Source organism: Ricinus communis, chromosome 10 (genome assembly GCF_019578655.1).
Source record: "Ricinus communis isolate WT05 ecotype wild-type chromosome 10, ASM1957865v1, whole genome shotgun sequence".
Lineage (NCBI taxonomy): Eukaryota > Viridiplantae > Streptophyta > Magnoliopsida > Malpighiales > Euphorbiaceae > Ricinus > Ricinus communis.
Window position 1 is genome coordinate 1,362,595 of NC_063265.1, and position 104,165 is coordinate 1,466,759.

Below are 104,165 nucleotides of genomic sequence, written 5' to 3' on the forward strand. Positions count from 1 at the left end.
AAAGAAATCTTAAAATAACTAAATATAAATCCTAGAATAAATCTTAAAACAAAGTTCTAAATCAATAACATGCTTATGCATAAGGAGGGGATGTATGTTCTTGCAAGGCAAAGAGGAAAAGAGATATTGTATTTAGTTATTTAGAGTTTAAGAATAGTGTTTTAAATTAAAAAGGACTTCATTTTCGCATATGTGTCAATTATCTTTTATTTTTCTACTTAAAATATTTAATTTAAAGTCAAAATTAGCTAAGAAAGTGTTGGAGTCGCATCTTCTGCGACCTAGCGGCACATTTACGACCTGGCAGTTCGTGCGTGGGTGCAAAGGCTGGTCTCCTCAAGTAGTTTGCCACTAGATGGCAGGAGGGTCGTGACCTGGTAGGAGGCGTGCAGGTGTTCATCCCTTGCTTGGCGTCTGCTTCGTTCGTGGATGGTTCCGCGAACGCATTGGTTGCATCGAGTGGTCTGCGATCTATCAGCTTCTCCGTAACCTTAAGGCTCATATGAATTCTTTTTTAAAAAAATAAATGTAATTAAATTTTATATACTCTAAAGGTATATAACCAATGAAAAGCATAAATTTGAAAGGGGGAAATAAATAAAAATTAACAAATAAAATCACTAAGACTAAGAATAACTAATATCAACTAAATAAGATTTAATTAAATCCTAACTAATGACAAGCATATTAAGAACTAAATCTTAATCCTACAAGAAAATGAGATATGCCTAGAGTTAAATAATTTCCAATTACTATTTTTTTAATAATCAAAGAATATTCAACACATTAAGCACACTATATCCATATAATAACATAAGATCAATTAAACATGAAAGCCTAATAAATGAAAAAACAAATTAACATGTTACCACATGGAGAAATATTGTCTTTTGAGAATCAAAGAAGACATGAATGCTCCATTTTCCTTCATAGACCCACAAAGTAAACATAGAATACTAAAAAATAAAAGAAAATAGAAAAACTTAAATGTACAGAAATAAAATACAATTATTAAGTTTATTATATATAGATAGATATTACTGATTATGCTCATGGTGGATGTTCATCCATGCACTCCACCTCTTAGTCATAAGCTACTCCTTTCAAGTATGACTTCACACTTCTAATACGAACATCTAAAGTGTCATGAAAGCTCTTATCAATTAAGAATGAAATATCATTGTATAATTGTTAATAAATAAAAGAATGTAAATAATCGACATATAAATACTCATCAATAGTGGATTTAAAAGATAAAATTAGTGATTCAAATACTTTAAATTCCACAGTTTCTCTTAAAGCTATCATGGTAAGTTTTCCATTATGCACATCAATCACAGTTCCAATAGTTACCATGAAAGGTCTACTAAGGAATATAGTTTACTCATTATCGCTTATTGGTTTGTTTTCCATATCAAGTACTACAAAATCAACATAAATTATTAACTTATCTACTTGAACTAGCAAGTCTTCCATTATACCTGTAAGATATTTTATTGATCTATCTGCAAGTTGCAGAGACATGATGGTGGCTTCAATTCTCCCAAGCCAAGTTGTTTATACATCGAATAAGGCATCAAGTTGATGCTTGCTCCCAAATTTAACATGGATTTTGTAACATGCTTGTCACCCATTGTAATGTCAATGATGAAACTACCATGATCTTTCATCTTAAAGGACAATTGATGTTGAAGCATTGCACTTGTTTTTTCTAATACTTTTACTTTTTCATTGTTTGAATATCATCTTTTGTTGATGTTCAACTCTTTAAAGAACTTTGCATAAGCTGGCTTATTCCTGATAACACCCAATAAAGATAAATTAGTGTTAACTTCAAAAAGCATCTTAATATTTTCATAAAATTGTTTGCTCTCTTTGAGTCGCTTGGAAAAAGGAATAGGTGGCTTATAAGGTTAAGCTACCTTATGGAATTTAGGTCTAGAAAATGCTTCCTTTTCTTTCTTCTTAAGCCTAAGATTAGGCTCTACTTTTTCTCCCTTTTGCATGCTCTGTTTATTATTTTTACTTCTACTAATCCATCATCTTTAAACGTACCTGCATAAGAAAAACAGTTCCTTTTAGTTTTCATATCAATTTTATTATCAACAATCTTAGCTTTTTTTATTAATGGTAATAGAATTGGCTTGTTCAGGTTGACTTGATAGTTTTTCTTTCTTAAGCTCTTGAATAACTTCAATAATTTGTCCAATTTGAACTTCTAAATGTTTCATTGAAACTGCAATGGAATTTATCTTTTTCTCATTCATCTCCATCATATCATCAGAAGTCATCATAAATAATTGAAGTGTTTATTCCAAGCTTTGCTTTATTTGCTGATTAGATTGAAAAGTTTATTCTTGATCTTGAAAGAAATGATTAAAGTTTCTTTAGAATTGAGAATATTGGACTTGGTAATGAGATTGCTTTGGGTTTCTCAATAATGTGGTGGTTTTGGTTATTGTATCTCCAAGAAAGATTTGGATGGTTTCTCCAACTCGGATTATTTGTGTTGGAATAAGGATTATTTATAGGTTGCTTGGATTGGTAAGAATCCATCAAATTCACTTGGTCATACATATTTCCTCTATAATTATCAAAATATGAATAAATATTAGTCCCACGACCATAAAAACTACGAATACCACATAAATCATTGCTTGGTGTATTTTTTCATTCAAGCAAGCATCTTAACTTGATTAGTCAATTCAACAAATTGCATAGTCATCTCACTACTAGCTACTACTTCACTCTCGCTCTTTTTGTCCTCACAACTTTTTGTTGAGAATTGGCTCATAACATCTCAAAGAAAAATTGGGATAGGATCCTATACTCTTATACTATAGGTCTCCCCTCTTCAAAATCGGACGTGAAAATCTCATCAATTGTCATTTCTAACATAACACCACCAGCTGCGTTATTAACCATACATTGATATTGTTATGTCAACCCATCATAAAATGATTAGTTAGAACTGGAAATTGGTACCTATGGTGTGGGCATTGTAATAAAAGTAATTTGAAGCGATCACATGCTTCATAAAAAAAAAATCAGTATCTTTTTTATAAAAATTAAAAAATTTAGCTATTAATTCTTTAGTTTTTTCATGTGAGTAAAATTTGCTCATAAACTTTTGATAAGCTTCATCCTAAGTTCTCAAAGAATTAGGAGGTAAGGTCATTAATCAAGCCTTTGCTCTTTTTTTTTTTAATGAATAAGGGAAACACCTCATTCTTAGTTTATCTTTATTAAGTCCAAATAATGAGAAAGTTTGAACTATAGTGTAAAATTCTCTAATGAATGTTAATGCATCTTCACTAGGCAAACTATAAAATGAAGGAAGCATATTAAAATGAATGTTCTTTAGTTTATAATTCCGAGATGCATCACCTAGAACTATACATGAAGTAGTGTTATCAATTATAGGTCATGCATAATCCTTTATAGTTTTTCGCCTTTCAGCTACTATTTCTCTTTGTTGGTTTGCATGATCTCAACTTCTTCTTTTAATTCTTCTAATTTTTTCCTACTAGGCATACAAAACAAAAGAAAATTTCAAAGCTAAAAACTTAAAAATAAAATTTAAAAATAAAAAAATACATAAACAAAATACAAAACATAAAATAAAGAAACACGCACCAAACAATTTTGACAATTAATCAATATAATAAATTTTGGACACAATTTTCCCATAATGGTGCCAAAAACTTGATGTGTCTAAGTTAATACTCGCAAGTGTATGAGTCGTTCTTATAGTAAAGTGGTAAATTCATCTTTTGGTCGATATCTCAAGAAATTATGATGCCACTTATGATATAGACTAATTATTAACACAAAATAATAAAAGTAAATTTAAACACTCTAAACTAGTATTTTGAGAAATAGAATATTCGTAAAATAACGTAACCAAACAATAAATAAATATGCAATGCAAATGCTTATGCATATGATTTAAAATTATATAGAAAAGAAAGTATTTAGCTTAGCCAATTATTTAGTAATTTTCTTATTTTACTTTAAGCCTAGATCTAATGAATGAGATGGTGATGTGTCTTTTTCTTTAATTACTCAAAATAATGACGCAACTAAAGTTTCTTCTACCAATATAGAGTGAAGCAAAAATAGTGTCTCTAATACATTCAATATATATATTGTCATAACAATTACTATTGTAAGTTAATATGATGGTTAATTAATAATAATAATTGAAACAAATAAATATATGAAGCTAAAGAAATCACTCATTAAATAAATAAATAACAAGGTTCATACAAAAATAAAAAGACTAAACTAAACACTTGTGAAAACTAGTGTAACATATTTAACATAATGATCATGGTATTAAATAGAAAAATAAAAAAATAAGACTGAAAAGAGAAGCTCCCTATAGATCCATAATTTCTTCAAGGTAGGAAGATGATTAGTCCTCACTCTTCACTTTTTAAAAACCTCCTTAGATCTTGAAAAAATAATGAAAACTAAGACTAAATGTTTATGGAAGAACTATAGAGAATTGCAGATACAAGAATGGCGGACAGGTGCAGATGGGAGATGTAGTAGAGAACAGATAGGAGAGACTTCTCCTCCTCCTCTAAAACTGGGTTTGTAGAGATATATATCGAGTAGAGTCATTTTTCTAAATAAGTCTCCATAAAGATAAATATATCCAAGATAAATTTATCTAATAGATAAGACTATAGGTATCATTATCTCGATCGAGATATTATCCCGTAAATAACTTTTAATATAAATCCTTAATAATAATGTAAAATGATTAAAATGCTCCTTAGAGAAATACTAGAATTGGGCTAGCATAGTAAATAGCAGGTCCATATGTCTCTATCTTAGGTCGGGACACAAACATGTCCAATTAAAACTCTTTTTGAGTATTTTTTTTCCATATTCTCTCCTCTTGGCTAATATTAAATAAAAATAAACAAGTAAACTTATGTGAGGTACAAATATTTATTTTTACCATATTATATATAAAAAAATATATCATTAAAGTTCTATAATGCCCTAAATAGCTATATATAGTCTGGACCTATCAATTAAATTTTCTAATAGTAATTTCTTTTAACATTAATTAAGTGAATATATCATTTATAAAGCATTATATTTCCTTAACTCAATTTGTGTTTTTATGTTTTTAATCTCAATAGATAATATTCATATTATGTTGCTAAATTGTTCTTTAGTTTCTCGATTTCAATATTTCTATCTTAAACTCACTTTTTGCCTCATTTGTATTTTTTTCTATTTCAATGTCTATTCTTAAATTCTTCTTTTAGAGAGAAGCTTTCAAAATTAACAATAATTTATGTAATGACTTAAAAAATAAAAGAAATAGAAGTTCTAGGATATTTTAAAATAAAATGAATTTTAGAGACATAATGGACTAAAATTAAATATTTTACTAGCATGTTTAATAATATTTGTCCGTACGTCTAAAGATGACAAACATAAATTGCAAGAATTCACTAAAATACAATCGATCATCAGAAACTAGTAAAATAAAGTAAAAAATATAAGGATTCAAAGATGTATTTTGCATTAATTAGTTTTGCTATATTAGAGAACTACATATTATTTATTTTTTTGTTTAATTACAAACACATTTCCAAAAATATATGTCCAGATAAATATTTTTTGAAAAATTAAAAAGGTCAAAAAGATATTTTATAAAAATATATAATGTTTAGAAAATATGCATAGGGGTTAGAAGTATAATTTACATAAATCATAAATTAACAAAATAAATTTAAAGGGACTAACTATCATTTTATAAAAATTACGAGGACTAAATTAAATATATAATATGATAATGTTGGCTTGTGTCCATTTTTTTCTGACTGTCTGAGTGTGTTTATATACATGCTAGGTCAGTACCTAATTATCAATCAATTCGACAAATGGAGATGTCTAATAAATAAATTATAAAAATATGATGTATTATTTTTTAAAAAATGTATAAGTTACTAGTTGACTACTTCACATAAATCCAGATATTTAGTGATATATTGTGCCTACTTTATATTGTCATAAAAGTAGTTCAGCTTGGTCAATGACTAGTCAAAATTTATGTTACAGATTTCATAAAAAAAAAAAATTACATTATATATTGAGTGCTATCTAATTAATAGTAAAAGCTCACAGCTAAAAATTAATAGTCATTTAATAGATTAAATTATTATTTTTTGCCAATGGTTAGAAAAACATTCAAAATTATGTTTGAGATCTTCTATTCGATTACATCATAAGGTCAAAAGTCAAAAACCAAAGCAATTTGAACCATATTTTAATAAATTTATACTAGATTTTATACATAATATAAAATTTTAATGAATCTATACAATCAACTAAAATAATTTTATAAGATTTTGGTCATTATGTTATTTATATTCCCCTTTCAAACAAAATATATATGTTATATTCCATTTACTATAGAAATGGCAGGAGTAATGGTTCATATGTAAGGATTATAGGTGTAATTTAAGTTGTTAAGTTTGTTGGATAATAACAATAAAGTAAGAAAATAATAATTAAAATATTAGTGGTTCAATATAATTAATTAATATGTATATATATATATATATATATATATTATTAAAAATTTTAAATAAAAACTATTTATTAGTAAGTTAAATGCTTTAAATAATTGGGAATAAGACAAAATTACCGTTCAAATTTCTAACTTTAACTTGAGAGAATAGATTAATAAAAATGCACTATAGCGTGATTAACTATTAAGTCCTTTGAATAGTTAACCTTTGTATAAAAATGCAAATGAAACAATGGTAAAAGAAATTAATATTGGTCAATTCAATAAATGTAATAAATTCTATCGTAAAACAAAACAACAAAGTTCAAACATACGAATTAAATTCAAAAATAAATTTGAAAAGGTTATAACAAATCAAGTTCGAAATAAATTCGAGGTGTTGAACTCGAATTTGGTGAAAATTCATACAAAATAATAGAAAATTAAATTCAAATTTATCAAAGTTCAACTCCACTCGATTTGTTTATAGCTCTAATGTTCTTTCTATGTATTCATCCCTCGTTAATTCTTATGTCTCATGACTCAATCTCAATAATTTTCATAAATTATTTTAAGCTAAGAAAATAAGTTTGGTTTTCCATATTCATTAATTTAAGGTCATAAAGGTAAAGAAAAAATAATAATTTTTTTTAGTGGGACTCACATTAAGTTCATCAATTAGAATCTTTCTAAAGATTCGTTTAATTTAAAGTCAGAAAGAGAAATAAAAGAATAAGAATATTTTATATTGTTTGATTAAGCACAAAATGGTAATCAGATTCCTTTTGTTGACTTATTTATGGTGTTATATTTAAGCTTCATGTGGTTGTACTTAGTTAGTTACAGCTATAGTAGTTGTACTTAGCTCATTTCATCTTGTATATATATACTCCTATAATAGTTTTTTGTTATACAACAAAAAAATTTCCCTAAATTAGTCTCTATCTGTCGACAGTTAACACATTTTATATGGTATCAAAGCATTGAAGCTCTTGATCCTAAGATTTTTGCAACAACAAATTCATTCTTGATTTCTACTTCTAGAAAGTTTGAGTTACATTCTTGAATTCAAATCTTCAATAATGGATTATGAAATTGGAATAGAAAGCACTACTATTGCAAAGCGCAGAATAGAGTTTCAAACAATCTCTACACTGGAGATCCTTTGATTCTTCAATCTTCAGATAATCAAAACTTAATTCTTGTAAGTAATCTTCTTACGACTTCCAATTATTTTGCATGGCGTCGAGCAACGAGAATAGCTCTAGGCGCTAAAATAAAGTTAGGTTTTGTTATTGGAAAGTGTCAAATGCCGGAAGAGGATTCTGATTCTTATGAACAATGGTTGAAATGTGATTTCATGGTGATTTCTTGGATTTTGAATTTGATTCCACCAGATCTGGTAGGGGCGTTCTTGTATGCTGATAGCGCTAAATGGCTTTGGGATGATTTGAAGCAAAGATTCGATCAAAGTAATGGACCTTCTCTATATCAAATACAATGCGAAATAGCTTTTATTTGTTAAGGAGATACACAGTTTTAGCTTAATTTACAAGATTAAAGCAGCAGCTTTGGGATGAACTTGCTCATATGAATCACACCTACGTGTTCTTGTAGTGCAATTAAAACTTATATTTGTAATATGGCAAAGGCAATTGAGGACAGTAATTCAAGAAATCGGTTAATTAAATTTTTGATGGGGTTGAATGAACAATATAGGCCTATAAAGAATTAAATCTTGCGTATGAAAAACAACAACAAGTGAGTAGTTTCTTATGTAGTGATGATAGTACATCGTTTTTAGCTAGACAATCTGGTTATGGAAGAAGAAAACTTATTTTTAGTCTTGGTAATTTAGGAAACATAATTAATTGGTCTAATACTGGCAACTCATAAGGAAATAAAAGAAACTTTGTTGAAAATAGAAAAGGGAAAGAAAATAGAAGCTATTGTGACTACTGTTATAGAGAAGAACATACAAAGGAGGGGTATTTTAAGTTGATTGGCTACCCTGACTAGTTTAATCAAAATAAATCTAGTGGACAATCAATGACAATGGCAGCTAATGTGATAGACCAAACTCAATAGAATGATTATGAATATATCGTAAGAGACAATCCTTTAGAAGTTACAGAAAGTGATTCTGAGTATCAGCAAATTGAGCATGCATTGACATGAATTTTAAAGCTTATTAAAGGAAAGAACACTTAAGAAGGATCTTCTGGTTCAAACATCAATAAGTTTGCAGTAACTGTCCAGAGAGTAACTACTGTACCATTTGTTTTTGCAGATATGCAATCTAACATTAATCGATTTGCTCTTAATGATGTGACAAATAGTTTCTGGGTCATAGATACTGGGGTTTTAGACCATATGGCATTTGACTCTTCACCTTTTACATATATTTACCACTAAACTCACACATCAAATTCATGTTTCTTTACCTAATGGAACTATTTATTGCATTGCATAATGTGGGATTAGTTACTTTAAGTACCAAAATTCATTTACATAATTTCTTTCTTGTTCCAAGTTTTAAACACAACTTGTTATCTGTTAGCAAGTTAGTATCTCATAATCATCTTTTAGTAATAGTTTCTCCAAAATATTGCTTCTTTCAGGACCTGAAGACTAAGGACTTCTTAGCAGTTGGCAAACACGTTATTGGTCTCTATATTCTAGATAATAACAACTTTGTTGTTTCTAATGTTATCAAATACTCTTTACTTTCTAATTTCTATGATCAAATTGCATCTGTTATACCTTCTATTACAATGAATAAAGAAAATATTTTGGCTACACATTCTTGTGTTGTGAATGCTAATGATGTTACATCCATGACTTTTCTATGGCATGCTAGGCTAGTTCACCCTAGTCTTCATGCTCTTATACATATACCCTCTTTGCATCTTACAAATACGTCTTATGTACCATGTCAAATTTGTGTTCAAGCTAAACAGCATAGGCTTCCTTTTCCTATATCTACCATTAAAACAAATTTACCTTTTGAGTTGTTACACATTGACTTGTAGGGACCCTATCATACACCTTCTTTACAAAATCACCATTTTTGCCTAACTATTGTTGATGATGCTACTAAAGTGACAGGGGCAGTCTTGTTATAATAGGAAGCACAGGCAACTTCTAACTTACTTCATTTTTTATAAAGAATTTCCAATCAATACACTTATCCTATCAAGATTATTCGAACTGATAATGGTATAAAATTTTTCAATTCTAAGATCTCGAATTACTTTCTTTCTAAAGGAATTACACATCGACATTCATGTCCCTATACACCACAGCAAAATGGTATTATGAAAAGAAAACACAAACACCTTCTAGCTGTGGAAAGAACATTATGAATACAAGCTTTATTACCTAAAATTTTATAGTCAGAATCTATTCTACATGCTACCTATCTTATTAATTGAATTCCTATAAAGCTTTTGAATTGGAAAACTCCATATGAACTCTTTCATTCGATACCTCCTGATTATAGAAAGTTAAAATTATTTGCTTGCCTATGTTTTGCTGTGAATTTATCACCATACAGAATAAGTTAAATTCTCAGAGTATTAAGTCTATATTCTTAGACTTTTTTTTTAAATCAAAAGGGTTATAAACTCTATGATATAACTACACATAAGATTTTTATAAGAAAAGGTGTTGCCTTCTTTAAGACAGTGATTCCTTATCAAACACAACCTGATTCACTAGATTCTAATCATGTTCTTCCCACTCCTTTCTTTGATTTTATACCTTTCACCATAAATAATCTTATACTATTAATCCTATAATCCTCACCCTCTTTTTCCCAACCTAATCTTGACAATATTTCTCCTATTCCATACTCTTCAGACAGTACAATAAACCCCTCCATGTCTCTTTCATCTTCTAAACCACATTCACATCTAGCTACCAAACACTCTTTTAGAATCAGATAGCAGCCTATTTGGATGAAAGATTATTGTACATACATATGCACTACTGATGATACTGCTTCCCATTCATTCAAACCTAAATCTAGTCATCCATACCCTATTATTAAATATTCTTTATACATTCATCACCCATCTTCATCATTTTCACATGCATCTGAAGCTTCTTTATCTAATGTGTCTAAGCCTCTATCTTATTATCAAGCTTAGAAAGATAACAGATGGGTTGCTGCTATACAGCAGGAGTTAGATGCTTTGAAGAAAAATAAAAACCGGAATTTTTTAACTTCTTTACCCCTAAGGAAGATAGCCATAGGTTCCAAATGGGTTTATAAAGTGAAACATGGCCCTGATAACTCAGTAGAAAGGTTGAAGGCAAGATTAGTAGCTAAAGGCTCCAATCAAGTGGCAGGACTTGACTACACAAATAGCTTATCACCAGTTGCCAAATTGACAACTGTAAGACTTCTAATTGCCCTTGCTACTGCTAATAATTAGAGATTTGAAAACTTGATGTTAATAATACGTTTCTCTATGGGGATTTAGATGAAGATGTTTACATGATACCACTCCAAGGCTATACCACAATTTCTTCACAAGTTTGCAAACTTGTGAAATCTCTATGGGCTTAAACAAGCCTCTAGACAATGAAATCTAAAAGTTCACTGCCTCTTTGCTCAAACTTAGATTTCATCAATCTGCACATGATCATTGCCTTTTCACAAGGAGTTTTGGTTATCATTTTACTGTCCTTCTTATCTATGTTGATGATGTTCTTCTTGTAGGTACTCATGAGGTTGATATTCCATCTGTTAAGTCCTTTCTTGATCATGAATTTACTATCAAAGATTTAGGACCCCTCAAATATTTTTTAGGTCTAGAAGTGACTCGAACTCCTACTGGTATTTCATTGAATCAAGACAAGTACATCTTGGTAATTTTGTTTGATGTAGGACTCACAGGTTCCAAGCTTTACTCTTTTCCTTTTTACCAACTGAATTAAAATTGTTATCAACATCTAAAAACCCTCTTCCTGATCCAGATAGATACACGAGACTTTGTAGGCATAATGTTATATGCTAATATCACTAGGCCTGATATTAGTCATTATGTTCTTGTGTTAAGCCAATTAATGCATCAACCTTGTCAATCCCATTGGAAAGCAGCCTTACATCTTCTGAGATATTTGAAGAGTTTTCCCAATCTCGGATTGTTCTATCCAGCTCAGAATTTGTTCCAAGTTTCAGCTTACTATGACTCTGACTGGGGAGCTTGCATTGATACAAGAAGATCAGTGACTAGTTTTTGCATTTATCTAGACAATTCTTTGGTTTCATGGAAGAGTAAAAAGCAACCAACTGTGTAATGCCCACCTAATGCATTTGTATTTATTTTTATAATATACATATCATATAGATATGAGAAATTCATGAGATATGTATGGTATTAGTGCTAACGTTAAATAGAAGAATATTATAAATGTTACAATTAAGTCCATAATAAGAATTAGAAAGTTAAGGGATTGAGTTGATTAATGGCAAAAAAATTAAGGGGTTAATTGAACTTTAAAAAAATATTATTAATATGATAGAAAAGGGGAAGAAGAAAGAAAAGGCGGTAGTTCTTCTTCCATCTTCTTCCTTCTTCTTTCTTTCTTCTTCTTCTTAAAAAAAAAAACAAAAGAGAAAACTGAATTTTCAAGTGGAATTTGGAGGTTTAGAATCTATTTTTGATCTTAATCTTCATCTACAAAGGTTCTAGAGGTTTATTTGGTAAGTAATTTTAATATTTTGTTGAATTGAGTTAGGGTTTAGAAGACATAGAATTCGAGTTCTAAAGACCTAGTTTCTCAGTCTTATTGTTTTGATCATATCTTGAGCTAGGAAGCTTTAAATTCAGTGTTCTTTAATGATATAGAAACTTTAAAGAGTCATCTAAAACTTTTATTTCTTTAGCTCGATCTGAATCAGGCTCTATGTTAGTATAATAAGAGAATACATTTTATTGTTCAGTTTCCATCTTTGGTCTGAGTAAGGTGGATTATATTGTACGGATATTTCTCTATACACCTCCAATTGAAACAAAATCAATTTTAAATTATATTAGACACATAAGGTTAGTGATCTGGAAAGTTTCATTATGAAATTTATTGTATAGAAGTTTTGGTGGATTTTTAAATTCACCCTATTAATTCTGTCATAGTTGGCAGCCACACATATGTAGAGAGTTTAGTGATGTTATCATGCTATATGAAGTTCTATTAACTTTGGGTGTTTAAAAATAAGTGAATTATGATCTATTTTAGCTAAACCAATTTGGAATGAGGGTGACACCCAAGTAAGCTCAAGCAAAGGGAAGGGAGCAACAAAGGTAAGTGAATAACTTAATGTTCTATATGAATGTTGAATGGTGAATTCGGATGTCCTGTTATAACGTGAACAGTATATTTGATTTAACCATATCTAGAGTTTTATAACTCCAAATGGAGTGCTACTTATTGCTATAGAAAATTTATAATGTAATTTACAAATGTTATAGAAATAGAGGAAGCTTGATTTTGCTGTTTTGATGGCCAATCTGGATCATACTTTCTGTTGCTTAATTTTATTGACAGCTTGACTATGGTAGAATGTTTTTGATGTTTCTCTTTCTATACACATCCATTTGATGTAAAATCAGTTTCAAATTAATCTAGACTTATAATATTACTGATTTGGAGAATATGGTTTTGGAATTCCTAATGTGAAATTTTTGGTGTATTTGTGAATGCACACTATTAAATCTGCCATGTTGGAATATGGTATGTTTTTGGTATATCATAGGTATTATTATAGTTTCTTATATATTATGGAGATGTTAGTTATTTAAATGGTATATATAAATATATATATATATATATATATATAAGAATTATGGTTGGATGATTGTAAGGACGCAATACTACTTGTGAATCAGGCAAGGCTGTGTGCGATATGGAATTTCCCATAAGATTATGGTTAGCTGTGTGCGTATGGGGATCCATGAAAATAAAAATATATATATTATTATGGAATTAAATGTAATTCACAAGTTCATTGTTGTCCTAAAGAAAATACTATGACAAGGTTTATGTAAATACTATAAAGTCATAATTAAATATCGAATGGTTTGATGTTTAATAGTACTACACATTTGATTGTTTTATTTTTCATAGGAAATTATGTTATTCTTTTGCTGAGTTGCAGGCTCACTCCTCTGCATTATTTCTTTTTCAGGATTAGAAGAATTATAATTGGTTTTGACGAAACATTTACATCTGTCGCACCAGCATTGTGTCAGGTAGGTCAGCAGGAGGTCGCCCTCAGTTTTTCTTTCGTGGACGTGACATGTCAAGTGGATTTCATTATTATGTATAAATCTGAAGCATTTTATGTGTATATAAAAAAAAGTGTACTATTTAATGTTGTGAGCTTTTTGGTGTGTGATATGTATAACTCATATAAATAGTTTTTGTTATACATATTAATTTATGAGTTAAAAGTTAGTAGTTAAGAAATATGTTATGTATCAATCTTTGCATACAATGTATGTCTGACATCCTTTATAGGTGTCACAAACTGTCTCTAAAAGTCCTGCTGAAGTAGAGTATCGTTCCATGGTTGTAATAACTTGTGAATTGCTCTGGGTTTCCTCTCAAAGATCTTCAAGTACCTTTTTCTCTTCCTATTCCTCTCTATTGTGATAATAAGTATGCATTCCACATTACAGAAAATCTTAGTTTTCATGAACGAACCAAACATCTCGATATTAATTGTGCTTTGTGACTAATACAAACTTGATTTTTTGATTCTCAAGTTTCTTGCTTCTAAATCCCAGTTGGCAGACATCTTTACCGAATCTCTTGGAGCAGGTGCTTATCATCATATTCTTTCCAAGCTTGGTCTTTCTCATGCTCATCATTTAAACCCACCTTAAAGGGGGATGTTGACTTATATATGGTGTTATATTTAAGCTTAGTGTGGTTGCACTTAGTTAGTTACAGTTGTAGCAGTTGTACTTAGCTCATTTCATCTTGTATGTATACTCCTGTAATAGTTTTATTATACAACAAAGTTTTTCCCAAATTATTCTCTCTCTTGACAGTTAACACATTTTACACCTTTTATTATTGACACCAATAACAATTTTTAACTTTTATTAAAAGATACAAATGTATAATTTATAAATATATGAAAATAATATATATGTAAATCCTTAGCTACGGGAGAAAAGAAAACAACCATTAGCTTATCAGAAATTTCTAAAGGATATTTAATGAGGATATGATGAAGAAGTAACAGGGAATAATAATATAAATAGTCATTGAGCTTTGCATTTAGTTGCATTTTATTCATAAAATTTTAATTTATTTCATTTCAGTCATTCAACTTTTATTTTATTTTAATTTAGTCATTTTGCAAATAAAAAATTGACACGTGGTGAGAACAACCAATAAGAAAAGTATAATTAAATAATAAAAATTTAACATGTCAATTCTTTATTGGCAATGTGACTAAATTACAACCAAGATTAAAGTTGAATGATTAAAATGAAATAAATTAAAATATTATGACCAAAATAAAACTAAATATAAAATATAGTGACTATTTATATTATTATCTCAAGTAAAGATGAAGTATTATAAATCCAGGTTTTAATATGCTACAAAATTGTTGGTTGTGTAAAGAAATATTAAATATAGAAATTGGAAAAGAAATTCTAAAAGAAAAAAACTTGTGTGTCAATTTTTATTGATCAAGTCAGATTTTGATTAAGAATTGGATTTAATTGTTTCTTAGTTAAATTATTGACCTTTTTCTCCCATTTCTTTTGAATTTGAATTTTATCCAAGTGGCTCTATTCCAATCGAAGCACTATAACCGGTAAAGTCCTCCTAATAGATCCACACTGCATTAGTCAATTTATCCTATCTGTCAGTGTTTGTTTCTATAAGCTTATGGTAGCTGTGAGTCAGACCATTGGGATGGTTTACTTGTTTGGTCCCATGCCCATAATATGGCTATATGGGTCCTAATCTTATATCATCTGCTACTCTCTTCCCAAGGCAATTTAATTTCTTTTACGTCATATTAAGGAGCAAGTAATAGGCTAAAGATCAAGATCAATTTTGCAAATAAAAACAAGAAACAAAGATATTGAAACCCCAACAAATGCTAATTGCTTATTTACTCGTAGATTTTTTTTTTCTTTTTTTAGATTTTAGAAAAATATTTTTTTTTTATATTTATATAAAATTCATAAAATATGTTTATTTTATAATTCTTTTTATATTTTTTTAGATAATATTTTCTAGTTTTCAAAAAATGAAAAAATTTCATTTTCATAAAAAATTTATAAAATATGTTTATTTTATAAAATATTTTTTTTAATTCTATTTTTGATAATATTTTAAATATAAAGAGTAGATTTAGAATAAATGAAGTGAAAACTTCTTATTTTTATTTAAAATAAGTCATTTTTTATATAAAAATATATAAAAAGATATGTTATGCTTGTTTTCAAAAGTTTATTTTAGAAAAATAATACAAATAAATATAAAATTAAATTCTTTTGCTTTCATTTAGTAACTTCTCTAAAAAGTTGACATAATTTTCTACAAGCAAACAAATATTAAAATATTGAGAGAGATCAAGACCAGTTTTGCAATAAAAGAAAGGTAATCAAAATCCCACATATTTCAGTTTGATTCTTCTTTTTCTTTTTCTTTTTTTCAAATTTCATTCAAATTTTCAAGAGAAAGAAAGAGGATTGTATAATTTATTTTAGATATATGTTTGTTATTGAGTTAAACTCCTAACTAGGTTTACAGTGATGGTGCCCTTAAAAGAAAGATAAAATTGCTCTAGACGAGCGAGGAAAAATACCCGATAGCCTATGTAGAAACCAATTATTTCCGGATAAAAGAAACTGTTAATATCTATTTATTTGCTTAATTTAATTATTAGGGTTAGAATTTGTCGGTTTAAAAACCCTAATTGCCAAATAAATGATGTTCAGATTTATAAGGATTTTTGTGTTAGGCTTCTTTCATATGAAGAAATATTTTATGCAATACCTTATTGAGTTATATGAACACTGAAAAGGACTTAATGATGTTGTGTTTGGATAGCGAACGTGAGTTGGATCTATAACCAAATACAGTCATATGAAATATATTAATGAGAATTTAAAATATAACTATCAGAGATTTGAAGAACCCATTAATAAAAAACTTATAAATAGCACTAACAACAAACTATTTTACTTGAAATTTCGAATCCAAATAGATACATACATAAATATAGATAACAATGGTTCAGTTTTATCAAATTAAAAAAGACAAACAAACAAAAAAATCCCAACTAAACAGGTATACCATCTGATGGATGTAAAATGATAATTTTGTTCGCATGACTAATATTCTACCATTTTGTTGACGACGAATCAATGAACATAGACTATTGTTAGAACCTTTTTTGTCTGTTAGTCTGTTATTCCCACCCAACAGGACAACCATTAGCCAGAAACAAAAGAAAAATTGAACTTTTCCCTGTGGCTGGCACGTTTCCAGCCAGCAAAGCCCTGATGTAACAATTAATTATTTTATTTTTTTCCCGCTTCCCCTTCCCCGTGGCTTACCACACATGCACTCACGCTACTTATTAGCATCATCTTACCCTAAACCTCTGTCACCTTTTGTTCCCAAAACTTAATCGATCAATGAAGAAACCAGAGCTTGTGTTTGTGCCCATACCGGGTGCCGGTCATCTTACATCAGCGGTAGAAGCTGCAAAGCTTCTCCTCGACCGGGACGCCCGTCTTTCCATTTCTATCCTTATTTTGAGACGATCCTCCGACAGTAAGGTGGTCTCTGATCTCATTGATTCTCTCACTGCTACCATCACCTCACATCGTATCCAGTTCATCAACTTACCCAATGAAGAATCTGAATCTATGGGCCTCGACTTTATCGAGAAATATAAACCTCATATTAGAGAAGCTGTTTCCAAACTTGCTACTCGCTCCGATTTCACGCTTGCTGGATTTGTTCTTGATATGTTCTGTATGCCTGTTATAGATGTGGCCAATGAATTTGGTGTACCTTCTTATGTTTTCTTTACTTCTGGTGCTGCTTTCTTTGGTTTTATGCTTCACCTCCGGGCTCTTCACGATGAACAAGAGGTGGATCCCACTCAGTTTAAGAATTCCGATGACGAACTAGCATTGCCGTGTTTTGTTAACCCGCTTCCGGCTAGGGTTTTGCCCAGTGTGCTGCTTGAGAAAGAGTCGATGCCTGCCTTTCTTGAGATGTCAAGAAGGTTTAGGGAAGCTAAGGGTATTATTGTTAACACGTTCATGGAGCTAGAATCCAGTGCGATTAACTCTCTTTCTGATGGTACAATTGAATCTCCTCCTGTTTATCCTGTGGGACCCATTTTGAATCTAAAAGGTGGTGATAGTGTGGGGTCAGCCGAAAGCAAAGAAATCATGGAGTGGCTTGATGATCAACCTCCGTCATCGGTAGTGTTTCTGTGCTTCGGGAGCATGGGAGGTTTCCGTGAAGATCAGGCGAAAGAGATCGCATTTGCACTAGAGAGATGTGGGCAGAGATTCTTGTGGTCTCTATGTCAGCCTTTACCAATGGGTAAGATGACAGGCTATACTGATTGTCAGAATCTAGAAGGATTCTTACCAGAAGAATTCTTAGATCGAACGGCTGGAATTGGAAAAGTAATCGGGTGGGCTCCGCAAGTGGCTGTTTTGGCCCAGCCAGCCATAGGAGGCTTTGTTTCGCACTGTGGCTGGAATTCTACACTGGAGAGCATATGGTACGGTGTACCAATTGCCACGTGGCCGATGTACGCAGAGCAACAGTTTAATGCCTTTCAATTGGTGACAGAGTTGGGATTAGCTGTAGAAATTACCGTGGATTATAGGAAGGATAGCGACGTAATCGTGAAAGCTGCGGATATAGAGAGAGGAGTAAGGTGTGTGATGGAGCAGGATAGTGAGATAAGGATGAAGGTCAAAGAGATGAGTGAAAAGAGTAGGAAAGTCTTGATGGACGGTGGATCTGCATTCTCTTCGTTAAACCGTTTGATTGAAGATGCTATAGACAATATGCCATGAACAAGTTGTGTCCGTTGAATGTCATTTTTATACTAGCCACCAGGATACCAATTATAAATATCAAAACACTAACACAAAGAAAATCCTACAGCACTGAAGAAAAGTCATAAACACTAAAAATACTATTAATAATAAAATATTTATACTAATAAGCAAAATGGGTTCTATGACTAGTAACTTTCCAATATATTTTATATATTTTTTATTAATAACACGAACACACACTAGTTAGGGATAGGAATTTTATTTATTATTTTACATGTCTTTTATTTGTATTTTATACCAAATATCAAAGTTTATTTTAATAAAAATTAGGTCTTAATGATTTTTCTTTATGAGTTATTTATAGTAAAATTAAATATAATTACATTTATTGTAGTACAAAATTTAAGAGAAAAATTAAAATATTAAACACAAACTATATAATTATTTTCAAAAAGAATATAAACTGTATAATTACTTTGAGCATAGAAATTGATCTTGACATATTCTAAAAAGAGTATAAATTTCCTTTTCTATTATAAGAATATATAAAAAAAAATCAAATAAACATCTAACTAATATTATATGTCGAATTGTATTTTCGTAATAAAATATGGTTTTTAGAAAAATAATAATAAATAGTATAATGGTTTAAATAAAAAATAAAATGATTGTATTTATCCTGTATTTGCTAATTGCAAAAGAAATATACGGTTGTGATAATATAGATGTTAAAATTTAAGGTATGTGTAAAGACTAAAAGAAATTGAAATTATCTTTTTTTTTTTATTATCAGTGTCTTGACTTCACTTTAGCAGTGTCAGATTTCTTCTATCTCAGTGTTCTAAATATTTTAAAATAGTGCCATGTTTACTACTATAGTTTTAAATGATTTTGGTATCTTAAGTTATATTATTACAACAATGAAAATAAATATGTCAGTTTTTCATCCATGATTCAACATTTTCTTTTGCTTATTATAGTGTCCTTTCTATTTCCTCTCATTTACTTTCTTTCCTTCCATCCATCTTTTCCTTTTACTTTCCTTCCCCTTTTCTCCACCTTCCACATATTTTTTCTTTAAACAAAAAAGCTATCATAAAATCTCAAAAACATTTCTTCTATATCAGACAAAATACACATAAATTAAATTATAAAATAAGAGAAAAAGAATTTACCTATTGGTGACCGATTTACTTACAAATGTCAAAAATAGAAGATAAAAAAATTTTAAGAACATTCTTATAGATATAGAGTAGTGCAGGATATTAGATAAATACATTTCATAACCTGTCCCGATACTATGCGGGAGGCATCAAATTTGCAACTTGTTAATTGCATCTCTTTTAGTATCTTCTGAATTAATCTATTTCACATTTGTTATGTGATCAACTTTCCTTCTAACACTAAATATGATCTGATAGGTTCTAATTCCTTCAAAAATCTTCTATCACAATATCAAAGTGAACAAAATATTTATTTTTGACATTCTGAAAGACGAATAAATTGCTCCGTTGGTATTGAAATTTTACTATTTATATTGAAATGGTAATAAATTTTTAATTTATTTTTGTTTAGTACCACATCCATTATTTTTGCCTCAATCGATGGTACTTTATAAAGACTCGTCTAAAGACGAATTTTCATTCGAGTCAAGGACTTGTCAATACTCGACAATCCATCTAGACTACTACTATATTCAATAGGCGAACTACCATTTCACACAGCCACAAAGTACTACTCTTGAAAAACTGAAACTCGCATTCCTCTTGAACTTTAGGTCCATGCCAGATATGAAAATAACTTGCAATTTTTCTATAAATACCTACCTAAAACACTAATAAAAGACTAATACTAATACAACCCTCAAAGATTATTCCTTAAAATAAATCACTTTATTTTTACCTTATACCCTTGGTGTCATCAGTACCAATTGGGATCTACATGACAGCCAGAAATTCATTTAAGCATGACACTAATTAACACATCAACAAAAAATTACTAGAAATCCCAATATATACCATCAATTGATTTAAAAATAATAAGTTTGATATTTAAAAAAAATTAAAAAATTAGTACAATTTAAATATAAGTGGTAAAGTTTTGCTACCAACCGGCAATTTATCCAACTATGGAGAGTCCTTTATCCAGCCTTTCCTATATCCATGGTATTGTAATTTGTGGTGACCGTTCACCACCAGGTTTACATATTTTCTTCCAACGCTTCAATGGTTTCCTGACATCTACTCAAATTCGTATTCTCATATAACTACGCCAAACACTAGTATTGTTGTTCACGACATAATCCAAAAATTCTTCCACAAATTTATTAAGCTGTTTACTAACCATAACTGACATAAAACCCACTGGTAATTCATATACATGCACCCACATGTCAAGAAAGTTAAGTTTCATCTGTGCAAGTATTTCTCCAAGTAATAGCTGATCATAAACCAAAAGATGATTGTCAAAGGACCAAGGGCCACCATCAATCACCCTTTTCGAATCGAGAATATAGAAGAATTGGAATAAGTAGAGATTCACAGCTATTTCTTTAATACATATGCCTCGACCAGGACTCCACAGACTAGAAAGATGATTTCTCATAGTATTAAAGTTGATAGACTGATCAGTTACAGAGCACAGTATGAATCTACTCTCACGGACTTCATTCTGATCTATTTCCAAGACCAAATCCTCGTCCTCTTCCTCTTCTGTTGATAGAGCTAAACTCGCTAATTGATCCTCCATTACTAAAGCCAGAACTCACAATGAAACAACTTTTAATAACAAATATCATAGACAAAATCTCACCAATAATAATGAGACAAACAACTCTCAACAAACAGAAAAAAGTAGATTTTTTCTTTTTTCAGAAGAAATTTCACGTGACACGTTTATTTTAATTGTGACTTTTCTTTTTTAAAATATTCTTATGATTTCTTTTTTCAAAAATCTTTATTTATGTCTATTTAGTTTTTTAAAATTTAGTCGAAAAATACTAAATTATATGTAAAAGATATTGAAAAAATATTATTTAACTTACATCATTATCAAACCAAATATAAAGTAAATTTATCATTTTTATTTTATATTTTTATATTTAATATTCATAAATTAATTACATTATATTTTTTTATAGCAGCTAATAGTTTTAGATGATATGGAGATACATGTTTCAAAAAATATATTGTCAAACCGACCATAAAGAAAATTTATCATTTTTATTTTATATTTTTATATTTAATATCCATAAATTAATGATATTGCATATTTTTTTATAGCAGCTAATAGTTTTTGATGGTATAAAGATACATGTTCCAAAAAATATATTATAATAAATAAAAAATATGTGAAAGTATAATTAAAAAGTAAAACCAAAAAAGTCATCTAAAGATGTCAAAGAGGATAGTAATTTTGTGCTTATAACAATTATTTGAATTTTTATGACAATAAAAATATGAATATGGACAAATGACGAAAATAATATCGTCATACTTTCATTAGAAAAATGATACTAAAAAAATATAAAAAATATTATAATACAATTTAAAAAAATATATAAACAAAAAAAATTAGTTGGGTCGTAAAACGAGAAAATTTCATAACGTAAAGCAATACTCTTTTTTTTTTTTTACCTAACCTAAAAATTGTGTAATGTATTCCTTGTTATATATAAAACTTTAGTTTTTTTTTTTCTAAATAATTAATTACAAGAAAAAAAAAAGAGTTTGGAGCCAAATTGCATGAAATGGGAGGAAGTAAAAAACTAAACTAAAATTTATTATACCAAAGTTGTAACTAACATCTAAGCGCAATTAAATTAAATTAAATAGAACGATTGATAAAAAAATTAAACAAAAATGAATTTTATTAAATTATAATTTAAGATAATAAAAATTAGTTTAAATGATTAACAAAATTCACTTTTAGATAAACACACATGTAAAAAGTAAACTTTAATTATTTGGTTTCTTTTGTTAGTTTTGGTTATGGTAGGAGGGGTTGTAATAATAGGTTTGCCTTAAGGATCAAATCTATGTATCGAACTAGTAATTTATATTTAAATATAGATCTACAAGTTAACAAAAATATAGAGGTCTTTTAAATATTTGAAGCAATTTAAGTATTAATTTACTTAATAAATTAACATGCTAAGTTTTTATTTTTAATTATTCTATTTTTATTAAATAAATAATAACAAATTAAATTATTAAATACAAGGCATGTAAATATAAAAATAGAAAATAAATGTTCAAATAACATTTAACATTTTAAATTTAAAAATTTAGATTTTTATTATTTTTGAATTTAGTTGTTGATTTACCTTATTCTATTTAATATTGCATTAAAATTTAAATTCTTTATTTGTGCTAAAAATAAATTAAAGTTATCTTTTTATTATTATTAAAGATAAATATACTTTTATGTCGATATAAGGCCAATTATTCAAGAAAAAAGAAAGACCAAGAACACTTATGTATAAAAATGACATTCAACTGACGCGACTTGTTCATGGCATATTGTCTACAATATCTTCAATCCAACGGTTTAACGAAGAGAATGAAGACCCACCGTCCATCAAGACTTTCCTACTCTTTTCACTCATGTCTTTGACCTTCATCCTTATTTCACTATCATGTTCCATCACACACCTTATTCCTCTCTCTATATCCGCAGCTTTCACAATTACGTCGCTGTCCTTCCTATAATCCACGGTAATTTCCACAGCTAATCCCAACTCTTTCACCAATTGAAAGGCATTAAACTGTTGCTCTGCGTACATCGGCCACGTCGCAATCGGTACACCGTACCATATGCTCTCAAGTGTAGAATTCCAGCCACAATGCGAAACAAAGCCTCCTATTGCTGGGTGGGCCAAGACAGCCACTTGCGGAGCCCACCCGATTACCATTCCAATTCCAGCCGTTCGATCTAAGAATCCTTCCGGTAAGGATCTCTCTAGATTTTGATAATCAGTTGAGCCTGTCATCTTACCCGTTGGTGAAGGCTGGCGTAGAGACCACAAGAATCTCTGCCCGCTTCCTTCTAGTGCAAATGCAATCTCCTTCGCCTGATCCTCACGGAAACCTCCCATGCTCCCAAAGCACAGGAACACCACAGATGACGGAGGCTGATTATCAAGCCACTCCATGATTATTTTGCTTCCATCTGACTTTACACTATCACCACCCTTTACATTCAAAATGGGTCCCACAGGGTACACAGGTGGAGATCTAATTGTACCATCAGAAAGAGAGTTCAACGCACTGGATTCTAACTCCATGAACGTGTTAACAACAATACCCTTAGCTTCCTTAAACCTTCTTGCCATGCCAAGAAAAGGAGATATCCATTCTTTCTCAAGCACCACACTGGGCAAAATCCTAGCAGGAAGCGGGTTAATGAAACAGGGCAACGCTAATTCGTCGTCGGAGTTCTTGAACTGAGTCGGATCCATGTCTTGTTCATCATGAAGAGCCTGAATGTGAAGCATAAAACTGAGAAAAGCAGCACCAGAAGTAAAGAAAACATAAGAAGGTACACCAAATTCATTGGCCACATCCATAACAGGCATACAGAACATATCAAGAACAAATCCAGCAAGCGTGAAATCGGAGCGAGAAGCAAGTTTGGAGACAGCTTCTCTGATGTGGGGCTTATATTTCTCGATAAAGTTGAGGCCCATAGATTCAGTGTCTTCAACGGGTAAGTTGATGAACTGGATACGGCGTGTGGTGGTAGTAGCAGTGAGAGAATCAATAAGATCGGAAACCACCTTACCGTCGGAGGATCGTCTCAAAATAAGAATCGAGATGGAAAGACGCGCGTCTCGGTCGAGGAGAAGCTTTGCAGCTTCTACCGCTGATGTAAGATGACCGGCACCCGGTATGGGCACAAACACAAGCTCTGGTTTCTTCATTAATTAATTAAGTTTCGGGTACAAATGGTGAGGGAGGTTTAGAGTAAGGTGATGCCAATAAGTAGTGGGAGTGCATGTGGGGTTAGCCTTGGGGAAGGGGAGACGGGAAAAACAAAACAATTAATTGTTACGTCATGGCTTTGCTGGGTGGAAACTTGCCAGCCACGGGCAAAAGATTAATTGTTCTTTTGTTTCTGGCTAATGGTTGCTCTGTTGAGTGGGGTAACAGACAAAAAAGGTTCTATCAATCGTGTAGCCTCGTTGATTTGTCGTTCAACAAAAATGGAAAAATATTAGTTACGTGAACAAATTATCATTTTACATCCTGTTTAGTTGGATTTTCTTGTTTGTTTATCTTATTTATTAAAATTGGGCCATCATTGTTATCGATATTTATGCATGTACATGTAGATTCGAAATTTTAAAATAAAAACTTTAAATAATTTATTATCAGCGATGTTTCAAATCTTCGATTAATGGACTCTTCAACTTTATTATGGATGCATTTTAATTTCTCATTAATATATTTTTTATGACTCCTATATTAAGTATTTGTTATAGATCCAACTTTAATTTGAGTGTTCAAATACAACATAATTAATTCGCTATTAGTATTCATATAATCTAATAAGATTACATAAAATGTTTCTTCAAATTTAACAAAAATATTCTTATAAGTCTGAACATTCTTGATTTGGCAATTAGGGTTTTAAAACCAACAACTGCTAATAATTTAATCAAGCAAACAAGTTATAGCTTTTTTTTTATCCCAAAATAAGTAATTTTTTCTTTCCTTTTACTTTGTCTTTGGAGTTTGAATGAAACTTTTTCTTTAAAAAGCATCAAACTGAAATATGCGAGATTCTGATAACTTTTTCTTTTTTATTGCAGAACTGATGTCGCGATATTTTAGCATTTGAAGGGGTTTCAATTGTTTTTATTTGCAAAATTGATCTTGATCTTTAGCGTATTCCTTGCTCCTCAGTCTGACGTAAAAGAAGAAAATTGCCTTGGGAAGAGACTAGTGGATGATATAAGATTAGGACCCATATAGCATATTGTGGGCGTAGGACAAAACAAGTAAAGGATAGCAATGGTCTGACTACCATAAGCCTATAGAAAGAAACACTGTCTAACCTCTACACGCTACAGCATACAGTAACAAATAGGACAAAACGATGAATACAGTGTAGGTCTAGTGCCATGCTGTTCTAAAATGTTCTTTGATCAAAAGTGAGAAACATAGTGTTGTTGGTCTAGTGCTATGGTGGTTAATTTAAATTCTAAATTCTAAAAATTACATCTATTTGAAAGATTTTACTCATTATAGTGCTTCAGCCGGAAGAGAGACAGACACCTGAATAAATTTAAAAGAAAAAGGAAAGGACAAGGAGTTAATTTGCCCTTTAAACTTGTGTGGCATGAATTTAATTAGGGACCAATTAAATCCAAGTCTTAATCAAGTCTGACTTGAGCTACTATCAATAAAAACTGATACATAACAAATTATTTTAATTTTCTCTCGGTTTTTCTTTTTATATTTAAAATTTGTTATATTACATATAGTTTTTTTTTATATGTTAAAATTTAAATTTATAATTTATAAATTTATAAATAAATAGTAATGGGTTTCAATTTAAATGTGTTAAAATTTTTAAAATAATATTTTATTATTTATAAAATTTCTATTTATATTATGTGTAAGATTTTTAAAATATTTTGAATTATTTAAATTTATAGTACTTCACCTCTACTTCTTCATCACGTCATCCTCATTGAATATTCCTTAGATATCTCCTATAAAGTTTTGCAGCCTTTTGACCGACGCTCATGGGTGTTTTCTTTTAATATGTTCATAACTTTTGGTTCGTTAAGAACTATCTAATTTCTTGGAAAAGCAATAAGAACTATCTATTTGTCTCTTCAGCAAAGAATTATCTATTTGTCTATATTAATGAACATATATTAATTTTTTCCTAAAAAAATAAACATATTAAATTATAAGATATTTTTAATAGGTGATTATATTTGACAATAATTTTTTTATTTTTATAAATATATGTACTTTCAATACATAAAAATTAAATTTATATATGATTTTATGATTTTTTATTAATTTATTAATTAATACATTATATAATTAATTGAATAACAATTTTAATTCTAAAATGAGTATTTTAATTATATTATTCAATACTATATATTAACAAATAAATTTATAATTTTAATTCGAAAATATTTTAATTTTTTGAAAATGATATTTAAATAATATTTTAAATATTTTATTAACTAATAAATTTTTTGTAGTTGTATACAAATTTTTAATCCTAAATAACAATATTATTAGTTATATCAATAGTATTAATTTATATAATACTAAAAATTAATTAAAAAATATTCTTAGAATAATTCTTATACTATTACACTAATAAAGAAAGTTCTGGAATCGATAGAATCTTTAAAAATAATTAAGAAAGAGAATTGAAAATATTTAGTTTATTATTTTTTAAAAATTATTATAAATTTTTTTTAAAAGTTTTATTAAATTTTTTCCACAAACGCAATTTACAATATTATTTGTAATTGAAATATTTAAAAAGGTTGTACAATACATAAATAAATATTAAATTCTATAACATAAAAATATTTTTAACATATATATCATCGTTTGGAAATCTTTGTCCCGATATATGTTATTATTTTAAGAAATTTTATTTTGACATGCGTCATTATTTTAAGAAATTTTGTTGACATGTATATTTATTATTTATATAAAATTTAAATTTATGTGTAATTTTAATTTTTCTGTTAATTTATTAATTAATAAATTACATTTCTATTTAAACAATAATTCTAATAATAAAAGATAATATATTTTTAAATGTTACATTATTTAATAAATTAATTTTCTAATAGACAATAATTTAAATTCTAAAAAAATAACATCTTAGATTATATTTTTAATACAATATGATCTAATAAGTTAATTTCCGAATTATATAAGTAATGTCAATTATATATATATAATTAATTAATAAATATTTTTAAAATAGTTTTATATTATTATATTAATAAAATCTAAAATACTAAAATTTCTTTATGAAAAACACTTAAAAGTATTTAATTTATTAAAGTATTATATATTGAACATTCTATTAGATTTTTTTTTTATAAATTTAATTTATATTATTATCTATAATTCAAATAATAATATCAATAATCGTACAATACGCATATAAACGACTAGTATATAAATATAATTTAGATAAATTAAATTATTTTAAATATAAATATAATTTATATATTAAAAGTAAGAGTTTTTGGAATGAAATTTTTATTTTGTCATTGACAGTGACAGAGATTGGTGTTTACTTTTATTCAGTTTAGAACTCTAATATGCTATAAGTTAGATTTATTTAACATAAAGAACCGGCAAGTTATAAAAAAAAAAAACACGAATAGTTATGATCAAAATATTCTTTCAATTCACATTAAAAAGAATTTTTTTAAGAATTTAAAATTTGTATGTTTTGTTTGACTAATAAGACTATAAATATAAAAAAAATTATGTAAAGCTAATGTAATATCCAGAATTTTCTTTTTAATAATAATAATAATAATAATAATATTATTATTATTATTATTATTAATATTAATAACTAATAACGAATTTTTATTTTATTTTATTTTATTTTAATTAATTCAATTGAAATGATTTAAAATAGAATTTTAATCCTAGATTAAAATAAAGGGATTTATTTGATTAGATCTAAATAGTTTGATTTCCAAAGAAATTAATTAAGTAGATTCCTTAAGGATACATTACACACACACATATGTATAATTTTCTCTCAATATGAATATATAAGATATTATATTTGAAAGTTATGAAAGAAATAGTAAATATTATTTTTATAAAAGAATTTATTAGGGAATGACAAATTTTAATTAGCAAATGGTATTGGTTTAAATTGAGAAATAGTTAACAAATTGAATATTTAAGTTAATTAAGTGTTAGCATTAATTTAAAAATTAATTATGAAATAAGGGCTAAAAATATAATTGCTTTAATATGGAGTTTAAATCAGAATTTTCATGGTTAGTATTTTTATAATTAAATATGTCGGCAAGGGCATTTTAGTAATTTCACCTTTAAAAGTAATTCTCTACTTTTTAAAAATAATTGTAATTTGGCCCAGATTAAATAGTTATGGGCTTAATTGTAATACTACAGAAAAATTGGAGGGTTAAACATACATTTTATAGGGAGAGATTGTTAGTAATTAAAAAGAATGAGGGACTAAATGGTGAAGAAGAAAAGCTGGAAGACCAACTTGCGATAAAGAAAAAGAAAGAAAAGGGGAGATCGGGGAAGAAGGAGAAGAAGGGAGAGAGGAAGGGGTTGCGTCCATGGCAGAAGATGCAAAAGGCCCGCCCGAGCGTGGTGGTAACGGTTGGAGGTAGAGGAGGCGCCAAGGAGGAGCGTCGAAAAATGGCGAAGAAGGCAACTGCTCTCCGATGCTGTTCCAAGCATTTCTGGAGTCCAATGGCAGCGATTTTGGCCTTAAGATGACCAGTGAGTTGAGGGCTTTCTTTTGGGAGTAGCGGCGTCGCCAATGGTGGCTGGAGAAAGGAGTTCCAATGAAGTGATGGCATTCGAAATTTTAGGCTTTTCCGGCCATCTTCGGCAAGCTTTAGCCAATCAGAAGGCATATCCGGACTCCCTATCAGCTCAAGCTTTCCAATGGCACTAGTTTTGCAGCGATTGGACTCTGTTTGAAAATCGACGGTCCAGATCGTCCGTATAATTTTCTAGATGATAGGGGATCAGATCGGAGGATCGGGTACTGGAATCATCATTAGCGTGTTGTCTCGAATTTGTAGGCATGCTCGGATCTTTGATCGGACTTCGGCGGCTGGAGGCGAGTCGACCGAATGATCAAGCATCTCGGTAATTCTCTAACCCATTGATTTTAGAGTTTTTTGTGAAAAATTATGTGTTTAATTATTGTATTGAGCATTGGAAAAATTATGTAAGGATTATTGTCGAAATAAATAGTATGTCGGACTGTCTGCCAATTTATGAATTGTGATGTGTGGCAGAGTCGGAAAAAATAATGTAGTTTTGGTGGCCCTACTCCCGTTAAATAAATTGTTGAAATATTTGAAGTGTTTTCTGGCAGATCCTGGACCCGTTATACGGGGGATAGATGTTCATGTTTAGGGGAGGTTCTGTCGAATTTTCGATAGAATTTATCCGAGTCGAAATTCTTAGACAATCAGTTCTAGGAGTCTAGGCCTAGGAATATTTGTTAACTGTTTTATTTTCTTTATTGATTCAATTGTTCCCGTGATTAGATAATCCGTCAGTTCAACTCGCTCTACTTGAGACATTAGAGTAGAGCTAGGAAGTCGTCAGAATTGTGAGTTAAGATCATATATCTGCTTACATGTGTCATGTTAAAATTTTACGTAATAGTTTTGATTAAATGATTTACTATTTTAATTATTTATTTAATTACTATTCATTTATGTATCGTTTTTTGCATCAATACTATTTTAAATGCATGTTGACTAGGGATGAGACAACAGTAGAACATGCCACCTGATGGGTTGCATCAGCACCGCGTGCGCACCGGTATGAATTTGAGTCAGGTAGTGGAAGAATGATTTAAGACTTGCCCTAGTTGAGTTTAACTCTCTAGGCTGAGTAGAATGTGTTTGCTGGAGTAAAGGTCCATGATCAAGCGTTGCTCTCTAGGCGCCGGCTTTATTGGAAATTTAAGTGACCAGACTGGATTTAAGGATCTTAGTCGAGCTTCGCTCTCTGGGTGCTAGTTCTGTTGGAATGAGAGAGCCGAGAATGTTAGTGTTAGGAGTTAGGATTATATTGAGGTACTCGTCCCGTAGTATGAAAAAATTATTTCATAGAAGCATAACCCGACATATATTTTTGCATGACTTAGTTTTTTATTTTAGTTAAATAAATATTTTATGAAAATATTGTATTCGTTTTAAATATATGATTTTAATTCACTCTGGAGACTGACAGTCTCAATTTAACTATTTTTCAGGTGTTGTTAGTTTCCTGCAGTTCTTTTCCTCTAGCAGCCCGACTTCCTTCATCTTCGGGTTAAATGTAACTGATTTTATTGGTATGTTTGACTTTTAAATTCTAGAATCTCTGCAGTAAAAATTTCAGACTTATTATTTTATAATTTTATGTAAATTTAGGATTTGTCTATTTATGCTGGTAGACCAAATTTAAAATGTAGTATCTAATGGCTAAAAGTTAATTGTGGAATAGTGGTAATGGTTTGAATCTGGATTACAATTTGATTGAGTTAATGAATGGCCTTAAGTCTACGCATTTCCTAGTGCCGATAACGGGCCCACAGATCGGATCATGACAACTAAAATAACTAAAATAATGAAAGACCTAAATGAAATAAAATTAGATAAACATTCATTTATTATCCAACCCTTTATATACAATTGATATGCAGCCTAATTAATCAACGGGTTAGTATTTGCAAGTTCTTCCTTGTGATTTAAATAGCAAATAACTTTATTAGTAGCATTTAGCCATATATGACTTTATTAACGCTTAACATACTTTATAAATCAATTTAGAACACATGGTATTAAAATTCAAAATATAACCCCGAGAAATGTGAATATCAGAACTAATTTTGGAATAAATAAGAGATGTCCTCATCAATAATTATCCTCTTTTTTATAAACAAATTTATGAGAATTAAATTAAACCAATAATAAATAAATCAATAAGTAAAATAATAATTTATTATTGTATATATGTATTATTTTATGTTTTTATTGCATTTAATAATAGTAAATTTAATATTTTTGTTTTTTAATAAAAGTTAACATTATTATTGGTGTAAACATTAAAAGGATTTTGATTCACATTTTACACTTTTTTTTTTGAAACAAATGATCAATTCATTAAACTGAAGAAGAGGCATCCTGTAGAAGGATAGACTCAATACAAAGAAGACATGACGCCCTGGCTAAGAGATGAGCAGCCATGTTAGCTTGTCTTTTGATAAATTGGACTTTTAAATCATGTCCAAAAGAAATTAAATCAAGACAATCAGATATAATGACACCAAACTCAGACCAATCATTTTTGGAACGATTAACCCTCAAAAATCACTGATGAGAACTGTTGATTAAGTACCAAACGGATAGACTCCTTGAGTGCAACTGCTTCAGCGACCCTAACTTCCAAAAATCCCAGGAACTGCATGGGCCATGCACGTTAACCGCTGTCCATCCGGGCCCCGGATAACAGCAGCCATGCCCACTTTTGCACAATTCATAAACAAGGCAGCATCAACATTGCAGTTGAGATAAGGATAAGACGGTTTAACTCATTTTGGTTCAGGCTGAGCCTGAGAATTAGGAATAACAGCACAAATCAATCTTGCTTGATGCCATTCCTGAAGAAAAGCAAGGCCACTACTCAAACTATGCTCATCTGGAATATGATTATTAGTCCATAACATGTTGTTAAGTTGCTTCCAGAGACCCCAAAGCAACATTCTAATATTACACATAACAAGCCTAGAAAGATGTTGGACTAGAGCGAAAAAGAAATCAACAAAACTCTGATCATGACTTGGACTAGGAGAAAGCTGCAGAGATTGCCAACCTGTCTGTCCATAAGGTCAAGAAACAAATAAGTGCATATAATCCTCATAACCTCCATTGCACATAAAACAAGTAGTATCTACGCACATCTCACGACACACCAAGGAGACTTTAAGGGGTAAACAATGATTGCATAATCTCCATAAAAACACCTTGACTCGCGGCGGTATTTCTAAAGCCCAAAGCTTTGACCAATCATGTATGTTGTTTACCCATATGTGCCCATTCTCACTGTCAAAAGCAACCCTACATCCAGACTTCATAGTGTACCAACCATCCATACTAAAATGCCAAATCATCTTATCCTCCCTAGGAATAGAGCGCAAAGCTAAATTAGTGATAGCTGTGACATCTCTTTCATTAAAAATTTCTTGTAGTAACTCAACATCCCAATCCCGTTAGTTTGGAATCAAAAGATCATCAATCCTGAGCAGCTCAAAACCTGACATAATGGGAGTATTAACTTTGAACCATCATCACACTTCAACCAAGGATCAAACCAAAACTTGATACGCATACCATCTCCAACACGCCAACAACATCCTTTGGATAGAATTTTCATTAGCCGACCAAATACCTCTCCAAGTAAAACTTAGATTATGCCCTAATTGGGCAATTAAAAAGTCCTCATGAGGATAATATTTAGCTTTGGTAATCTCACTAACAAGGGTATTTAGATTAGAGACCAGGTTCCATGCTTGCTTCCCTAGCATTGCAAGATCAAAGCAACGAAGATCAAGGAAGCCTAACCCACCATTAGCTTTATTTAGACACAAAAGCTTCCATTGAAACCAATTTATTCTCCTACCATCCCCATTTTTCATCACCTATCAAAATGAATTCATCATCCTTTCTGACTCCTCACATAAAGACACGGGAATTAAAAAACAACTCATACAGAAAGACGAAATTGCTTGTGATTTGATAAGAACCTCTCTTTCTGGTTGAGACAGAGTTTTGGCCTGCCAACTACTCATCTTCTTCCATAGTCTATCTTTGAGAAAGCCAAAGATAGCTCTCTTATTCATACTAATTAAAGAGTGAAAACCAAAATATATGCCTTTATTAAGAGGGGTAGCAACCCCTAATACTGCAGAAATATTATCTTTAATAGCCAAATCAACATTATTGCTAAAGAAAATTCCTGATTTTTTGCAAATTAATAGCCTGACCAGTGTAGAAGAGAATAATAAGATTGAATTTATATTTTAAATTGTATTTTATAATGAGAGTGCTAGTGTCTATTCATATACACATCTTTAGCTAAAATAGGAAAACTAAATTAGTGCCTAATTAGGCAATAGGAGAATATACTAAAATATATGAGAATATACTAGAATATACATATCATCATCCCTCCTCAAACTCAAGATGGATGAGAATCAAAAAGCTTGAGTTTGGAAATAAGATCGCGAAACCGAGGAGCAGAATGCGCCTTAGTGAATATATCAGCAGCCTGATTTTGAGAGGACATGGAACAAGCTCAATTGTGTGATTTTGAACATGATGACGTACAAAGTGGCAATCAATCTCGATGTGCTTTGTCCGTTCGTGAAATATATTATTATGCGCAATCTGCATAGCATTTCGATTATCACAGTGCAAAAGAGTAGCAGATGGAGAAGAAATTCCCATACTTTGAAGTAACCAACGGAGCCATAGAAGCTCGGAAGTCGTATTTGCAAAGGCTCGATACTTTGCTTCGGTACTGGAGCGAGAGACAACAGTTTGCTTTTTACAACGCCAAGAAATTATTGAATCGCCAAGGAAGAAACAATAACCAGTAGTAGATCGTCGATCAGTGGGATCACCTGCCCAATCAGCATATGAATACCCTTGCAATTGAAGAGAGGATAAACTGGAATAATGAAGTCCATGAAATAGAGTCCCTTTAATGTAGCAGAGAATACAAAGAACTACTGCATAATGTGTGGTATGAGGAGCTGCTATGAACTGATTAACAATATGGACAGCATAAGAAATATCAGGCCGAGTGACAGTAAGATAAATAAGACTGGCAACAAGTTGGCGGTACAAAGTACAATCGAGAAGAGTAGATCCATCTGAAGCAGAGAAATGAGCATTAGTCTCAATAGGAGTGTTGGCAATCTTATCATCAGTAAGTTCAGCAAGGGATATAAGATCTGTAGCATACTTAGCTTGAGAGAGATAATAACCAGTAGAATCAAAAGTAACCTCAAGACCTAAAAAATAGCTCAAGCAACCAAGATCTTTCATTTCAAATTGACGACTGAGAAAGTTCTTGAGATCTTGAATACCCTGTGTCTCATCACTAGTAACAATCATGTCATCAACATATAGGAGCAACAATATAGTACCATTCTTAGTTGTGCGAAGAAATAAGGCATGATCATGAGGACTGGATTGAAAACCATGCCGACAAATGGTGGAACTAAATTTCACAAACCAAGCACGAGGAGACTGTTTCAGCCCATACAAGGCCTTGCGAAGAATACATACTTTGTTTGGTGGATGATCATAGCCGGGAGGAGGTTGCATGGATACTTCCTTAGTAAGATCTCCATTCAAGAAGGCAATTTTGACATCCATTTGAAATAAAGTCTGACGCTTCACAGTGGCAATGGCTACAAGAGTATGAACAGAAGTAATATGAGCTACAAGACAAACATTTCTTCATAATCTATCCCATATTCCTGAGTAAAACCTTTTGCCATAAGCCGAGCTTTTTATCGTTCTACTGACCCATCAGCCTTGGTCTTTATTTTGTAGACCCATTTATAACCAACCATAGACTTGTTTGAGGGTAAATCAACCATATCCCACATATAAGAGGAAGTAAGTGCCTTGAGTTCTTCTGCCATTGCTTGTTGTCATAAAGGGTTAGAATTAGCCTCCTTATAAGTGCGAGGCTCATATAGAGAAACAAGAGCAGAATAACAATGATAATCACAAAGAGTGACATTTGGTTGACTTATACGGTTAGAAGAACGAAGTGTGGACTCATTGGAAGGTTGAATAGTAGAAGAAGTCTGAGGATCCATATAAGGAAGGTCATCAGGCGCAGGCGGAGGTGCCGTAGAATTGTTGGAGCTAATTGAACCTGTAGAAAAATCATCATGAAATAAAAAAATAGTGGGGTTAGATAAAAATGAAGGAGACAATGGGACTTTGAAGGCGGATAATCAAGAGAACGGTTTATGTTCCCAAAAAGTCACATGACGAGATATGCGAAGACGTTGAGAAATGGGATCCCAACATCGATAACCTTTATGTTCAATACTATACCCTAAAAAATAACACAACCTAGCTCGAGACTCCAATTTGGTGTATTCATGAGATTGGAGATGGACAAAACAAGCATAGCCAAAAATACAAAGACTGTGATAATCAGGACAATGGCCATGAAGACGTTCATAAGGAGAAATATTATTGATAACAAGAGAAGGAATCTGATTAATAGTGTAAATTGCAGTAAGAGATGCTTCTCCCCAAAAGGATTCAGGACAAGAAGATGACAACAAAAGAGATCGAATAATATTTAAAATATGTCGATGTTTTCTTTCTACATGACCATTCTGTTGAGAGGTACCAGGACAAGAACGTTGTACAACTGTGCCATAACTGGCAAAAAATTGATAAAGGGTAGTGTCTTTGTATTCCATAACATTATTTGTACGAAAAACTTTGATATTGCAAGAAAACTGAGTTTTAATCATATTAGCAAACTTGATATAAATTTAAGGCAATTCAGAATGATTTTTCATAAGATAAATCCATGTATAACGAGAGTAATCATCAACAAATATAACAAAATATTTAGAACCACCCATAATAGCAGTAGGAGCAGGTCCCCAAATATCATAATGAATAAGATCAAATGGTGCAAAAGAAACATAATTACTAAGATTAAACGGCAAGGCATGATGTTTAGAAAGTTGACATGGGACACAATTAAAATGATCATTTTTAATAGATCCTAAACATCCATTGGAAATTAAAGATCCTAATCTAGAGGAGGAAACATGACCAAGATGTGAATGCCAAATGGAAGAGGTAACAACAGCAATAATGTTAGATGGCAGTTAAAGCGAAACAAGCTCAAACAGTCGTCCAATTTTCCGCCCTGTCCCAAGAACCTTCCCCGTCTATGTATCCTGTACAATACAACCACGACTCAAAAAAGTTACATCAGTACCAAGTTCACATAGTTGACCAACGTAAATAAGGTTAAGTGATAATTTAGGAACATGAAAGGCATCGACCAAAGATAAAGAAGAATTGGGAATATTTTCGACATTCTTAATTTGTAAAATAGAATTATCAGCCGTGTGAACAACTGGTGTATGTGAGAGAGTAGAAATAGTATGAAATAATGTAGACTCAGAGGTCATATGATTACAACAGGCATAATAAAAAAACCAAGAAGATGATTTACCTGGAGTAATAAACAAGACAGGAGAAGTTGAAATACCAGAGTTAGGCTGAAGTTGTTGAAGCAGACCTTGTATCTCCTTTAAAGAGTAACGAGGAGCAATATCCTCAAAAGAAGAACCCTCGGTTGCAGCAGCAGTGATAGAAGTATGAAATGACCTGGAGGTGTGAGATTTAACTGAAGTCCCTTGACCAGAATTCTTACTTTTGGCATCAAGTTTTAGACAAGTAGAAATATGATGCCCTGATAATTTGCAGTATTTGCAAGATCCATTTTAGATGATGAGACAGCAAGAACAGTATATGTGGAAAGGATAGATTATTCATCACATTTGGTATTAATTCAAGTTTCTTCATAAAGTACCTCTCGAATGACTGTATCAATTTTTGGTAGTGGACTCCGATTTAGAAGAGAGGCAGAAACAGACTCAAACTCAATACGAAGAGTCATAAGAAAATGCCATACACATTGACGATTACGAAGAGCATCATAAATCACTGCAGAAGCTATATCGGGCCAAATAGGATCACAAGCTGCCAATTGATCCCATACAATCTGTAACTCAGAAATGTAACTGTGAATAGTCTGACCAGGTTGTTGGTGCATCCGATGAAGATGACGATAAAGCTGGAATTGATGAACATCATCAGAAATCGCATAGCGATTTCTTAAAAAATCCCAAACAAATTTAGCACTATCAAAAAGACGAAATTCCAATTTAATACCAGGCTGACAAGTATTACGAAACCAAGTGAGAATCTGATGGTTTTTGCTTTCCCATTGGTCTAACCTCTCAATAAATTTGGTGTCAGTCTCATCAACTTGTTTAGTAGGTTTGAGACTATCACCAGTGATGATATGCCAAAGAAGGCGTCCCTTTAAAAAGCTACACATTTCTTAAGCCCATAAATCATAATTAGAACTATCAAAAATCACAGTAATAAGATGACTAATAGATCTTGAATCATCTGAAGCAGCCATTGTAATAAATCAAAGAAAATATGCGGAAATGATAAGATCTGACCCAAACCGGAGATAGAAAGTCTGATTTTGATAAAACATGCCTCAAAAAAGGATTCAGAAGGGTCAGAAACCTTAGGAACCATTCCGAGTTGAAAAAAAACTGATCAGAAAATGGATGAACCGAACTGACCAAAATGAACTGGTTCGGTTAACTGGTTTGATTGAACCGGACAGTTACAAACTAGGAATCAAAAACTGCAGGCAGCTGAATAAACGGCAAAAAATATAACCACCCTTAAAAGGGAGGCTTTGATACCATGTAGAAGAGAATAATAAGACTGAATTTGTATTCTAAATTGTATTTTACAATGAGAGTACTAGTGTTTATTTATATACACATCTTTAGCTAAAATAGGAAAACTAAATTAGTGTCTAATTAGTGCCTAATTAGGCAATAGGAAAATAGTGCCTAATATACTAGAATATATGAGAATATACTAGAATATACATATTATCAACGAGAAACACGCTCATACTCCACTAAAGTACTTTTCATTTTCCTGCACTCAATAGTTGAACTATCAAAGAAGAAAAAACTGTCATCTGCAAAGAGTAAATGGGACACTGCAAGAGCACCTCTACTAATAAGACAACCATGAATCTCACCTCTTCTCTCAGTCGCCTGCATCATAAAGAGATACGGTGATAGTGGATCCCCTTGTCTCAAATCCCTACCAGGAGAAAAAGGACCAATCAATTGGCTATTCAAAGACACTGAATAGGACACAGTAGTAATACACAGCATAATCCAAGAAATAAACTTAGAATCAAAACCCATCTGCATAAGCATCACATGTAAACAATTCCAGCTAATCCTATCGTAAGCTTTACTTATATTAACTTTCAAAGCACAGTGCCCCTTCCTTCCCCTAGTCTTCCTCCTCATAAAATGAATGACTTCAATAGCAATCAAAACATTATCCAAAATGGATCTTCCAGGGACAAATGTAGGCTAACCATTAGAGATAAGAATAGCCAAAACGTGTTTTAGCCTATTAGCTAAAACCTTAGGCAAAATTTTATAGACCACATTACATAGAGCAATTGGCCTTAAATCCTTCATAGTTTCTAGACTCTCACATTTTGGAATCAAAATATCATTCCAAAGAAGCAGGTTAAGACATGTTATTAAGCCATTGAGAACAAGCACGGAAAATATCATTACCAATTTGAGGCCAAAACTTCAGGTAAAAAGTTGGATTCAAGCCATCTGGTCCTAGAGACTTATCTGGATGCATTTGAAGAATTGCACACTGAAATTCCTCATAAGTCAAAGGAGCTACCAAATATTCATTATCTTCGACCAACACTCTACCATAAACAAATGATTGATCCGGATCCTGCCATCCCTCATCCGATTCAAAAAGGCCTTTAAAACATTTTCCAACAATATTTGCAAGGCTAGTAGGATTATCAACCCACTCACCATTGTCCCCACGAAGCTTCACAATTTTATTAATATTCTTTCTAGTCGAAGCCATGGAATGAAAAAACTTGGAATTGGTATCTCCACGTTGCAGCCAGAAACACTTGGCACTTTGATGCCAAAAATCCTCTTTTTGAGCGAAAAGATTCCTAAGTTGCTTTTTCAAACTCAACAATAAAATGATATCATTAGAATTATTTGACAAACATAACTATTGCATTTGATGCTTACACTCCAAAATTTGTTTTTTAAATTTAAGTGCAAGATCCTTACCCCACAGCTCCAAAGCAGTAGCACAACGAATTAGTTTATCTAATAAAGGACTTGCTTCATTAATGCCCCAACTGTTCAACACCACCGTCTTTAGCTCTGGCTCATGTAACCACCCATTCTCGAACTTGAAAACCCGACGATGCCCATGACGAAGAACCTGGACAATGACCAGCTCTATCGGGCTATGATCAGATGTAGCAGCAATAAGATTTGAAAGCCTAGTATCTGGAAAAAATGCCATCTAGAGTAACCATCCATCGATCAATCCTCTCTTCCAGACTATGTACAGTCCTAAAACCTCTATTCCAAGTGTATTGATGCCTATTAACTGGTAAATCACAAAGCCCAACATCCAAAACCACATCCTTAAACCCACGTAACATCCATGCAGGAATAGGAACATGACCTCTCTTATCCTCCTCGTTCAATAATTCATTGTAATCACCCATTAAACACAAGGCAACGATTATAATGAATGAAGATGCCGAATAAAATTCCAAGCTTCCCTCCTCTTATTCCTCTCAAGATATCCGTAATAGCCCGTAAATCTCCAGCTAGCATATCCCTCTATACACATCTCCACATCAATATGGTTATTTGAATAACCTAAAAGTGTATAATCATCTCTCCTCTTTCATAAAAGAGTCAAACCCCCACACCTACCAATCCTATCAACAACAAATAATCCTTCGAACCCAAACTTAACACTGAACTCCTCAATCTTCGACGAATGAACTAGAGTTTCAATTAAAAACACCAAATGATGCCTTCTAGATGAAATTAAATCGCCCAGAACTCTGACTACCCAGGGATTGCAAAGTCCCTGGCAGTTCCAGCTAATGAAACTCATTGGTCTCGACAGGCCTGTCCAGTAGGTCCCGCCGTTGGTAAGGTGTTACTTGGAGGAATAACTGTCACCTAATCTGCATGATGACAGTTACTCTCCCCTCTATCTAGCTGCATTTTGTCCAGGTGGACTATCCCAATCTTTCTTTTCTTCCTCTCATCAAAAATCTCCTGGCCAACTTCTTCTAGGCCCATTGAACAATCTTTAGCATGATCCAAATTTGAAGTTGCTGCAATGTCAGCATTAGCGATTGACCTTAGCACTAGATTTTGAGATGCTGAAATAAAAAAAGAATCATTTTGTTTTGAAAGAGACCCAATCATTGGAAACTTATCTTTTTCAGCCATAAAATCTGCAACATAATTATACTCATTTTACACTTAATCAAATAACATATGCAAAATAACCCTTCTTATTATTTTTTTAATCTTTATTTCCATTCTCGACCTTTTTACTAAACCGATTCTTAAAAAGATTTCATTTGATGCATTTAGAATGAGGCCCACTAAAAGAAAATTCTTCTTTTTGTTTAACCTTGATTAATGAATAGGACAACCAAACTTATTTTCTTAGATTAAAATAATTTGTGAAAGACATTGAGATTAAATCACAAGATATAAGAATTAATGAGAAGGAGATAAATGTATAAAAGAAATAATTAAGATAGTAAACAAATTGAGTTGAGCCAAGCTTTGATTACTCTCATCGAATTCAAGTTTAATAGTACTAAATTCGCATCAAATCTTAACTTATTTTAGGCTTGATTTATTAAATTTTTTAAAATTTAGTTTTGAAATTAACTTAAATGTTTGAACTTTGTTATTTTATTTAATAATATAAATTATTATATCTAATTAAATTACTGATATTAACTTTCTTTACCTTTTGTTTCGTTTGTATTTTTATTAAGGGGTAAACTGTTTAAAGGAGTTAATAGTTAATCTCGTTATTTTAGCTTATTCCTAGTTTTTTAACTCCTTCTCACATGTTAAAGAGGCTTAAAAACCCAAAAAAAAAAAAATTCTTTTACATTATTCCTAATTATTTAAAGCATTAATTTATTTAAAGACACTGGGAACAAGATTATTGGTGCACTAGGAAATTTCAGCTAGACTAGCTCCTGCATAGCAGTGACATTATATCTAACCCAAGCAAATATATTGAAAAAGAAAATAAAATACAAAAAACAAGTTGTAGCAAAAAAAAAGGCAAGGCCGACAAGCCCAAAGAAAAGAAAAGAAAGAAAGAAACTAATCAACAAATCTATAGCCAGGTAAGCCATTCATGTCTATATTAGCTAATATTGCACTAGAAATTGGAACGCTAAACCACCATGCTTCATGAGAAAGATAGACAGGCTTATGGGATTAAACATCAACAACTCAGTTTGCTTCATGGTAGACATGAGAAACCATAAAAGAAATATGATCAATGTAATGGAGGCATTGAAGCCATTTAGTTGTCCACTGCCAGTGAGCCTTTGATGAATGTTTCTAAATACTTTAAACAACATTGGTTAAGTCTACTGCAAGCCAGATGTGGGTCAAGCTGTGTCTCTTTGCATGTCGAATACTTAAAACACCAACCCTAATCTCAGCTTCATAGGTACAAGAGTTACCAAGAGGAATGGAAGCACAATTGGAAATTTTCCCCTAAAATTGTGAACTACAATTCTCGCTCCAACTCTACCAGGTGCACCATTTGCAGCACCATTCGAATTGATCTTATACCACTGAAAGCGCGGACATCTTTTATGGACTATCAAGATTTTTGGAGCTATAGAAGTAATACCTCTAATTTGCAGAGTACGAAAAATGAGCCATTCATTCATATTAGGATGCGTGCTGCCAACTTCAAACAACTCCATTTCCTTTAGATATTTTCAAATTTGATGTAAATAAGAGTTGATGGAAGCTAAAATATCTTTAAAAGCTACTTTATTTTGAGAGATCCAAATAGACTAGCAACAAGAGATTATTGCTGTTAAAAATACTACACGCAATTAGTTACTAAAAAGCTACAAGAGATACAAAGGAAAGCATAGAAAATATATGTTGAAGTTTTGAGTAATCAAATGATGAATTGTATTAAGAATTCTGAAGATTACAGATTGAATATTGTTGCTTATATACACAATGTTCAACGGTAGCCTAAGGTCTATGTTAACGGTTGCTTTAAGTCCTATGTCTAATGTCCAATTCTTCTTCAGGAAAGGTTGAAGTGGCCTTTCTCCTTAGCAGAAATGGTTGCTCCCTTTTCTGGAAGTCTATGAGGAAGAGGATTGTACAAGCTTTCTGCTTGTACAGTTTCTGAGACTTATGTGTTGCTTATTCTTTTACTTTTAACACTCCCCCTCAAGTTGGGTTCATATAGGTTGGCAGAATCCAGCTTGCTGAGAATGGTTTGATGGTTTGTCTTGTTAAGTGCTTTTGTAAATATGTCTACTAGCTGATTATGACTTTTGAGAAATGGTGTTTCGATTTCTCCTGATTGTACTTTTTATCTAATGAAGTGACAATCAACTTCGATGTACTTGGTTCGTTCGTGGAACACTGAGTTGGATGTAATATGTCGAGCAGCTTGATTGTCGAAGTACATCTGCACGGGTCCTTTACACTCTATTTTCATATCGATGAGTACTTGTTTGATCCAAATGAGTTCGCTAGCCGCATATGCCATGGCTCGATACTCGACTTCTGTGCTCGATCTTGCAATTACATTTTGTTTCTTACTTTTCCATGTTACCAAGTTTCTTCCTACGAAGGTGCAGAAACCTGTATTTGATTTTCTGTCACTGCTTCCTATCCAATCTGCATCAGAGAAACCAACTATGGTATTAGTATTATTTTTCTTCATCCAGGTTCCTTGACCTTGAGTGCTCTTGAGATACCTAAGTATCCTATCAATGGCTTCCAAATGACTGGTACAAGGAGTGTGCATAAATTGGCTTATCATACTTACTGCATATGCAATATCAGGTCTAGTAACGGTTAGATAGATTAATAAACCTACTAAGCGTTGATATTGCCTTATGTCAGTTAATGAATCACCATCCTCCAAATTGAGTTTAACGTTAGTTTCCATTGGAGTATTCGTTGGTTTAGCTCCTAGTTTTCCAGTTTCTTTTAGTAGATCAAGTACATCCTTTCTTTGAGATAGAAACAAGCCTTTATGTGATTTGACTATTTCTATTCTAAGAAAGTATGATAGTTGACCTAGATCTTTGATATCGAATTCCCTCTTTAGCCTTTGTTTAACTTTTTCAATTTCTTTATTATCGTTACCAATTATGATGATGTCATCAATATATACAAGAATAATAATAGTGTATGTGTGAGTGTGTTTTACAAACATAGTGGAATCTGAAGTGTATTTATTGAATTCGATGTTTAAGAGAAGGCTTAGCTTGGCATACCATGCTCTTGAAGATTGCTTTAATCCATAGATTACCTTTTTTAGCTTACATACCAGGGAAGGATCTTATGTGGACTTGTGGCCTAGGGGAAGGGTCATATAGAATTCTTCTTCCAGGGTCCCTTGGAGGAATGCATTTTTAATGTCCATTTGAAATAGACTCCATCCTGAAATAGTAGCTACAGACAGTAAAATATGGACATTGTTCATTTTTGCTACCGGTGCAAAGGTTTCCTAGTAGTCAACACCATAAGTTTGGGTAAACCCTTTGGTTACTAACCTAGCCTTGTATCTTTCGATTGTTCCATCACAATTATATTTTATTTTATACACCCATTTACACCCTGCGGTTTTCTTGTTCGATGGTAAGGAACAATATCCCAAGTATTATTTTTTTCTAGAGCACAAAGTTCTTCTTTCATGGCTTTGCACCACTTGGGGTCAGTGTTAACTTCATAAAAGGATGTAGGTTCTGTGTGTGCCGTGATGTTTCCTAGATAGGCTTGATACTGTTTTGACATTGACTCATAAGTGATGAAGTGTTGAATAGGATACGATACCTTATGGGACACATAGTCTCTTAACCTGATATGAGGCCTGGTCGGTCGAGTGGATTTTCTTCAGGCAGTTTCTTCTTGAGGTGGCTTGATTTCTTCGTTGCTTGTCACATTGTCTCCCCCTAAAGGAATTGCCCTTGAGTCTGTATTTTGCTACCCTTCTGGGTGATTATCCTGTTCTTGACTACTGCTATCAGAAAAAATAGGGTTATGCAGAAATAGTAAAGTGTGTGGCCTATGAGTGTTGTTTGGAGGAGTACCATATTGGTCACTCCTTGTAGTAGGGTTCATATTCTACAAATGACACATCCCTGGAGATATAAGTTTTGTATGTTATGAGGTCATAGCATTTATACCCCTTTTCTTCTGCGGAATACCCTAAAAATAAGGTTTTTTGACTGAACTTTTATCGAACTTATGTCATTTGATATGGACAAAACTAGTGCAGCCAAAGACTCGAATGTACCATAATTCTATTTTTCTTCCCTTGAAAATTTCTAATGAACTATGATTTTTTAATTTTACACTTGGTAACCTATTGATAAGATATGTGGCAGTTAAGATGGTATCCAACCAGTAGGTAGTTAGAACATTATTTTGAAAAAGAAGAGTTCTGATGACTTTAAGTAAATGCCTGTTTTTCTTTTCTGAGACCCCATTTTGTTCCTGTGTATTAATGCATGTAGTTTGATGTAGAATTTCTTCCCTTTTAAAAAACTCTGAAAATTTTTTATTTATGTATTCAGTGCCATTGTCAGATCGAAATTTTTTGATCCTTGCGGTGTACTGATTCTGTACAAAGTTAAAAATATTTTGAAAGCACGTAAAGACCTCATTTTTTCCTTTTAACAAATAAAACCAGGTAGTGCGAGAGTAATCGTCAATAAATATAACAAAGTATCTGAAGTGATTATAAGACGCAATGGGGGCAGGTCCCCAAACATCATAATTAATTCATTCAAATCTTTTTTCAGAAACACTAGAGGATGAAGAGAATGGGAGGCGAGTATGTTTAGAAAATTTACAAATATCACAATGACTAGAATTTAAATTGTAATAAAAAAGTTTATTTAAAATTTGGTCGGAGGGATGCCCAAACCACCAATGTATCAGCATGCCTTGATCAAGCGGTCTCGTCGACATAAGACATTGACTGGTAGAGTCCTTAAGGTAGTACAATCCATTTTCAAATTGTCCCTCATCAGTCATCTTTCTTATAGTTCGGTCCTGAAACAGTACTGTAGTGGGTGAGAATATGACATTGTAGTTTAAATTACGAGTTATTTTTCCAACAGACAGTAAATTTGATTTAAAATCAGGTAAGAGTAATATATTTTGTATATTTTTGTGAAATAATTGAGTGGTAGCAAAACCAAAAATTTTGGCTTGATCTCCATTAGCAACGACCACATGTTGAAAGTCAGCTGTGGGAATAAAATTTTATAATTTTGTTGAATTCCAAGTCATGTGATCGATTGCATCGAAATCAATAATCCAATTATGTGTATTATTTATATTAGCAATTTTAGAATAATTTTGGGGGTTTGATACTGAATCTGACCCATGGGGCTGTTGTTGCTGGACCAGGGATTGGAGTTGAGAAATCAATTGGGTAAGTTGCAAGGTGGATTCTACCGGGTTGGATCCGGGTCGGGTCAACTGTGCGAGTCGGGTTGGATCCGGGTTGGCCTAGCTCTTCGAACCGGGTCGGGTCGACTTTCCAGATTCGGGTCGGATCGGGTCTACAGCTTCGGGTCCTTTAATGAAACCCGACCTATCGCTGCTGCATAATATTTCTTTATTAGGGTTTTTTGACTTGTTCCGCCGAACCTTTTTTTTGTCTTTTCTCTTCTCCATATGCCTCCAACCCTGTTGGTCGCGCTGCTCCCCCACTCGATCCTTTCACAATTTGGCCGCAACTGGGGGTGTAGGTGCCAACAGTTGTTGTGAGTGTGGCCCTGTTTTTTTACAGTGGTTGCATCTCTTGTGATGCTAGAAGCGCTCCCTCGTTCGTCTTTGCCTCGCGAGAATGCATGTGTGGTGGAATCGCTGATTCTCTGTGGTTTCTAAGCTGAAATTTATGCTCATTGTGATACATCTGGTTTCTTCCTGTTGGATGATAGCTATGACAACGTCGATTGTTGGAAGCTTATTGGACAGGAGGATTTGTGACCTTTTGAGTCCAATCCTCCCAGGTAAGTGTATACTAAATCTTGTTCTGCTCTTCTTTGGGCTTCGTCTGGGTCTGTTGTAGGTGGGAGGTAATTTTGCAACTCTTCCCATCTAGTCAGTACCTCTGTTGCATAATCTGTACTGGTTCGGGTCCCTTGCTTGATTTATGATAATTCTTATTTAGGTTAAAGATGTGAGTAAAATTTTGCTCGTGACCATATAAACTCTTCATTTTTTTCCAAATTGCCTGCGATGGTCCAAGTAGCATACACAGTCGGGAAATTTGGGGTTCCGTAGTGTTTATAAGCAATGACATGACCATATGGTCTATCATTTTCCATTCTTCAATTTCCTCTATCTCTTCTTTTGTTGGCACATCTGGATTGACTGGTCTCGGTCTGTTTCTGGTCCTTGTGATGAACCCTAATTTCTTTCTGTTGCTTAGGCTGATGTAAACAGACCTTGACCATTCAAAATAATTTTGGTTGCCCTTTAGCACAATGTTGGTTAATTTGGTGATGTCGTTTTGAGACATGGTTGAATTTGTGGCTGAGTTTGTTGTAGGAAAGGTAAATGATGATTACAAGTTTAAACCTGCTCTGATACTATGTTGAAGTTTTGAGTAATCAAATAATGAATTGTATTAAGAATTCTGAAGATTACAGATTGAATATTGTTGCTTATATACACAATGTTCAACGGTAGCCTAAGGTTTATGTTAACGGTTGCCTTAAGTCCTATGTCTAACGTCTAATTCTTCTTCAGGAAAGGTTGAAGTGGCCTTTCTCCTTAGCAGAAATGGTTGCTCCCTTTTTTGGAAGTCTATGAGGAAGAGGACTGTACAAGCTTTTTGAGACTTTTGTGTTGCTTATTCTTTTACTTTTAACAATATATCATGAAATCGTGTAAGATTGACACGAAAAGCTGTTGAAAGTGCATGCCAAACTGAGGCAGAGAAAGAGCACTCAAAGAATAAGTGGAAGGTAGTCTTATAATGAGAATGACAGAGTTTACATATAGAGATCAGCATAACCCCATGTCTCCCCAAGGAATCATCTATAAGTAACTTGTTATGCTGTAACACCAACATGTAAAAGATCTAGATAGGGGAAAAAAAACTCCGCCAAATTAACTTTCCCCCACTCAATTCCCTTTGGCTGCAGTATGAGCTTAAAATGAGTTTATAAGACACCTCACCTATAAAAGAACCCATCCATAAAAACTTATCATCGAAAACAGGAGAAAGCTACAATGATAATATATCACAAGTTATTTTTGAAAAAACTACCAATGACCATTAATTAGAAAGTATTTAACCTTCACCTTCAAATTTTGCTTAATAGTCCATGGGAGATTTAAGTGATAAGATATGGTACAACCAAGCCAATTAGAATTTCAAAAACTCATATTGGAGCTTATTCCAAGGACCCAAACTGAATTCCTCAACATCTCCAGATAACATGACTTAATAGAATTCCAAATAGATGAATGAAAATAAGAGACAAGACACACCCGAATTATAAACAAATCTCTTCTATAAAAATGCAAACTAAGACCACCCTCAGCATATGGATCACAACTAATGTTCCATGGAATCATCACCTGTTTTATAGCATAAATATCCAATGCCCAAACAAAGTTTCTTATATCTTTGTCCATGAATTTCAACAACCTCATAGGTGTTAAGTCTTACTATATCTAATATTTTGATTCTATCAGTAAATAAGTTCCTTTTTTAGAAGTCAAGTAGATAAAATTGAGCTTGAATTTTGTTATAACAAACACCATGACTTGTACGTGGTTATTATTCATGCTTTTGTATTCTTATCATGTAGGCTATATATAGCTTGAAGTTGTTTAATAAAGTCATGAGTCTATTTTCAGAATTCTTAGTGTGTAACTATGAGCTTATTAATTCTAGTACCAGAGCTTCAAAAGAGGCTTATGACTATGTAAGTGAGTGAAATACTACAAGTGTAGCTATATGAATGTGTGTGATAATGGCTGAGGCAAGCAGCTTCACACAACCGTGCATTCCCAAGTTTGAAGAGGATTATGATCATTATTGTTTGCTCATAGAGAATCTTCTTAGATTAATGGAGTACTAGAGTGTTGTTCAGGGAGGTTATACAGAACTAGATGATGAAGATGCATTGACAGCAACCTAAAGGAAGACTGTAATACTTATAAATTCTTACTATTATTTTAATTAATTTCATTTGTATTTTATAGACAATTATTTAAGTCATCATTTTATTTTCTCTTAATTTCATAATTAGTCTCATAGATGAAAATATGCACTATAATTTAATGATTTTAATACTTGAAATACTCAACTTTATAAAAATTTCTTTATTTTAAATTACACTTTACTAACAATTAATTGCATAAGCTTTACTTTGGAAATGCAAGGAATATATATAGATATATTAATTATGTATGTGTATAAGTATATAGAAAAAAAATGGATATGAATACCTAATTTAGTGTCTCAATTAAACAATTATTTTTTAAAAGTATTAAACAATAGTTTTTATAGCTTAGAAAATAACCATTTTGCTCCCTTAAATTTTCCTCTCCCCTACCTACACTCTCTCTCCCGTTTTCTCTTTTTCATCGTTGGATACCTTGGATCTCCCTCCGGTCATTGTATTTTTTGCTTGAGTTGAAACATCGTCAACCTTACAGAAGTTGTCATTTAGAGTTTTGCCATTTGTTCACCGAAAAATTTAGCTTGAAGGAGAAAAGCATGAGGCGTGCAATTGCCATCCATTTTTTAGCTAGATCAGTGGCAATGTGGAGAAACTACCACTGATCTCCGACTCCCTAGCCCCAAGAACATCTACTTGGAGAGTCTCGCCTGTTGCCATCGCTAGTGGAGTGAGATTGCCTCTCGTCAAAGCTGATTCTTCATCTACCTGATTTACATAAACAAAGCAAAGTTAGGCTAAATCTTTGTATATTTAGACTCTTGGTGTTGAGAGCTTCGTGTTGCTAGTCTCGGATCTCATTTCCGATGACTTTGAACTTTTTTTTTTCTTTTCGTTTTAAGTTAGTTTTGGGACTCAGCACGCCTGTGTTTCAGAATGTGCTGACTAGCACAACCTGGATCCTTGCCGTGCTGAGCTACAAATCGTATTTCTGCCTCTCTTCAGCACAGCTTGGATCTGGGCCGTGTTGCTCAGCACGGGCATATTTCTAGACCATGTCATTCTCAGAAACCGTGTTGCAAATAACTTCTTCTCACCCTGGGTAAAATGTTTCAGCATGCCCTCTGACCCTAGTCGTGCTCCTCAGCACGATCGTGTTATCAGGGCGTGTTGGCAGTCTGACGCGCCCGATTTTAGTCTAATTTCTCTCTAATTTTGATGTACCTAGAAAAGCACCTGAGACACAAAGAAAACTAAAAGGGGTTGATTCTAATAGAAAAACATATAATTTTCCCTAACAATAACTCAAAATCAAGCATGCAAATATGTGTAATAGCAAGAATATCAAATCGATCATTATTGAGGATGATGATCTTGATTATGATATTTATTTATATATTTTTATCTATCTTTATAATTTTTATTATTTATATGAAAGTTTTGTTCTCTTTCATTTAAATATTATCTTTCACTATGAAAATATAATAAAATTTGATTTGTCTATATATATATATATATAATGATTGGATTCATATACTCAAATATTAAAAAAAAATTAATTTTATATACTAAATTATAACTTTTAAAAACTTAAATATTTGATTATTAAATTTTAACAAGTTGATACACTACTTTTTAAAAAGCTGATATGGATAGCATTTGACCTATTATTGATCTACTATATATACTCAATCGTAAATATTTACTAGATTCATACACCAAATTGTACTTTTTAAAAATTTAAACACTTAATTATCAAATCTTAATAATTTCAAACACTATGTTTGTAATTAAGATGTATTTCCTAGAATTAGAATTATTATCTAATTAGAAAATTAATGTATTAATTAATATATTAGTTTTTAGGATAGAATTAGTATTATTATCTGATTAAAAAATTATTTATTAGTTAATATTAAAGTATAATTAATATTTTATTTTTTAGAATTAGAGTTAGTGTTTAATTAGTAATGTAACTTACAAGTCAATAAATTAATAGAAAAATTATAAAATTACATGTAAGCTTGAATCCCATGTGTCAAAAAATGGTACACCTATCAAAACAAAAATTATTTATGTCAAAATTTAAGCATATATGTCAAAAGAAAATTTAGGTTTTAGAAATTAATATATCCCAATTGTTTACATGTGTGTTGCACGACCATTATTATTATTTCGATTATAGAATTAAGTTGATAGATACAGTTTAATAAAATATTTAATATTTAATATTAATTTATAATATTTTAAAAAATAATAGCAGACTAACTATTTTTAAATATATTTTTTAATTTTTTAAAATTTTATTAATGTAATAATATAATTTTTTAAAATATTTATTAATCAATTTTAGTATTATATAATTTAATACTATAATTGCTATTATGATTTTTAGAATTAAAATTTTTTATCTAATTAAAAAATTAATTTATTATTGAATATAATATTAAAAATCTAATTTAAGATGTTATTTTTTAGGATTAGGATTATTATATAATTAAAAAATAATTTATTAGTTAATATAATATTAAAATAATTAATATGTTAATTTTTAGAATAGAGTTATTATTATTATCCGATTAGAAAATTATTTATTAATTAATTTACTATTAAAATATAATTAATATCTATTTTTTTTTTAAATTAGAGTCAATATTTAACTAGGAATGTATTTATTAATCAATAAATTAATAGAAAAAATTATAAAATTATATATAAGCTTGAATTTTACGTGTCAAAAATAGTAAATATATTAAAATAAAAAAATTTATTGTCAAAAATTAAGTACAAGTGTTAAAAAATTGAAAATGGTAGTGAAATAAAAATAAAAAATTTAAAAAATTATTTTATTTTATTAATTTAAATAAAAAATTATGATAGCATTCATACTTTTCTCAAAATATTTTTGTCCTTGAATAAAACTTTTAGGCCTATTCTTTACAATAATTAAAATTGAAGTTATTTAACCCTTCCCATGATGAAGTAACGAAAAGCTATCATTTAACTCAAAATAATAATAATAATAATAATAATAACCGCTGTGATTCACGCCTAATGTCTTCTCCTTCTTCTTCTTCTTCACCTGCGAAACTGCTTCTTCTTCTTCTTCTTCTTCATCACTTGCAAAACAGTTGTCATTAACGGATCCCCGCTTTTGACCTACTGGAACGTGTGTCCAGCTTGCAGTATTAAGGGAGAGTGAGCGAATTAGGTAACTATATGTTTACCAAAGTTTGTGTGGTAACTTAATTAATTATTATTAATATTGTTTCAAACTAATTTGGGCATGAAATATACAAATTTCCCATTCTTTTTAATCTATGGAGACAATGATATCTTTACTCTTTTCTTTAAGGTTATGAATCTTTTGCTACTGCAGTACTGTATTCTTAGAATTACTACTACATTCATTTTTCTTTTTTCGGCTTTTTCAGGTGTCTGTTAATATGATTATCTCTTTCCGATAGGTTTTATTTTTTATTTTGTTTATTACTTTTTATGGAGATAGATCTTGAGCTGCCTTCTCAGGAGCACGAGAAACTAGTTACGGGATCAAATACAAATGTTGATGTAATGGATAGTGCAGATGTGTTGCATGTTACTGAAGAGGATATATATTCTCCTACGGGTGAGCATCTTATAGGAGCCTGCAGACCAAATGAAATTGAAGGTTGTACTAGTGGGGATCTTGTGGAAGGTAGCACTATTAGAAATGATGTTCTTAATAGAGGTGTGATCTGTGAGCCCCAAAATGGTTTAGAATTTGAAACAAAGGAGGCGGCATATTCTTTCTATAGAGAATATGCTCGATCTGTAGGATTTGGCATCACGATAAAGGCTAGTCGTCGTTCAAAAAAATCTGGTAAATTTATTGATGTAAAAATTGCATGTTCTAGATTTGGAAGTAAGCGTGAGTCAAGTACAACTGTGACTCCACGATCATGCATAAAAACTGATTGCAAAGCAGGCTTGCATATGAAGAGGACACAGAATGAGAAGTGGATTATATATAGTTTCATAAAGGAGCATAATCATGAGATTTGTCCAGATGATTTTTATAATTCTATCCAGGGACGGAACAAGCAATCTGTTTTGGTTTCAGTTCAAAAGAAAGGGCTGCAGTTGGCTTTAGATCATGATGATATACAAGTTATGCTTGAGCATTTTATGTGCATGCAAGCAGAGAATCCTAATTTCTTTTATTCATTAGATCTCGACCACGAAAAACGTTTGAGAAATGTATTTTGGATTGATTCAAAAGCCAGGCACGATTATAGGTTTTTCTCTGATGTTGTCTTCTTTGATACTTTCTATGTTAGAAGCAATTATAAGGTACCCTATGCTTCAATTATTGGAGTGAATCATCATTTCCAATTTGTGTTACTTGGATGTGCATTGATTGGAGAGCAGACCCCATCTACTTATGTTTGGTTAATGCAGACATGGTATAAAGCAGTGGGTGGTCAAGCTCCTAAAGTAATTATTACTGAGCAAGAGAAATGCTTAAATGAAGCTGTTGGAAATGTGTTCCCTAATGCACACCACTGTTTTTGTTTATGGCATGTACTGAGTAAGATGCCTGAGAATTTGTCTCGTGCTGTAACTCAAGGTGAAACTTTCCTGGCAAAATTCAACAAATGCATTTGTAGGTCTTGGACAGAAGAACAATTTGAAAAGAGATGGTGGAAAATGGTTGATAAATTTGAATTAAGAGAGGATGAGTGGTTCCAGTCATTGTATGAAGATCGTAAAAAGTGGGTGCCGACATATATGCAAGATATATTTTTGGCTGGGATGTCTACAGCTGAGAGATGTGGAAGTATAGCCTCTTTCTTTGACAAGTATATTCACAGGGAAGCTACATTGAAGGAGTTTATGGAGCAGTACAAATTATTTTTGCAAGACGGGTTTAGCATGGAAGCTAAAGCTGATTTTGAAACACAAAATAAACAACCTGCATTAAGATCTCATTCGGCTTTTGAGAAACAATTGTCAAGAGTCTACACAAATGCAATATTCAAGAAATTTCAGGTTGAGGTTTTGGGTGTAGTTTCATGTCAGCTTCAAAAAGAAAGTGAAGATGGGGCAACTCTGAACTTTCGAGTTGATGATTTTGAAGAACGATGGAATTTTCTTGTTGCTTGGAATGAAACAGCATCAGATATTCAATGTTCATGCCGTTCGTTTGAGTATAGAGGTTTTCTCTGTAAACATGCGATCCTTGTTCTTCAAATGTCTGGTGTTTCCAACATCCCATCCCACTATATATTGAAACGATGGACAAAAGATGCCAAAATCACTCAAATTGTTACTGAAGTATCAAAGCATCTTCCTTACCGGGTCCAGCGTTTCAATGATTTATGTAAACGGGCCATTAAACTTGGTGAAGCAGGGTCTCTATGTCAAGAGGCTTATCATATTGCTTTCAAGGCATTTGAAGAAGTCTTGCAAAGTTGTATAGGTGTCAACAACTCTGTTAGGATTGTTTTAGAACCAGGTGTATTGCCTGTTCATGGTTTTATTGACACTGAAGAAGGGAACCATGGCAACAATATGGTTAAATCATCTAAGAAAAGAAAAAGATATAAGAAAAAGAAGGTTAGTAAAAGGTCAATTGGTTTAACAGAAGATACTATTAACGGTGCTGCTGTTGAAAAATGTATGGCCTTACTTTTGAAGTAAATTTCTTTTCTTATTGTAGGTACTTTCTGAACCAGAAGAGATGACCATCAGCTTGCAAGACAGCTACCAGCAATTGGTTTGTCATATTTGAAATTTAATCTTACTCAAGTGTTTGTTTGGATAGTTGCAATAATTGTATAGGTGTGCGGTATCACATTTCAATATGGATTCAAATTATGCAGGAGCAGATAAACTCCAGAGCACACACCACTGATAATTGCTATGTTCCACAACAGGACATGCGAGATATGGTATGAAATATCTGATATGTATCCACAAGATAGTGCACGAAGAAACTTGGTTTTGATATCATTGATTATGAAATTATTTTGACTTTACTGTTTCCCTTCTAATATTCCTTGATTTTACTGTAGGAATTGGGTTCTAGACCACCAACTATTGATGGTTTTTATGGTTCTCAACACAGCATGCAAGGAGTGGTATGGAACTTTAAGTACTGATGCAATGCAAATAATGGTCATAAACTTTACTTCCTCACTGCCTGAAATGACTTTTGACATTTAAAATCTTTACAACTTAGAGAATAGTTTTATCACTATTTCACCTCTTAGATTTCTTTTAGCCACTCTATGACTATTTGTACACATATATTGTATATTGTAAAATATGATAGAACAACTAAGTAATAAAAATTAGTCATGCTAATAAAACTTGTAATTTAGTTGTTTTAATTTTGATTGAACTTTATATCTGCACATATATTAAACAGGCGAAGCTGTATATTTGGCATGCATAAGATTCTGTCTTTCTTCATAGTGACAGTGGTTGTACTTTCTCATATTACTACTCACAGGGACAATTGAACTCAATTTCTCCAATTCGTGATGGTTATTATAATAATCAACAGGGTGTACCAAGCCTGGTATGCTGCTTGCCAATATACTGGCCTAGGTCTCTTAACATCATGTTTTTCTAGCAAACCTGTGATATAATGATGTTATTCTGACAAATTGATTTCCTTCATATTAAGGGGCAGTCACATTCAATACCAACATGTGTAAGTTCCTTTGGTGACCAACAAAGCTTGCAAGTACTGGTATTGGATTCTTAATGCTGCTGTTTAATTGAACTGTTTGATTTTAATTGTAATACGCAGTGATAAATGGTGGTTTGGGTTCATGGTGATTGCAGGGCCAGCTAGGCTTTAGAGCAACAACCGGAGAAGGCTGTTTTGACATCCATAGTAATTTGCAAGATATGGTATGCATTCAAAATGACTAAATTAATAATTTAAATATTTGTATATCCCTTTCTATTTCCACAGTTAACAACTGCAGGAACTGCCTGTTGGCTCCACACAGTATCCTGGCATTGCACCAAAGCATCTACATGATAAGCACCCTGCAAGTTAACTCAAAAACATTGATAGGTTCTTGCACTCTGAAGGTATGATTGTAATCTTGTATATATAGTTTAGCTTCTTTGCTAGTAAAATTAGTTTTAGTACATTCCCAGCAGAATGAGAAAAAAAGAGAACACACAAAAAAACTTGTCAGCAAAGTTCTCCAGTGAGATTTCATGTCCATTCTTCCTCTCTTTTTAGATTTTTATTATTTATTGATTTATTTTTGTAAGGATGAGATGCCATGAACCCTTGTGCTTACAGGACAGTTGAATTTACAGCATTTCTAGATTCGTTTTGGGGATCAGATATCGTAGTCATCCTGTGAAAGTAGTAATTAGAAAAGGCTATGTTAGTTTCTTGTTAAATAGTACAAATTATAGTCATAGAATGGTGTTGGCTTGTTGCGGCAACTGGCAGACAAGCTAGTCCTGCAGGACTTCGATTGCTTTGTTCTCGGGGCACTGCAGCCTGCAAAGCACCTCTGACTGGTTCGGTCCCACTTACTATAATTATGGATTGAAAGATAATGAAATCAATTATTTTGTTCATTCTCTATGAAAATTTTGTAGCATGGTATATTGGGCGTAGAAAACATTACAATTAATGTACATTTAAATGTAATTTTGATGACATCTGAATGTTACTTTTTTAGAAGTGGTTGCTTTTCACTGTAGAAGAAAAGCCATGCTGCTTTGGCAATCACTTGACCTACTATGAGAGCATGAACTGTTCAATATGATCAAGGAGATCCATTCTTAATAGATGGATTAACTTGGTCTTCCTGCAAAAAGTGGCTCTTGAAAGTACATTTTGTCATTACCATAGTCATACAATAGGAGAAAATGGCCATGTTGAGTATAGTGGTTGAAAAGGAAGCAATTCTAGATGCATCCCTATATGGTGTTTTGACACGACTTGCGAAAGAAGAGAACAAATTTCACTGAAAATGTATAGAAGCTTTGATACCAATGGAAGATTTGAAGCTATGAATTGATACATATAATTTACAAGAAGAATCTGTTCCGTGATTGGTATCATAGAATGATTAGGAATACAAGTTTGCTAACTGTTTATCATGCACATAAATATGTCTCAAGTGTAGTCTCCACAAGCCAACTGTTTGGCCGACTTGTAGCTTGACTTTTTGTTTTTCCTTATTAGGAGTCTGGTGGGTGGGAAAAGAAAATAAGGAAATATTGGAGGATCAAAAGAGAAGAAATAAAATAATGGAAGATGGGGAAAACAGCAAGAAAGAGCAAATGAGAGGTGAAATTAGGGGACAGTAGAAAGTTTAGCAAGCATGCTGCCTTCGCCTGAAACAACAGCAACCAGAGTGAAGGGGAAAAGGTAGAGAGCATGAGAAATTCTGTAAAACCCAGTTGTTTGGGATGCGGAGGCGGAAGAAGTTGATTTTCTAGGATGTTTAACCACTGGTACTTTTTTAGATGGACATGTGCGATCAATGAAAAAATATGTTTTGATAGAACCCATTTTCTTGTGTGTTGAGGTTCAATGGACCAGGAGTCATCTGAGAAAGTTGTGAAACCTCCCAGTTTCCTTACCCGACGAAAGAAGTTGCTAGCAAAAGGTGGAAGACATGATAATCAAAGTTGAAAAGAAGTATTGAACCTTGAATCCTTAAGCTCTTGATTTGCCTAAATCAGGTCTTATCAATCTAGGTGTGTGAATGACATGGTGAACTCGGTGCAGTAGACCCAGAAGATGTAGTTTTGTAAAATGTTTGGGTGGTGCTATAAGCCTGGTTTCAGATTGTTAATTGTTTCAGTGGACTAATAAGAAGAGGAGATGCATGGTTATGCTCCAATTATGAATTTCTGTTTCTGCAATTGTTACTGCTGAATATAATTCTTTTGTGTTGTCGTAGGTGGATAACTAACTTTGAGAAACATCATTAAAGTTTATTAGTTAATTATTTATTCAGCTTTGTAATTATCCTATGGACAGTATGATTGTTCATTGTAACTAATACTCTGTCTGCCACCGACGCACCATCATTACCGTTCTCTCTCTCCCCACCACCAATGCCAAACCACAGGGAAAAAGGCCAAAACAATTAACTATCCTAACATCAGCAAATCAATTCCAGAAATTCGCATTAACCAACACAAAAACAAATCCATGATTAATTGCTCAAAATTACCTTAGTTAAGTTTAATCACGCAAAGCCAAATTTTCCTAAACACAAGCGAAAAAGATAAAATTAAAAAATAATAATGATCCCCAATTCATTAAGAAAACGAACGATTGAGCGCAGTTCCTTCTTCACCTGCACTTTTACTCATCAGTCCCACATCCCAATCAAATCTCAAAAATTAAAAAAGCAAAAGATTCTTTCAAAAACACTTGTCAAATAAATTGCTCTCCTGCTTTAGGTCTTCAAGTAACATTTGCGACGAAGGAAGAGAATGTAAATTTTTTGTTTATTTTGAATTTTAGTTTTTTGGTTGATTTTTTCGTTTTTTTTTTTTTGTATTATTGTTTAATTGGTTACCGGTGACTAGGAGATTAAAAAAAGAGAAACTTATTATTAATTTTTTTACTAGTTCTAATTCTTGTATAATTTAATAAAGTCAAAAAAGTATTTTTATGCTTTCACGGAATGATAACTTAGAGTATGTGTTTTCTTTTTAAGATAAAAAGCGGTAGATTTGTTTCTTTTATGATAAAAAAAATATTTTATCATTAAAAATATCGATTGATAAAGATTTAATTATTTTTATTCCGATCAGCCGTTATTATCATATTTCTCGTGTTTGATAATATAAGTTTAGAGCTTAATAATTCAAAAAGTAATTTTTTAACCGTTAAATCAATTTCATCGAATCAATAACTTTTTAAACCGTGATTTAATGATCAAATAACAAAATTAGAAGTTGCTAAGCTCCAAACTTATGTTATCAAATATGAGTAAATTGATAATGATGGTTAATTAAAATGAAGGTGGCTAAATCCTTATAAATCAAGACTTTTTAACAATGAGATATCTTTCTTTTATCACGGTCTATAACCACATGTTTTATTCTGTCTCAGAGAAAATCATATACTCTAAGTTGTGAAACAGTAAACTCATGTGGTACTTTTTTGTACTTATTCCTAATTTAATTCTAGTAAATTTAAATTTTTTAAAAATTATTATATTTAGAAAATACTAAAAGTTCATATAATTTCACTTTAAATTATCATAATAAAAATATTATCTACATTATCAATTCTATTATACTAGAATTATATTTTTTTATCAATTTAGTTCTTCAATCATATTGACTTTCAAAATGCATTAAGATTTTAGTGCAATGAACAAAATGTAGGGGGCAATTAATTTATTATACAAAAAAATCAAGAAGCAAATAGTATAAAACAAAATCTAGTTAACGATTGTTTGATAGGAATACTGGCGGAAGGACTTTTTAGCATAATATTATAAGATAAAATAATAATAATAATATAATTTTTAAATGTTAAGAAGTAATTTAATATTAAAAATACGGGAAATATATAAAAATTATCCCATTTGAATTTTAATTAGCATGTGTTTTTGCTGTTAAATATGATTAAACGAGAGGATGCTAAAATTATTTTTTAAAAACAATAGGACATGTTAGGATAGTCTAACAAAACTCAAGGTCATTAAGATAATTAAACCTTCAAATAATTATACAATTTGTAATGAAAAATTGTGGAGCCATAATTTTCTTTTAAGTAATGTTCCTTATGTTTGAGTTATCAAGTTAAATTATGTTGGTATAAAGTTTGCTTTCGCCGCTAACTTTATTGCACAGCTTAATTCAGCCATTTTTTTAAATCTTTGAATATTTTAGCTAAATCTTTGCATATTTAGTCCATTTAGACTTTTCTTTAGAAAATTATACTAATTACATGTTTTTGTGAAAAAATACCAAAAACCCCCTTATTTTGAGTTATTATAATCTTAAGCTCTCTTTATATTTTTTTATGTTTTTTTTTTTTTTTTTTCTAATTTTCTTCTTTCTCTCTTTATACCAAAAACACCCACTTCTTTGTCAGCTTCCATTTCTGCATTTTTTTTAGGTTTAGTCTTTCCATTTTCTCCTTAATTTCAGCTTATTAACCTTTTTTTTTTTTAATTTTTTAATAGTTGTTATTTGTAGTGCTTCAATTTCTTTTCACCTTAGATCTAATTATGAAATAATTAGAAAATTTAAGAAGAATAAAATGAAGAAAATACGATTGAAGCAACATTTTCTATAAAAAGAAAAAGGTTTCTAAAAAGGATGATGCTATTAAGAGCAAAGTTGTTGATTCAAAACCTTCGAGTAAGAGAGAAAAGGAACTTAAAAGAGAAAATATTCAGAAATGAAGGAAAATTCTTGTGGAGGAGTCAAAGGATAGTCAATCTCAGGTTTATAATTTCTTTCTCATTTTCTGTTTTTTGGTTTATATTGTTTTGATTTTAATTTTATTTACTGCGACTTTGTTATTTTTTTTAGTATTCAGGATTTTTTGTTGTTTTTTTTTATGTTAATTTTTAAAATTTTTGCTGTTGGTTAAATATGTTGAGTTTATTTTTTTTAATATTTGAAATTAAAAAAGTAATCAATATCTTTTTTTTTGTTGTTGCATGTTTTATGTATGGTTGTTTTTATTTATTTTCTATTTGAATGGTTTTAATTTTTTGAGCTCTTTATATTATGTTATTGTTGGATTATATTATATTTTGAAAGGAGTGTTTTTTATTTATTTTAAATTGTTGATTGTTGATTATTAGTTGTTTAATTTTGTTTCTCTAGTTGATTTAAGTTTGTTGTGTTTGAACTGATTTAGTTAATTTCTTTTTCTTAATATTTTATTTTTAATTTAATTGGTCTGCACTATAGTTACCTGTTTGTGATTTTTTTTTTCAGTGTATGTTGTTAGATTGTTTTAGTTGATTGGATTCAGTTGCGGGTGTTCAAAGTTAAAAAGGAGATCAATTTACTGTCAAAATTGGTTTGCACTTATTTGATGATGTTATTAAAAATATAAAAGTGAAGTTGGATGAGAAAGAGTTATTGTTGTGTCGAAAGAATTTTGGTTATTTTTTAGATATTCCTCTTTTTAAGTTGCAATCTCAACTTATACATTATCTGCTTCTTATGGAGGTTGAGCAGACTAATATATTTGAAATATGATTTGAGATTTGTGGTTATAGGTTGAGTTAAGTATTGAGGAATTGGCTTTAGTGACTGGTTTAAAATGTCAAGGTGAATTGAGTGAGATTGGGTTTGGTAGGAATTCAGATGGTTTAGTTAGTAAGTATTTTAAAGATGTTAAAAGAATAAATAAGCAAACAATTGAGGAAGTTCTTTTGTCTAAGAGGTAGTAATATGATGATGATGATATGAAACTTGCTTGTATGTTCTGCATCTTTTCCTTTTGTCTTGATCAAAAAATAAATTGATTTCTTTGGTTGACTTTGAGGTGTTGATTTTGAAAAACTTGATAATTTCTCTTGGGGTTTAGAGGTTTTTAATGTTACTCTTGATTTATTGAAGAGTAAAGTTTATGGAAAAAGTATAGGAAGACTGATGAAGGCAAAAGAACAACAGTATAATTATAGACTGATTGGTTTTCTGTATACATTTTAATGTTGGTTTTATGAGTTTGTTCTTCTGTTGGTTGACTCTATTACTTTCTATTTTGTAATGATAGCATTCCTCGAACTTTGAAGTGGAATATAACTGATGTTCCAAGCTATAAATGTTTGGAGAAGCAATAGAAGAAAGAATGTTATTACTTTTCTTTTATTTACTGTTTTATATTTTTTTATTAACTTAAAATTTATTTATGTTTTTATTTTCTTTCTATTTTGTATTTCAATTGAAGTTGAAAAATATGTTTTCAAGTCCTAATGACAGAGAAGCTTGAGTTGGAAATGATGACGATGAGGAAGATTTTGAAGTTCCTTTTTATTTTTACTATGTTGAGTCATATACTACTAATAAATCCAAGAGCAATACAAGTTTTAGTTCAAGTTCAATTGTTTCTATTGAGGAGAAATTAGATTCTCTTTTGATTATTTAAATAAAATTGAAGACTGATATTGTTGGTCTTAGACTTTATATTGATATGAAATTTGTTAATATATTTTATTGTTTAAGAGCGTTAAAAGAGAAGCTTACTATTGATGATAAAGTTAGTCATATAAGTTTTACTTACCTGTTTTTTTATTTATAATAGATTTTTTAGTATAGAATTTGTTATTTTAGTTGATTTTTTATTATTGTTATTATTTGTTTTGTTTAGAAGCATAGTGATGATGGTGGTGGTGATCGTGCTTTTAGTACTGATAAGGGAAATTCTGATAATGATAATGATGAAGATATAGTTATTAAGGGGATTTGATTCTTTTTCTCTTTTAATTTTTATTGTATTAGATATGCTTGTTCAATTCTCAATATTTAATTTTTGTTTATTTATTTAGATTGTATCAAGAGATGAAAAGTCCGTGAAATTTGAAGAAGTTAAAGATGAAGTGCAAGAGAAGAGATTTAAGGTGACAAAAATGATGAAAAAGTGGATGAGTGTGATTTTAAAGATGAAGCTTTTGTTAAAAAATATGATTATAGGGATGACAGTTGTTGGTAATATGCTGAGATGGTGATGTTGAAGGTGATTTTGGTGATAGTGTTATTGATACCAACATTGATGGTTTAGGTAGTAGTGGTTGTATTCGTGATCCTAGAGTTGAAGTTGGAAAGAATGTAGATGAAGTTTTAGAAGGTATTGGTGTTGATAAGGTATTTGATATAATTGCTTTATTTTTATTTTTTTTTACTTTGAATGTGTTTTTAATTTCATTATTTATGTTTTTATGCTTCTTATTTTTTATAAGGATGATACAAGTTGCAAAGTTAGTTATGGATCTTCTTTTGATGAAATTGATCCTATGGATCTTCTTCTGATGAAACTAATTTTATAGTTTTTGAAGAAACAATTGCTAATACTATAAAATTTAATACAATATTCTGATTTATTTTTATATTGTATTTTATGATTATCTTTAGTTGATTTTTGGCTGATTTGTATATGCTTTTTTTATTTTTGCAAAGCTGTTGATTCTAGTCATGTTGCTAATACTGTATATTTATATTCTAATATTGATACTAGAATGAAAGATAAGAACAAATAATTATTTTAGTTTTTATTTTTAATATTTCTTTAATACTTTTTTTGTGATTGTATTATCTTTCTTTTTTTAGAAAACACTAAAGATGATGTAATTACGCTTCCTTTGAGTTATAATGTTAGTGATATTTTTAGTAGTGTTATTGGTAGTGATTATAATGATTGGTATAGATAGTAGTAGCGGTGTTTGTGATCAATGTTGATAAAGTCTTTTATATAATTATTTTATTTTGTTATTTCTTTTTTATTTTGAATGTGTTCTAAATATAAATTTTATATTTCTCTAAAATAATGATAGGAATTGCCAAGTTAGTTTTGGATCTTCTTTTAATAAAATTAATCTTGTAGTTTTGAAAGAGTCAATTGCTAATGCTATGAAGCTATTCGGGTATGCTAATTATTTTTTTTTATATTGTAGTATTCTGATTTATTTTTATATTGTATTTTATGTTTATCTTTAGTTGATTTTTGGATGATTTGTATATGCTTTATTTTTTTTGCAAGCTGTTGATTCTAGTCATGTTGCTAATACTGTATATTTATATTCTAATATTGATACTAGAATGAAAGATAAGAACAAATAACTATTTTAGTGTTTATTTTTAATATTTCTTTAATACTTTTTTTGTGATTGTATTATCTTTCTTTTTTTAGAAAAAAGATATATGATGCTAAAGATGATGTAATTACGCCTCCTTTGAGTTATAATGTTAGTGATATTTTTATTGGTAGTGATTATAATGATTGGTATAGATAGTAGTAGCGGTGTTTGTGATCAATGTTGATAAAGTCTTTTATATAATTGTTTTATTTTGTTATTTCTTTTTTATTTTGAATGTGTTCTAAATTTAAATTTTGTATTTCTCTAAAATAATGATAGGAATTGCCAAGTTAGTTTTGGATCTTCTTTTAATAAAATTAATCTTGTAGTTTCGAAAGAGTCAATTGCTAATGCTATGAAGCTATTCGGGTATGCTAATTATTTTTTTTTATATTGTATTTTTTGTTTATCTGTAGTTAATTTTTAGTATACTTTTTTGTTATCTCTTTTTTGTAAGTTGTTGATTCTGGTCTTGTTTCTAGTACTGTACACTTACATTTTGGTGTTGATACACCAATTGATTCTAGAGGGTGATTAAACCTAGTTTTCCATTTTAAATCATCTTTCTTGATTGAGTTTCGTTCTTTTGAAGATAGAGTTGAAGTAAAGAAATCTAAGAAGCTAATGTGTGGCCTATGTCATTTACTAATGATTTTAGTACTTATCATGATTTTAAGAAGCAAGTTCGTTTTTGATTTATAGTTGGATGCTCAAATGAAAAAGAAAATTAAATAATTATTTTAGTGTTTTTTTACTATATTTTGCTTTTTCTAATTCTTTCTGCGATTGTATTTTTTATATTTTTTTAGGGAAAAGATATATTATGATAAAGATGATAAAATTACGCCTCTTTTCAGTCTTGACATTGAAATGATTGGCCGCCAAATTTGGTTTCACACACTTTAGTATTGTGTAGACCTGTTCATGGACCTGGGTACCCGCCCGGCCCGCACTCTTCGGGCCGGGCTTGGACAGCAATTTTTGTGTACAAGCCCGGCCCGGCCCGATGTTTAGTTTAATTAGGAAAAAAAAAAATGTCGACCTTCAACTTATAATTAAGTGCTACATACTACTTAGCTACCTATTATTTCTATTTATAATTTTATTGTTATTAATAATATATTTAAATAAAACTAAATTCAAGCCCGACCCGAACCCGCCAAGCCCGACCCGAACCCGCCCAGACCCGATCCGTATTTATAGGTTTAACTATTGGTCGGGCCGGGCCGGGCTTTTTAAAAAATTTCGGGCTCGAGCTTGGGCTAAGAGATATTAAAAAATTCTCGGGCTTGGGCAGGCTCGGGCTTGTTCAAAATAAAATCAAGCCCGGTCAGGCCCGGCCCATGAACAGGTCTAGTATTGTGGTTATCCTATTTTATTATGTATGAATTTTCACTCTTTGTATTTATTTTCATCTGTAAGATATTTTAGAATTTATTTTTATATTTACTATCTTTTAAAATATACTTATAGTATACTAGATATATACTTGATGTATAAGGAATACTAATTTAATATTAGTTTTAACTTAGCTTTTATTTGTTTATTATTTTTCTTGTTTATTTTCAGCATATGGATGTGATATTTTATTAATTGCGAAAGGAGCAGAAATTGATTCATGGCCGTTTTCTGAGATGTACTACAACAAATAATTTTTTTGATCAGCGCATACAAGTTTGTTATTGATTATTTGAAAAGGAAGAAGAATATATCTATTGTTTCAATTTCTTATTATGTTGCTAATTATATTTTTGGATGTTCTATGTTATGTTCAACTCATTGAGTAGTTGTTGATCATATCCTATTTTCTATCCATGTTGGCAAATTGTGGCATTGCATTTTGGATCGTTTGAGTTTTATAAATCGCTGCATTTATGTTTATAACTCTTCGATATCTAAATTAAATGATAAATTTGTATTGAAAGTGTTAGAATCGCAATATTTTATTGCCTATATCTAAATTAAATGATAAATTTGTATTGAAAGTGTTGGAATCGTAATATTTTATTGCCTTACTTTCTTACTGCTTTTGATTTTTATGAGAAGCGAAAGGATACTAATTTTAATTTGTGTTCTTATCCCACAAGAGTTTGACTGAAGCATTTCATATGGAAATGATTAATGGATTGCCTACTTAGGAGTAGACCTGATCATGGGTTGGGCCTGGGCGGGCTCGGGCCGGGCTTGACCGGGCCTGAATTAATTGGAAGCCCGACGCCCGGGCCCGAGAAATTTTAATATCTTAGAGCCGGGCCCGAAATTTTATGGCCGGCCCGGCGGGCATTAGGCGGAGGTCGGATCCGGGGCGACTTGGGTCGGGCCTGGCGGGCTCGGGTCGGGCTTGGGCTTCGCGGGCTCGGGTCGGGCTTGGGCCCGGGCTTAGGGCGGGCTCTGGACGGGCTCGGGTCGGGCTCGGGTCGGTCTTGGCTTGATAAACCGACAATTAAATAAAAATATTCAAAATTTAAACATAATTTCAACATAAATATTCAAATTTTAAACCAGTAATCATGTTCATCATGATAATAAAGACACAAATATGAATTAATATTTTAAACCATCTAAATAAAACTCTAAAAATTGAAATAAAAGAACAACAAACTCCTTCAAGGCAAATTCACATTTCCTACAAAACAAAAAATATTTAAATTAATAAGTATTTTATATAAATAAAAATAACTAGTAATCTAAATCAATATGTAAATAATAACTTACCTAAAAATCCATAATTTCAACTTCTTCTTCGCCATCAATATCACTAATATCATCCTCACTGACGGATTCAAATTTGGGTGCAAAATCACCTAGACAAAAATTAACAAAATAAAAATTAGTCAATTATAAAACTTAATTTTAAAAATAAAATTCAGAAAATAGATTGAATTATAAATAAACAACTTTTATTACCTTCCGCACGAATCCAATCCTTGAGACAATTTAAAGCTTGAACCGTCTTAGAATTAAGAGAACTTCTAGAAGCGGTAATGATTTTATTTCCAATGCTAAAAGCGGATTCTGAAGCAACACTTGTAACCGGAATTGATAAAACATCGCGTGCCATTTTTGAGAGTTCGGGATATCTCATTGAACTTTTATTCCAAAACTCCAAAACATCCAAATCTTCAGTCAAATTATGAGTTGGTTCCTCAAAATAAAGATCTAATTGTGACTTACCATGTGTGGTAGTTGTTTCACCCAAAAACTCTTTGTAATCTTCAAATTGCTCATCCCCCATGTCACTGAGAAAATTGCCACCACTTGATGGTTCCTCATTTGAAGTTCCAACACTAGAACTAGTTTCTTGTCTATACTCGTCAAACAACTTATGAAGGGTAGTCACAACTTTCTCTACCATCTCATCCATTTTGTCTTTCCCATATATTTTCCCATAACAATACTTCAAAAAATTTATTTTGCATCTAGGATCTAAAAGTGCAACACAACTCAAAATTCCATTGTAATTAGCCCAATATTTGTCAAATTTAGGTTGCATAGTCTTAGCAGTATTGCATAGAAGGTGAGATGGCTCATTTGCAACTTCTAATAACTTTGAATGGATTTTCCACACTCCTCTAAAAAATAAATTTGAAGTAGGAGTGTTATGAGCCGAAAACATAATTGTCACTTCATAAAACACCTTCAAAAATTTATGAACCATAGAAATATATTTCCATTCAATTTTTGAGATTTCATAAGATCTAAGTACATGACTTCTACTCCCAAAATAATCAAACACATTCTTGTAGTAAAGAGCATTATCAAGCATTGTATAAGTCGAATTCCATCTCATAGGACAATCAAACCTAAATCTTCTCCTAACATCTAAGTGAAAACTTTTCTTTGCAACATCAAAAAACTTTTTTCTACGTACCTGTGATTTATCAATATACTTCATAATTTCTCCGATCTTATTAATAATATCAACGATACTATCCAAACCTGATTGTACGATTAAGTTTAAAATATGAGCACAACAACGGATTTGAAAAAACTCTCCATTACATACGAGAAACTCTTTTGTTGCGAGGCGACCATTAAGGATAGAAATCATAGTATCATTGTAAGAAGCATTATCGGTGATTGAGAATATTTTATGCTTCAAATTCCATTGAGATAAAAATAAGTCAATCTCATCAGTATGCACAATGTCATAAGGTGGAACTAATGCTCTAAATCTCAAAATTCTCTTTTGTAGTTTCCACTTATCATCAATAAAATGAGCAGTAATGCAAATATACTCAAGTTTTGTATGTTGACTCTTCCAATTATCAGTTGTCAAACAAATTTTACCAGGAGCATTGAAAATCATTTCTCTAAGTTTATCCCTTTCTTTCACATACAAAGAAAGAATGTCTCTTTTTAGAGTATGCCTACTATATACTCTAAATTGAGGACACGCCTTACACAACATGCGCCTAAAACCCTTTTCTTCTACAATAGTAAAAGGATGAGAACCTTCAACAACAAACATGCTAATGCAATGGCGCAATCCATCATGATCAAACTTATAATTCTTTATAGAATTACTCCCATCACTTAAAACTTCACTACCTATAAGAAATTGTTTAATATCTGCAGTTCCAATTTTTGTGCATTTAGTTAAATGACGCCTTAAATGTGATGTTCCATTTTTGCAGCCAAAATAGACTTACGATTACTTACATTTCGCTTTGGCTTCATCTCCATTTGTTTCTTTTGTGATTAGCTCAAAATGTTCCCAAACAATTGAAGTAGTCTTTGCTCGCTTTTTGGAAACTTCATATTCTGCAAAGCCATCCTCAATGGGCTGTTTATATTTGTCATTTTGGGGTACTATGGAATTTTGTTCCTCAGCCATGAACTAAATTTTAATCTGCATTATAAAAAAAAATATTTGTCAAATGTAATATAGGAATAAGGTTGGATATATACATTGGAAACACAAAGTAAAGAATAAATACTCTAATCCGTATGTGAATAACACTTAGATGGGAAAAAACCATGTTAGAACCAGTTTATCATAACATGCATCAGAAACACAAATTAACATTTACAAATGTGCAAAGGTTCCACGTGTTCATCAACAATACTAATGTGAATACGAAATTTAAACAAATCAGTCACCATATTCAAAGAAGTCCAAAATCAAACAAACAATAAAAAGATGGGAGATTAGCCATCTGGGTGCATAGTAATGCCTCAAGAGAAAGCTAGAGTACCTTTCTGGTGCAGTAGAAAAAATATCTTCAAGTTCTGCAGGTCGAACAATTTGTAGATTCCCCTCAGGAATTCAATAGTTTCACTTGTGAGCTCTACACTCTACAACAAATCACAAGTAAACATAAGTAATTTGAACAAGCACCCTGTCCAAAGTCACAGAAGGACTCGTAATATAGCCAAATAAAAGCATACAGTGTTAGTAACAAGAACAAGTAGAAGGTAATTGCCGAAGATGATAAAACCTATGACTAAAGTAGGTGAATAAGAAGCCAAAGCGGTGAGAAGGATTTGGTTGGATGGAGATGGAGAAGGAGAAGGAGCCGCACAGATCTAAGTACAGCTGAAAGGAGAAGGAGGCGTCAAACAATTGCAATGGGAGCCAAATTGTTACATTTAGATTTAGGGTTCTTTTGTTGATATATTATTAATCACAACAAAATTATAAAAAGATACAGCGTGTACTCCAGTGGTATATAACACTTAATAGGTAGTAAAGGCCACGAGTTCGATTCCCAGGTATGTCATTTTTATTTCTAACTAAATTATATATCGGGCCGGGCCGGGCCTAAGTTGGGTTTTTATATAAATCCCAAGCCCGTGCCCTAAAAGTACGGGCTTTTATGGAGTTCGGGCTTGTACATAAAAATCATTGTCCAAACCCGGCCCAAATAGTGCGGGCCTGGGCGGGCCGGGCGGGTACCCAGCCCATTGAACAGGTCTACTTAGGAGGACATGTGAGTTGTGAAATATTGATATAAAATTATTTTAAATTATTAATTTTTATTCTATATTCTGTTAAGTGACTGCGGTGTGTTTATGACTTATTTTGTCGAATACTTTATTCATTAAAAAGATTAGACTTCTAAATTTAGTATGAAATTTCATAGGAGTTGGGCTGTTGTTTCATTGTTTAGCCATGCTAAGTTCAAAGAAGAATTTGATATTGCAAGTGAAGGTGAATCTCCTTCAAAAAGAATTTGATATTGAAAATGAAGATGAAGCTCCTCCAAAAAGTTGCAGTTGAAGAAGAAGTAGAAGGACTTTTAGTTATTTGGGTGTTTAGAAAGTTTTTTAGTTGTTTTATGTTTTTGAACTTTTATGTAGTTTTTTGTTGAATTATTTTTGAGTTTATAATTCTGACCTTCATTTTCAATGATTGAATGTAGTTTTCATTGAGTATATCTTCTTCTCTCTTTACTAGCCTTGTGAAAGTAGACTTTGCAAAATTTCTATTTGTGTACCTCCATTCTTATATTAAAGCACATAGGTACCCCAACAAAGCAGTGACCAGTAGATGTCTTGCGCCTCTGCTTTTTACATTCAATAATTCAAGTATATTTGTTGTCATAATTGTATGTCTATTTTTCATATTGTGTGCCCTTGTCCATTTAGGCTACCCTACATTTTCGAGTTAAAGTTTGATAGATTTGTCTACTTTATCAATCTCGGACATATAATATTTAAAGTCATTTTCTGTGTATGCCTTTGCTGTTGTGAAGAAAGATTTATTGAAATTCTTTATACTTCTTATGAAATTTGTTTTGAGGTTGTTATACAAATGGAATATGCATATCACATGGTTGAATTCTGGATAAATCTTTTGGATCATTGTTTTGATGCTTTCATATTTATCTGATACAATACACATTTCATTTCTCAATCCAAATGCGTCCTTTACTTTTTTTAAACTCTCAAGATGCATTATTTTTATAATCTACTATACGAAATGGTAAAGAAAATATTTCACTGTTAGAATCTTGTGTGATTGTCGAGAGAAGTATTCTTCTATGTACAGATTTGAGAAAATTTTCATCTACTATTATTACTAGTATACAACATCCTTTTATTAAAGGTTCAAGTGCCATGAACACATATAGCAATGTCAAATTTTCTTTTGTTTGCGGCTCTTTAACTAAATTGAAATTTCTTTTTTTATAACATGTGCAGGTAGCTCGACAATATCCCATAAGATTCTTCTAGTTTTTTCCTAATGTTTCTTCTTTGATCTCTAAGCTTTTAAGTAGGTTACAGATACACTGTAATTATCTTCCGTATCTTTTGTTATCTTTACAAGTGTAGTTTTGATGCTACAGATATATTGTTATGTAATCTCAGATGTAGTAGTTACTTTTTTTTATCGTTGTCTTATTTTCAAAGGGCAGCTATGAACGTTGTTGAGTTTTTTTACTCTTAAACATGCTTGTTTTGGCTTTTCTTAAAGCTCTAAGTTTCCATTTGCAATTGTCATATAGGCATTATAGGTAATATTATTTTTCACAAGATTTCTCCACCTTATATTGTAAGTGGTTTAGCATAGAAGTTGATTATTGTTTTTAGAGTTTGTTTGTCTTGTATGTCTAACCTTAGTTTATTTATGAATGCCTTGTGTGTGATATCACAATATTCTTCTTGACTTTTGCTTTATACTTCTTCCTCTTCTCTAACTTTTTTGCTCATTAAATTTGCATATATAACTCTCTATCTGTTCTTCGGTTGTTAATCTTTGTTTTGTTGTTGATGTACCTACTTCATTTATGACAATATTTTTGTTTTGCAATGTGATTGTTGAATTGAAGAAGTTGATTTCTTTATCTTGATTCAAAACTATTATGCACAATGGATATTTTGTGCAATCTGGTTCTATCCTATTGAGCTCTTTGTAGAACAACATGGTTGGATTATTTCTATTTTTAGTGGGAAATAGCCATTCTTAATTTGATACTTGATTTCCAGTATGGTTGATCTTTGATTAATTTTTAGTTGATTTGGTAGCATTTATATGAAACTATTGTAATCACTATTTTTTGACATTATTATCCCTATTATATCAAAGTTGATGTAATTCATATTTTGATTCCATTTAACATTATAGTATATAAATACTGGTACGTTCTTCATTCAAAAATTATCAAATTAAACAAATAAATTTTGAATCAAAATTGTTTAAAATATATTTAATAAAGTGAATTTTTTATGCATAATAAAAAAATTAAAAATCAATTACACCTATCAGCCAACATTAAAAGGAATATTAATTTCTCAATACATATTAAAATCATATCTCTACTTTTTTTTTTACTTGATTGAGTTTGTGAATCGAGATTAATTACCTCAATCTTCTTTTTGTCTCCATTTTAGTATATTCCCATTGAATCTCTTCATTCTGAATGAATCTTGTGATATGTTTGTAGTTGATTTCTCATATTTATGGAGTAATCCTTCTTTTCAAAAAAACAGAAGAGAATGAGTTATTGCTGTCGTAGGTATATGCAACTATGTAGATGAAGATGTAGCTGATGGAGCTGAATCTGAGCCTCACACTATTGACAAAGAATCATGAAAGACTGGTCTTAAACATGTAAAAGAAAAAAAAGGAAACAAAACAAAAGAGAAAAGAAAAGAAGAAAACAAGCAAAGGAAAATAGATGGTAAAAGGACATACGCATTTTGTCCATATTGAACATAAATAATCAATCAACTATGGCTGGACTAGTGATAACAAGTCTCTGAAAAGAAGATTGATAGGTGTCCCTGAAGACCAAAACTAGTCGCCCTCAGAGACTGAGCCATAAAAATAAGAGATTAAGTGGTCCCATCATATTACACGTGTCACCACCACCGTATTATCTGAAAATGGCTATTGAGACGGACCCGACCAAGGACATCTAGCGGGTTACCTATAGATCTAGCTTAAAGACAAAGTAATAAGTACATAACATGTGGCAGCATCTAATTTGACTAAGATGATGAGAGATTCTCTAAAACCCCACTTGCTTTCATATATAAAGAACATGATGGATAAGGTAAAAGTTAAATTAGTTATTCCAACTCTATTTTTACTACTTTTTTCTCTTTCTCTATCTGACTTGATTGTTGGAGTGGGTTCCTCGGTCTTCCTGCTGGTCTCTCTCCGCCGGTGCTCCCTACTTATTGATTGTTGTCTTGTAGAACTGAGCTTGAAGAGTCCTCAAAACGGAATATCCTCAATAACTTTAATTCAAACTTAGTTCGATAATGGAAGAGTCATACTCAACCTAGTCAAAGCTTAGCTCGATTTAATTTGATTACAACCCTATTTAGAATTAACTTTTGTATGCATAACACAGCTCCACAGCAGCTTGACTAATACAAAGCAAAAAGAAATCCTTGTCAATCCAGGATCCTTTCTTATTTCAGACCAGAGACAACTAGCTAAATTGTAATTAGTTGTTATCTGTAGAACAAATACTTCTGCTAATACTTTAATAATATATTTTCAAATAAATACAACAGTTCTTTATTTAAAAAGTTTATATGTATAGATTAAATACATATACTAACGATCTTGACCTATATAATAACTATTATAATTTTATATTAATTATATTTACATAAATTAACATTAGAAATATATTAATAAATAAATTTTTTCCTAGAAATTATTTTGTATATGAATCAGCAAAGTTATTATATGTCAATAAATAGGTTAGACACCTCAAAATTTTGATTCAACACTTCTAAAGCTCATTTTCATTATTATCTTATTTATTTTATATTTAAAGAATTTATTGTATTGTGGTATATATTTTAATTTGTAATTATATTAATATAAAAGAATATATTTTATTATTATTGTTATAATATTTTTATTTATATCTATATTAATATTTTTATAATTTATTTTTATAAAATTTCTGTATTTTGTTATATATTAAAGTAAAAATATATGAAAAGTATATAATTTTATCAATTTTAATATTTTTTATCCATTTCTTGCACTTTAAAATTCTCCTATGTAGTAACTCTTTTAGTAAATTAAATTATTAGAATTCTTACTATTTATTTTGTATTATTATTAATTTTTAATATCGCATATAGAGATATATATTGAAAAAATTTTCTACTCCTTATGTTGTACCAATAAGTTTTCCAACATGACAAAATTTTCTATTAAGTGTTTTTATGTTTCAAATTTAATATTTTTATATTTTTACTATTTTTTAGTATTATTTGTTTTTTCATATATGAATATAAACATATATTTTATTATAAAATAATAAATTTTATTATTAATATGTAATAGCTATAACAATTATTATACTAATTATAATTTTTTTAATAATAAAATAATCTTATATTTAAATAGATTATAAATTTTTACCATATTCATTATTTAGCATTTAAGATCGCATTTATTTTTTTGATAAATATTTATAATTGATATTTGTTATAAATATGCCACATGTCATTTTCTCATTAAAAAACAGAATGACATAGTTTCATAAAATTCTGCCGTATAGAATTTTTTAGATAGACTTGGCTTTCTTTATATATATATATATATATATATACTCACTAGTATTTTGCTCATGCTATTGTATGATTATTTTATTTTTTATATTTAAAAAATCCATCTTATATATTGCATATTATTTATTTGTAATTATATAAAAATAAAAGAATTATTTTTATTTTCATTTTCATAATATTTGTATAATATATTTTTATAAAATTTTTATATTTATTATATATTAAGGTAAATCTATATGAGAAGTATACAAATCTGTCAATTTTAATTTTTTTATTTATTTCTTCCACTAATAAGTTCTCATTTGTAATAATTATTTTTAATAAATTATATTGTTAGAATTCTTTTTTTTTATATCACACACACACACACATATATATATATATATTCATTTATATTATACCAATAAATTTTTTAACATGTCAAAAATTTATATTAACTACTTTTATGTTCCAAATTTAATATTGTTATATTTTTACTGTTTTACTATTATTATCATTTATTTTACATATATGAATATAAACATATATTTTATTATAAAGATAAGATTTATTATAAATATGTAGTAGCTGTAATAATTATTATACTTATTATAATATCATAATAAAATAAGTGTTATATTTAAATAAATCATTAATTTTTATCATAATCATTATTAGCATTTAAGATCACCTTTATTTTTTTACAAATATTTAAAACTAATGTTTTCATGAATATATCACATGTCATTTTCATTAGAAAACAACATGACATGGTTTCATAAAATTCTGCCACATGGAATCTAATGGAAAATTTTGGCTTTTTTATATCTATAGATTATAGATTATAGATTAATATTGCTTGTCACACACATTACATACAAAAATTATTATTATAAAATTTATAATATAAAAAATTTGATAGATTAATATATAATATAATATCTAATTAACATATTTAATTATTTTATGAGTATTTTCTTTGACAATATATTTATTATATATTTTATAAACTTAATGAATAATTAGACTTCAAATAAATTTATATAAATCATAAAAAAATTGACGAATAAATTATTATCAATATTTACTTTATATGCTTATTTTATTCAAATATATTTTTATTAAAATTATTATTTATAAAAAATAATGTATTTTACTTGAATAATTATTTTTATTTATTTTCTTAAACTAATTCAATTATATTATTTTAATAATAATAATAATAATTATAAAGACTTTTCAAATAATATTTCCATGTTAATAAAAAAAGAAATATAAAAAATTTCAATATTTTAATTTCAAATAATTTTTTTACTTTTAATTTTATAATATGATATAATAATAATATTAAATAAAAATAGAATTTTATTTCTCAAAGAATAGTAGTAAGAAAAATAATATAAGAAAAGACGTTTTTCTTATGATTAAAAGGAGAAAAATATTAATAATATTTACTGAACAATTAGTTTAATATATAAATATATTAACCACATGAAGTAATTCACTTATAATAATGTTATTAATGACTGATTAGTTCTAAAAATATTTTAATCAGTTTAAAAAAAATTTCTTCATACTTATATACTAGTATTGCTTTGCATAAATTATTTTAAATTTTAATGATAAAGAAAATATTAATAAAAAATTTTAAAATAATAAATAATTCTACGAATGAAATATTATAATAATAATAATGAATATAAATTAATATATCAAAAATAAAATTTAGAAGTAAATAAAATTTAGAAGTATCTTTTTTCTTAATTTCTTGTTTTCAAATTCTCTAAACATCTAGATTGAATTATTTAAACAAGCAAGTTGATAGATTCATATATTTTTTTATAGAATTAAGAACTAGAAATGTAAATAAAATTTTAATAGAATTATGATTGAATTTTATTAATGACTTATTAATTCTATTGGGATTATGATATGATAAGAAAATAAATTAACTATATATAAAATCAGAATAGAATAAGATTAGTAAATAATAATAAATTATAACAATATTTTAATAATTTCAAATATATACGTATATACAAAATACAAAAGGCCATTACATTGAGATGTACATTGGAAGGTGCATACACAATTTATAGCAAGTTGTAATTTAATAATATAAATTGATGGATGTAATAAAAATAATATGCCCATTGCGATGATCTTGTTCATTTTTAGAAGTTGTCTAGTCACATTCTAATCTAACTAAAATTTCTACTAGACAAAAGAACATGCCCTGAAGCATCAAAATTCGGTAAGAATAATAAGATTATACGTATATAAAAAGAGAAAAGGCTAGGACTCGCAGATGAAAGCATACGAAGCATTCTCCTCCTTATTGCTGAAACATCATTGAGTGACCAACTCTCAGTTGCATCATAATTATGAGACCCGTGCGGAAGATTTGGCAACATTGGTCCAAAAAATATCATATGAAGTTTATAATTTATTGATTCTTGAACAAGCTCGCTGGAACCTGAAAGGAAAAAAAAAAAAAAAAAACATAAGAAATCACAAGAACAGCAGTAGAAAATTTCAGGATAATATTTAAGAATAGAAAATAACATTAATATATATAATAATATAGTATAATCAATCTTCAGGAAAAATCATCCTCTTCAGTAGATTCGTGGGTATAGAGCAAATCAAATTATAACAAAGGGATCATGTCCATCAAACTGAATCGTATAATTAATCAAATTTTAGGCTACAGGGCCTGAAAACAAAAGGAAAAATAAAAGGCCTAATTAGCAATACAGCAGCAATGCTGAAACCAGTTCCATTTGACTACATGCCAAAACTAGAGCAAGATTACAAGAATCAGTTGTTAATATCATATTTCGAGGCAGAACAAACATAGGGTATTTGGGTTTTTTTCAACGAATAGCAGTTAGATGTTCAACGACTGTAGATGAATTTTACACTAAAATTTTGCAAAGGTTTAAGATGTAGATTTCCAAGTATTTAACTTGAGATTCCTCTAAATTTTCTGAGAAGATTATGAATTTTATAATCTGTGAAGCAAGTAATGCAGAATCCAACTCTTCAAACAGCATTATCATCAAATGCAGAATATTTTCCTGTAAAATGCTTTTATGTTTTTCAGCACTATTTAAGATTCCTCGGAGTTTTTTTTTTCTGAAGAGATTGCGAATTTTATAATCTATGAAGCAGGTAATACAGAATCCAAGTCCTGTAAAATGCTTTTATGTTTATCAGCGCAGAATTCTAATTTAGCAGGATCAGTATGATAGCCTCAAGTAAATACATTACCCCATTAAATGGCCTCAAGCAAGAGTACATCCTAGCTCTTCCTTTATCAGAAGCCAACTTGATTTATTAATTTAACAGAGTGTTGAAAAAGAATATTAAGTAATTTCATGATTATCAAAAGCTTCTAGAAAATGTATTTGAGAAACCCTTCAAATTCAACATGCAGCCAGTCAAATATGAGAAGATTGATCTAGAAAAGATTAAAACATCTCAATGTGTTATATGTTAAGAAAAATTATCATTTATTATTCAAGAAAAAGAAGAAGATTTTGAACAGGAGCAGAAAGACATACCTTTAAGTGATGTGGCATTATCTTGATATCATAGGGCGCATGGAGCCATGCTTCGGGTGGGTAGAGCAAGAAGTTCTCAGGCTTACTGGTATAGACATCAGCATATTGGTGAATGTGGTAGGCAAAAGCAGATTCCTGACCTGTGTCAGTGAGAAAAGTGGCTCCAAAAGACTCGTTAAACATTCTCTTCATGACCTGGCGTGCCTTCTGCCTCTCCTCATTTAGCTCCTTAAACAGCAAGCGGTATGATTCACTTCTATTAGCATCAGCTACAGTGGAATGCAATTTTCCAAGCAGTTCTTGTATGATATGAAATTTTGCCTGCATCAGAAAGAGTGAACCGAGAAAAGAAGAAAGAAAACATTTAAGAGATGGACGTTGGAGGAAAGTCTTACACTCCAGAGATTAACATGGTGCCCTCTAAAAGCCTCATTAAAGCACGATCCTAATAATTTCAAAGAGTTATTTGGCATTTTGATACCAGTATTGGGACTATTGCGAAGAGCCAACCTCTTTTCTCTCTTATTCCCATCATATCTCATGGGATTTACATAAATAGATATTCTGTCCTCTAAAAGAAAAAGAAGAAAAAGCAGCCAAAGCACTCTACTCTACATCACTGGGTCTATCTAATACAGCGCTAATTTAGACCAAGTTATACAGGACAAAATTTGTACTCAAAAGTTAAAATATGATGGAGATAAACACCAGACACTACTACCAATGACTAATGTGCAAAAAGATGAATAAAAAGACATACCTGCTCAAATCGATAACCGTCATCATTTTGTATACGTATTTCACTCTGCAGTAAGAAAATGCTCAGAATAAGAAAACTGTAGAAAGGTTTAACAAAAATTTATTTTGTAAAGGTGAAGGTTAGTGGCTAGAGAAAATTGAAAATTTATACTTGAGAAAAAAGTATAAGGTCAAAATTTATTTTTCTCCTCATCCAACTCAATCATGCAGTTTGTGTGGTATAGCAATACTCTTAAGAACAAGTAGATGTTCAATGTCATATATGAAGTTCGGGGAGAATAATGAAATGCATATTAAGAAATGACAATAATCTCTGAAAACCAATTTGGGTTTTGTGCTGAGTACAGAGCATAATACCAAGTTAAACGAGAAGTTTTATAGGTCAGAGATTCCAAAAGCTATGATGAATGACAAAAAGAGTTGAGTGGTGATGAGACACCTTAAAGGGGCTTTCTGAAACATATTCAAGCAGGGGGCATTAATAACTGATAATATAGCGAGAAACAAAAAGAAAAGGGAGAATTTAAAACTACTTGAGAGAAAGAGAGAGAGAGAAAAATACTAAATGGAGTACAACCATGTTAACCTAGATGTCAAAAAGTAGCATTACCAGTATTCAAGTATGAATATGCAGTGAGAAATTATAATTAAATGGAAAACAAAAGATACTCCTTAAACCCTCACTAGTGACACCAACCATTAGGAACATCTAAAAGCCACCATAAATGCAAAGATAAATTGTCCCAAGTGCATCTGTCGTCACAAAAAGGAACTTCCCAATTGTATGAAAGCTACATGAGTATCTATTGAAATACTTTCAAGGTGCTAAATGATTGCCAGAAACATTTCAGACACAAGTTAAAAACAGTATGGTAAGACGTACTTCTAGTTCATGGATGATAGCAGCAGTGCGCCAACCAGCCTTTGAAGGCCCCCTCAGATCACTAAACAGGTGATCACCAAAGTATATCACCTGAAAATGAAATGAAGAAACCATGTGCTCATCAATACAAAGTAAAATGCATTCTCTACGGCATAAAAATTGTCAGCCATTGAAGATGTTCAGAATTAACTTGCTCAACCCCCATATAGAAACTACATGTAATTTTATACCATGAACATAAATAGTAAAGAAGAAGAAAGTAGAGTACACCAATGTGTTTTACCTCTGTATTATTTTCATTCCATCAGCAAGTGCTTTTCAAATCTTCTCCAAAAGATATTGATTTACTAAAGAACAATTGTTTCAATAATTTCCAACCTTTTGTTATAGAAAGGAGAGAGAAAAAATCAACCTTTTTACTTTTTCTTAAAACAAAAACAACGCGTAATCTTAAACATGGCATGATAAGAAAAAAGACCAATTATAAGCCATATGAAGATTTCTTGTGCACCCAATGCGTCACCAAATGTTTTTCTATTAAATATTAATTTGTAAGGCAATAACCACGAAAGCTTTACTTCATCAAAGAGAATCACTGTACCATAATTACCAGAAAACTTAGAAATCATAGCAAAAGACTGGCTTGAAATTTATCTAGTTTCTGTCAAAAAGATCAATCAGTTAAATAGTTCTATCATAGATGGATACAGTGAAGACCAACCTAAGAAACAGACTTATATATATCTTTACATATAAAAATAAGCATGATTATCCTGAACTGGAAATATAACAAAATAGACAAAATAAAATTTGGGTACCTCTGGACCATTCCACTTGGTAATTTGGAGAAAAGATTTGAGGCATCCATGGTAATAAATTTTATTAGGAAGAAACTCATCAACCTTCGTAAAAGCTAGGGTGTCCTTCTCTGTGTCATAGCAGCTTGCAAAAGACGGATCACCAAATTAGATGTTAGTAAAGAACATAATTCCTTGTAAAGTAGCATGGTGTATTAATTTCAAAAAAGGACGTGATGTGAGATAAACAAAAAGAAGCAGAAGAAAGGATCATTTTAATTTATAATATGAGGTATAACTGACTACTAGTAGTTCCCTCTTTTCTCACATTTCGCCTCTAAGTTTCTGACAAATTTGGCGCTAGATATATTTATTGTCATTGGAAGCACATGGGAAAACAAATACAATTCCTATTGTACCTTTCATCTATGCTAATTCTCCGAACTAGAATCACAGCTGAGGTAGCAAATAGAATTCTACATTCTATCAACTAAACATTGAATGTGCCTACAGGGGCTAAAATCTTTTATAGAAAATTACTTAATGACCCTACTAAAAGGTAGAGTTACTGATCATGTTTTTCTGACACGAACTAGGAACATTTATTAATTAAATTATTCCTAAAATAATATGATATAATTAAGTTGCCTTATTTTCTAGTCAAAAACTAAGTAGAATATATTTTGGTGCACTTCCTATTTTAGACCTTTTAAATAGGAAGGTTAAAAAATATATCAAATATTTTATTTTATTTAGGAGAATATTTTATTTAAGAGATTTTGGTTATTTTTCTATTTTATAAAATTTATGTTTCCTAGTTAGCCTAAGGCCTTAGGCCTATAAATAGGGCTACAAGCACCTTATGTAGTTCAGTTTTCAATATTAACAGACTTTAATAATTTTCTCTCTAGTGTTCTCTTTTCTCTAGGTGGATTCCTAGGACTTTTAAGTGCAGGTTTATTTGTCTTTGTCATGGCATCCAAGATGGTGATTCAATCGTCTATCTCTATAATTGTCTGCAATTGTCTGGATCATCCACAGTGGGACTTTTAATCTTGCCATAATCAGATTTTGTACCTTCTATATCTTCACTTATGTTTTTACATCTCTACTCGTGGATCTACTTCTTTTGCGGTTTTTCTACATCCAAAGAGGTTCTCCATCTTTTAATTGTTCCTGATTCTGCTAAATCTTCATTTTTTTGGTTCTTTAACTGCAATACATTGTTTTTTTTAAAGAAAACTGCAATACATCGTTCTACAACTGCATGAACTGCAAATTCTACTAAGGCATTGCACCAAGACCTTCAGAGTTTACGACATTAATCATCTACTACTTGTACCGGTGTTAGTTTGACCAAAAGAATGCCCAGAGGAAGGACAATAAATGCAGAGAGATCATTCTACCCCAAATGAGCTTGGGCACGAACTCAAGATTTGAACTTGGGTTACACTTACAAGTAGGAATATATAATTCATCATTCTCTCCCTTCATACCTTGAATTATAGAAATTTATTAGAACCCAAGAAACACAACAAGGAAATTAAAGAGATCACACACTCTTACCCCTCATCATCAAGCCCAAGTGATCAACAATTCATGGCAGTCACTAAACCACAATAGCTTTCATTTCATAGGAAAAAACCTAAAAGTATGCTCTTTCTCTCCACCAATTTAATGCTTAGGAATATGAAACTTTGGTTGAAAAGTCATCAGTTTCCCTGAATCTTTTACATACATGTTTCTCTTCTAAGCTTCCCTTGCATAAGCCACAGTATAGCCTGACCTATGGAAATAAACGACTTATCTTTTAATTAAAACCTATGTCCCGTAATTAAGCCTACCAAGATGCCTGAGAATATGCTGCTGAATTCTTCACTAAAGTTAACTCATGTACTTCAACGTGTACAAATTAACACGAGTCCCTGTCATGGTTAAAGCAAATGAACTTTTACCATATCAAAATTATCAACAATCCGCAATCAATGATAAGCAAATTCCAAATACCGTATTGTACAAAATTATGCCAGCATATGCAGGCACATTCCTTCAAACAAGAAACTATCGTGCTTTCTTTTCATTCCTCAAACTTCAGATGCACTCCATTTGATTCAATCAATCTATTTCCTAGATACTTCACTATTGAGATTTGGTAAGAAAAACTTTGATCCATAATTAGGTTTAAACAGAATAGAAGGGAGCAGGTGACCACACAATGAATATGCAGTAGGAGGTAGATATATGGAAGAAGCTTTTGCAGCTGAAGCTGCAGTATCACACAATAGAGTTCGTCAATTAAGGGCCCATCTGCAACATCTATTTGTTTGTTATCTAGGCTTAGATGAGGTAAATTTAGCAAAACAGTTCTTTGCATCCCCCACACCAAAATCAAAAGTATTAATATGAACCATGAGTAATTCATGTCGCTAATCAACAGTGAACCACAAGCCGATATGTCTTTTTTCACGAAATAATATCTACCACCATCTAAAGCAAAAAAACAATATCTCAAGATGGAAAGTAGTACAGGAGTTGATTGAGAACAAATTATGGGCTGTGAAGTGAAATCCACCAGTATTGCTTCATTATTCATGTGGTTGCAGTCCCTATAATAAATGCCTCAGATAATAAAACAGAAATGCAAAAAAGTGTAGGAGTGCCATTTTTGGTTTTGATCTTAAAAGCCATAATCTAGCAAATGCACAAAAATACTTTACTAAATGAAAATACCAACCGGAACGGATGCTCAGATGTATAGAACTCTGGCTTATTGGCTTGAGCAATCACAACATCAAAAAGTTCCCTCCATGAGTCTCTACAACCCAGAGAATCCTGAAGAACAAGTTAAAGTAATTTACAGAAGCTCTTATCAATTTAAGCACTAATGACAATGTTAATAATGTACCAATAATTAGTAGCAGTAAATTAACAACCAAGCAGTAGACAAATGAACAAGCAAAGTCTAACAAGTTGTTTGATGAGCTTCCACAAAATTTAAACTTGTTATATTTCTAAAATAAGCCCTGACATGAATGTAAAAATTGGCCTGGAGCATTTCCCTGTCTACTTTTTTTCTGTGGATTTCAGATTAATGTTAATTGAGAATCCCTTTTCTTTTTTACCTCATCCAAATGAGAATATTATCAGCCTTGAAAACGCATAAAATTTATCTCCAAACCTTCTTGATAGTAAATTAAAGAAATGCCCTTGAACGTAGAGATATTTCTCACAGAAACATGGAATAAGCACCCTCTCGAGGCAAAAGAGGCTAAAATGTTAAAGTTATAAGATAGAAACTAAACAGATGCCAAGGGAAATTCTCATGCAGACACTATTGGATCTGCATGTGAACAAGCACAGAGACGAAGTAGGAAGCGAGACATAACAAAGTTCAATCTTTCTCTTTCTATCTAATATCTTCTAACTTATTCTATTTAAGTGATTTACAAGTATTACGCAGCTAACTGCTTCAATCATTTATATCTGCATAATGCGTATTGGCGAGATCTTCTTTAATACTCCTAAAGATACATCAATAACTACCTTTGGCAATAAGATGCAATAATAATTTAACATAAAACATAAGATCTATCATCAGTGAAAAATAACATAAAACCAGATTTACATGCAGTTGTTCTTTTCTATCTTACAAACAAAAAGTAATTTAAAGTTCATCCAGAAGAAGTTGAAAAAGAAAATTCACTTAAAGGCAATTAGATGCCACCAGTCCCACTAGAGTATTCTAGGCATTCAGAAGAGAGAGATGATTACCTCCGACAGGAAATGCATGCCTCCATCCACAAAATAATAAGGAGAGTTAGTCAATAAAAAAAGCTTCTTCCCCTTCTCTTTCAGAGTCCTAAGAAAGTGGAGCAATTGGCCCTGCAACATCCACCCAGTTAAGGATAGTCAGAAAACGTGAGGGAAAAAAAAACAACTTAACTCAATTGTGTAACATCTAAAACTAATAAAAGCTATTAAACAACCAAACTCAATACTACATATAAAAGTACCAACAAGGGCAGATACTTCAACAAACAAAAAAGTAGCTACTCTTAAGTAGAATATTTACAATAAAGAGTAACTAATATAATAGATGCAGTACGTGAATTAATAATAATCTTAGCTTTAAATGTAATCCAGTTTATATATCATTGTAAAACTTGCTTTGCTAATTGCATATAAATGCTATCCTAAATAAAGAATACAGTTGAGCAAAGTTTTAAATATCACTAACCAACCTAAGCGACGAGTTTCCAAAACCATGAACAGTAGCCAATTTTCAGCAAGTTTCAATTGCAGGTTAATTTTATGCTAGCATTAAGGGCTTTCATTTTGTTTTAAGAAGGCTTTGTCAAGAATGATAACCAACATATTGTACCAAATTTTCACAATTATTAATTTATGGCTTTGCATGTTATAGGAGTCCAATACCCATAGATGATCTTGGACTAGATGCTATCTTTTGTGAAATGAAGAAATGGTGTATCTGGTAAGTGAAGTTTATCCGAAGAAATACTTATTGATTCTATCATCTCAGAAAAAAATAACACATAAAATGAAACAACATGTTACTTATTTCTACTGCCTTGAGATTATGATTGCACAAACTTTATGTTCAATTTATATTTGCTTTTGGTCCTTGAGCAAGGCATTTAATTAATTTGAAAATGTTTACTAATTAATTTCTCCTTTCTCTAATTATGAAACATATAACTTATTCATTCATCGCCATATTTTAGGTTTCTTTTCTAATTTGTAACTATGTTGCATTGCTTTTATGCTTTTTGTAGCTTGATCTTATGTATGTCTTTCCTTCAATGATTATAATTCTTAGTTCAAAATTCAGTTTATATGGGTCATCGAACTTGTGGGCAATGTGACTTGAATATACAAGTTATACAGTTTGCTTTATTCTTTCATTTCTTGATATGTGACTAAAACGTTACCTATTGCTTATTAGCCTTAGCTATGTGGCTAAGACAATTTTCCCATGATTACTTTATTAATCAAGGATCTAGTTCACAGAAACATGCCAAGATTAGGGATTCTATTTATCCTTAGTTGCTGTTAATTATTTGTTATCAAGCTAAAGTATGATGAACTTCTATGAATTGAATTTTAGTGCCACTAATCAGCCAAAAAGTCCAAATATAATTCCCCTAATGCAATTTAAATGTTAGGGGTATTTAACTCTTTAAAATATAAAGAAAATCACCAGTTAAAAATCACAAAAAGAAAAGAAACCTAGCTTGCAATATGCATTAAAATAACTAGCATGTAAGAAGTTAGCACATACATTTTTTACGAGATACTTATGAGGATCAAAAAGAATCCCTCTGTGAACCAAACCACTGCGGTGAACATGCTGGATTGCACGATTTACATCTTGATAGATGTATGATGCATCAAATTCCAGCTTAGCATCAACAAAATGCTGCACAATATCTGCAATGAGGCATGCCTGCAAAATAAGAATGAGAACATATTATTCATGGATCTACAAGAAAGGGACAAGATCATTTACAACTTGTACAACCAAAAATATCTCAAGTAGCCAACTAGAAACTCTCACTCTTGTTAGTTAATGAACAGAGTATTCCATGTCATTAAGGGATTGATCGCCTGATTGTGATTGTTCTTATGTTCAACCAAGTTTCACAGAATCTCATGAGGCCCTGCAAGATAAGCCTCATTTCCTATCACTATGAAAATTAAAAAAAAAAAAGATCAAATTAAAAGAGGTCTAATGACAAAAAAGAAAAGGTTCATGATTTTTATATTCATTTCAAATCAATCACAAACTTTAAGATGTTTCAATTAGACAAAGAAAGTCTACAATTCGTTCCAACTTTATGCTATGACCGGCATTTCTTCAATTTGGCTTCGCTGGCACGGCAGTTAAAAATTAAGTGTACATTATTCCCTCACTTTACTTCTCAGTTTGCTCCATCTTTTTCTAAAGCCAAATTGCATCATATTCTCCCCAAGTTTCTCCCCCTCTTCCTCTTGCCAACTCTTTTAATTGCTACATGACTTGAAATTTACATGCAAATGAAGGCTACCCTTTACCCTTGATCACATAACTGCTTTTTGATCTCTTGTGAGTCCAATACTGACTCTTGTACCGAGTCCTTTAAGGGCGTGGTTTGCTATAAGCAAGTTGTGTTCATAACATTGTCATTTCCCAAGCCAAGAGCCAATAACATCCCCGGTTCATAACGCCAAGCAGCTCACCTGGGTTCTCCACAAAGCTGTTTACCTCAATTGCCTCTAAATAGCCTTGGGTCCACTATCAAGCATCTTCCCTGCTCTGACATAAACACTGAACCATAAGGCAAAGCCAACCAAGAAATGAGAACACAACCATTATTCCCTGCTTGGGTTGTTTTTCGATCAATTGAAGAAGATAAAACGCAACCTCAACTAAGATGCAGTTGCAAATGTTGAATCTGGAGAAAATGGTTTCTATTGCTGCAGACAAATCGCCATTCTTGTCCAAAATCAATATGTTTTTCTTCCTTTCTTTTTCTCAGTTTTCAGTAATTGTAACTGCCATGGCATCATGCTAACTGGTCAATAAAAACCAGTTTGAAGAATTGCTGGTCATAAGATAAAGTTGTAAGAAATTCTGAAGTTTCTTAAATTTTTTTGGTAAATTTTAAAGATTGTAATTGATTTGGACTTACAACAGCCTGAGTAAGAAGTTGAGGAACTAGCAGCTTATAAGAAGTTAGGACATGGAACATGCTCTTCACCTACTTGCCCAACCCACTAACACTGTCAGCACCCACCCCCCTCCTTCCTCCTCACAGATGCACAGCACGAGGAAATTATAAAATAGTGGCAGGTGCAGTGAAACAAAAGGAATAGATGTCTACATTTATCAAATTTTAACAACTTCACAAAACATGACAATTCTACATTGTCTCTACTCTCTAAATTCTTGATGCCTGTCCAAGCCATGCTTAAAGTTATCACTATCAGTACATTGTTATTCTTCATAGATCAAAGTGGAAAACAATGAAAAACTAACCTCACTAAAGCAAAAAAAATCCATCAAGCCAACAAGCCCACGTGCTTGGTCACGACCAATGTGTCGTGTACCATATATCTGTTCTATTTCCTTCAAACTAAGCTGCAATATAAATCAGAAATTAATATGATCGAGGTGGCAAAACATCCAAGGAAAAAGATTTATCCTTTAGAATCTAGAGTTAGTATAACTCAAGATATTAAGGGTAAAAGAAAATTGAAAAAATCTTATCATCTTCAAAATATCGAACAATATATTTCAGCAAACAAAGTAACTATAGACCTCAAATTGAAATGATTTAGGACTTCTTCATATCAAGAAAGCCTCACATGTGCTATTAGCCTAGTAACCTAGGTTCGAAGGTGAATCCTTGGCCCTCCCTTATAAAAATGCCAGATGCAAGTCAAAAAAGATAAAAGAGAAAAGAATAAAAAAAATGAATCAAAATAGATAATGGAAAATCTGAAGTTGTCAAATATAAAGCTTCTTATGGTGCCAAACTATAAATATTTTTTAATAGAAAAATTCTTTTATACAGGGGGTTTTGATTACCAAAATTTCTATGATGGGAATTCAAATTTTTACAGTTAGAGGATTCACACCAAAACGCTCAGTGCCAAGCATAGAATGAAAACACATTAATGTGCTCAGATAAGAGTCCAAGAATGAGCCAAAGCATGACTGAGATCCATAGCAGAATGATGAAAGAGGGATGTTCAGGAGGGCCTTATAGAAAAAAATTGTCATTATTAGCAAATCAAATTTTCTATAAAGGCCTCAACATATTAGTAATTGAAGTAAAAGTTAGTAATTAAAGTAAGCATGCATGGAAGATATAACAATTAATCGAAAGATTGACAAAAATAAATCATTGGAATGGAACATAAGAAGGAATACCTTACGCCGCCCGTAGTAACATCCATCAAGCTCAATTGACCCAAAGAAATCCAACTTCAAAAGACAACCATTTTTCTTGTCATAGTAGAGTCCTCTAATGGGAAAAGTCGGATCATATTTAAAAGTCATACATATTTCAGGGTACCTAAACTGAAAGGAAGACAGCAATAAAAGGAAAGAAAAAAATCATAAAACAATCATCTGAATACATTGCATAGCTTCAAAAGATAATAAAATAGAACAAACATATAGCCTAAACTAACCTCATTGACCATATGCTCCTTAGCAAGATCATATATCAAATTCTGTAAATTAGGAGAGTAATGTGCCAAAGTGTAGTCGTAATCAAATCCATAAACTTGTATAGTATCCAACCTCACATTCTTATTAACATAAATCCCTAATTCATCAAATAAATAAATTTGGTCAGTTCTTGTGTTCAGGAAGGCCCTTACGTGTGAGAATTCAGTTCTTTCAACTCTTCTGCAAGAATTCAATTCAATGGAACTCTTGCACACGATTTATGCCAAACAAGATCTAAATAAACATTTAGAAGAAAAATATAAAAATCAGTTATTATTAAAGAACCTTCAGGATTCATTTTGGGCATTCCTTTAAGGGCATCAGGAATCTTGATAAAACTGTGTTTGGCTGCATCGAACTCGGTTCGAATTTTGGCTAATTCATCACCATCAAGAAGTGAATTTTGACTATCTTCTTCTAATTTCAAAAGATGTGCCTCCGTGGAGTGGACAGCGTTGTAGCTACGAGAGAAAATGCCGCTCCTCTACATGTAAAAGAAGCACGAAACGTTATAACATTACATATATAACGAGAGAAAGTGTGTGAGTGTGTACCTGGATGAAGGAGCGAAGAGGGATAAGGGTTCGAAATGGAGGCATTAGGGTAATGGAGTGTTTAGGGCTTTTTGTGAATGAAAATGATTAGAGATAATTCTGCTTCTGCTGCATTTGTTTCGTGACAGTGACTACGATTGTGAAAGTCCGCCAAAATTCAATGCCGGGAAATTGTGCCCCTGTACCAAACTTTGGTCACTTATATGCAATTGGTACAAAACCTTCAACTAGTTTCTTTTTTGTACTTCTCCTATTATTTTTATTTCTTCTGCCATGCCAACGAGGAATTCAGCAGTTATTTACTGATGTGGCTGCTGAATTTATAAAATACCACAGACTTATTGCCACATATATTGCTAATTCCTTTACTTTATCCTAGTCAGCAAATAAATAACCCTAATCTCTTAAAACAAAATCAAATCTCTTTTTTATCTCTGTAGATCTGCACAAGCAGCGGCAACCACTGTTCACTGCTCTTCTCCATCTCTGTTTTAATCAATCGCAGCAGCAATCACTCATTGTCATCTTCGTTCTTATCAGTTGGAAGCAACAATAAGCATTCTAACGACGTCCTTCATATAAGGCTGACGAGTAAGGGACTTCTGCAAACAGAGAAGAGCAACAATAATGTATAACAGAGCTTTGCAAGGTCTAGCTTTGCATTAGGTTGTGTTGAAATCTACAGGGGCCAACTGAATTAGATTTCAATTTCCGTATTTTCCACTTTAACATCAATCATAAACCATTTTAATTTTGTTTTAAGAGATTAGAGTTATTTATTTGCTGACTAGGATAAAGTAAATGAGTCAGCAACATATGTGGCAACAGGTCTGTGGTATTTTATAAATCTGGCAGCCACATCAGCAAATAACTACAGGATTCCTTGTTGGTACTGGCAGAAGTAACAGAAATAATAGGAGGGGTACCAAAAAAAAACAAATTAAAAATTTTGTACCAAATTTATATAAGTGGCAAGGTTTGGTACCAATAGAGCATTTAACCCCTTGGGATTTATTTATTTATTTTTGCGATAGTCATTCCCATGGTGAGTTGCCGGTTCAAATAGGTCCTTCCCAAAAGGAATAAGAAATCGGTTGGTTCATGAGCTAGGCCCCTTTATTAGTAAGGAGGTCCAGCCAAATTGAGTACCTTCACCCCTTGGTACTGGAAAAAAAATTTTAGATTTTAAGCAGAACTTGATTTTTAGCCAGTCTTTGATTCAACTGCTTCATCGTCTCCTAAGACTCAGAAAACAGCAACTTACGGTGACAACTTGAGGGTTTCCCTACATTCATATCATCAACATCCTTTTCTTTACTAGTTTTTCTTATATTTATAAATCTAAAAATATGATTAGATTTACTTTTTTGAATGAGTAAACATAATTCATATGATTATATTAAGATTTCTTTTCTTTTAATATGTTGGTTTCATTGGATTTTGAATTTGATAATAGGAACATGTAGGATTTTGAATTTGATATTGTGATTTTACTGGATTTTGAATCTGATTAGTTTAATGATAAGGTAATATAATAAATTTATGTTTGTTTAAATTAGATTTCTACGGTTGTATGATTAAAATTGGAATTTACCTTAAAATACCATATTTGTTACTGTCAAGAATAAATTTCTAGGGTTCATATATTTTTTAGGTTTTCTTTATCTAATTTAATGTTTTTTTATGTTTCTTATTGCATTTTACATATTTTAATCATTTTTTAATCCTCTGTGCATGTAAATATCAGCTCTTGGGTGTAAAAAACTAAGAAAACTTACAAAAAGACCTTTTAAGCCTCCTAGAGCTGATCGCCTTAGTGTAGAGCTGATTTGGCTCTGCATTGAAGCGATTGGCTCTAAGCCCTAGACCGATCGAACGTGTGCAGTTTTGACCTGATTTTCGGGTTTTATGTTATTTTCAATGACTTTATCTACTATACTTAATTTTAGGCATTTTTTCTTTCAAATTTTTTTGTTGTAGGAAGATTATTATAGCTAGATTTAGTTTATTGCACTTTATTTTTTACTTCATTTTGATGGATGTCAAATATCTATTGTGTGATTGCCTACTTAAAACTGGACATATAAACATTAGGTCTTAAAATTGGATATGACATAAAAACTGTAGTCCATTAGGTTAATAAGATGCATATTGGGCTTAAATTTAAATATATATTAAAAGGACTTTGCCATGTTTTAGATTGAAGTAATTGGGCCACATTAGATTTAAGACCACTTAATTGGTCCTTAACATAAAAAAAAAAAGTCTATTTAGGTTTAAAAGATGGAATTCAAAATTTAATTTGTAATTGGACTAGACTAGATAGGCTTTGTATAAAATTGACTAGTTAGATTAATACCGAACGAAGGATTGAACATATCATTTTTACTGTTAAAAGGTTTTTCTTTCAAAAATACCTTAAGTAAGAAATTTTATTTCAAAAGTATGTGGACACTTCATCAATCTTATTTCTAACTCTCCTAATGCTTCTATTTTCATCTTCTTAAAAAGTTTCTCCATCTTTTCAGTTTTACGTTAGCCAAACACTATATAGTCTTATACTTTTTTTTTATTTGCTTACCCATATTAATTTCTATAATGATTTCGAAACTAAATGAATCATTAAGTGAAAAAGAAATTATATCTAAAAGTTTTATTTTTCTTCATTTAAAGATAAATCAAGTAACAACAATTTCATTTCTTTAGATAAATCTATGATTATTTGGTCGAAATTGAGTTACAATTGAATGTTATTGCAGGATGTTGGTAGTAGTTTAAAGGATTTTGAGTTGAATTTTGAAGATCATAGCCCAAAAATTGCAAGTAAATTTAAAATTTAGATAAAGGTATATTTTTTCTGCAGAAATGCAGAAAACGACATACTTTTCTATGCAAATGGTATATGTTAACAAAATTTAGAGTTTTTTTATTAAATATTGTGAATCATTAATGTTAAGTTACAAATTGAATTAATATTATTACTAATTTATTAAGAGTATATTTATTTTACATATAAGTCAATTTTATTTTTTAAAAAATAAAAAATTACCATGAAGAGAACTTTTTTTTATAAATGTACAGTAAAAAGTATATGTTAAGCATATATTAGGTATATATTAATTAAAATTTTAATTTATTTAATTAATATATTTTAATTTTAGTAGTAATGAATAATACTAGTTTTATTGATTGATTTGGTTAAGATTTGTATATCATAACACTTACTATTATTAGAAATTAAAAAAATATAATTATAATATTATTTTATTATTCTATACTTTTATGAAATTATTAAATATTTTATACACTTACAATATAATATAATAAAAAAGATAGAAGCAGATGGAATCTATTTGAAGATATATGAAATAAATTAAGTATATATTTGATATGTAAAATATTAATATATATATTTAAAATATAGAAAATTAAAAAGATAAATTCTTAAAAAATGGTATGCATTATACTTATTTTAGTATTTATTGCATATATTTATATAATATACTTTAAATATTGTCTTTCAAAGAAAGCCAAAAGTAGCAACAAAAGATATACAATAGAACCTCTATAAAATAAAAACCTTGGGACCAGGAAAAATTATTATCTTATAGAGGTTATTATTTTAGAAAATAGTTAATATTTTATACATCCTTTTTTATTAAATTCATATAAAATTAATGAAGGAATTAAAGAATTTAAAAATGATTTTTGATATTCTAGATACTTGATGGACGATGGTGCATTGTATCAGAGTTAATTTTGGGAATGATGAGGTTTAAAATGCAATGCATGCATGTACGTATATTAGAATATGAAGTATTTCAGGTGCACAATAAAATGTCTATAAATAGAAATATGCATTTTAATTTCATATATCAAAATATAAAAATTCATATATATCTTCTTCTCCATGGCTTCTTATTTAAAAGGTGTAAAAGAATCTACACTAATAGATGAGATGCGAAAAGCATTATGTGAATATAAAAATGAGCATCCATCTTCAAGTCAAAAAGATTTGCAACAATGGGTTCAATAAAAGTTTGGTCTCTCCCTCAACCAAGGAACAATATCAAATACTCTCAATAGGTCAGCAGAATATTTGTCAAAAGAGATAACAAATAGCAATATTAAATGGCACAAATCAACCAAATATCTCGAATTAGAAAAGGTATTGTATGAGTGGTTTCTCCAATATCAAGAGAAAGTGAACATGACCGGAGAAATTATTCAAACTAAAGCAAAAGATTTTCTACAAATAATGTATGGTGATGCAGATTCAGACTTTAACTTCTCAAGTGGCTGGCTAGAGCGGTTTAAGGCAAGACATGGGATTAAGTCTTATCGAAAGTTCGGTGTGGTTCAGTTGTCATGGAGAATATTGAAAATGCTTTACCTGAAATTCAAGCTAAATTGGACAAGTTTCATTAGAAGGATATTTATAATATAGATGAAACAAGATCATTCACTGGCTACAAAGCAATTAGAAGGACAAAAAATGGACAAGGAAAGACTTACTGTTGTTGTTTGTTGCAATGAGGATGGTTCAGATAAAGTACCTCTGTAGATTATTGGTAAGTTTGCTAATCCGAGATGCTTTAAAAATGTGAATATTGGCAATCTTAATTGTCATTATCGAGCCAACAAGAAAGTATGGATGACTGGATTACTTTTTCAAGAATTTGTTCGTTGGTTTGACAATAGAATGACCGGTGGAAAGGTGTTGATTATCGTAGACAATTGTCCAACCTATCCCAAAGTTATCGAAGGCTTGAAAAATATTGAATTATTCTTTTTGTCTCCAAATACAACATCAAAAATTTAACTATGTGCTGCTGAACACTTAAGGTTTATTATCGTCATCATTTTTATTCTAGCATTTTGGAAAGCTATGAGATGGGAGCAATAAATTCTGAAAAAATTAATGTGCTAGATGCTATCAATTTTATTAATGCTGCTTAGAATATTGATGTGAAGACAACAACCATTGAAAATTATTTTAAATATTGCAAAATTCAATCCGAAGAAGATATGCCTCTAGAACAAGAAATTTGTGATGTTGAAGGAATTTATGGACTTGAAGTTATTTCTAATCTGCACTATTAACATTATGCAGATTTTGAATTATCTTAGTGAAAATAAAGCTTTAATGGAATCACTAACAAATGAAAAAATTATTGAAGGAGTAATGGGTGTGCCAGCTAATGACGATCAAGATCTAAATGATAGTAATATTTTACCACATGTTTCTCCAAAAGAGGTTTTTCTTGCGGTGGAGACCTTGAAAAATTACTTGCTTCAACATGAGAAAAATATACCAGATATGGTCTACGCTTTGCAAAAGATTAAAGATGAAATTGAATTTAGTTCACTTACAAGGAAAAAATAATTGACTTAGTACATATTTTAGGAAAGAATAAAATTTAGAAATAGAAGTTATCTAGAAAGTGCTTTATTTTATGAATTTACAAAGTATATGTAATTTTCATATGTATTTAATGAATTATTATTTTATATTTTTAATGGACCTTAAGGAATTTTTAAAAAATTATTATCTTATTAAGTTTATTCCATTGGCTCAAGTTGGGACCAGAGAAAATTATTATTTAGTGGAGGTTATTAATTTATCGAATATTAATTTATTGAGGTTCTACTAAAATATGGTACACATTAAATATATTTGGTATCTACGATTGTTTTAATTCATATAAATTATAGATTTATAAAAATAAAAATATAAAATGTTAGAAAATAGTATACAGTACACTTATTTTTTTATATGTTGGGTATAAAATTTCTAGTTATATATTAGATGACTTATGATCAAAATTTCAATTTGTATAACATATTGTTTTTCAAAATTTGATTTTTTCCAATAGCAATGGATATAATATTAATGTTCATACAAAATTATGGAATACATTAAATTTATTTTAATAAATATTCTTTATATAATATACTTATTTGTATATATCTTTAATAAAATACAAGCAAAAGTTACGGCAAATGATATACATTTCAGATATTTTAGTCTATGTTTTATACATATATGGTATACACATAGTATATAAATAGTATCTAAAACCTTTTTTAGTTTATGTTTGTACCTTTAATATCCAGGCACCTGTAAATTTTGTCACTGTTTAAAAATTTTCGCCAATTTCTTAGAATAAGCATATCATCAAACATCATCAATACAAAATATAATCCCTTTTAGTTGAATTTATTAGCCAATTCAAATGGTCATTTCATTGCTTGTCCTTACTTACGTAGCAGCATTATAAGAAAAAAATTGAATCAACTTAAATAATAACAAGTCTTGAATTAATGCTTCATACTATCTCCTTTTTTTGCTAGTTGTATAATAATTCTCTTACTCTTTCTTTGATATCCTATCAATTTATTCCCCTCCTTCTCCTTCTTCATTATATACTTCTAAACATAGAAATGAAAAAGAATAATAACATTTGCACTACTACATGTAAAGATTTATAATATATCAAAGTGAAAAAGTTATAAATATATCTCTCTCTTTTTAAAACTTGTATAAAAAATAGTATCTAAGTACATATTGTGGTATCTTTCGTGTATATATATAGTATATATATACTGCTTCGAATATGATAGCAAACCCATAAGCACCACACTCATTAAACTATAAAATAAAAATAAAATATATATTATTAAGGAAATTCATTAAACACCTTAAGTGTGTTCAAATATCATTTGCAATCATCTATTTCTCTATATTTTCTAACACTAGAATGGTAAATCACCATTTTATCAAATTTATAAAACTTAACATTCTAAAAACACAATCAATAACAAATTAAAAGGATTCAATATATTTTTTCTACTATAAATTAATAAATTAAAAACTCACAAATTCCTTTTGAAGTGTACAAAAGCTCATATTAGCAAGAGAGTTAAACACTTCTGGTATCTTAAATCTAATTACAAAATATATTTGTCTTATTTACTGCTATCTAATCTCAGGACATGTAGAATAAACATGAGAATTTCTATCTCTTTTTAAATATTTTTATAAACATTACGTTTTTCGGTACCACAGTTGCAAGAGCTTGGACATGCACTCATCTCTCCAGCGCAGGTACAATTAAAGTTATGAACTTCATCAAATGAATATAAGAGGCTATTGTATGTATAAGAGAGTTGATGTATTTATCTACATTCATTCTTCTTGTACTTTTCATACACACATATAAGGAGGGAGAGAGAGAGAGAGAGAGAGAGAGAGAGAGAGAGAGAGAGAGTGAGAGCATATCAGAAAAATAAGAAAAGTGGCGATGAGTAAAAGAAAATGATAAAAAAAAGGGTTAAAGAAAAAATAATAAAGCTTCACCTTATACAATCCTGTAAAAAAGAAAAACAAATGAAAGTTACTAGTATTTTTGAAAAAGTGGCTTGTGTATATTTGAAAAGAAAAAGTTCTCCTTGTAAAATAATATATTTTAAAAATTCAGTATTTTATGTAATATTTTTTAACTTTAAATATGAATTGTACTTAATAAAATGGGTTAGATTTAAAATGGGCTTCACATGCTATAGTGCTTAATGTGTAGAAATATAATTATTGCATTTGTAGGGAATAACCCATTAAACAATAAAATTAAAGACAAAGATACACAAATAAGGAAGTTGATTTCCGGATTCATCTCTAGATTTATGGCATAAGCTTCCTCATAGAATTGTGAAACGTCACTTATTAGTAAAAATATCACAGTAAATCATCAAGGTGATGACTCCCATCTCCGTAGTAGTATATGTAGTCAATTAGCATGTTTTCATAGGTTGAAAAGCCTTGCACTAATCGCTAAAGACACTTGAGTGCACGTTCGAAACCATTGCTCACAATTCCATATGTCAATAATAAATACATATATCAAAATAAAAATTCTCTATGTTAAAAAAGACATAAAAAAATTATATATTGTAGAAATTAATATATATATATATATATATATATATATATATATATATATATAAATAAATAAATAAATATGGAGGAATATTTTTCTTTAAAAGTTTAAAAAAAAGTATCACAACAAACTAAATTTTCAAATTATAAACCCTAATTGAATTTTACGTCATTAGACTATAGAAAGGCCATTTTATTATATTTGAAGGTCACTAGTTATATTGACATGATAAGACTTAAGCTATACTTGTATTTGAAAAGAAAGAGCGTTGGGATGATTAACTTATAGAGATATTATAAACTATAATATTCCATTGATCTAGAACTTCATGTTTTTCATCATTAAATAGAAGGAAGAAAATATATCTTGATCCATATTTAATAGAGTGTGATTTCTCTTCCTTTTCCCCTTATCTTATTGATGGATACTTTAATCTTTAGTTTTTGTATTTTCTATAATTGTTGATGATATGGGTAGAGAGAGGACCAACTCTTATTTATAGACTAATGGTGGTTTTCCATCAAAGCACCAATGGTTACAACCTTTCATGTCATAATATTTACCAATAGTCATAACTATTCAATTCATAACCTTTCATGAACCAATAGAATTTAATCACTAATATCTTATTATAATTAAATGAGTCATTAATTTCTTACATTCTCTCACTTGGCTAATATGATTTAATAAGAACATAAAGTGCACAAAAATTAATGTTAAATTCTTTTTTACATTGGCTATAACATAATATCATTATTAAGTAGAAATGTTAATGTGGGTTATAGCGTTTGTATGTCATTTTATCGATATAGTCCCTTCCATGTACCACAACACTAATTCTCAACTTAACATGATCTTTAATAAAAATAACATTAATGGTCCAACATTAATGTCTTTATCTCAAGACTGTTCCTATCAATATTACTCTAAAGCAATTATGTATACCAAATAGAAAATCAAAAAAATCAAAAACACATAATTAAGCTCAAAGTATTAAATGTATAAACTTAAAATAAACTTGATAAAATATTAGTAATGACGTCTAATAATGCCTATTCTTACAATATGTTCATTAAATATTTTGGGCGGTAATCCTTTTGTTAAAGAATCTGCAATCATAAGATTTGTGCTAATATATTCATTTGACACTCTTTATTTCTGAACTTCTTATTTAACGACAAAGTATTTTGTTTCCATATGCTTAGCACCTTTAGAATACTTGTCATTTTTAGAGAAGAAAACTGCTGCAGAATTATCACAATAAATTTTCAGCTGCCTGGCTATACTGTCGACCATTCCAAGTCCTGAAATAAAATTTCACAGCCATAATCTATGAATGGTAGCCTCAAAGCAAGCTACAAACTCAGCCTCCATGGTAAATGCAACAATGACAGACTGCTTTGCACTCTTCTATGAAATTGCTCTTTTAGCTAATAGGAATAAGTAGCCAAATGTTGATTTTCTTGTATCAACACATCCATCAAAATCTGAATCTGAATATCCAATCACCTCAAGGTGCTTAGATCTTCTATAAGTGAGCATATGATCATTTGTTCCTTGCAAGTATCTAAAAATTTTCTTTGTAGCTTTCCAGTGATCTAATCCTGGATTATTTTGATATCTGCCCAGTATTCCGACGGTAAAACTAATGTCCGGTCTGGTGCAAGTTTGAGCATACATTAAACTCCCAACAATAGATGCATAAGGAATGTTTTTCATTTGTTCTCGTTCCAATTCATTTTTCAGACATTGCATAAGATTAAATTTATCCCCTTTCTGAATTAAAACTATCCCTGCTGAGTATTTATCCATTTTACATCTCTTTAAAATTTTGTTAATATAAGTCTTTTGAGATAAGCCCAATAATTCTTGTGATCTATTACAGAATATTTCTATTCCTATTACATATGTGGCTTCTCCCATATCCTTCATTTCAAAATTATTAGAGAGATATTTCTTGGTTTCATGTACCAAACTAAGATTATTAGCAGCAAGTAAAATATCATCAACATATAGAACAAGAAAAATAAACTTGCTCCCACTGATTTTCATATATATACACCGATCAACGATGTTTTCTTGAAATCCAAAAGAAGTAATTGTATTATTAAACTTAATATACCATTGGCGGGAAGCTTGTTTAAGTCCGTATATTGATTTCTTTAATTTACACACCATATGATCCTTTTTCTTAATTGAAAAATTCTCAGGTTGATTCATATAAACTTCTTCCAAATTTTCATTAAGAAAAAAAAATTTGACATTTATTTGATGTAGCTCTAAATCATAATGAGCCACTAAAACCATAATGATTCTAAGAGAATCTTTTTTAGACACTGGTGAAAAAGCCTCTTTGTAATCAATGCCACTTTTCTGAGTAAAACCTTTGGTAACAAGTCTGGCTTTGTGTCTTTCGATATTGCCTTTTGAATCACTTTTGGTTTTGAAAATCCATTTGCATTTAATCTTTTTACATCCTTCAGGCAACTCAACAAGGTCCCAGACTTGATTTTGATCTATAGATTTTAACTCTTCTTCCATAGCACTAATCCATTTAATTGAATCATCACAATTTATGGCTTCTGAAAATGAATCTGGATCATTATTAATTTCTAAGTCCATTTCCGACTCTTGTAGATAAACTACATAGTCATCAGAAATAGCAGATCTCCTTTCTCTTTGAGACCTTCTTACTATTACTTCTTTTTGTTCATTTACTATGGTTTCATCATTGACATTTTCATTATGAAGCATTTGATCATTTATTTATTGTTCTTGAATGTTATTGAGATGAGTAATAACATTAGGAACAGCAATTATAGAAATTTTGGGTATCGCAACTTCCATCCTAACTTCTTGAATACTAATATCATGTATTCTTTCACTCCTACTAATGTCACCATTTTTAATGAACCTTGCATTTCCAGATTCAACAATTCTTGTACTATGATTAGGACAATAAAATCTATACCCTTTAGATTTCTCTAGATAATCAATAAAATAACCACTGGTTGTTTTTAAATCTAGTTTCTTTTCATATGGATTATAAATTCTTACTTCTGCTGGGCAACCTCAAACATGTAAGTGCCTCAAACTAGGTTTCTTTCCTGTCCATAATTCAAAAGGTGTACTTGGAACTGCCTTACTAGGAACCCTGTTTAGCAAATACATAGCAATTCTTAATGCATACATCCACCATGATAAGGGTAAAGAAGAATGACTCATTATACTCTTAACCATTTTCATTAAAGTATGATTACACCTTTCTACAACACCATTTTGTTGTGGTGTTTCTGGCATTATATATTGAGTACAAATACCATGTCTTTTAAGAAATTTGGTAAATGGACTTGGACATTATCCAGATTCATCATATATTTTCCATAATATTCACCACCTCTATCTGACCTCATGATTTTTACCTTTTCATCTAATTGCCTCTCAACCTCTTTAATATAAATCTCAAGTGAATTGATTGATTAAGATTTGTCATGCAATAAATAAATATGACCATAACAAGAAAAATCATCGATAAAGGTAATAAAATATTTTTCTCCACCAAAAGTTGGAGCATCAAAAGGACCACAAATATTAGTGTGTATAATTTTAAGAAGCTGTGTGCTTCTCGTGGCTCATTTCTTAGTGTGTTTTGTTTGTTTTCCTTTAATACAATCAATACACACTTCAAGATCAGTAAAGTCCAAACTTGGAAGTATTTCATTTCTTACAAATCTTTGTATTCTTTCTTTGGATATATGACCTAAACGTTTATGCCACAAGTAAGTGGAACTTTCATTGACTAAACTACATTTAGTACTAATATTATGATGCAAGGTCATTAATGTCTCAATAAAAGAATTATCAAGTTTAAGCTTGTAGAGACCATCATATAACAATCCAAAACTAATAATATTATTATTCTTAAATAAAGTCAAAGATCCAGAACCAAACTTAAAATAAAATCCCGCTACATCAAGTTTCGATAAAGAAACTAAGTTGCAAAAAAATGTGGGTACATAAAGAGTTTAAAATAAATTCAAATATTGTCCTGTATCTAAAATTAAACGATAAGTGTCAATGCCTTCAATAGAAGCTTTCTTTCGATTCCCGATGAAGACAAAACTTTCATTTGGTCTTATGGTTTGGATTGTAAGGAATCCCTGCATCGTATTAGAAAGATGGATAGTGGAACCAGAATCAATCCACCAAGTATTATGCGGAACTTCAATAAAATTTGATTCAAAACATACTAAAGCATAATGCTTGTCTTTCTTTTCGAACCAAGCTTTACGTTTCAAGCAATCCTTCTTTAAGTGCTCAATTTTATCACAAAAGTGACACTTCACACTCCTATGTTCCTTCTTATGAGCAACCTTAGACGATTCATTTAGGTTGTGTAAACCTTTCTTCTTGCTCTTTCCACCTTTCTTTCTGTAGCTCTTTCCAACTTCTTGATGACTTAAAAGATGAACTGAATGAGCTCTGTGATTCTTTAATTTTATCTCCTCTTGAATAAGCATGTTGGTCAATTCATTTACATTCCATTTATCCTTTAAGGTGTTATAGTTCATTTGGAATTGACCATATTGTTCAGGAGGCAAGGAGTTCAATATGAACTGTACTAGAAAATACGCATCCACATTCATTCCTAAGGTCTTTAATTTTGCCGCTAAGGTAGTCATTTCAAGAACATGCTCATGCAAGTGACTTATCAGCTGTTTGAGAACGTTTCTCAATAGGCTTTTTAAATTTCTTAGCACTGTCAGTTTTATAAATTACACTCTTTAAGTTATTTGCAATAGTCATTCGCATAAACATTAAGCTTAATTTGTTCGATCTTTCCCAAGCTTAATATAAAGCTTTTTCTTCATTGCTACTTTCATCAGTAATATTAGCAGGTTTCTCAATTTAAAGTGCCAAATCAAGATCTAAAACACTTAAGTGAAACTGAACTTGTTCGCACCAATCAGAGAAGTTCAAACCGTTAAACAATAGAACAGAAGAAGCATGCAAATGGAGAGAAACGAGTACAGATACTGCAAATAAAAATAACATAAAATACTCATACATTAATGCTTTGATTCATAATATTTATTCCATAAAATATATTAAAGTTCTCCTTTAGGTGATACTAAGATATACTTATGTAAACAATTATAGGTAATTTTATATGCATAACTAAATTTATTTTTTTCTATCTTTGGATATGTAAAAATAAAATTAGTATAACATACTAATCACCACGATTATGTTTATCAATTATAAAATAATTAATCAATCTTTGGGTTGAACCCCAAATATCTTATAATGATAAATTTTAGTTTTACCCATAGATACACAAAAATCGTAATGTCATTTTAAACATAAAATTTATGAGTAATTGAAAATTATAATCTATAATTTGAAATTTATTTATTTTAAAAATTTGGTCACTTTCGTGAGAAGCAAATCGTTCTTAAAATAAATTTCAAAAGTTTATAATAATATATTTAAATAATATATTACTTTCATCAAATATTTAACTTAATTTCAATTAAGCATTAACTACTGATATATATATGTACCAAGAATTAAGGATGAATCTGGATTAAAAGTTTTTTATTAGGATGAAACTGTAAATTATTTCGGATTTAATTGGAAGAATAATAACTTTACGTGCAATATGATATGTTAACAAAACTTTATGGGCCACAATGGACTTTGATAAAAAATACCATATTTTCGTTGCAGTAGTACATGTATCACCAAATTTACACAAAATTAGTCCAAAAACTAACATCAATAAATCTTAAACCTAATCCAAACTATGCAAAATTAATCAATTTAATTTATATGCAAAAACAAGGATTAATTCTTGCATGCATCTACAACAACAATAAATTCAACAAAATTATGGAAAAATATGACTTCTTAAACCATGCTTTGATGCCACATGTAAACTATAATATCTCATTGATATAGAACTTCAAATTTTTCACCATTAAATAGAAGGAAGAAAACATACATTGATCCATATTTAATAGGATGCAATTTCTCTCTCTTTTCCCCTTATCTTATTGATGGATACTCTAACCTTTAATTTTTGTATTTGCTATAATTGTTGATGATATGGGTAGAGAGATGACCAACTCTTATTTATAGACTAATGGTGGTTTTCCATCAAAGCACCAATGATTACAACCATTCATGTCATAACCTTTATCAATAGTCATAACTATTCAATTCACAACTTTTCATTAATCAATAAAATTTAATCACTAATATCTTATTATAATTATATGAGTCATTAATCTTACAGATATAGCTTCTTAATTAACCTAAAAGAATATTTCCAATGCTTTAGTTTAATAAGCATAGACTAGGTAGACTAGGAAGTAAAGCTAATCCAAGCATAAAAAGATTTTCACAAAGAGGACCAACGAAGGAGTAGGAAAAAAGAAAAGGGAATATTGTAGCACTATAGGGAATATAGAAACATATAGGTATTATGAAGCTATAACAGAGATCCATTAAAGCTTATTGTTACAGGATTAGAATTTATAACGGATAATCCGTGAGGCACTTAGACAATCTTGCCTTCGAAGATGCTAAGTAAGCATTTAGGAATAGAAGATTTAGCTAGAAGTAAAAGGGACACAAAATACTTTGAGTGAACGGAGAGTATATTGTAAGCAAGTGTGTGCAAGAGAACTTTACAAGTATACAAGCTTATCTTTATAATTTATAAATAAGGAGGTTGTTTATTTATGGTCATTGATCTCCCCAAATGTGTAGTTGATATTAATCCTAAACATGTGGTTAATCAATTACATGAGTATATAAAGATTTCTAGTTAATTAGGAATTCTAGGTAATCTAGAAGATGCAACTAATAAAGTCCTCTAGAAGCTTTTAAGGTTGTAGCCCACTTGCACAATGCAAGGGAACATTCTAGACAAGCCTAGCAACCTTGGTCAGGATTCTCACCAGACTAGGGTTAGGCTGGCCAATCACTTGGTCTAGGAAAGCCAATCCTACTGGAGAACTCACCTAGGCATATCTATCGGTTGCACTGGTTGGCTGGCTTGCTCTATGGGCTCGTACACTTGCCAACACTGCTTTAATTGGTCTACAGTTTTTGCCATCAATTGTGTCACTCGCCTGCAGAGGTTCCACAAGCCTATCTCCCTTGCATAGCAGGCAATAAAATTAGGCAGGTCGTAACACCCTCTCCTACTCAATCGCGTGACATTATCGTCACATCTTCTTTCTTGTACTGTCAAATGTGGTCAAGAAATTGCCAAAGAAGATCCTCGCACTCCTATTTAATTTGACTTTGAATTATCAAAATAAAATAAATATTATTCATATTTCTTAATTTTGTGACACTAACTTTAATAAGATATTTAAAGATCGAATTATATTTTTTTATTAATTTAGTTATTTAATTCATTCATTTTTAAAATATAAAAAACTAATATAATAAATAAAATATAAAGGGCAACTTATATGTTACATAAGAAATCAAGAGGTAAATAGTATAAAAATAAATTTAATTAACGATTATTTAATAAGAATTTGGACGGAGAAATTTTTAGTATAAAGTTACAAAATCAAATGATTAAAAAATATAATTTTCAAACTTTATGGGATAAGTAGTGTTATATGAAAAAATACAGAAGTATATAGTAAT

The 104,165-nt window shown here is 30.7% G+C and overlaps 8 protein-coding genes and 4 long non-coding RNA genes across 27 annotated transcripts; 3 read left to right on the forward strand and 9 right to left on the reverse strand.

Moving 5' to 3' along the window:
* The first annotated feature begins 17,142 nt into the window (after positions 1–17,142).
* LOC8270515 (anthocyanidin 3-O-glucosyltransferase 6) lies at positions 17,143–18,770 on the forward strand. Its single transcript, XM_002520528.4, has one exon. It carries the CDS (start codon positions 17,218–17,220, stop codon positions 18,625–18,627), a length of 1,410 nt encoding a protein of 469 aa, XP_002520574.2. The 5' UTR covers positions 17,143–17,217; the 3' UTR covers positions 18,628–18,770.
* Positions 18,771–22,989: 4,219 nt separating this feature from the next.
* Positions 22,990–24,612, reverse strand: LOC8270517 (anthocyanidin 3-O-glucosyltransferase 6). The gene has a single exon (XM_002520530.4). It carries the CDS (start codon positions 24,530–24,532, stop codon positions 23,123–23,125), a length of 1,410 nt encoding a protein of 469 aa, XP_002520576.2. The 5' UTR covers positions 24,533–24,612; the 3' UTR covers positions 22,990–23,122.
* An 8,944-nt stretch (positions 24,613–33,556) lies between these two features.
* LOC125371333 (uncharacterized mitochondrial protein AtMg00810-like) lies at positions 33,557–35,049 on the reverse strand. The gene is made up of 2 exons (XM_048380043.1): positions 34,971–35,049; positions 33,557–34,812 (listed from the first exon to the last, which is right to left on the reverse strand). Exons 1-2 carry the CDS (start codon positions 35,047–35,049, stop codon positions 33,557–33,559), a joined length of 1,335 nt encoding a protein of 444 aa, XP_048236000.1.
* A 3,091-nt stretch (positions 35,050–38,140) lies between these two features.
* On the reverse strand, positions 38,141–40,129 carry LOC125368686. Of its 2 annotated transcripts, XR_007214446.1 has the most exons (3): positions 39,343–40,129; positions 38,809–39,236; positions 38,141–38,314 (listed from the first exon to the last, which is right to left on the reverse strand). XR_007214446.1 is itself a non-coding variant. In XM_048370183.1 (2 exons), the coding sequence occupies exons 1-2, from the start codon at positions 39,122–39,124 to the stop codon at positions 38,307–38,309; spliced, it is 324 nt and encodes a 107-aa protein (XP_048226140.1). In that variant the 5' UTR covers positions 39,125–39,398; the 3' UTR covers positions 38,141–38,306. The 2 variants fall into 2 exon arrangements, 1 of the variants encoding a protein (XP_048226140.1); XM_048370183.1 differs by having other exon boundaries at positions 38,809–39,398.
* Positions 40,130–42,688: 2,559 nt separating this feature from the next.
* LOC125371334 (secreted RxLR effector protein 161-like) lies at positions 42,689–43,273 on the reverse strand. Its single transcript, XM_048380046.1, has one exon. It carries the CDS (start codon positions 43,271–43,273, stop codon positions 42,689–42,691), a length of 585 nt encoding a protein of 194 aa, XP_048236003.1.
* Positions 43,274–51,490: 8,217 nt separating this feature from the next.
* LOC107261373 (protein FAR1-RELATED SEQUENCE 2) lies at positions 51,491–57,483 on the forward strand. Of its 14 annotated transcripts, none has more exons than XM_015720078.3 (10): positions 51,491–51,693; positions 51,917–54,080; positions 54,184–54,240; positions 54,347–54,415; positions 54,539–54,604; positions 54,979–55,047; positions 55,156–55,221; positions 55,317–55,385; positions 55,463–55,571; positions 55,792–57,483. In XM_015720078.3, exons 2-9 carry the CDS (start codon positions 51,981–51,983, stop codon positions 55,535–55,537), a joined length of 2,571 nt encoding a protein of 856 aa, XP_015575564.2. In that variant the 5' UTR covers positions 51,491–51,693; positions 51,917–51,980; the 3' UTR covers positions 55,538–55,571; positions 55,792–57,483. The 14 variants fall into 14 exon arrangements, with proteins under 14 accessions (XP_015575564.2, XP_015575562.2, XP_048225522.1 ...); XM_015720076.3 differs by having other exon boundaries at positions 56,692–57,483; XM_048369565.1 differs by having other exon boundaries at positions 55,487–55,571.
* A 1,755-nt stretch (positions 57,484–59,238) lies between these two features.
* LOC125371293 lies at positions 59,239–62,327 on the forward strand. Its single transcript, XR_007217596.1, has 2 exons — positions 59,239–59,929; positions 61,991–62,327. It is a non-coding gene; the product is annotated as an uncharacterized LOC125371293 (long non-coding RNA).
* Positions 62,328–65,769: 3,442 nt separating this feature from the next.
* On the reverse strand, positions 65,770–66,065 carry LOC125371295. Its single transcript, XR_007217598.1, has 2 exons — positions 66,011–66,065; positions 65,770–65,921 (listed from the first exon to the last, which is right to left on the reverse strand). It is a non-coding gene; the product is annotated as an uncharacterized LOC125371295 (long non-coding RNA).
* Positions 66,066–66,095: 30 nt separating this feature from the next.
* On the reverse strand, positions 66,096–67,604 carry LOC125371335 (zinc finger BED domain-containing protein RICESLEEPER 2-like). Its single transcript, XM_048380047.1, has 3 exons — positions 66,266–67,604; positions 66,203–66,221; positions 66,096–66,099 (listed from the first exon to the last, which is right to left on the reverse strand). Exons 1-3 carry the CDS (start codon positions 67,602–67,604, stop codon positions 66,096–66,098), a joined length of 1,362 nt encoding a protein of 453 aa, XP_048236004.1.
* A 357-nt stretch (positions 67,605–67,961) lies between these two features.
* Positions 67,962–68,742, reverse strand: LOC125371294. Its single transcript, XR_007217597.1, has 3 exons — positions 68,687–68,742; positions 68,494–68,593; positions 67,962–68,147 (listed from the first exon to the last, which is right to left on the reverse strand). It is a non-coding gene; the product is annotated as an uncharacterized LOC125371294 (long non-coding RNA).
* A 7,153-nt stretch (positions 68,743–75,895) lies between these two features.
* Positions 75,896–88,742, reverse strand: LOC8270523 (5'-nucleotidase domain-containing protein DDB_G0275467). Of its 2 annotated transcripts, XM_002520536.4 has the most exons (13): positions 88,558–88,740; positions 88,289–88,487; positions 87,964–88,100; positions 87,701–87,850; positions 86,804–86,905; positions 85,067–85,231; positions 83,539–83,649; positions 82,502–82,599; positions 79,789–79,912; positions 78,971–79,060; positions 78,089–78,133; positions 77,329–77,649; positions 75,896–76,238 (listed from the first exon to the last, which is right to left on the reverse strand). In XM_002520536.4, exons 1-13 carry the CDS (start codon positions 88,600–88,602, stop codon positions 76,209–76,211), a joined length of 1,617 nt encoding a protein of 538 aa, XP_002520582.1. In that variant the 5' UTR covers positions 88,603–88,740; the 3' UTR covers positions 75,896–76,208. The 2 variants fall into 2 exon arrangements, with proteins under 2 accessions (XP_002520582.1, XP_015575578.1); XM_015720092.3 differs by lacking the exon at positions 78,971–79,060 and having other exon boundaries at positions 88,558–88,742.
* On the reverse strand, positions 85,400–86,791 carry LOC125368626. Its single transcript, XR_007214293.1, has 2 exons — positions 86,457–86,791; positions 85,400–86,369 (listed from the first exon to the last, which is right to left on the reverse strand). It is a non-coding gene; the product is annotated as an uncharacterized LOC125368626 (long non-coding RNA).
* Positions 88,743–104,165: the final 15,423 nt, after the last annotated feature.

What these genes read in the sequence shown, in the direction of transcription:
- LOC8270515 (XM_002520528.4), top strand. Translation starts at nt 17,218, where the DNA reads ATGAAGAAACCAGAGCTTGTGTTTGTGCCCATACCGGGTGCCGGTCAT.
- LOC8270517 (XM_002520530.4), bottom strand. Translation starts at nt 24,532, where the DNA reads ATGAAGAAACCAGAGCTTGTGTTTGTGCCCATACCGGGTGCCGGTCAT.
- LOC125371333 (XM_048380043.1), bottom strand. Translation starts at nt 35,049, where the DNA reads ATGGCAGAAGAACTCAAGGCACTTACTTCCTCTTATATGTGGGATATG. An exon ending in CTCAAACAAGTCTATGGTTG is followed by an intron (nt 34,813 to 34,970) that starts GTTATAAATGGG and finishes ATACTCTTGTAG; the next exon opens with CCATTGCCACTGTGAAGCGT.
- LOC125368686 (XM_048370183.1), bottom strand. Translation starts at nt 39,124, where the DNA reads ATGGCTTCGACTAGAAAGAATATTAATAAAATTGTGAAGCTTCGTGGG.
- LOC125371334 (XM_048380046.1), bottom strand. Translation starts at nt 43,273, where the DNA reads ATGGAAACTAACGTTAAACTCAATTTGGAGGATGGTGATTCATTAACT.
- LOC107261373 (XM_015720078.3), top strand. Translation starts at nt 51,981, where the DNA reads ATGGAGATAGATCTTGAGCTGCCTTCTCAGGAGCACGAGAAACTAGTT. An exon ending in AACAGGACATGCGAGATATG is followed by an intron (nt 54,416 to 54,538) that starts GTATGAAATATC and finishes ATTTTACTGTAG; the next exon opens with GAATTGGGTTCTAGACCACC. An exon ending in ATAGTAATTTGCAAGATATG is followed by an intron (nt 55,386 to 55,462) that starts GTATGCATTCAA and finishes TAACAACTGCAG; the next exon opens with GAACTGCCTGTTGGCTCCAC.
- LOC125371335 (XM_048380047.1), bottom strand. Translation starts at nt 67,604, where the DNA reads ATGATTTTCAATGCTCCTGGTAAAATTTGTTTGACAACTGATAATTGG.
- LOC8270523 (XM_002520536.4), bottom strand. Translation starts at nt 88,602, where the DNA reads ATGCCTCCATTTCGAACCCTTATCCCTCTTCGCTCCTTCATCCAG. An exon ending in GCATGCATTTCCTGTCGGAG is followed by an intron (nt 82,600 to 83,538) that starts GTAATCATCTCT and finishes CTTGTTCTTCAG; the next exon opens with GATTCTCTGGGTTGTAGAGA. An exon ending in TAATGCCACATCACTTAAAG is followed by an intron (nt 76,239 to 77,328) that starts GTATGTCTTTCT and finishes TTTTCCTTTCAG; the next exon opens with GTTCCAGCGAGCTTGTTCAA.